The following is a 144,179-nucleotide window of genomic DNA, read 5'->3' as shown; positions in this document are numbered from 1 at the left end:
ACTGGCCCAAACAGAATTAGCTTTTTAGTCCTGACTTTGTTTAGGTACAAAATCTGCTCTGAAACATTCACATCAGCCGCACGCTGTAAAAGTTTTGTGCGACAAGCGGGCAGTGCTGGCAAAGTTTCATCACAACAGGGCACCAAACCACTTTTTAGATCAGCCTGCTTTGAAAATTGTTCTTCATAATCACTGAACAAAAAATTGTTCCTCCACACTGTCAGAAAAAATTGTCCCAAGCTGTCACTGGGACAATACCCTACATGTAATATTTATTTACAGATATGTATACATTCTACATTCTAATATAAGGTCTTTGAGGTACTAATAGGCACCCTTCGGTACCAATATGTACCTTGGTGCTAATATTTTTTTTAGGTACTAATAAGCACTCTTTGTTACCATATACCCTTGAGGTACTAATATGCACTTTTTGGTACCAATATGTACCTTTGAGGTGCTTGTATTAAGTCTTTGAGGTACGAGGTACTAATAGGCAGTCTTTGGTACCAATATGTACCTTGGTGCTAACATTTTTTTTAGGTACTAATAGGCACTCTTTGTTACCAATATGTACCCTTGAGGTACTAATATTATGCACTTTTTGGTACCAATATGAACTTTTGATGTACTAATATTAAGTCTTTGAGGTATTAATATGCACTCTTCGGTACCAATATGTACCCTTGAGGTACTAATAGGCACCCTTTGGTACCAATATGTACCTTTGAGGTACTAATATGCACTTTTTGGTACCAATATTTACCTTTAAGGTACTAATATAAAGTCTTTGAGGTACTAATAGGCACCCTTTGGTACCAATATGTACCTTTGAGGTACTAATATGCACTTTTTGGTACCAATATTTACCTTTAAGGTACTAATATAAAGTCTTTGAGGTACTAATAGGCACCCTTCGGTACCAATATGTACCTTGGTGCTAATATTTTTTTTAGGTACTAATAAGCACTCTTTGTTACCATATACCCTTGAGGTACTAATATGCACTTTTTGGTACCAATATGTACCTTTGAGGTGCTTATATTAAGTCTTTGAGGTACTAATAGGCACTCTTAGGTACCAATATGTACCTTGATGTACTAATATGAAGTCTTTGAGGTACTAATGGCACTCTTTGGTACCAATATGTACATTTGAGGTGCTAATATTTTTTTAGGTACTAATATACACTCTTTGTTACTAATATGTACCCTTGAGGTACTAATATGCAGTTTTTGTACCAATATGTACCTTGGAGGTGCTAATTTTAAGTCTTTGAGGTACAAGGTACTAATAGGCAGTCTTTGGTACCAATATGTACTTTGGTGCTAATATTTTTTTTAGGTACTAATAGGCACTATTTGTTACCAATATGTACCCTTGAGGTACTAATATGCACTTTTTGGTACCAATATTTACCTTTGAGGTACTAATATAAAGTCTTTGAGGTACTAATAGGCACCCTTTGGTACCAATATGTACCTTTGAGGTGCTTATATTAAGTCTTTGAGGTATTAATATGCAATCTTAGGTACCAATATGTACCTTGATGTACTAATATTAAGTCTTTGAGGTACTAATGGCACTCTTTGGTACCAATATGTACCTTGGTGCTAATATTTTTTTTTAGGTACTAATAGGCACTATTTGTTACCAATATGTACCCTTGAGGTACTAATATGCACTTTTTTGTACCAATATTTACCTTTGAGGTACTAATATAAAGTCTTTGAGGTACTAATAGGCACTCTTTGTTACCAATATGTACCCTTGAGGTACTAATATGCACTTTTTGGTACCAATATGTACCTTGGAGGTGCTAATATTAAGTCTTTGAGGTACAAATAGGCAGTCTTTGGTACCAATATTTACCTTTGAGGTACTAATATAAAGTCTTTGAGGTACTAATAGGCACCCTTTGGTACCAATATGTACATTTGAGGTACTAATAAAAAGTCTTTGAGGTAATAATATGCACTCTTCGTTACCAATATGTACCTTTGACGTACTACCATTTGTTTTTGGGGTACTAATAGGCACACTTTGGTACCAATATGTACATTTAATGTGCTAATATAAGGTCTTTGAGGTACTAATATGCACTCTTTGGTACCAATATGTACCTTTGACGTACTACCATTTGTTTTTGGGGTACTAATAGGCACACTTTGGTACCAATATGTACATTTAATGTGCTAATATAAGGTCTTTGAGGTACTAATATGCACTCTTTGGTACCAATATGTACCTTGGAGGTGCTAATTTTGAGTCTTTGAGGTACAAATAGGCAGTCTTTGGTACCAAAATGTACCTCTGATGTGCTAATATTAAGTTTTTGAGGTACTAATAGACCCCTTCAACGTTTGTAAACATTAAATGACTATCGGGTGTGCGCGCAGCATGGGGTCAAACTGTTCATACCATCCAGGCTTTATAATTTAATCTAACAGGGCTGAAAAATGATGACTTACCTCAAATGAAGTGAGCACTACAAACACAAGCCTCTTTGAAATTTGCATTGTTCCAAACTGCACGTTAATTGCTTGCAGCCGCAGATGTTATATTTTTTGTTTTTGAGATTCTGCATGAATCAACTTAACGGAAGACCTTGTGCGATTTTCACAGCCCACGACGCAAGTAGGCATTTTTGACGATATCGAATAATACGCAACTCAATCTGCTGTAATGACTTTTCTGACCCCGACATGCGCAATGAGAACCACCTGTGACGTGAACGGAGAAGGGGACTATAGGCACTCTTTGGTACCAATATGTACCTTCGAGGTGCTAATATTAAGTTTTTGCGGTACTAATAGGCACTATTTGGTACCAATATGAACCTTTGAGGTACTAATATTTGTCTTTGAGGTACCAATAGGCACTTTTTGGTACCAATATCTACCTTTGAGGTACTAATATTATGTCTTTGAGGTACTAATAGGCACTCTGTAGTACCAAAATGTACATTTGAGGTACTAATATTAAGTCTGAGATACTATTAGGCACTCTTTGGTACCAATATGAACCTTTGAGGTACTAATATTTGTCTTTAAGGTACTAATAGGCACTATTTGGTACCAATATGTACCAGTGACAGCTATGGACTATTTTTTTTAACTCATTTGTTTTGGATAAAGCATATGCAAAAAGTTTATTTTAAGGGAATAGTTTATCTCAAAATTGAAATTGTCATGTTTGCCTGAATTGTTTCTCATGTCTTTTCAAACATGCATGAATTTCTTTCATGGCACCTAAAAGGTAAATGATTGAAGAATAGTCTGGCTAATTGTTATTTGCTTCTAAAATATAATACAGATTTGTTTCAATTATTCGTGGGTCTAATGATTCATTTAAACATTAATGAATTACATACCTTATGACTCATTCGGGGCCACTTTAATGGTACTTTGGTGCGTTTTAATGATGTCTTTGATGTAGTTTTGGAACTTGACAGACCCAGTCCTCATTGACATTTTTTGGAGTGCCTAGAATAATATTCTGTCTGTGCCCCACAGAATGCAATAAGGATAAATGATGATTAAAAAACGAATGACTAAAATTTCCCCACCTAGAGCTATGCTTCCCTGCAACGTCCTGAGGTGCTGATCATAAATAAGCAGTGATGAAAATGTTTCTGTATAATTTGTAGCAGGAGCAATAGTTTATATGGTTTATCCAATAAAGAAAAACATTGTAAATCACATGATTGATGCCTAATGTGGCATTTTATTTTTCCATTAGCTGACTATTTCAATCAATAGTAGCTAAACTGTACAACATAGTGAGAGATTAGATAAGCAGATTTATTTTTTGTTATTATACATAACAGCGGCAAGGTTTTTATTGATTGATATTGAGTTTTATTCAAATTTATTGCACTGAGTTCAGTGAACTTATGCACCGTCTCTTTCTCGGCTGATAAATGTTATGAGTCTGCTATAAAAGACTGTCGTATTTATTCCAGACAGTTTAACCAGCCTTGTGCTGTCGGATGAGATACACGCACACATGAAGCGCATCTGTAACACAGTTAAACTGCGCATCACATTTATGCACTGTAAAAAAATCTCTACTGCCTTACATTTTTTTGTTTAATCAACAAGTCATGTCTACTTAAATTATTTATCTTGACAAGAGATGAGTTGCTACAACTAATGAAGTTGACTTTTTTAACCATATTTTATTCATCTGTAACTCATCTGTATATAACAACTCATCTCTTGTCAAGATAAATAATAGTAAGTTGAAATGACTTATAAATCTGAGTTGATTAAACAAAAAATTAAGGCAGGAAAGAATTATTTACAGTGTGGGATCCACGTCCCTGAACTCCTCCACAATATTGTAGAAAACATTTCGAGCTGTGCAATTATGCTGTTTACTTTAGATGTACTTTTTTTGCTGTTGATAAGGAAAAGTAAGTTTGCCAGATAATACAATTCATGCAACGGGTTAATAAAGCAATAAAACTACATTTGCCATCATTTTTCGTGGCAGGATCTCTAAACAAAATAACAAATTAAGTTAATTAAGTCTCTCTATCTCTCTCTCTCTCTCTCTCTCTCTCTCTCTCTCATCTGACATCACAAGGGGAGCCAAATTTCAAATACCTATTTTTTCACGTGGTTGCAGAGAATGGTTTACCAAAACTAAGTTACCGGGTTGATCTTTTTCACGTTTTATAGGTTAATAGAAGCACTGGGACCCAGTTATAGCACTTAAACATGGAAAAAGTCAGATTTTCATGGTATGTACCCTTTAAGCCCGGAATACACTGCAGGATTCCTATAAGATCATTACTTTATCACACTGTGCGACACGGATCGCTTAAACTCGGGTACGACAGGCATGTAGACTGAACGATAATGACACTGAAGCTTCGGCGGCTGCATGCGTCACATGTTAGCGCAACGTCACCGGCATGCGCTCGTGGTAAACAAATACCAGTACGCAGGTCGTAACAGCAAACATACTGTGCGGTGATCATGCCGAATTTTTGACACTGTCAGAAAACTATCGTAGGATATCTTTGGACGCAAGACCGGGAAAACGTCCGTCTTTGAACCTTTCTAATTGTACGACATAGGACCACCGATGGAGAGCCACAATCGCAGAAATCGCGACGATTGTTTCACGATGGCAACTTTAGTCTGGGACAGCCAATAATCGTGCAGTGTATCCCAGGCTTTAAACAATTTCAATTAGTTTTTCCAAGTTATGTCACCTTATCACAGATCAAAAAATAGTAGGTTGAATTGACTTGATAAATCAAGTTGTTTTAACTTCATGCTGCATTTTTTTTACAGTGTAGCTGAGGATTTAATTTGGACGACTTTTCAATATTTTGACATTTTTTTTGCACCATCAGATTCCAGATTTGTAAATATTATTGGCCAAATATTGTCCTACACTGTAAAAAGTTGGTTTAACAAAAAAAAGGTAACACCTAAACATTTTACCTAAAGTGAAATGTCATCTTTACCAAAAGTGAAATGTTAAGTTAAATCAATTTAAACCTTTTGGTGTTACCAATTGAATTAATATTTTTAAATGATTCCAACTTTTTACAGTGTATCCTAAAAAACCATCTCATTACCCTTATTTTTGGTCCAGAGTCACATATGCAGCATCAATTGCACAGGCTGCAAGTTCTACTAGTTCAAAAAACTAGATGCCACCTTTTTTAATTAGTTTGTTTCGCTTTAGTAAGTCGCTGTGGATAAAAAATCTGCTAGATATAAGTACAGTGCCATAATGTCTTGTGTGTGTTTAAATCTCAGTCTGTTCTGTCCTCTGTGTGTATATGTAGCCTGTGTTGAAGACAGAGAGAGAGAGAGAGAGAGAGCTGAATGTGATCTTGGTGATAACTCTTCTGTCAGCAACACTGCATTGTCTCACAGAGCTCTGCTGCATGTGTGTGTCCTGCATACAAGATGAAGCCATGCAGTCTCTCAAAAGCGCTCTGTTCCATCTCTGTCACTGCGTTGGACCACTGAGTGATGCTCATACACACCGAGACTGAAGGAGTTGCATTAGATCCAATACGGGGAAAGAAATAAAAACACTTTTCACCACAGTTGTTCTACAAAGAAGATATACTTCAATAAAAAAATCGTTATCATTTTGCCCTCCAAGGGCTAAGTGCAGTAACAACGCAAACACTGAAACCGAGAAAAATAGCACACACATTTCTCTGAAATGGGACAAAATTGAAGGAGAATTTGTCACAAGACACGTCAGATCTCACAAAGCCAAAGCTACTATTTAAGTTAATAACTATATACTTTTATACTGATTCGGTGTGACAACTTGCCCCATTCTGAAAACGCAGACCTAAGTTTAAATATACACGTTTAGATTTTCACTTTTGCCTCATATTTGCCTTAATCCTGTCTGTTTGTCTGTGGGTGTGTTCAAAACAGGATATTTCCCTCTCTGAAGAGCACTTTGGGAAGGGGATGCAACAGGGGTCGCTCCGGATAAAGAGAAAATGTTGTTTTTCATTGCTCACCAAATGTATTTTAATCGGCCACATTATGAGAAACGCAACTCTCTCTAAAGTTTCCTAGACAGGGTTTAGATTAATCCAGGAATAGGCCTTAGTTATATAATTCTGATAAAAGAACAAAATTACTTTTGCCATCATTTTCCATAGCAAGATTCCATAATAAAGTGTATGTGACCCTGGACCACAAAATTAGTCACAAGTTGCATGGGTATATTTAAAGTAATAGCCAATAATACATTGTGGGGCAGTTTCCCGGACAGGAATTAGATTAATCCAGGACTAGGCCTTAGTTATTTTAGGACATTCAAGTATATTTTATGAGCAAAACTGGTGTGCATCTTGAGACAAAATGATGGCCCTGATATACACTCTCCTAAAGGATTATTAGGAACACCTGTTCAATTTCTCATTAATGCAATTTTCTAATAAAAAAATCACATGGCAGTTGCTTCAATGCATTTAGGGGTGTGGTCCTGGTCAAGACAATCTCCTGAACTCCAAACTGAATGTCTGAATGGGAAAGAACGGTGATTTAAGCTATGTTGAGCGTGGCATGGTTGTTGGTGCCAGACGGGCCGGTCTGAGTATTTCACAATCTGCTCTGTTACTGGGATTTTCACGCACAACCATTTCTAGGGTTTACAAAGAATGGTGTGAAAGGGAAAAACATCCAGCATGTGCAGTCCTGTGGGCGAAAATGCCTTGTTGATGCTAGAGGTCAGAGGAGAATGACTGATTCAAGCTGATAGAAGAGCAACTTTGACTGAAATAACCACTCGTTACAACCGAGGTATGCAGCAAAGCATTTGTGAAGCCACAACACGCACAACCTTAAGGCGGAGGGGCTACAACAACAGAAGACCCCACCGGGTATTACTCATCTTCTTTGCAGGCTGGTGATGTAATGGTGTGGGGGATGTTTTCTTGGCACACTTTAGGCCCCTTTAGTGCCAATTGGGCATCGTTTAAATGCCACGGCCTACCTGAGCATTGTTTCCATGTCTATCCCTTTATGACCAACATGTACCCATCCTCTGATGGCTACTTCCAGCAGGATAATGTACCATGTCACAAAGCTCAAATTATTTCAAATTGGTTTCTTGAACATGAAAATGAGTTCACTGTACTAAAATGGCCCCCACCGTCACCAGATCTCAACCCAATAGAGCATCTTTGGGATGTGGTGGAACTGGAGCTTTGTGCCCTGGATGTGCATCCCACAAATCTCAATCAACTGCAAGATGCTATCCTATCAATATGGGCCAACAAAGAATGCTTTAAGCACCTTGTTGAATCAATGCCACGTAGAATTAAGGCAGTTCTGAAGGCGAAAGGGGTCAAACACAGTATTAGTATGGTGTTCCTAATAATCCTTTAGGTGAGTGTATGTTAAGATATGTCAGTGCAAGGTTTGTTTTATTATGTACGCTTAAACATACATTTTAGTCTAGGACAAGGATAAGTCCTGTCCAGGAAACCATCCCAAGAGGGATCTTCGAAGGGAATAGGGCTTTGGGATGATTACTTCCGATTGGAAATGCGCCCTGTGTGTAATCCTGCATGCCTTCATTAACAGTCTCAGGTGTATTTCATTAGGATTGCAGCTCTTGAGGAACTGCACTGAATATTTTTAAGACCCCACTGAACCGTAAAATGACAAATGAGAGACCCTGTAGCCATGTGCAAATGAAGGCCAAAAGACCACAAGTCCATCAAGTGCAACTTTGGAACAGATTCAATGAATTCAGGTAGGTAAGGTTTGCCAAATCTACATTCATCTGCTGTAGTGCCAGATGGTGAAGTGTAATTTATCACTTTAGGTTTTATGTTTGCACGCTTTCAGATTCTACTGGTAATGGGTTTTGCTTGACTCACTTGACGTGCCAGTACTGGCCAGTATTCGTGTGGTCTCTCAGGCCATGGTGTTGCTTCATAGCCAAGAAAAGCCTCTTTATAAATCTCTTGACCTGCTGTAATGATGCTGATTTGTGCAGAGGCAGAATCAGAAGCGTTGAAGCCCATGACTGATTGTTTTATTGCACATTATGCATCACTTATATTAGATGATGCAACGTTTGTGCACCTGTGTTTACGCTTCGGGACACAGTGGTCACGTTCTGCTACTTTATATTACTGACCTTCTTTACAGCTGAACTGTTTGTTGCTCTGAGATGTTTCCTCAGTCTGTATATCAGCAGTACTGTACGTCAGGTTGACCGAGGCTGCTGTAACAGGCCTATAATTTATTAGTTGGAAAGGTGTCATCTTGTTGTGCTTTCATTTTGACCTTCACCATATGCGGCATACTTGTCAGTAATAATGGATGCTCGTTGCTTTAAATCTATCTGTCTGTCTGTCTAGAAAACCACTCTAGGAAGAAATACAATGCTTAATGCAACTAATAAAATACATCTATAGTTGTGTGCATATGCAGTGTTTTATTTATGTTAGAGCCTGCCTGTCTGTCTGTCTGTCTGTCTGTCTGTCTGTCTGTCTGCCTGCCTGTCTATCTACATCCCTGCCCATCTTTTGGCCTAACTGCCAGTCTGTCTTTCTGCCTGTCTGTATATCTGCCTACCTGCTTCCTGTCTGTCTGTGTGACTGTCTGTCTGTCTGCCTGTTTGTCTGCCTGCCTGTCTGCGTGTCTGCCAGCCCGTATATCTGCTGCTTCCTGTCTGTCTGTGTGTCTGCCTGCCTGTCTGCGTGACTGACTGACTGACTGACTGTTTGTGTGTCTGCCTGCCTGCATGTCTGCCTGCCTGTTTGCGTGTCTGCCTGCTGGTCTGTCTGTCTGCCTGCCTGCCTGTCTGCATGTCTTTTTGCATGTCTGTCTGCTTGACTGTCTGTCTGCATGTATGCCTGCCTGTCTGTGTCTGCCTGCTGGTCTGTCTGTGTGTCTGCCTGCCTGTCTTTCTGCATGTCTGCCTGTCTATCTGCGTGTATGCCTGCATGTCTGTGTATGTGTCTGCCTGCTGGTCTGACTGTGCGTCTGTCTGTCTGCCTGCCTGCCTGTCTTTCTGCATGTCTGTCTGCGTGTCTACCTGCCTGTCTTTCTGCATGTCTGCCTGTCTGTCTGCGTGTATGCCTGCATGTCTGTGTGTGTGTCTGCCTGCTGGTCTGACTGTGCGTCTGTCTGTCTGCCTGCCTGCCTGTCTGTCTGCGTGTCTACTTTCCTTTCTGTCTGAGTGTCTGTCTGTCTGTTTGTCTGTCTGTCTATCTACGTGTATGCCTGCCGGTCTGCATGTCTTTCTAGATGTCTGCCTGCCGGTCTGTGTGTCTGCCTGCCTATCTTCGTGTCTGCCTGTCTGACTACGTGTCTGCCTGTCTGACTACGTGTCTGCCTGCCTGTCTGTCTGGTTGTCTGCCTGTCTGTCTTTCTGCATGTCTGCCTGTCTGCATGTCCTTCTGCATGTCTGCCTGTCTGTCTGCCTGCCTGTCTGTCTGTCTGAGTGTCTTCCTGTCTACGTGTATGCCTGCCGGTCTGCATGTCTTTCTGCATGTCTGCCTGTCTGTCTGCGTGTATGCCGGTCTGCGTGTCTGCCTGCTGGTCTGCGTGTATGCCTGCCTGCTGGTCTGCGTGTATGCCTGCCTGTCTGACTGCGTGTCTGCCGGTCTGACTGCGTGTCTGACTGCGTGTCTGCCGGTCTGACTGCGTGTCTGCCGGTCTGACTGCGTGTCTGACTGCGTGTCTGCCGGTCTGACTGCGTGTCTGCCGGTCTGACTGCGTGTCTGCCGGTCTGACTGCGTGTCTGCCGGTCTGACTGCGTGTCTGCCGGTCTGACTGCGTGTCTGCCGGTCTGACTGCGTGTCTGCCGGTCTGACTGCGTGTCTGCCTGCCTGTCTTTCTGCGTGTCTGCCTGCCTGTCTTTCTGCGTGTCTGCCTGTCTGTCTGCCGGTCTGACTGCGTGTCTGACTGCGTGTCTGCCGGTCTGACTGCGTGTCTGCCGGTCTGACTGCGTGTCTGACTGCGTGTCTGCCGGTCTGACTGTGTGTCTGCCGGTCTGACTGCATGTCTGCCGGTCTGACTGCGTGTCTGCCGGTCTGACTGCGTGTCTGCCGGTCTGACTGCGTGTCTGCCTGCCTGTCTTTCTGCGTGTCTGCCTGCCTGTCTTTCTGCGTGTCTGCGTGTCTGCCTGTCTGTCTGCCTGCCTGTCTGTCTGAGTGTCTGTCTGTCTACGTGTATGCCTGCTGGTCTGCATGTCTGTCTGCATGTATGCCGGTCTGCCTGCCGGTCTGCGTGTCTGCCTGCCGGTCTGCGTGTCTGCCTGCCGGTATGCGTGTCTGCCTGTCTTTCTGCATGTCTGTCTGTCTGTGTGTATGCCTGCCTGTCTTTCTGCATGTCTGCCTGTCTGTCTGTCTGCCTGTCTGTCTGAGTGTCTGTCTGTCTACGTGTATGCCTGCTGGTCTGCATGTCTGTCTGCATGTATGCCGGTCTGCCTGCCGGTCTGCGTGTCTGCCTGCTGGTATGCGTGTCTGCCTGTCTTTCTGCATGTCTGCATGTCTGTGTGTATGCCCGCCTGTCTTTCTGCATGTCTGCCTGTCTGTCTGAGTGTCTGTCTGTCTACGTGTATGCCTGCTGGTCTGCATGTCTGTCTGCATGTATGCCGGTCTGCCTGCCGGTCTGCGTGTCTGCCTGCTGGTATGCGTGTCTGCCTGTCTTTCTGCATGTCTGTCTGTCTGTCTACATGTACAGTATGCCTACCTGCCTGTCGGTCTGCATGTCTGCCTGCTGGGCTGTCTGCCTGCCGGTCTGTCTACGTGTGTGTGTGAGTGTTTGCCTTGCTGTTCGTCTACCTTACTGTCTGCCTGCCTTTCTAACTGTTGGTCTGTCTGTCTATCTGTTTGTTTGTCATCTCCTTTAAAGTGTCGGTAAGCTGCATGTTTCAGAACAGGGATATAAAGTCTCTAGGCCATCACCTTTAATTGCACCATAAAATCTAAGATGCAAACCCTTGGGCAATTAAGTGTGTATGTACAGTATGTGTGTGCGCTCTCCACACCCCTGGGTTCCCTAACACTCTTGAGGGTTTCCATCTGGGCTGGAGCAGTTTCAGACACAGCATTTGGATTGATGTTGTCCGACAGAAGGGTCAGACCAACAGCTCCAAGCTCATGTTTGATATTAATAGTTTCGACCTAAATAAGCAAACAAGACAAATCTTTGGACACGTATTGGTTGCCGTGGCTGACTTTGTCTGTCCTCTTTTAACACCTCTCTACAGTATGTTCTGTCTTTATACAGTATGTTTTTTTTTGTTGTTGTTGCGGTGGTTTGGTCTTTTCCAAAACGTTTCATTGTTTCTAAATGTATCTTGAGTTTTGATGGCTTCATGTTTACGGGAGCTTTTAATTCACAGTATTTTCCCATTCCAAAAAGATTTTTCCATCATGCACTTCTTAGAAGAAAACACTAATAAAATATCTATTAATTGTATTTGACTTTAACAAACAGGCAGCTGTCTGAGAAAGATCAAATAGTTAATGCTTAGCATTAGTTGTTAAACTTTTCTGGCTTACTAGACAATGTCCAGGCACTCAGTAGGATGCAAAAGTTAAAAAGTTTTTATATATAAAATTATTATATATTTTATAATACAAGCTTTTTAACTTTTGCATCCTACTGAGTGCCTGGACTTGATTTTTTTTTCAAATTCTTTTTTACTCTGAATTACTAGTTTATTTTCTTTATACCTGTTTGCTAAACATTATCAGTAAGATTTTTTAGTGATCTTTTCTAATCTCATGTACAGCCCTCTATCTTTTGTCTATTGGCATAGTCAGCATGCTGACAGAGCTTTTATTGATTGAAACGTACTAAAAACCTCTAAAAAGAGCATTTAACCTTTCTCTTTAACCTCGGGTTTTGCTGATGTTATTAATCTGTTTGATTATATCTTTCACCTGGGCTGTTTTACGCATCCTTCTAATATACATGAACAATGAGTTTGTCAGAAAAAGCACTTTCCAATAACAATTCCAGCAGTAACCATATCAAAGTTGCAGTCTTTGATTTGCATTACTAATCTATGCTTTCTGGGAACACCATGTGTTAACAATTTTACATTCATTTATCCAAAGCGAATTACAGTACATGACAAGGCATACATTTTCCCAGGAGTGTTTTAGTAGTGTTGTAGTCAAGACCACCTAAACCGAGACCAAGTCATGACCAAGACCAAGACTGCATAAAATTAATGATAAAAAACAAATTTGTGATGTGCACTGCAAAAAATTATTTTACAGAAAAAATGTTCATAGTATTTTTGCCTTGTTTTCAGTAAAAATATCTAAAAATGCTTAAATTAAGATGCTTTTTCTTGAGCAAAACTACCCAAGAAAATAAGTCTAGTTTTTAGACCAAAAATGTCAAATTTAAGTGATTTTGTGAATAAAACAAGCTAAAAAATTTGCCAATGGAGTAAGCAAAAATTTTGAACCTTTTTCTTAAACACTAAATTCAAGAAAAATTCAAGAAAATTTTGCTTACCCCATTGGCAATTTTTTTGCTTGTTTTATGCACAAAATCACTTAAATTTGATATTTTTGCTCTAAAAACTAGACCTATTTTCTTGGGTCGTTTTGTTCATCAAGAAAAAGCATCTTAATTTAAGAATTTTTAGATATTTTTAACAAAAAAAGACAAAAATACTAAGAATTTTTTTTCTTGAAAATAATTTTTTGCAGTGTGCCATCAGTTGTGGTCTTGACCGGTCTTGAAATAAAATTCCGAGTCCTCTTTGTCCGAGACGAGACTGAGTAAAAATGCGGTCGATTCCAAGACGAGACCGAGACCTTTAAAAAGTGGTCTTGAGACCGAGACGGGTCTCGAGAACTACAACACTACGTTTTAGGTAAGGAATAATTGACGACGGGCCATTGAATTATAAGAAAATAATGCACACCAAGGTGGTAATGCGGCACGACGCGAAGCGGAGTGCCGTTACACCGCAGGTGTGCATTATTTTCAAATAATTCAAAGGACCGGAGTCAATTATTCCGCTTATACCACGGTTACCACAAACATTGCTCTGGTGCCTATTTTTAAGACATTTGAAAAATTAGGTGTGCGGTTTACAGAAAAATAATCAACACCCATAGAACATTTCTCAGCCAATCAGAATGCAGCATTCAACAGCTCCGTGGTATAACAGCATGTATGTGAGAGAGGAGAGATTGTGTTATTGCTATAGTCAAGATGCAATTGTTGGCCTCAATTAAACCTTCATCTTAACCCCTAAAGGCAGGTCCTGTGCCAAATCTGTTCATGCCAGCTTACTGGTTTACCAAGGCGAATTCGTAAGCCCATCTGTTCTCCTCCGCGACCCCTCCACAGCTGGTTTCTCTGTCTGCTTGCGTGCAACTGGGTGCTGCTGAGACAAAACAAGCCTGGAGATACTGGCTGTCTCAATACCTGGTGAGCTATATATATATATATATATATATATATATATATATATATATATATATATATATATATATATATATATATATATATATATATATATATATATATATGGAAAACTATAAGCATGCTCAGAATTTTAAAGGTCCTCTTCCTCCTTTAAATTAAGGTTCTTCACAGTGATGCCATAGAAAAAAAAACACATTTGGTTCCCCCACATTACCCTCTTGTTATGAGAGAGATCGTAAGTGTAGAGCAAAATACGAGCAATGTTGTATTCTCTTATTGATTTGTAGTTGACTAACGACCCATCAGGGCCCCTTTAGATCACGTGGGAGAAAACTAGTTAGGATGACATTCATTAACCTGACAGGACATTAATAGTATCAAGCAGATGTTCTCAATACTCGCTTCTCTACTCCTAATTGCATGGACCTGAGGACATCGCCAGGGTCCTGTTACATAAAATCATTTTGACCTGCCATCCAATTCAGCTCCAATTTCTTTAAATTTCACACTTGGCCTGTAATGCAATAAACAAGCATCTATTCTGAGCCTCAGAGCAGATATAAGCTCAGTGTTGGGAAGCAATGATGGTCTTTAGTTATCAGTCAGGTCCTGTGGCCTTCCGCTATAGTCATTAACTCTTCCTTTAGATCCCAAATAGGCCCTTTCCCAAATGGTGCACTTCATGTGGACTTACAAAGGGTGTCCGTAGGGTTCTCATGGATGCCACCTTTCGGTCGATACTGTATGCACACTTTTCCTGAGCTTACACATCGCCGCAGACTTCTTCCTGGCTGTCAAACTGGCATTAAGATTGTGAGTGTTTAGGGCTTACCCTTCCCGAGTGAAGGGTATAAACTGATGACAGACGTTGTGTAATGAAAGGATACATAGAGATACTATATAGATCCCATAGGGAAAATAAGGCTGCAAATCATGTGCAAAAAGCACATTAAAAATGCATATAGTGCAATCAAACTGTCATACATGGTGCATATGAATGTATTCTGTAATTCATTACTCGCTGGTGTTTAATTCGTGTGCAAAATCGGTCTCTCCACATTGATTGAGGTCAAAGTGTTCTGTTGTGTGTCATTACCGGTTTGGACAAAAAGTCTGAAAATAGTGAAGTAGTAATTTCCCGATGCAGGCGAGAGATGCGCTGTGTTTATTTTCCCCATGAGTGCTGTGGGAAATAAGGACGTACAGATTTTCTGTGGGAGGAAGTGGACCAGAAAGGTGTTGATTGACCAGAGTAATTAACAGGAAGTGAGAAACGCTTGACGAAGAGCAGCAGTGGTCGTCAAGGATGCAGGAGAGATCTCATCTCACATGCAGGTGTAGAGATGTTTGGACAGGGTCAGAGAGGAGAGTGTGTAGGTGCGTCATGTGACCTCCAGCAATATGTCTTGTGAATTTAATGATCAACAAAGATGAGCAAACAAAAAGAGAGGAGAATTTATATCAGCTTCCTTATTTGCATATCTGTACTTGAATAAAGACCAACACACTGTAAAACCTGATAAGTTAACCATTTGAGGAAACTAATTGGCTTAAACGATTTAAGTTTAAAAACACACATGCTGCGTCCGAAACCGCCTACTTCCATACTATATAGTAGGCGAGGCGAGTAGTATGTCCGAATGCGTAGTATTCCAAAAACAGTATGCCAAAAATACCTGGATGACCTTCTACTTCCGGTTAGATTTTGAAGCGTGCATACAATGGACACTTCACTATCCCATGATGCCACAGGAGCGGAGTTATGCAACGGAGAAAAAAACGGAAGCAGCAATGCGGCCGTTTTCGCGCTGGTATGACATGACGTGATGACAACGTATGTCACGTGATGTATCCACATGGCGGATGTAGTATGTCCGAATCTCATTCATACTACTAAGATTCATGCTATACAGTACCTACTGTTTTAACGGTCAGTAAGTAAGTACTTTATCTCATTCAGTACCTACTAAACAGTATGCGGTTTCGGACGCAGCCATACATTTGAGTACTCTGAACTTAAATAAACGAATGGTTTGAGTTGAATTAACGTTTTAGGTTTTATTTCATAAGTGGGAATCCAACATTAGTACCAATTAGTACCAGTATTTTTAGTACCAATTAGTACCAGTATTTTTATTGAATTAACTTAAAATTTTAAGGAAACCAGAAAACTTACTTTTTTAAGTAAGTACTTTTAAGTACTTTTTCACGAACCAATAGACTATAAAAAGTGAAAAGTTGGATGAACTTAAAAAATTACTAAAGTTATATTAACTTACTAATTTTTACTTAAACTGTTTTTTTTTCACTTAAACATGTAAGTTGAAACAAATTAATTATTTAAGTGTTACCAATTGAAGTAATTTTTAAGTTTCAACATTTACTTTTTACAGTGTATGTAAAAATTAAAGAGCAACTATAGTCCGATTCACGGTTTAACATTTCCTTTGGTGTGTGTGTGTGTGTGTGTGTGTTAGTACATGTTAACGATATGCAAAAGGTACAAACCCCAAAGTAAACAATGACGCGAGTTATCGTCTCCAACGTAAATCTCTTTTCTTGGACTTCAACAAACACACGGATTGTAGGCAGCAGTTTACTTCCTTGACTAAATCTTTCAAACATGGTAAGGAGCGTCACATTTCCGGGTGATGTCAGAAGTATTCAGGCCAATCACAACGTACAGATTAGCTGGCCAATCAGGGACACAGAGCTTTTCAGATCGTTCTTCACTTTGCTATTTTAAGACACCATGAATATGAACTAAAATGCACTTTTAACATATTATCTCTGTATTAAAAAATATATTTTGTTAACACTTCTATTGAACTTGAACTTAACTTTCATACAAAGATGGGTTCAAGTTTACTACAAGTGGTACCTAAATACATTTTTAAATACATTTTTTGCACATTTTAGTTCATATTTATGGTGTCTCAAAATAGCACAGTGAAGTACACTTCGATAATCTTAAGAACACCTTAAAGGAATATTCCATTTTCTTAAAAGAAAAATCCAGATAATTTACTCACCACCATGTCATCCAAAATGTTGATGTCTTTCTTTGTTCAGTTGAGAAGAAATTATGTTTTTTGAGGAAAACATTACAGAATTTTTCTCATTTTAATGGACTTTGATAGAGCCCAACATTTAATACTTAACTCAACACGTGGCGGTTTTTTTCAACGGAGTTTCAGATGTCTATGAACGGTCCCAGGCGGGGCATGGGGGTCTTGTCTAGCGGGACGATTGTCATTTTTGACAGGAAAAATAAAAAATATGCTCTGTTGGACCACAGCTTTTCATCTGGGTCTGGTCCAGCGCAACCTAACATAAATGCGTAGTGACGTAGGGAGGTCACGTGTTACATATATAAAACGCAAATTTGCGGACCATTTTAAACAATAAACTGACACAAAGACATTAATTAGTATCAGTTGACATACAACAACGTAGGAACGGTCCTCTTTCAACACACTTGTAAACACTGGGGCGGAGTTTCGCGTTCGTCCTCTGTGACCTCTTGACATCATGACGTATTGCGTGGGGTCATGCTGGCGCATCACGACCGGATTTAGACGAGAAGTTGTGGTTTAAGTGGATTTTTTTTTCTTGTCAAAAATGACAATCGTTTCACTAGACAAGACCCCCATGCCTCGCCTGGGACCGTTCACAGTCATCTGAAACTCCGCTGAAAAAAACTGTTAAGTGTTAAGTATTAAATGTTGGGCTCTATTAAAGTCCATCAAAATGAGAAAAATCCTGCAATGTTTTCCCCAAAAAACATAATTTTTTCTCGACTGAACAAAGAAAGATGTCAACATTTTGGATGACATGGTGGTGAGTAAATTGTCTGGATTTTTCTTTTGGGAAAATTGAATATTCCTTTAACACCTTAAGAAGTACTAAAGATGAATTTTTAGTATATTAAGTACAAAATTAGTGTGCGAAAATAAAGCACTTTAAGTACACTATGGAAGTGTACTACTTTTTCACCTGGGATAACACAATGTGTTTGCGTGGTTTATGCAATGAAATAGATGCACTATAAGAGACCACTCCAGTTTTGACTTTAATCATCATTTCTAGATGTATTGTGCCATTTCAGTCCAGTGTCTGTTGAATTTCAACAAAAGTAAACCTTGGGAGTGACAAAGTCAGCATGTAACATGCTGACAGCAAGTAAAAGACTGAGAGACTATGAAAGATGTGACTAAAAACAGGGATTTTTCGCAAAAATTAGATTTTTTCCAAAAACATACAAAAAAGTGTTTTTTTTTTGTGGTTGTTGTTGAGAAATGAATGTGAACTTTTGAAACAAAAATGATAATTTACTTAAAAACGTAAATCTAGAAAAACTGAAGGGGACTTTTAAAACTGATCACATCATTAAGCATCCTTTTCTCCACTTACTTGCGCCCTTTCTTTAAAAATATAGTTTTTTTTCATACAAGTTTACTGTCGTGGATAAACTGTGGCATTTGCGGCACAAAGTGTTAAGTTGATTTGTTGAGAACTTTGTGAAAATCTAAGCCGAGACCTTGTTTTATAGTCATTATTTATGACCGTAATGCTGAATGTTTGCCAGTCCGAAAATCCTCTAATTTTTCCTAGTCTGCAACTTTAAAGATGAATACAGATTTATACCCTCCCATCTCTTCCGTCCCTCAATCGTCATGGAAACAGATACTCTGTATTGGTGCCCAGAGCCAATGAAGGACAAACAAGTTAAATCATAGCTAATACAGCCTGGCATCCAATAGATTACCCCCTTGTTTCATATAGGGACTGAATGGGAACGGCTTTGCTTCAGTAAAGATGACTGAACTAAAAAAGCCTTAAAGTTCTGATGCAAGGATTTTGCTTCGACCTTATTGTCTCCTTTGTTTTGTTGCCAAATGTAAAGGAAAGCTGAGCAAGAAGGTTGTAGGGCAAAAGTACTGCACCTTAGTCAGTTCAGGAGCCAAGTCGACAAATTTAATTTCTTCTCAATAGCATTGTTTTAAAAATGCCCTTTGAAGACACTGAACACCAGGTGTTTGGTTTCAATATACAGTTTAAAATCGTTTAAATTAGATTTTCTATTTTTTCCTGATGCTGGAATGTTGGTGTTGGATGTTAGGTGCTGCATACTGTAGAGAGTCATGATGGGATTTTTTTCACTTGCGTGATTGTTTAGCTGATGAAAATCTCCAAGTCTTGATCTTTTGATGGCGTAGTTTCATGAACAAGCTGTTTGTTTGTTTGAGAAATACAGTACTTCATGTCTCAGTTACACCCTGAAGTATAATACTTGTGGATAAGGGTTCATACAAATCTAATTATATGAAAATGAAAATTTCTTTCAAATGAAAAAGACATTTGCAAATGTCTTTGCAAAACATCATCCAGCATAGATGTTTGAGATGACAGAAATAATGTTTCATCTCATGTCTGAACATTTTGTGCTCAACCTCATTTTCTCATTTCATTTTCTCACCTGCATGTTTAATTTTGCCTGAGGCTCATTTTGATTGGCTAGCAGTTCTAAGAGAAATATATGATTATGTTACTTGTGATGATAGTGAAAATTATTTCAACTTCAGACGAACCTTTTAAAAACTAATTTTATGGCGTAAAACACGGTCAATATGGAGTCGTACAAGGTTTGTGATCGTGACTATGAGTTGTAGAGTCAAGTGTCTCTCCTTGGTCTCTAGATGAAATTGACACTTCAGAAGCCTCACATAATTATTTAAAATATTTTTTATGTAGCCAGAAACCTAATGCTTGTCATTTCTTTATGACATAAACCATGGCCTCAAAATAAACAGAAATATTTTAAAATGTCTGAAAGGTACTGCATTATAAGATTTTGCCCTATTAGCATCTGCAAACAAACCTTGTTAGGCGTCGTGTACACTCAAGTGTTTTTTTTCTGCTGCTAGCATTTGTTTTCAGTTGTTTCCAATGGAAGTGCCGTGCCTTTAAACACCAGCAGCTGGCATTTTTTGTTTGTGCTCCTCGTTTTTCCGCATTTAGTGCTTGGGGTGCTATCAACTTGAGGTGAAATGCTCAGCTAGCGAATGTCACTTTTCACTCAGCCGTCCAATCACAGTTGAGGAGGAGTGGGACAAATACCACAACAACCAACCGCCACATCGTACAACGACTAATAAACAAAGCCTATGTATCATAAGGAAATAACACCAGCAGCTGGCATTTTTTCTACATTTAGCGCTTGAAGTGCTTTCAACTTTGGGTGAAATGCTCAGCTCGCGAATGTCACTTCACTCAGTTATCCAATCACAGTTGAGGACCCTACTGAAAAATCCAGCTAAAACCAGCATAAGCTGGTAGCTTGTTTTAGCTGGTTTAAGGTGGTTTACGCTGGTCCTCCCAGCCTGACAAAGCTGATCATGCTGGTGGGCCAGCTGGTCTTCCAGCCTGACCAGCTAAGTCCAGCTAGACCAGCTTAAAATGTGACCAAAACACAGCTAGACCAGCTTGCTACACCAGCAAAACCAGCTTCCTACACCAGCAAAACCAGCTAAAGCCAAGCTGGGGACCAGCTAAAACCAGCTCACCAGCTTGGATTTTTCAGTAGGGGAGGAGTGGGACAAATTCCACAACAACCAACCAGCACATCGTACAACGACTAATAAACAAAGCCTATGTATCATTAGGAAATAACACCAGCAGCTGACATTTTTTGTTCATGCTCTGCTTTTTTCCACGTTTAGCGCTTGGGGTGCTTTCAACTTGGGGTGAAACGCTCAGCTTGCGAATGTCACTTTTCACTCAGCCGTCCAATCACAATTGAGGAGGGGTTAGACAAATACCACAACAACCAACCAGCATATCGCACAACGACTGTAAACAAAACGTATGTATCATTAGGAAATAACACCAGCAGCTTGCATTTTTTGTTTGTGCTCCTTGTTTTTCCGCATTTAGCGCTTGGGATGCTTTTAACTGGGAATGAAACTCTTAGCTTGCGAATGTCACTTCACTCAGCTGTCCAATCACAGTTGAGGAGGGGTTAGACAAATACCACAACCAACCAGCACATCGTACAACGACTGTAAACAAAACGTATGTATCATTAGGAAATAACACCAGTAGTTGGCTTCTTTTTGTCCGTGCTTGGCGCTTTCCGCATTTATCGCTTGGGATGCTTTTAACTGGGAATGAAACTCTTAGCTTGCGAATGTCACTTTTCACTCAGCCGTCCAATCACAATTGAGGAGGGGTTAGACAAATACCACAACAACCAACCAGCATATCGCACAACGACTGATAAACAAAACGTATGTATCATTAGGAAATAACACCAGCAGCTTGCATTTTTTGTTTGTGCTCCTTGTTTTTCCGCATTTAGCGCTTGGGGTGCTTTCAACTTGGGGTGAAACGTTCAGCTCGGGAATATCACTTTTCACTCAGCTGTCCAATCACAGTTGAGGAGGGGTGGGACAAATACCACAATAAGTAACCGGCACAACCTACAACAACTAATAAACAAAACATATGCATCATTAGGAAATAACACCAGCAGCTGGCATTTTTTGTCCATGCTGGGCTTTTTTCTACATTTAGCGCTTGGAGTGCTTTCAACTTTGGGTGAAATGCTCAGCTCGCGAATGTCACTTCACTCAATCATTCAATCACAGTTGAGGAGGGGTGGGACAAATACCACAACAACCAATCTGCACATCGTACAACGACTGATAAACAAACATATGTATCATTGGGAAATAACACCAGCAGCTGGCCTTTTTTGTCCGTGCTTGGCGTTTTTCCGTGTTTAGCGTGGGATGCTTTCAACTTGGGGTGAAACGCTCAGCTCCCGAATGTCACTCTTCACTCAGCCGTCCAATCAAAGTTGAGGCGGGGTGGGACAAATACCACAACAACCAACCGGCACATCGTACAACGACTGATAAACTAGGCATCATTAGGAAATAACACCAGCAGCTGGCATTTTTTGTCCGTGCTCTGTGTTTTTCTGCATTTAGCACTTGGGGTGCTTTCAACTTTGAGTGAAACGCTCAGCTTGCGAATGTCACTTTTCACTCAGCAGCTGAGGATGGGTGGGACAAATACCACAATGACCAACCAGCACATCGTACAATGACTGATAACGAAACGTATGTATCATTAGCCTTGTTCGACTTCATGCGGCACCAAAAGATCCGACAGGCGGATGACATCACAGTACAGCGAAAGCGATTTGACAGCAGACTCCTCCGTATGATTTCTTAAATCGCTCTCACTGAATTTTGATATTATCCACCTGACGGTTCTTGCGACGCCACATAAAGTGAATCAGTATAGTAACCAAAGTGCTTAGCTGAAGAAACGTTGGTTGTGCCCACATTTGGCATCCACCTGCCGTTTTCAGTCACGTTTCACCCAGTCTTGTTGGATCCAAATGTCTTATGAGTTATGTGCTTGCTTTACCAAACAATGAAATGTCAATTTGTGCTTCACAGGAATAAAAGTCTAATGTATGTCTTTGAATATATATCAGTGAAATGTATCTCTCATCATGATGATATGCCATTGTGCAATTTTCCTGATATCTTAAGGGTATTTTTTTGCCAATTGATATTCAGATCTCTCTCTCAAACTCAGTCATTCGTGGTATTATAGTGGTTCAATATAATGTTTATTTTGCTTCCTCATAAGAAAAGTGAGCAAATGTAATTACAGTGTTTTCATTAGATGGCATTAAAAATCTCTATTACAAAAACATTTTCCCTTTTTGTATAGTTTCTCTTTTACTCGGAAACGAGGTAATGTAACCGATATCACTATGATATGTACTATTTCTCTTAGACATTACTATGCTTCTGGAGAAATCTGATCACAAATTTTTACACATTAACATAATGATACTGTTTAAACATTGCTGTGCAACAGGAAACATCATAACGATCTTAAGTAAGAGAGATACAGTAAAAAAAAGAGGTTAAAGTAGCAGTGAACACCTGTGAGCTACAATGTATGAACATAATCCAGATGCGCATTACTAATGTTATCCCATACAACATTATTGTAAAGTTCTTAAAGTTCTTTTCATCTATCACAAAGCTACTTTTGGACATCATATGTCCATCCATCCATTCTCCCTCTCTGTTCACCACATGAGTCTTAGCCTGTCTGTGGTCCAGGACCGGGCCGAGTGCTTGTTCGCCTCTTAATCAAAGCAACAGATGCGATTAGGCTGGAGTGGGTGGCACAGACTGGTCTACCCCTGGGTAATCAATTTGCAATGGCAGATGCTCACGGGGGAAAAACTTGCATGCTGCACAACAGCTGTTCCCCAGTAAACATTAAGGATCTCTCTTTGCTCTCGTCTTGATTTTACCACATTACTCTTTGAACTTGGGTCAACAGAACTGCATGTCCTACTTTGTAGTCGAAAATTCAGATGTTTGAATCACTTTTTGGATAAAGCTCACTAATAATTTTCTATATTTTATTAAAATGTATAAGTTCTTCTTTATCACACTACCACAAGCAAGTAGGTGGGTGAATTTGAAATAATTTATAGATAAAAATGTATAAAACAAGATTAGACTATACTATAAATAGAAGACAATAGCCTCTTTCACACAGTAATTTCGGTAAATTACCATGAATTTACCAGTAAATACAAAAATGTGCTGTTCACACACGCAGTGACATTCCGTCTTTTTACCAGCAAGACATCATTCACACATCAGTATCAACCCTGCTAAAAAAAACAATAAACACAATCACAGAAATTCTATTGGTTTTATTGGGAATTTTATTGGTTATAATGGAATATGGCGCAAAACACACTACAGTGCATTGATCTTTGTTGTAGTATGTATTGGTTCTATTGGTTCTATGTATTGGTTTTAATGGAATATGGCCCAAAACACACTACAGTGTTGTGGTTTTAATAGTAAAAGCTAATGGTTCCTATTGGTATTTTAATGGAAACCGCGGGGGAAAGCGCGCGGCCGCCGAGCTCAATGTTGTATTTGTAAACAATGGCGGCTTATGACTTCATATTCACGGTCCATATTTAGTTGCTTTCACATCCATGGCAAACACTGACTGTCGCGAAGTTGCTCGTGACCAAAAAACATTGGGCGACATCAAATGAAACCTGCATTTGCGCTTAGGCTTCACAGAGGGTGTGCTAAGGACGTCGGCAATTCAGAAAATAGATGTTGAGCTGTTTTAAACAAATTTGGTGAAAAAATGTGGATGTTAAAGGTGCTCTATGCATTTTCGGCGTTTTTGTCAAACAGCGACCCCTAGAGTTGCTGGACTTGCAACTGTCGTAATTTCCCACTCCCAGTCTAGTACACCTCCGAAGTTAATGACCAGGTAATGTTTCACAATTTCATACAAATATTAGGCTACTACATAGTCTACTAAACTACAGATGATGGTAATAGGATAATAAGAAGTTTATTTAAATTGTAGAGTAGGCATATAATAATAAAGTAGCCTACCGCGTTTGCTTGCTTATAACGTTTTTACATGATTGCAGCTAAATCACAAGTAAACATTACAAAAAATGAGAGATTTACTTACAAGTCCATCAACAAGATCGCCAGATCAGCATCCCTCCAGTGCTGTCTTTTAGCTCACGCCAACGAGTAAAAACCTGACCGAGTGGGATTCTTGTCCGGTTCCTAACGCGGTCAGAGGACTGCCAGAACCGACAGCCAGATGACGTCAAAGTGCCGTCTTGGATCATTCTCGCGGTATTTTGACGTCATCCGGCGGTCGGTTCTTGCAGCGCCACATGAAGTCGAACAAGCCTAACGTGTGTGACGTCGTTGCCGTAAAGCAAGTCGTGATTCTCGCGAGATTTGTCAGGGGCGGTTCTCTCAAGCTTGCATTGCTGGTTTTGCTAGCGGCGTCCTCCCCGAGCTTAAACAGGAGGATGATTCGCCCCACTATGACTTTGTTTACCACCGAAATAACTTTGAAGCTGTTATATTAAGGTAAAATAACTGCATAGTGTGTCTTTAACATATGAGTGCTATTGTTTTTTGTCTCAAAATGCACGCCAGTGTTGTATTTTATAAGGTTTGTTTGTAAAAATGTCCCAATTATAATAAAGACAGAGTTCTAAACCCTGTCTGTTAAACCAACCCTATATCCAGGCTATCTTAACTAAAATAGCTCCACTTTACTTCGGACACATAACATAACACACTTCTAAATATATCTTTACAAAAATATCATTACAAAAACGTCGAGTATTTGCGTCTTTGCAGATTAATATATTCTAAAATTAACATTTAATTACAAACACTTACCTGAGGTGAACTTGAGGAAATGGTTGATGACTTGTGTCCTTGTGTGAAACAGTAAGTGATTCCAGCTGTTGCGTGCGGATTGATCTCTTGATGAAATGACCTGTGATCCAGATCCTTCCAAGTTAAAACATTTTAAATTCAAAACACACACACGCACTCACATACATAGATACATGCACACACACGGGTATATTTAGAAGTTTTATTTAAGATTGTTATGATATTGGTACTATTTCTCCACCCGCTCCTTCAGCTCTGAAGTTTAAATTCGCAGGCAGGACGCAGTCCGGTTAAAACAAATGTGAAAGATATGAAATATCATTCAACAGCGATATCATTAGCGATATCAAGTGCAATCCTAAAATATGATTTAAAACATACCGGTAAACCTTTTTATTATTGAGTATAAGAATTTAAAATGAATTAAATCGCATGTTTAAACGCCACAGAGATATCAGAGCCAGCAGTCGATTTCTGATGGGCTTGCCGAGGCGAAGCTGCGCTGGGCGGGGTGTGAGCGCTTAAGTGTCTGTGATTTTCTGGAGCTCATATGGAGCTCTTCTCCGTCCGAAAGTGTCCGAGCACATTTTTAAATAGACGCTATCTTTATTAACTGACCGCATATTTAAACTTAAAGCACATACATTCACGCCTGAACAACTCTTACAATTACATTTTGTTACCAAATAACAGCAATATTATGAGCATTTTGTTGTCAGAAAACATAGCTGTCATAAGTCCACATATTGACCAGATTTGTCTTAATTAGTTCAGTCAATATAGCCATTCTGAATGTTGAGTGAATTTGGAAATAACCATTTATTTAATGTTTTAAACACAGATTTATCTAGACTTAAAATAATATGTCTACTCAACTAAGCCCAAACAAGAAAATTGGTTTAACTTATATATTTTTGCCCTTCCAACATTTCATTAGTTGGATTTTTTACAGTGTACTTTGCTGCCTTAAAATGTTTTGTTGAATCAACTCGGATTTTTCAACTTGTAAAATTAAGTCTCAACTATGTTTTAAAAGTTGTGACAACTCATCTCTGTTGACATGACTTGTAAATTTGAGTTGATTTAACAAAAATTTTTAAGTCATGTCAACAGAGATGAGTTGTCACAACTTTTAAAATATAGTTGAGAAAAGTCAACTTAATTTTACAAGTTATAACAACTCACCTGTAGTTATAACAACTCATCTCTAGTCAAGATAAATAATAGTAGGTTGAAATGTCTTGTAAATCCGAGTTGATTCAACAAAAAATTTTAAGGCAGCAAAGTTTTTTTTTACAGTGTGGCTACATAAATATTAATTTTAGTGGTTGGTTTAAAAAAAAATCAAAATTTAACTTGAATAATCCAATAATTCTTTATAAACCTGTCAAAACAAAGCTTTTATTTCAATCCTGTCTATTTTCATCCTAATCTTGTGGCATATTGTGAATTGTATTGTCCCCATATGAATAATTATGATACAAAGGCTAAAGTCTTATGATTATGAGATTAGAAGCATCAAAGTTTGATTTCAGTCATTGATTTTTACATTGATTTCAATCTTTGACATGACCTTACTCGGTTAATATTAAAGATATAAAGTTATTTTTTCACACCATGTTCTTTATATTATGTAGGATAATTTCATGTTAAAAATGATTTACATAATGTTACATAAGATGGTAAAGGACCACATCTCTTTGTGGTCCTTGCAGTGACATGGATGAATATCACTCTGCCAACAACAGTGGTCGAGTGAAAACAGATGGTGCTGTTTTGGCGCCCAGGCAGTGAAAGTTTTTCCGCTCTTGATGAATGATAGCATCAATTAAACAACATAAACAGATTGATGGATAATTTATGAGGGAACAATGATTGGGAATAAAGTCCTATTAATGTTGGAATAGTTAAGCATTATTATGATGAATGGAAAGCAGGGGCTGGGCATGCCTTTGCTCTTTTAGCAGCTGCCGAATTGAAAACATGTAAGCGCTGGCCAGCGGTAAGAAGTTCACCAAGATCTGGCAACCTGAACCGATTGCACTGCTCACCTTGGCTAACTAAAATTCGTATCTTTACACCAAAAAACAATTTTCTATTTTGCTTGTCAAAGCACAGTGAGAGTTTGAAAAATGATAGCAGGCAGGTTATAGTAATGTTCATCTATTTTAATTAAGCTGATGGGCTTAAGATGATTATGTTGTTGGACATTAGATAGAGAAGAGAAGAGGGGATTTTAACAAGAAGGATTTTAAGACAGCCTTACTTTCAATCCGTTTTACCTAAAGCATTCCAGAATAAATTATAACAAACTTTTTTAATATCTTTATGTAGGTTTTTGTATGGTGGCCTCGAAGTGCAAAAATAAATTACAATGGTAAATTACTTATTTACAAGATTAAAAACAAATGTACATGTTTTTTTTAATTTACACGTTTTTTTAAACAAATTTACAATGAGTGAATAAACCCTCTTGAGTTTGAGTTCACAGCACCATGTAAACAAACTCGTCACGCTTCCCCGTTTCAGTTTATGTAAACCCGAGAGCGAATGAACAATGCAGTCCTAATTAAAAAGTTTGGAGCATCCTCTCATGTTGTCCAGGGCCGGAGTGGGACTCATTTTCAGCCCTGGAGTTTCATGCCTTAGACCGGCCCACTTTAGTTCATGACTGACTATTAAAATAATATCTTTAAACCCTAAGTAGTATAAGTCTGCAGTAGTGCACTGTTCTCTGCAGCCTTGCAATTCACTGTATTTTTCAAATATATAATTTCATATTCCGTGCAAATGCAGTAAACAATTATAATTTTTGCCATAATCATGCAGCCCTACCATAAGACCATAATATTACTAAAGTAAACTTATTCAAAAACTAAAGGAAACAAATGTGTTTGTGTTTTCCTCTATATTTCTATTTCTAAAAAATGGTGAGTCTTGAGATTAACTGCTGGGTTGATAACGTTTGGAAACCCCTGATATACAATACACAAGCAAGATTTATCAAGTATGCATTGGAAACAAATGGAAAAAATCTGTATCTTTTTTTTAGAACTTAGATCATGTCTATTGCTAAATAACGTAGGCCTACATTGTGTTAAAAAAAGAAAACATCATGGATATACTTTTGAAACTACTTTTTTCAAATAAACTAATGCGTTTTGCATCAAATAGATTTTTGTTCCTCAATAAACGATGAATAATGACTATTCATAGAGAATTCATCTATGACTTTGATTAAAAAAATACGTTTTGTAAATTCTTTTCCTTTTAGATGCCAGCCCGTTTGTATTAAGACGCGCTCAAGTTTATTTAAAATATAGACGCGCGGCCGGCAAGCGCACTCAAAAGACGCGCTCAAGATTATTTTAAATATAGACGCGCGGCCGGCAAGCGTCTGAAACAAAACTCGTGTTCAAGTAAGCGCTTTGAAAACCAGAAGACATCGGCACGTCCTGCGTTTCCCATGCGTTTTAGATGTCAATGAACCCTAATGTAAGAATTCTTCCAATAAGTGGTCGGGACTCGGGACACAATCAACTTGTGCATAAAGCGGCGGGGACATCTCTCACCCGCAATACGCGTCATCCCGGTGGCATGACAACACCGGCCCTCGTGGCCAAAAAAAACAGACCGGCCCACCGGGAATCCTCCCGGTTCTCCCTATGGCCAATCCGGGCCTGATGTTGTCTGTAATCTAATGAGAAAGTCAGTAAATTATTTTGATAACTGCCCTCCAAAACATGTGCAACTTGGAAAGCTAGCGTTAGCTAACTAAAGCTATTTCAGTTACCTGAAAATAAGGTCCAATATCCCTTTGAGTCACTCGGAAAGCGATAAAAGGCTATATATTATCACTCTTTTTCCATTAACTCATTCACCGCCATTGACGAGTTATCTCGTCATTTATGAGTTCATATTTAACTAATAAATATGCCTTTCTGGACGAATTTCAAAGTGAAAGTGTAATACCGCCAAAACGAATTTATCAAAAACGGAAGTTAAAAAGATTTTATGATTTATTTTAACTGCCTTTATGTTTGAAAGTCATTCTGAGTCTGATCTCTAACATAAATTCCTTTAAAAAAACGAATTTTTTTAAGCTTTTTGCTCAAAATGTTGTATTTTTTAAGAGAAATATCCATATTTCAGTGGTTAAATTAAGTAGAAAAAGTAAATATATAATGAAATGTTTTTTCCCCATTTTGTTTGTTTGTTTGTTTGTTTATTGTTTGTTTGAAAGCAGAGGGTGTGTTCTTTAATTTGATATAATTTGTATGTTTATATATTTATAGAAAATAATTTTTCCTGCAAGGAATTTTGTGAAAATTTTGTTAAAATCACAAAAATGCAGGTGGGCAACCTTTCTCAAAAAGGCTGGCGGTGAATGAGTTAATAGGATGTACAGCCTAATACACAACATTGCATTCGCAATTCTCATGTTATAAACACGGCAATACTTCCGGGTTTCTTCCCACCGGAGGCTCGGATGTGTGACATCAGCGTATTGTACCTCCCTTTAAAACTTGTTATTTTGTTCCCTCATTGTAAATTAGTTTAAACACTTGTAAATTTGTTCACTCATTGTAAATTTGTTAAAAACTTGTACTTTTGTTCGCTCATTGTAAATTTGTTTAAACACTTGTAAATTTGTTAAAAAAAACTTGTAAATAAGTAATTTACCATTGTAATTTATTTTTGCACTTCGAGGCCACCATATTTTTGTCTGTATTTGACCCAACCATGAGCTGAAACAACCTGTAATTTCAGCAGTTGGGTTTTTCCATATTTGACCCAACACAACCCAAAATTTTTTGGGGTGTTTACAACATATCTGATTCCTTAGTAAAGTGAAATACCAATAAATCATCAAAAGCAATTAATTTGTCATTTTTTAAATGATCCACACCCTCTTGAAATTTTTCCACCCATTTTGTCCTGGGAAGACAGCACATTTTTCCTCAGCAAGCCAGCTACTATTCATCTCTTGCAAGGTGCCGGGCGAGATCTGACTTAATGTTGCCCTAAATATGAACAATGGTAATAAAGATCATAATTCATAAACTTGCTCAAGTCTACTCTAAATATTCCTCCTTAGATTCATCTGTAGAAAATCATGTTATTATGCAGCTCTGGTAAGAGATATCATCAATTTTATTACCTAGAATGATTTATGAAATTAGAAAAATCACAATTTCGACATTATGCCGCAACCCGCTTTCTAAACAAACAATTTGTTTTGAAACAATGTGTCAGGTCCTGCCCACACAATCTGAATAGTAGTATCTTTCTCAGCATCATGATAAATCTGTCATTGAAAGTGACAACAGAGAAAAACAACATGCCTAGAGGAGACGCTGTCCACCGTTACCCAAATATAGAGCGTTTATGTCAAACAAAGACTGACAGCACATGATACCACGTATGTGCTGCTGTCAGTCAAAAACTTTCACCAGTTTTAAAGTTAGATAACACAACTTTGAATTCTGCTGGTGTGGAGAGCTGGAGAACACAGATGAGCTTTTGCTGATGAAGGTCAAACAGGGTCATCGCTACAGCGAGGGAATCGTGTCTGATCATTTCCCACTGATAGAGAGGAACGAAAGCATTAATAGTTTTTTCCCAAAAAAAGATTTCTCTGTCGGGGAACAGCAGGTTTCACTCATGAAAAGTCACAGATCTGGTAAAGACCCAGTTATCATCATTCCTCTCTGTTTCTTCACCCTTCTTTCCTTTCCATGAGTAGTTAGGTGTTTTATTCGGTTCAGACTCTAGAAGAAACGTGGTGCTCGTCTCTCATCTCACTTTTTTGGCAGGATGGTAGAAATTGAATGTTTGTCCTTTGTAAAGCAAGTCACTTTGTTTAGTCTCTTTATTACACTATTGAGGCTTAAACTGAATGTTAATTAGAGAGTATGTTTTTCTGTGTGGTGTCTCTGGTCCATCCTAAACCATCACCTTGCCAAGAGCAAGAAGCTCCTTAGCTCCTATAAATGAATTTATGCTGGTCTCAGATCAGTTATTCATAATCTGCCTGCATGTCAGGGAAGAAATATTGTTCTGCACGTGTGGCCATACATTGTGATCATACTGGAGTTGCAGGTTTGAATCTGGTGTTTATTCTTTTTTTTTCTGGAAATGCAAAAAATGCAAAATATACATGTAGGATATAATTCATATTATATTCCACTATTATGTATTTTATGAAGTCAATAACTATTTAATTCAATTTTATTTATATAGCGCTTTTGACAATTCTTTAAATGTTTCAAAGCAGCTTTACATGAATAAAAGCAGGAGGAAACACACACAAATCGGTGGACAACATAAGAAGCAGAGTACAGCGGCTAAGATTAAACCGTACTAGCGAGCGTATTAATAATGTAACGTATAAAAGAGAGTTCTAAGTTAAACCAATGTCAGCTGACTCCCTAGGGGTTGATAAAACTCCTAAGAGAAAAAAAACCTAATTTATAAGGGGGAAAAGTAAGGAGCCCCTAAGGGGACATGGAGCAAAAAAAATCAAAAGTTTAGTTTCATGTGCTCACATGAAACTTTCATGTGCTCATGCGAAACCTTCATGTGCAGAATTTTTTTTTTTTAAAGTTTAGAAGAAACAAAACTTCTGCACCTAAAGGTTTCATGTGAGCACATGAAAGTTTCACGTGAGCACATACAATTAAACTTTAATTTTTTTATTCCATGTCCCCTTAGGGGCTCCATAGAAAAGTCATATGGAGAAAAAACCTTGAGAGATAGCTGAATAGAGGATATACTATATATTAGATACTATAGCATATTATAAAATTTTATTGTATTGTATTCTTATTATTTTTGTTAATAATTGTTTATGCTTTATCGTATATTAATTTGTTTTTATTGTCATTCATTTATTTCTCATGCCCTTCTCACCTCTCTTTGTCCAAGAGAAATAGACAAAATAAGAGTTTAATATCAAGATGACAATGAAGATCTTGTATTTTACAGATTTTTTCGGAATAACACGTGACTAGTGCTTGTATGCACACTAAAAGTCAATGTATTTTGTATGAATTCCATGACATTAATATTCAGTTGCTTGGGATCTGTAGTATAAAACAACATATATAAATCTATAATTGGGTCCCAAGTGATTCTATCAACTTAGAAAATGTGAAAAAGTTCAACCCAGTAACGTAGTTTTGGTAAACCACTCTGCAAGCATGTGAAAAAATAAGTCATTGAAATTTGGCTCCCCTTGTGATGTCAGAAGGGGATAATACCGCCCCTTAATCTGCGCTATCCAACCATGGCACTGCCATTTAGTGCAGAGATCAGCTCATTTGCATTATAAAGGACACACCCAAAAACAGCAACATTTTTGCTCACACCTACAAAGTGGCAATTTTAACATGTTATAATAAATTATCTATATGATATTTTGAGCTAAAACTTTACATATGTACTCTGGGGGGGGACCAAAGATTTACTTGACATTTTAAAAAAGTCTTGTGAAATGTCCGCTTTAAAATGACGTTGTTTATTATTTTAGCCAAGGCAACTTTATTTGTATATAGCACGTTTCATAAGTGCTTTACATAGAAATAAATAGTTTTAAATTATCAATCGCATGGACCCATAAGCTTGTGGTTTGTTGTAATCCCTCAACCTATCTATTAGCAACAGCACATCAAAAAAGCATGTAAAGTTCAAGGGATAACTTGCAATAAAAAAATTTGTTTGGGTTTACACTATAAAAATGATATCAAATCAACAAGTAATTATGTTATTTTAAGTCAAAACTTAAAACAGTAGGTTGAATTGACTTGCAAAACCAAGTTGTTTTAATATTATGCTGCATTTGTTACAGTATATTTAAATTCTCATGCCCTAAATTAAAGTAAACCTTTTATGGCCCTCTACAGTCAGAAAGTTCAGCTTGTAAACTTTGTGAAGTGGAACAATGAGTCTGTCGAGAATCGCAACATTAATCTGTAGTACAGACTGTATCTTTCGATTGGCCTTTTGATCATTCTGGTCATTGATTTCTCCCAAAATTTACTTGTGTGTGGCAGTTTACTGTACGTGTGTGTTTGTGTGTTTTTATGTTAATTAATCTAAAAAACATTACTGAATGCAACAACTTCTTTTGTGGCATTTTACATTAATATTTGGGCAATTAGCAGACACTTTTATTCAGAGACTTATCCAAAACCAGCATATTGTTGCACATATACATTTCACACTGCATAAAAATTCTTGTTAACAGAGTTAAAAAAAATACAATTATGTTATGCCACACTATAAAAAATGCTGTTTTGAAATATGCACAAACCCAGCTGTTGTCCACATTTGACCCAACCATGCATGGGTTGAAACAGTTCACCTTATTTGTATTTACACATTTATAGAATAAAAGACTTATTTTTATTTTCAAATGTAATTACATTTAAAATTAATGAGTATATAGTGTATATGCATACAGACATTTGCACATTTTTTGCATCATTTGCCAGCTTGTATCCATTAGTGGCATTTCCATTTCACTTGAAATTGCGGACTGAAAATGAACCAAATTTCGCAAAAACGTCCACAAAGTTTTCCCTTCACATGAGCTGGTTTTAAGGCAATTCAAAAAATGTATATTTTGCAAAAATTCAACTACTGGTGTATTGAAAAGTCACATGATCATTTTTTTAGTTGGAACAGCATGTTTGGGCAGAAAACGTGACATCTTTCTTTTATTAAACCCATAAAAGAATTACAAGAATACAGAAGAGTTTAATCTGTTCATCAGGAAATTTCTTTTTAAAATCGTCTACTGTATAATCTCTTAGAAACATCTCATATAAGTTTAAGGGGCTTTCATTGCCATTAATGCTTGGATAACACACCTCCTTTTCCTTTCATTTAAGTAGTGCACTGCAAAAAATGATTTTCAAGAAAACATTTTTTCTTAATATTTTTGTCTTGTTTTCAGCAAAAATATAAAAAAAATTCTTAAATTAAGATGCTTTTTCTTGATGAGCAAAACGACCCAAGAAAATAAGCCTAGTTTTTAGACCAAAAATATCAAATTTAAGTGATTTTGTGCATAAAACAAGCAAAACGATTCAAGAAAAATTAGCTTACCCCATTGGGAGTTTTGCTTGTTTTATGCACAAAAATCACTTAAATTTGGTCGTTTTGCTCATCAAGAAAAGCATCTTAATTTAAGAATTTTTAGATATTTTTACTGAAAACAAGACAAAAATAAAAAAAAAATTTCTTGAAAATAAATTTTTGCAGTGTGGCTTGTGCGGTGGCTGCAATATACGTAAATCTACCAGCATCCGTCACCATGATTTTTGGAATGACATATCGTAAAAGGAAAAATAACATTTTAGTGGCATAACATTGATTAATTAAAATTCTGTCATTTCTCAATTGTTTTCTCGACATTAGAAAATGTTGCAAAAGTTTTGCACAAATCTGTAATGAAAACAAGGCTATTGTTTCACTTATTGCAGTGAATTCTGGGATTGCCTTCTCCATGCAGGACAAATGTGATGCTGCTGAAGACTTTATCCAAAACGAAAGCAACAATTACAATTAGTTTAAGTAAAAGCATTGATGTTGGGAGTAATTATGGCTACAGATGCTGCCTATCTAGTCAGCTTACTAGATTTTGAAACGGAGCAATTAAGTCAAGTGTGTAAAACAATATAACCGTGAAACTGAACTAAGAAGGAAACCCGTTTAATACCCTGCAGGTATTTTTCTCTCCAGCACTGTATAGTAGATGAATTTTAAGTGATCAATTAAGCAAAACTGAACTAACAGCTTTGGGTTATTAATTGTTGAGCATATTAAACAATCTGGCCTCATTTTCTCTCTGCTGTAATAATTAGCGGGAAGCACAGTGCATGAAACATGTATATGAATGTTGATGTGTAACTCACTTTATCACTGACTGCTTAAATGTTTCGGACACGGTCGGCGGTCGCGAGGCATTTGTAGGAATGAGGTGAATCGTTAAACAATCATTACGCCCAAGTAAAAACTGATAGCACTTCACAGTTTGACTTTGAGTAGGAGTGTAATGGATCGTTTCTACCATGCAGTACATTTTTTAGGTTTCGAGGTTTGAGTCGATTTTTTGCCATAATTTAATAGAAAAGTACTTTAAAGCAAGCAATTGTGTGCACAACCAATGGCTGGAAAAATGAAAGTGAAAGTAATAAGTCATTAAGGTCAGAGAAATGATAGGACACATAATGTTCTTCTCACGGTGACCTTGAAATGCTCATTTTTAATAAGAACCAACAGTAACCATTACACCAGGCGTGTGTGAACGCTTGAGAGAAATGATTTTATCAGTCATTTGTTTCTAGCCCACTCCAGTCCATCAACAGGCTCATGTCCACCCACAAATATATATGTACCTCTACAAACGTCCACAGCCCGTCACGCTCCAAGGATTAAACCCAGTAGCTTGAAGCAGCTGGATGGCCTGACGTTGGTTTCGGTCACATGACCTGAAACAGTTGGTGGCTTTAGAGGCACATAAGGACATTATAGGGCTTTTTGTAACACTCAGCTAATGGTTTCCAGAATCCCTCTCTTCAATGCTTTCAGTTCACAGTGCATGAACTTCAGGCATGATAATCATGAGCAATAATTCAATTTCATGCCCACTCTATGTTAATGGATATCAATCAAATAACATCAGCAGGAATCTTCCAAAGAAGCTTCAATCAGAAAATGAATGTCTTAGTAGTTTAGTCTTGTTTTACAGTACATCTAAATGTGACCCTGGACCCCAAAACCACTGTTGAGCGTTGCCGTCCCGAATACGGGACACCTAAGTTTGCATCAATATTGTTGATGTAAATTTTAATCTATCACTACAAACTATATATCATTGGAAAGGTCTAAGCCTCCAGAATAGACATTTCAGCAGTGTTTTATAAAATAAATTATGTAGGGAGAGTAATTAATTCATTTATGAAGAGAGTGTGCCTCAAAACATTTATTTTCTGCTAAATGTCACTGTCCCACCAGCAGGATGCCTACAGTCACTTCAATGTTTGCATATGAATTCTAATCTAATCATGACAAACTGTATATTGTTTGAAAGCTCCAAGAGTGTAGATTTAACTCAATAGGGTGGGGTGACGCTTAAGAGGTTACGTCGCACTGGTATATTTGTAACAATAGACAACAATATATTTGCAAAATCTGATCAATTTATTTGTGTCTATGGCACAAAATTCAGCTGTTTTTGTGCCTTGAGCATGAATGTCTTTTTTCGTGACGAATTTCTATAAATAGTTTTTTTGTGTGCGTTGCACGACTTTCGTTTTCGTGTCATTTTATGTATTGTTTTCTCATTGTTTTTTCCTATTTTCTTACCATTGTCGCTTGGGGTTAGAATCACTTTCAGTTACATTTTTAGAAATCCTAACCCAAACCCCAACTCTAGGTGAGAATAGTTTTAAAAGTGGAAGAAAAACCAATACATAAATTACATCCTAACCCAAACCCAAAATCTAACCCCAAGCGACAATAATTTAAAAATAGGACAAAAATTAGAAAATAATACATAAAATTCACTCGTGCAACGTACATGAAAAACTATTAATAGAAATTTGTGCGAGTGTCACGGAAAAGACATCCCGGTGCTCAAGGCACAAAAAGCTGAATTTTGTGTCATGGATACGAATAAATCGATAAAATTTTGCGTGACTATAATACGACTTTCGGTTAGATCATGTTGCTATTGTATGGGTCAAAATTATCATTTTGTGCTCCAAGGGGTTAATAAAGGTCCTCTGCGGGTAATCGATGGGATTTTGTAAGAAAAATATCCTAATTTCAAACTTCATGAACTATAATGTTTTGCAGTACAGTAATTTGTCACAACCATAAGCAAGGCTTACAAAGAATACAACTTTGTATATGTAAAATATTTAACCCAATCTGTGAAAACCCAGTTAAAAGTCATTTTTTGTGATTTTCCGGTTTTCTGCATAAAATCTTCCTACATAATGTAAAAAAAGATTATTTGAAGATATAATCTTGATATATTTAATATTGACCGAGTAAGGTCATGAAAATTTATGACAAAACATTCTAAAACTTACATATTCTGTAATCTTCTGGATCGCCTGCAAAATACAGTTGGACTAACAGGAACAGTACTGCAGTGGTTTAAATCCTACCTTTATGGTAGGACTGAACGTGTTATACTGGGAGACTATGAGTCCAGGCAGCTCCCTGTTACATGTGGTGTTCCGCAGGGGTCGGTTCTAGGACCGATTCTATTTATTCTCTACCTGCTCCCTCATGGCTCTGTCATCAGCAGACATGGACTGTCATTCCACTGTTACGCCGATGACTTACAACTTTATATTAAAACTGCCCAAAGTCCCTCCACAGTCTTGTCACGACTCGACACATGTCTTCTGGTATTAAAGGCATGGATGGAAAGCAACTTCCTCCAACTAAATTCTGGGAAAACTGAGGCATTACTCATTGGAACCCCGCATCAGATCCACTCTTCTCTAGTATCTCAGTTCACCTTGGACGGCCAAACCATCACGTTCTCCTCCTCAGTTACAAACCTAGGGGTTAGGTTTGACCCGCAGCTGACCTTCAACGAACACATTAAATATATTTGTAAAACTTCCTTCCACCATCTTCGAAATATCTCAAAACTACGTCCTTTTTCAACTCTTTCAGTGCAGAGAAACTTGTACATGCCTTTATTACCACCAGGTTGGATTATTGTAATGGACTCTTCACTGGGATTTCTGCCAGAAACATGCAGAAGCTACAGTACATCCAAAATAGCGCTGCCAGAGTCCTCTTGAGAGTCCGAAAATATGATCATATTACTCCCATCTTACATTCACTGCACTGGCTACCTGTTTCATCCCAGATTGACTAGATGTACTGCTTACATATAAATGTATCACTGGGCATGCACCACCTTATTTACAAGAACTCATCACCTTGAAACCCTCCCCCCGCACTCTAAGATCATCAGGCCACCTACTTCTTCAGATCCCAAAGACAAATCTTCGTACTATGGGGGACCGAGCATTCTGTTCAGTTGCACCACGGCTTTGGAATCATCTCCCATCTGCGTTGAGAGAAATACAGAGCTTGGACACTTTCAAGGCTGAACTAAAGACCTTTTTATTCAGAAAGGCTTATTTGTGCTGATTATTTTGTATTATATTATAAGTTTATACTATAAACAAAACATATTAAATTATACAACGTAGTGATGCTGGTTAAGATTTATTTGACATCTTAAAAAAGTCTTGTGAAATGTCCCCTTTAAAACTAAGGCTCCTGTTTTGAGAACCACTAGATTATGAGACTTTAGCCTGGATTTAACAAACAGTGTCACATTTATACAACTGGTGGTTCTGCCCATGTGTGTCCACTCTATAGGCACTTATACAGTACTGTGTTTGTGATAGTAACACAGTAGTTATATATCTATACTAACAAACCAAAAAATCCTAGGTTTAAACCCCAGAAGGCACGATACAAATTAACAATCGTGTGCATGGCGCCAAGAACTGTTCATGCTCTGTTTGCATGAAAAAAATTAAGAGGATGTTCTCGATGCAGTGGATCGTCTAGACAGACTTTTTAATTATGCACAATCCCATCTGAGGTCGATTCACTGTGACTATATAATTGTATGTTTTACATTAAGATTCAGCTACAAATCATTTTCTTTATTTCGTGTTTGTTTGCACTTCCACAAGCCCTTAAGCAATCTCTTTTCCTTTCTTTTCCCAATCATGCTGTACCGCTGGATCCACAGAGCTATTCTCAAGGTGACTCTTAACATCTGGGAAAATTTATGGAGTGTAAGGTAATTTATTCAGGGCGAGGATGTGTGGAGAATGCTGCTTCATGGCGTCTCTCTGTATGGTGAATATCAATTGTGTGGTAATAAAGACCTACCATGAAATGAATGTGACCACCAGGACACCTTTCAAATCCGATACATCAGAACTAGCAGTTTAATTTGTCACGTAGGTCAACTGATGAAGCTGATGGTTAATTGGCAGGAAGCCGGTTAGCAATGAGATGCCAGTTACCATTCTTAAAGCCTAATTACCTATCTATGGCTTTCATTGGTGTAAATTACAATCTACAATCATTTTCATGGAATTGTAGTGGTTCTTTCATTTTTGAATTGAATGTGAAGTATTTTATTTTGCAATAATATTGACATACATGAGCAATTCATTTATCTTAGCTGTAATTGTAATACGTTTTCTATCACAGCGTTAGACAGATATGCCCATTGCTGGTTTTGAACAAACCACAAAACTGTATCAAACTGCATAGATTAGTCTTGCATCGAGTTTATGGTCCAAGAAATAAAACCATATGAATTAATTTTGTGATTTTCTACATTAAAGCATCCTATATAAAGGATGTAAAGAAGATTCTGTGAAAATATAACTTTGATATCTTTAATATTGACTGAGTAAGATCATGTCAAAGTCTAAAATGAAATCTGTATGGCATCGCTATTCTTTTTTTGCCAAGTACCATACACCGTTTTGTTCACTGTCTGCCCGTTTCTAACCACCCATATTAGAGATCTGAGCGTCCAGATGAGTGACCATGAAAGAGATCTCCCTATGGGAGCTCGACCCATCTGGAGGACCATAATAATGGATGATGAAGATCAGATGCCATGATGATACACAGTCTGTCTCGGTCATTCGGTTCATACCAGCTTTACTGCCCACGCGCCATCATGCTCATGGCACACGCCAATCAGCTGCCTGAGATGTCATGGCATCTGCCCGCAAAATTGAGGCACCAGTCATGGAGAGGACCACGTCTGTAGTTTACAGGGAACTTGGGTGGATGTGTCTGGCTTATTCAATGTGGTTTATTTGCAGCACTGGGGTTTATTAAATGACCTGACGAGGACATCTTCGATTGATCTGGTTTCTAAAAGATTGATGTTTCATGATGGTAGTGCCCCTGTAAAATGCAATTGTGCAAACGTACAATAGTGTTTACAGTGTGTTGTCTGATCTGAACACTGAAGCACAAGACAAAAATATAAAAAAATTAAGTGGTCTGTGAAAACAGTTTGAAAGTCAACTTTGTTTAGTTGCGCATTCACTGAAATATTTGCAGGACCGATGTTTACCCTTTGTTGTTGTTTAATGTTGCTTTAGTGGGCACATTATGCCCATTTTACAAGATGTAATATAAGTCTCAGGTGTGTCTTGGAAATTTCAACACAAAATATGGCATAGATCAGTTGTAATAGCTTAAACAAAATGCCCCTATTTTGGTGGGAGTATGCATTGTTTTTCCTCTTGCAATAAGTTATTCCAAGCATCACTGATGTTGGTAAGTTTACTAATATTACATCCATTGCACTAGATCAGTGGTCTTCACTATTTTTTTCATGAGAGCCACACTGATAGGTCAGGGTCAATAGGAGAGCCGCCTTTACCGCAATTTAGTATCAAAAGTTACATGCAGTCATAAATAGCATGTCTGCCTATCAATCCGTCAATCTGTTGCAATGCAATAAATACAAGGGCAAATCATTCTTTATCATTTACCAGTCTGAGACAATATGATTTCCCTTAATGACAAAAACAGGATTTTAATGCTAAGCATTCTTATAATATGCTTATGCAGTGCCCCCCAAACCACCAGGCGGCCACCTTTCTCGTAATTTCATGCGGCGCTGCACAGAACGGTTGGCGAGTGACATCTGTGCCGCGAGAGCAATTCGAAAGTATAACAAGCAGTCTGATCTCACGGTACTTTGATGTCATATGACGATCGCTCTGTGCAAGCGCTGCATGCGATTGAACACGGTTCTCGACGTGCATCTTGATCTAATAGGTATGGTTTTCTAACAAAGTTAGCGTCCGGAGCAGAGAAAACAGAAAAAACGCATGCCTGCATGATCATATCACTGTATTATATTACAATGCCATGCGAGCCACAAATTAAAGCTTGCCGAGCCGCTTGCGGCTCGCGAGCCGCGCAATGAAGAACACTCCCCTAGATAATTGGTCTTATTCACAAAGCATGCGTACGTACTAGTGATGTAGTTCTCGGTCTCGGCTTGGAATCGACTGCATTTTTACTCGGTCTCGTCTCGTCTCAGACAAAGAGGACTCGGAATTTTATTTCAAGACCAGTCAAGACCACAACTGACGGCACATCACAATTTTTTTATTATTATTAATTTTATGCAGTTTATTCAGGTTTGGCATATGATGTTGGCATTGTTTAAGCATTGTTTAAGTTTCTCCCAATGACAATTTTTCTAATTTTATTAAAACACCTGCATTGTGTTAAGTGGATGGCAAGCTATGGAAAGACAGTTCAGAATAAATGGTTAAGTTGATTTCCGCTCTTTAGTGTTTTTTCACTTTTATTTGCTTATAGAAAAATATAAATTCACACATATCTGAAATGCCTTTGATAATTTTATAAAATTCTCTGATGGCATACACACACACACATACGCACTCACACACACACACACACACACACACACACACACACACACACACACAGCTCATACGCGCACGCACACACACAGACAAGAAGTGCCCAATCATATCATATTCCACATTTTGTCATAAGTGTTTTAATGCAGTGACTTGCACTGGTCTTGGTTTTGACTTGGTCTCGACCCTTTAAAGTCTTGGTCTTGTCTCGGTCTCGGCCTGTCTTGGTCTTGGTCATGACTTGGTCTCGGTTTAGGTGGTCTTGACTACAACACTAGTACGTACACTGTAAAAAATACTTTGCTGCCTTAAAATTGTTTGTTAAATCAACTCAGATTTACAAGTCATGTCAACAGAGATGAGATGTCACAACTTATACAATTTAGTTGACTTTTCTCAACTATATTTTATAAGTTATAACAACTTACCTGTAGTTATAACAACTCATCTCTAGTCAAGATAAATAATAGTACGTTGAAATGACGTGTAAATCCGAGTTGATTCAACAAAAAATTTTAAGGCAGCAAAGTATTTTTTACAGTGTACAAATTTGTTCATAAAATGTGGGTAAGGATGTTTTAACTAAGAAATCATGATTTAACAAAAACTTTCATACTAAAATTTATTTTAAATGTATGCAAAAACAACTTAGACCCTAAGGAAAAAGAACCCTATAATAATTATCTGTGTCATATATTTTTCTTTTTTGATGATTATTGCGTACGTGTGGTCTAAGTCAGTGGTTCCCAAACTTTTTCAGCGTGCGGCCCCCCTTGTGTACAGTGTACTTTTTCATGGCCCCCCAAAGAAAATGTATGACAAAAACAGTTTTAAAATGTTATATTTTAATTAAACAAAAAATATAAACTTATACCTAGTAGTGCTGTTGGTTAGTCGTGAGAGGTCTACAGACACTCGAGTTCTATACTCTCTTTTTCAGAGTACTTACATTTTACTTATGAATTGTATATAAAAACAGTTTAAACAGTTTTTTAGAAAATTTCTGCCTATCTTGCGTTTAACAAGAGAATCAAACAGCTAAAGAGACTGCTTTAGTTTAATGGGGATTAAAAATATTTTTTCATTATAGGATGGTTGTGTTCAAACTGCCAACACATGCTTTTGTCCAAACCTTTTTGCATAATTTTTTTTTTTTTGCATAATATGTTCCCGTTAAGCATCTGCTGTTTTTAACCATCATACATTTGCAGACACTTCAATCGATTGTTTGTAATTTTATAACATTAGTTCACTATGGGTTGGTTTCCCGGACAGGGATTAGACTAGTCCTAGATTTAAACAATTTTAAGAGCTCTCCAAACTGAAAACAACTTGCACTGACATATCTTAAAATACATAAGTGCCCTTTGTTATACCTCAAAATGCACACAGGTAATGTTTTTAATTCAATTCAATTCAATTCAATTTTATTTATATAGCGCTTTTCACAAGTGTTAATTGTTGCAAAGCAGCTTTACATGAGAAGATGTAGAGGAGAACACAGAAAATCAATAGATAATATAAGAAGTAGAGAAAGTGGTTAAACCGTACAAGCGAGCATATAAATAAAGTAACGAATACTGTAAAGTGCTAAATAAAGAAAAAGATGGCTCACTCTCCATGGGATTAAAAAACCTCAAGGAAAAAAAACCCAATTGGAAAAAGTACTAGAAGGACAAAAAAACTTGGGAGGAATTAATATATATTTTTATATATATATTTATATATAGAAACTGTAGGGATAGGAGGCGGGTAAGCGAATTAAACTGGTTTAGCCGGTGGTCGTTGGTCGGGCATCGGCTGGTCATCACGTTGAAGGACAGCCAGTGGATCAGTGATGCAATGATCTTCACAGCAACCGGAACTGGGTCTGTTTGTCTCATGGTCCTCGTGGTTGAGGACGAGACAGGGAGAGAAAAACAGAATTCTATTAGCGTAGGGGCCGTTCGCATGCAATGCAAGTGTCAAACATTATAGTGGTTCAAGTCGGCTCGGTTCCAGACAGGCTAACTATTGCGGCATAAGTATATTACCCATATGAGGTATGTGAGTGCTTTGTTCTGGACAAACTAACTACTGCGGGAAATGTACATTTACTGGACATTTTATGTGAATGCTTTGTTAAAGAAGAATGTCTTAAGTTTAGATTTAAATTGATCGACTGTGTCTGATACTCGAACATTGTTTGGTAAATCATTCCAGAGCTTAGGGGCTAAGTAGGAAAAGGATCTACCACCTTTAGACACTTTTGATAAGGCATTTAGTAAGGCATGTTTGTTAAAACTAGTTATATTTCCTAATTAAACTAAGGCCTAGTCCCGGATTAAGCTAATCCTGGTCCGGGAAACCGCCTCTATAACCGATTAGCCTTTATGTCATTGTGTGATTCGTCTTGTCCCTGCCTTTCTTATTAGGTGCAATTAAATCCTCCCTCTTTAAATCATTATTCACCCCTGCAGTTATTAAAATGACATAGGATGCAGAATAAAAAATTGATCACCCCACCAAAAACAATCAGTCACATATGAAGCCATGATCAATCTTAGCTGTGAAAGTCTTTCAATATTTATGTTTCGTTTGTTTCTTTCAAAGGTTAAATGTTCCTCGGAAAATTGGTATTATCTGTCATTATATAGCCACGCCCACTCATCCCTGAAACCCCTCCCACTCAATCACGGATTAAATGGATCCATCCATCACATTCATAGTTATCATGTATTTTATGCAACACATGTGCATTTATGAGCCCCAAAGTCCTCTATTCATACGCATGTCCACTCCGTCTGCCAGTATCTGAAATTTATGTCACAGCTCAAACAAACACCATCAAGATCGGACTGTGGAGATGCGGGAATAAAACTCTGATTGCCTCTCCGTGCCAATTGCATTTTGTCTTTGAGACAAAACGATAAATCTTTGGGTTGGGAAGTCGGTCTGATAACAACAGCTGGGGTGAGAAAATAAATCGGACACGTTCACAGGCGAGAGCTCTCCTAATAAATACTCTTCAGTCAGCAGCTTTGAATGACACTGTAACATACGTCGAAGGTTTCGTTCCTCATTCAAGAGCTTGATCTTCATGGTCATCGTGCGCCTCAGTTACTTTCTCATCTCATTTCGTGTCAAAGGGACTAAATGAAGAGGGACTATAGGTCGATAGCACGTCCCTGCTGATTGGCTCGCTGCCCAGATGTGCATCATCTTAAGCCAACCCGATTAAACGCACTATTCCCTCGGGTCAATCTGGCCATTCTGACCTTTGACAGGAACGGAGCTGGTGCCTTTCCAGTCCTTGCGTGAACCTCTGGAAGGGCCGAGGCTACTTGTTCTCCCCAGGACAAGGGGGAAAGATGAATGTTAGAAAGGCACATTACATTTTAACGACACAGGAAAGGGAGGGAGAAGCCGAGAATCACGCTATGTCAGCGTTTAACCTATACTGAAAACAAGGGGGGTTGCAACAAATGACTGCAGTGAAGTCTCATGTTATGTTTATGTATTTTTCATCCTGGTCTGGTAGTACGCTATATATACGTGCTGTAAAATCTGCAGATGTAATCGTTTTTGCCCTTTGGTGGGTGTGGAAACGAATACGTTTGGCATAATGAGGAGAGCAAGAGTGACATTGTATGCATGAAATAATATTTCTCTTACAGTCATGTCATGCATAATTCCTACACTCAAAAAAAAAATGCTAGTTTTTTTTAACCCAGTGTTGGACAAAAAGGGACAAACCCAGATGTTGGGTTAACTAAATCCAGAAAATATTTATACAATAGCTGCATTTCCATTACAGATTTGTGAAAAACTTTAGCGTTAATGCGAACTATTGCGAAATGATGCCGTTCCCATTAACCCTTGATATGCGGCTGAAACTTAGTTTTTCCTCTCGCAATAAGTCATTCCAAGCATCACATCGGCTGATGTTGGTAGGTTTACTAATATCACATCCACAGTACTAGGCATTATCTGTAACCAAGGAGAGGTATGAGTATTATCCAAACATTAATGCCAAGGAAAGCCCCTTATACTTAGGAGTGGTAACGTATCGTTTTCTTGGCGATAATAGTACAGTATTTGAAATCAAAAGATATGTAGGAGTGTTATCCAAACATTATAGACCCACGTAAACATTCATTGGACGCACGTGCAGTGACGCGATTACGCATCTGGTTGGAAATGTACTTCCGGTTTCTGTTTTTTTTAATGGTCTGACTAGTTGCTAAACTTAATACCTCTTTAAAAAATAACAAATGTTTTGGTTTGTTTATTTTGATTGTTATGTAAATAAACTACTTTAAAAAGACTTTGTATTTATTTATACTTAGCAGAGTTTACCGGAAGTTACGTGTTTTCCATGAAAGCCATTTGTTTATGTTGATACTGCTAAAACCGTCTATTGGCAAGGAATGTCTGTTTAACTTGGGAGCAGACACGCATTGAGGTGTTTCTGATAGGAATTAGTACACACCCGACATCTTCAAATAATGATAATGTGACTTACTTGCATCAGGTGACCTGAAAATGCGAATAAGCCGTTTCCATTGCAGTTCGGCAAAATACACATTTTACACATTTGCCTGAAAAAACACATCATGCGGGTGTAAAAACTTTATATATATATTGGAGTTTTTACGATATCACAAATTAAAAATACAGCCAATGGAAACACGTCAATGCTGTTTTGCCCAATTTGAAGGGTAATGGAAAGCATCTAACGAGTTAAAAGGGACATATTATGAAAATCAGACTTCCATGTTTAAGCGCTATAACTAGGTCCCAAGTGCTTCTATCAACCTAGAAAATGTGAAAAAGATCAACCCAGTAACTTAGTTTTGGTAAATCATTCTCTGCAAGCATGTAAAAAATAGATCATTGAAATTTGGCTCCCCTTTGTGATGTCAGAAGAGGATAATAACGCCCCTTAATCTGCACTATCCAACAACGGCACTAGGTCCCAAGTGCTATAACTATAACTAGGTCCCAAGTGCTTCTATCAACCTAGAAAATGTGAAAAAGATCAACCCAGTAACTTAGTTTTGGTAAATCATTCTCTGCAAGCATGTAAAAAATAGGTCATTGAAATTTGGCTCCCCTTTGTGATGTCAGAAGAGGATAATTACGTCCCTTAATCTGCACTATCCAACCACGGCACTAGGTCCCAAGTGCTATAACTATAACTGGGTCCCTAGTGCTTCTATCAACCTAGAAAATGTGAAAAAGATCCACCCAGTAGCGTAGTTTTGGTAAACCATTCTATGCAAGCATGTAAAAAATAGATCATTGAAATTTGGCTCCCCTTTGTGATGTCAGAAGAGGATAATAACGCCCCTTAATCTGCACTATCCAACCACGGCACTAGGTCCCAAGTGCTATAACTATAACTAGGTCCCAAGTGCTTCTATCAACCTAGAAAATGTGAAAAAGATCAACCCAGTAACTTAGTTTTGGTAAATCATTCTCTGCAAGCATGTAAATAATAGGTCATTGAAATTTGGCTCCCCTTTGTGATGTCAGAAGAGGATAATTACGCCCCTTAATCTGCACTATCCAACCACGGCACTAGGTCCCAAGTGCTATAACTATAACTAGGTCCCAAGTGCTTCTATCAACCTAGAAAATGTGAAAAAGATCAACCCAGTAACTTAGTTTTGGTAAATCATTCTCTGCAAGCATGTAAAAAATAGGTCATTGAAATTTGGCTCCCCTTTGTGATGTCAGAAGAGGATAATTACGCCCCTTAATCTGCACTATCCAACAACGGCACTAGGTCCCAAGTGCTATAACTATAACTAGGTCCCAAGTGCTTCTATCAACCTAGAAAATGTGAAAAAGATCAACCCAGTAACTTAGTTTTGGTAAATCATTCTCTGCAAGCATGTAAATAATAGGTCATTGACATTTGGCTCCCCTTTGTGATGTCAGAAGAGGATAATTACGTCCCTTAATCTGCACTATCCAACCACGGCACTAGGTCCCAAGTGCTATAACTATAACTAGGTCCCAAGTGCTTCTATCAACCTAGAAAATGTGAAAAAGATCAACCCAGTAACTTAGTTTTGGTAAATCATTCTCTGCAAGCATGTACAAAATAGATCATTGAAATTTGGCTCCCCTTTGTGATGTCAGAAGAGGATAAAAACTCCCCTTAATCTGCACTATCCAACCATGGCACTGACATTTAGTGCAGAGTTTAGCTCATTTGCATTTAAAAGGACACCCAAAACTGCACATTTTTGCACACACCTACAAAGTCACAATTTTAGCATGCTATAATATTTAATCTATATGATATTTTGAGCTAAAACTTCAAATATGTACTCTGGGAACACCAAAGATTTATTTGACATCTTAAAGTGTTGTGAAATGTCCCCTTTAAAACAACCCAGCATTTTAGGTTGAGCCAACCCAACCAAACAGGTTAAATGTGTAAACTTTATTTATTGTAATGCCGCAAGAGTGTTTCAGTGTATTGTGTTAGTAGTGCAAAAGGTCACAAGTTCGATTCAATAAAACACACATACTGATCAAATGCACCGCTTTGGATAGAAGCATCTGCCAAATGCATGATAGTAAAAATGAATGTCTTTAATAAAGTTCACCAGCCACTGCATAACAGTTCATTACAATGTGAAATGAATGAGATTTCAGACAGATTACTTCTAACATTCAAACCTCACTTTGGTGGAGATTTGCAACCATTTTCATACATTTATTAAAAATTAAGGGCATTTTTTGTCCTGGCTAAAATGATTTTCACTTTCTCAAATTCTTTTAAGAGAGAACTCACTCGGTGGCTTCAAAGGAAACAAGAGCACCTTCCATTAACAGAGACCACTAAGACATCATCTCAAGATGTCTGATCTGCTTAAATCACACATGTGGGGTTTAATGCAACCACATGATCAATGACTTGAACGTGCAGCCAGTGGTGGTCGGTGACTTCTCTTCCGATGGGTACAAATTCAAAATGTGTTCGGAGTGTCATGTGTGTTGCTCGCCATTTCAAAATATGTGTTCGTCGCGTCATGCGAACCATCTGCATCATGCCCCCTGTCAAAATATGAGTCTGCTGCAAAAGGATTTATAATAAAAGAGACGCTTACGTTTACAAAATACTCGCAAGATATTAACTTAACACTAAACTCTGATTACACATGAGATTAAGAGAGTATCCGGCAAACGTGAGCGTCTCTTTTATTATAAACCCTTTAGACGCGTCTGCACAGCAAGTAGGCCCGTATTTTGACATCACACATGATGCACATGAGTCCACATGACGCGGCGAACACACACCTCGAAATGACGAGCCACACACTATGACCTACTTACATGTTGTGACGAGGTTCACATCGTGCGCCCTCGATAAAGAAGTCGCCGGCCGCCACTACGTGCAGCTATACCTACTTAAGCAAAAGAAACGTTCAACTTGCCATCAAGTCATCCCATCATTTATTAAACGGTAAAATAGCTGTGGAACTACATTTTGTATGTCTTCAAAATCAGAACTGTATTACATTTTGTGCAGTGACAAAATTTGATGGCTTTCTCAAACCCTTGGATTTATAAAATTCCTGGAAGACATTTTTGTGTACCTACATTATAAAATTCCCCAGTTTGGTGGGGTGTAGATTTAAAATGGTGAAAAATAAACAACAGATTTTAAATTTAAATCTTCAGGATTAAAGCTGCCATAAAACATGCTACTGTATATCCGATTGATCGCAGAGAATTTATATAATAGGTATAATGGCATTTAAAAACAATCAATAGATTATATATTAAGAACTATTAAATATTTTAACTTTTAGTTTTTTCATTATACTTATCTCCACAGTAATCACTTATACATCCCCCCCACCTCATCCCTGCAGTCTTGTTGTATTATTGCACTGAGTTTACCACCACTGAAGTCCGCCTTAAGATTTTTTGCTTGATTCGGTTTAGCAATGTTTCTCCCACAAAGCCTAAAAAGAGTTCACACCTCTGACTCCAGACTGGACACCCTCCTCCAGGGCCTTGAAGCGAAGGGACTGTGTACATTCCGCGCAACTAAAACCTGCCTGCGGTCCCTACACACAGAAGACACCGGCAAAGTGTGTAGCGACTGCTCGGTTGAGCGCCCGGCCCCCTCGTAGCCTCCGAAACCTGTGCTCTGGTACACCGTGTGTCTGCTGCCTAACCGGTGAACCAGAGCAGCATTATCCGGGCAATGGCTGGCGCAGGGGAACAGGTGGCACATGTCTTTGGAGTGGTCGTGGAAATGGACAGGCCCCTGTGGTAGAGGGCCCAGGTACACAGGCATGTCCGTGTACGAGTTCAGGTATGTCGAATAGTGTCCGTGCACCAGCGTGGAAGAGGAACGACGCAGGGACGCTGTGTTTTGTAGAAGTGCCTCCCGGTATGACGGAAGACGGATGGACTTTGAGTATTTGAGCTTTTGGGGCTTGTAAGGAAAGGAGCCCATATGGGCCGGGTCCAGATAGGCAGGTTCAGCCGGCACGTTGTAACGACGACTGTTACCGACACTCCCGTACGTCTTTGGGGGTTTGGGATTCGTAACTAAAACTCTTGGGAAAAGGTCCGGCATGTTGACGCAACTGCTAGAGGATGCCGAAGTGCTGGGCTTTTCGTCAAACTGTCCGATCCGATCGCCGCCCCACGTGGCCCTGAGAAAAGAGGCGCGGCGGTTGACTTTATCCTTCCCCAGAAGAGGAATGTCGTCCGTGTCCGGTTCTAGATACAGCTTTGTGCAGGCGTTGCAGCTTGAAATGGGTCTCTGGTATTGGCTTCTCATGCATGGTGTGGTATGGGAATGGTTTTCCACGAGATGGTCACTTTTAAGCTCGGCCAGGCAAGACTGGGGAACGTCGTAGTCGTCCCTACGTCGAGTCTCAGGAGATGCTGCAACGTAGCTGTGGGACCTTTTATTTCGACCAAGACCTGCCATGTACTGTTTATGGCTTACGGGAGTTTCCTGGTGCTCTACGAAGATGTCAGGTACCTGAAAGTCACGGTAAGAGATGTAGCGAGGGTGACAGGATGGATCCACGTACACATGGGGTTTGGGAGCTGTAGGAGGCGGTGGGTCTCTCATGGCAATATGTGGACTGCTGAGGCTGGATATGGGTAGCGTTCGTTCATAGATGTGGTGATGGCTAGTTCGTGCGGGAAGGGTGTAGCGCAGTGAGGTAGGACGTGTGCTCGTGTGAGGCTTCTCCAGCAGATGCTGGGTGGTGCTCTCCACATTTTGTGGGTAAGGTGAATGATTGTCTGTGACACTGGAAATGAAGGGTAGGCGACCGTGGCTGAAATCAGTTCCTATGAGGCAGGTGGGAAGAGTAGGTCTTGCCGCCTCTGGATCACGTCGACTCCAGTTCTCAATGGTCTTGGTGGCGTTGTCCAAAGAGTTTTCCACTCTGGCAGATGAGACGATGTCTTTAGCCGTCTGGAGCATTTTCAGCATGTTGGCCTGAGTGTAGCTGGTGGTGACATCTGGGTTCTGCATGTTCCCTTTACGGTCTGTGTCCTCTACACCATTAAAGCAGCTGTAGATTCCCTACAGGGGAGAAATAAGGAAAAATCGTAACCTTTAATTTAATTAAATTCAGATGAATAGGGTAATAAATCTGCTTTCACAAGCTAATTGTGAATAATTACCTACAGTACAAAACGTATAAAGGCAGATACAGTAAGATTCATTTATTAAGTAATGGGGATTATTAATATAGCTTATGCATGCATATGCAAAATGTGTATATTTTGTTTTCTCTTGCTTTATGTATTTTACCTTTAAATTTGGATCTTACGTTTCCAGAGAATATAAGCAGTTACCGTAAATTAAAAATGCTTTGGCAGCTAGAATAATGACCCTGATATTTTAATAGTGTCCCCCAGACCTTTAGTGGCTCTTTAACATCTTGGGTGTCCTCATGAAAATCTGTTACATGAAAAATGTTTCTCGAACAGTATTTTCACATTTTTCCTTTGTTGCTAGGGCTACAACATATACCGAAATATCAGAAATACCGCAAATGTGCATATTGCAATTCAAGTTGAAGCCCAGACTTTTGTTAAATAATTCAAGTCAGTCCAGACAGCTGAAAATATACTCCACAAATCAATTAAGCAGAGATGTTAGCGTCCATGAAAGGTAAGGGCGAGGCTTATTCCAAATATAATTGTATAGTTTTAATTAAATAAGGTTGGATCATTTCTGTTGAGCTGCCTGTTCGTGAAGCTGAAAGTCAAGTGCACGTAATAAAATAATATACCATTGATGCAAACCAACTTTTTTTGCTCTATTTTGTTTTATGTGGGTAGGGCCCCCTATTAGTTATTGAAACGGGCCACCAAATGTGAAACATGTGAAATTCATGTGGTTTTTCGGCTTTGTTTATCAGTAGTTGTACAATGCACCGGTTGGTTGTTGTGCTATTTTTCCCGCCCCTCTTCCACTCTGATTGGACGGGCAAGCGTCCGCTTTGCTGCTAGCTTTTTTGAAAAACGCTACACTTCCACTGGAAGCAATTGAAAACACATGCCGGCTGCGGGCGTAAAAGCTTTGGTGTGCACGCCCCCTTAAAGTAACGCTTCAGAATGTTGATTATAAAAATAAATTTTACCCTGCTGATGGCTAGTAGGCAGTCCAAACGGTCAGACTTGCGGACAGAATGTCGTAGTTTCCAGTACAGCAGATGTTCCCAGGCAAACACCAGCAGACTGAGACCCATGGCTACGAGAAGCATGTAAAACACCCCGGCCATGTTGTCTATGTCCAGTTTAGAGCTCATCACCTCTTTCTTCTCATTACGACAGATGCCAGTCAACCACACGGTCTGAAGCTTCTGAGTGTCACCTGTGATAGATAATACATTTGAGATGAAATAAGTCAAGAGTATGGGTGAGGATGATGGTAAGGCTTCATTTGGATACAAAATATTCCATTAGTACAATACTTCTTTGTCATGTTTTAACATTTCACACCAAAATTAAATAAAGACAACAACAAAAATTAAATACTGCCTTTAATGTGGCTCCAAATGTATTGCTTTTTATTCCATTCAAGCCTTTTCGTCGCAGTTCTAGCCATACAATGTCATCCATTCATTTTTTATGGAGTATAATGATCAAATATAATGGGGAGTAAATAAGGACAAAATTAAAAGGTGCTTGTACACTTAAACAACAGGCAATAAAGTTTACCATCAGCGAGGAACTGAAGAAGAGCCAGATCAATGGGTCGCTTCCAGCGAGACTCTTTCTGAAGGGCGATACCATAACCTGTAGTAGCGAATACTTTCCCACTACCGATAGTCACAAGTTTACAGCCTTCATCTTTACCAGCCATGTAGTTCAGCACAGCTGCATCATATATAAATGCATCCAGCTTCCTGTTAATGATAGAGACAGAATACACTGGTTTCACTGGTTATCTTTATTTTAAAGCACATCAGCGTTTATTCTCTGTTTATGATATTATCCTGATGGATATTTTACAGAATTTTATATTATAGCCTATTGAAGAAAAATGCAATATAGGACAACTTGCTAAATAATGTTATATATGCAGGAATGAGGGCCAGTGACGAGCAACACACATGACACGCCGAACACATATTTTGAATTCGCGCCCCTCGGAAGAGAAGTCACCGGTTGCCACTCCTGCATACTAATATTACATTATTTAGCAAGTTTTCCTATATTGCATTTTTCTTCAATAGGCTATAATATAAAATTCTATTCAATATAGTAATAAAAATAAGCAATATAAAAACATTTATTCAATGTCAATGTAGTAAGCTTTTTTTGTAATAATTTTTAAATGAGCCATAGCTGAAATGGTTTGTTTATAATTGTTAGAAGCATATTGCACTGCAAGGAACATTAAAGACTTAGGGTGCGTGCAATTTTTTAAAAATGGCGGCTTTCTTCAGTTGAACGCTTTAGTTGTGATCCTTCGGCTTTGTTTATCAGTAGTTGTACGATGCGCGGTTGATCGTTGTGCTATTTGTCCCGCCCCTCCTCCACTGTGATTGGACGGGCGAGCTCTAATAAATTATGCCAATAATTGTGTATAATTCACAGTGAACATACCCTGTTTTGAGGCTGTTGAGGGCATCTTCCACACCTTTCTGGTTGTACTTCACCATGTGGGAATGCATCTCTGGATAATTGCTGCGAATGTTTCGTTCCGTGCTGCCGTTGGGCACCGTACCGAACCGGAATGGAGGATACTGGTCTTGCGGTCTCTGAAACTGAAAAATCTTGTTTTAGCACCTTTAGCTCATATTCTGGACTTCACTTACAGCCAAAATGGATTCTTGGTGAGTGGACGCTAAGATTGTAAAATGTGTATATATTTTACTAGCACTTGATACAGTATGGCAGTTTAAAGGGACACTCCACTTTTTTTTGATATGCCCATTTTCCAGCTCCCCTAGAGTTAAACTTTAGATTTCTGGCGGTACCACTTTTAGCATAGCTTAGCATAATCCATTGAATCTGATTAGACCATTAGCATCATGCTCAAAAATGACCAAAGAGTTTTGATATTTTTCCTATTTAAAATTGATGATATTATGGAGTGCCCGGAAATAGTCCCCTTGGTAACTTTCAATAGCAGGGGACTATTTTCAGGCACTACGTAATATCATTGCACCTCCTGCAGCCATGTTACAGCAGCAAGGTCTTTAATTATTACGCCAGAATGAGAGTATAGTTCCTACCCATATCTGCCTAGAAAATCGCAACTTTTAATTTTCCGTCGGTCTTAGTACACGATGTAACTATAAAAGAGTCAAGTTTTAAATAGGAAAAATATCTAAGCTCTTTGGTTATTTTTAGCGCGATGCTAATGGTCTAATCAGATTCAATGGATTATGCTAAGCTATGCTAAAAGTGGTACCGCCAGACCCGGAGATCAGCTGAATAGATTTCAATACTGTAAAAATCAAATGTTTAACTCTAGGAGAGCTGGAAAATGAGCCTATTTTTAAAAAAAGTGTCCCTTTAAGGACTTTAGTTGGGTACGCATTGTAGGAAATCTGCATACAATATGTATTTGTTAACATGAATAAGTGCATTAGCTAACATGAACTAACATTAAACAATATCGTTTTTCAAAAAAATGTAATCTTTGTAACTTAATGCCAATACAATTGTTTATGTTAGATCATTGTGTATTAACTTATTGAAGCAGATACAACTTTTGATTTACAGTAAGACATATATTAGTACTGTAAAAGCTAACATTAAAGAAATTAAAATAATTTTCTCATCCTCATGTTGTTCTAAACCTGTATAAGTTTTTTTTTTATTCAGCTCACATTCGCTGACATTTGCACCTCCTACTGTATCCTTCTGCACAGGACCGTATCTGCCCGGCTGAATCCGTGGAATTTCAATATTACTTTTCCCTCTTCAGATTTGCACTCATTTGGTTGTACATGATTCCAGCCATATTCATTTAGTGTCTGTACTGGAACATCAAATAAATGTAATATAGCCAGTAAGGCGGCACATTAGATCTGGAGGCATGAATAATTGTGTTGTAATGTAGGTAACCTTGACTGAGTGAGCAGTGTCTCTGAGGAACAGAAACTGATTGTATTCCAGCTGAATGCATGTGACCTACACTAGTGTCAGTGAATGCGTCATTCTGAATGTGTATGCTGTCGTTCAAGTGAAGAGGACAGAATAAATGTTGTCTTTCATCTGTCCTATAGTCCCGACAAAAAATGTGGCGAAATAATAGTAGTGGACCACACACATACCTATGGGTTTGTGTATGTGCACTAGCTTTGAACTTGTGTTGTGCGTTAAGCATTTGGGTAATGAGCTTGTATTTGAAGAGTTTCGAAAGCACAACCAAAAAACGAGATTTCTGAACAATTAAAAAAACGGTGGTTATCTCGTTTTGCAACGAAACTCTTCATTTGTTTTAGTAAATGCATTACGTTCATTGTTAATTCATGTTGGCTAATGCATTAACTATTGTATGTGAACAAATACAATTTACGCATTAAGTGATGCGCGTACAGGAGAATGTACTATGTAGCCGAGCAGATGCATTGCATTGTGTCGCAATGCGCATGCATCAAACTTCTGTGTACACGTACAAATCAAATAAACTATGCACAGCATGGCTGTGCATAATTCGACCGTGCTCGTACGTTCCCGTACACGTAATAAAACAAACTACTCCGACCTTAAGCTGTTTCAATCAAAGTTTGTGTAGTTTGAAAGCACATACTATAGTAATAGTGATGCTTACATTGAAATCACCTCTGTTTTTCATTTTTATAAATATATATTTAAAATGTATTTTTATTGTTTTAAAGTGTCTATAAAAGTCTCATTAGACACATCAGTTGGGTTTGCTGGACCTTGGCAGGGTAGTTTATGATTTACTCTCGTTTAACATTTACTATCTCTAATCACCTCTTTCTCTCCATCCAACATTTCATCACCAGGGCGCACATTTATACTGTAAGTTCACTGGCTGACGGCTTTAATTAAAAATGACGCCAGTAAAATGCCCGTTTGGCAGAGACAGATGTTGTGGCAGCTTTACGGTTCTTACTTTTTTGTCACTCAGCCCGGACACGGTGTCGATGTACTGTTCCTGGATCATGAAGGCAGCCAGGTTAGCTGTGTAGCTGGCTAGGAAAATCACGGCAAAGAAGGCCCACACCAGCACCATGATCTTGCTGGTGGTGCCTTTGGGGTTTTCAATGGGCACAGAGTTGTTAAAGACGATCCCCCAAAGCAGCCAGACTGACTTTCCAATGGTGAATGTTGGCCCACCTGGATCTTAACAGGAGAGAATTACAGTATACTTAGAAGCCTTGCAATCACACAGAAACAAGAATGCTCATTTTCCAGCTCCCCTAGAGTTAAACATTTGATTTTTGGTGTTTTGGAATCCATTCAATCGATCTCCGTGTCTGGTGGTACCACTTTGAGCATAGCTTAGCATAATCCATTGAATGTAATGGCTGCAGCAAGCGCAATGATGATAGGCAGCGCCTGAAAATAGTCCTCTTGGTAACTTTCAATAGCAGAGGACTATTTTCGGGCACTGCATAATATCATTGCGCCTCCTGTTGCGCCTCCTGTAGCCATGTTACGGTAGCAAAGTCCTTGATTATTACGCCCATTTCAGAGTATAGTTCCTAACCATATCTGCCTAGGAAATCACACCTTTTAATTTTCCGTCAGTCTTAGTACACAATGTAACTACAGAAAAGTCAAGTTTTAAATAGGAAAAATAACAAAACTCTTTGGTTATTTTTAAGCGCAATGCTAATGGTCTAATCAGATTTTATGGATTGTGCTAAGCTATGCTAAAAGTGGTACCACCAAACCCGGAGATCAGCTGAATGGATTCCAAACGGTAAAAATCAAATGTTTAACTGGAATATGAGCCTATTTTCAAAAAAAGTGGAGTGTCCCTTTAAAAAACAGTAAAATGTTCTGTCAAATATGACAAAACGGTATTTTACAGTATCTTAACACTATCTTGTGTCACAGTTCATAGAGTGAAACCGAGACGGTGATCACTGACCTTTGGCACTAACCAGGCTGCGGTTGTAGCCCACAGGGCTGAAGTATTCGAATACAAACACAGTAATGGCGACTACAGTAAGACACATGACGAACATCATCACCCACACGGCCGGACTGTATGGCTCTATAACATAGAAAACAAGACAAATCAATTGCTTCGTATGCTATTAACCAAGTAAACACTGATTAAAACACTTAATCAGTTATAAACATATGAGTTATAAACAGCTGCAGTATGCGAGATGTGGAAGTAATTTTTACTCACAAAATTAGTGTCGTATTTTATTGAAAAGCGACGAGATAGCCGCTGGGTTTTTGTAGAATTTACAATGAAGTCATGAAAAACTTAATAGATCTCGGCTCTGAAAATGAAAACGTTGCAATAGCGTGGCATAGTGGTTATAGAGCTGGCCAAAAATGAAATGACTGTACAGTTAGAGTTTGTATTTATTCTCAGCGGCCCCAAAATATATTCGGACATTTATTTTACGCCACATTTAAAATTGATAAATGTCATTGCATTCAATAATAAATGGAAAAACAAAGTGGCATTTACTCAACACTTCGAGGAAAACATTTGACAAAGAAATTAAAAGATAAATTGTATTTGTGTGTTCTGAGGAATATTTATTTGCATATGCCATTTTAATATTTCATATTTTGTTATCTATTGCAATGACATTCAGACATTTTAAGTGTGGAGTAAATGTTATAAAGCCTAAAGTGCTTTAATAATTCATTTCCTGAAAACTTAGGTTAGTTAAAAGGAATAGTCTACTCATTTTCAATATTAAAATATGTTATTACCTTAACTAAGAATTGTTGATACATCCCTCTATCATCTGTGTGCGTGCACGTAAGCGCTGGAGTGCGCTGCGACGCTTCGATAGCATTTAGCTTAGCCCCATTCATTCAATGGTACCATTTAGAGATAAAGTTAGAAGTGACCAAACACATCAACGTTTTTCCTATTTAAGACGAGTAGTTATACGAGCAAGTTTGGTGGTACAAAATAAAACGTAGCGCTTTTCTAAGCGGATTTAAAAGAGGAACTATATTTTATGGCGTAATAGCACTTTTGGGAGTACTTCGACTCGCCTGAAAAGTCCGCTCCCCTTCTCACTCTCATAATGGGAGAGGGAGGGTGTTACTGCGCCGAGTCGAAGTACTCCCAAAAGTGCTATTACGCCATAAAATATAGTTCCTCTTTTAAATCCGCTTAGAAAAGCGCTACGTTTTATTTTGTACCACCCTTTAAGTTTTGGTGTTGATCTCACAATCGAGCTGAAAACACTTCTCACCCAGGAACGCAGATGGAGAAACGGTCCCATTGCTTCTGGCCACCATCACACTAATTCCAGTCTCTACAAATGGCACAGAGAAGTCAATGATCTCGGATCGTTCCTCGTTTATAGTGAGAGAGCCGATGGCCATGTCTGCTCTCCTATAAAACACCTGTGAAAAAGTGACAATATGTCCTCATATGAATTTTATTTTTATGATTATATTGCACAAGATGCTCATTCAGAAATGTTTAGTAGTCTTTGCTGCAATGAAATTGTGACTTTGCAACTTATATTAATTTATTTGTTTAACAAATTGGTTACTTTCTCTAAGTAAATGACGTGTTTATTTAATCTAACACACAATCGTAACTAACCATGTCAATAGCATGGATGTCTATAGTAGCCATGTTTGTCCAGTAATCTTTGTGCGTGTGTGTTTGTGAAACTCTGTGCCTATAGATTTACAGTATAAGCTAGATTCTCTCTCGTTCTCTCGCTCGCTCCGTCTCCGTGTTTTAGCCATACCATCTATAATGCACCAGTAAACACAATAGTTTTTCTGCATCCCAGAGAAAATGCCATAACAGCAGTCGGGCGTCACGGGCCGACACTCTTTAGACCCCGCTGTGCATCAAACGTCAACATGCCTGATGGAGAAGTTTATTTACAAGGTTGTTTAAGTCATTACAATGGCAGTCACGTATCCTGAAACGCACAGCCTTTTAAGACACGTTTCGGAGACTGAAATCTTTAGCCTGTTTTGACATCACAAATCCGCCATGATGAATTTAAAGCAAACATGAAAGTGTGTTCGCTACCCAATTTAATTTGAATTAAACTTAAACAGGATATGTTCCTATAGATCAGTTGGCAGAGCATTTTGTTTGCAACAAACAAGAGAACACTGATAAAATGTATAGCTTGAATGCACTGTTAAAGGTGCAGTGTGTAATTTTTAAAAGGATCTCTTGACAGAAATGCTACATAATATACAAAACTATATTATTAGGGGTGTATAAAGACCTTTCATAATGAACTATTCATTTTTTATTACCATAGAATGAGACGTTTTTATCTACATACACTGAGGGTCCCCTTACGTGGAAGTCGTCATTTTGTGCCGCCATTTTTCTAGAGAAGCCCTTAACGGACAAATTTTTTTAATCATTTGTCTCCGTCAATGACATGTTTTTCCGGTGGTGGCTTCGTAGCTTCTCTATGCATTTCAAAAGCGAGGGAAGAGCAGTGGACTGAGCCATTGGTTGCAATTCCCAACCTCAGCACTAGATGCCGCTAAAATTAACACACTGCACCTTTAATTGCTTTGGATAACAATCTGTAATGTCATTTTAGAGGTGGAGCAAATCAAATCAGTCATAATGAAACTATGCTTTCTGTTTCAAAGCTTTCTCACCTCTCCGATCATACCGTTCCAGATCCCACGTACGAGTTTACCATGTTTACCATTGGTGACCAGGTAGAGGTCATAGGAGAATTTGATGTTACGCGAGAGCTTCTTCAAAATGTCTATGCAGAAACCTTTGCAGCAAAGTTTGGTGTAGGGCTCAGTATGTCCAACAATCCTGTGAGAACATAAGAGTAAGCTTTTAATGCCACATACACGTTTACGTAGCTAGCTAAATAAAGACATTGCATAGACCTCTATTTATCATGCACAACTACTACAGTGTACCATAATATACTATTACATAACCCAGACCTTAAAGGAATATTCCATTTTCTTAAAAAAAAATCCAGATGATTTGCTCACCACCATGTCATCCAGGATGTTGATGTCTTTCTTTGTTCAGGTGAGAGGAAGTTGTGTTTTTTGAGGAAAACATTGCAGGATTTTTCTCATTTTAATGGACTTTAATAGAGCCCAACATTTAATACTTAACTCAACACTTAACGGTTTTTTTTAACGGAGTTTCAAAAGACTATAAACGATCCCAAACGAGGCATAAGGGTCTTATCTAGCGAAACGATTGTCGTTTTTGACAAGAAAAATAAAAAATATGCTCTTTTAAACCACAACTTTTCGTCTAGGTCCAGTCCAGCACGACCTAAGGTAAATGCGTAGTGATATAGGGAGGTCACGTGTTACATATATAAAACACACATTTGCGGACCATTTTAAACAATAAACTGACACAAAGACATTCATTAGTATCAGTTGACATACAACAATGTAGGAACGGTCCTCTTTCTCAACACATGTAAACACTGGGGCGTAGTTTCGCGTTCGTCTTCTGTGACCTCTTGACGTCATGACGTATTGCGTGGGGTCACGCTGGCGCATCACGACAAGTTGTGCTTTAAAAGTGCATATTTTTTATTTTTCTTGTCAAAACTGACAATCGTTTCGCTAGATAAGATCCTTATGCCTCGTTTGGGATCATTTATAGTCCTTTGAAACTCTGTTGAAAAAAACTGTTAAGTGTTGAGTTGAGTATTAAATGTTGGGCTCTATTAAAGTCCATTAAAATGAAAAGAATCCTGCAATGTTTTCCTCAAAAAACATAATTTCTTCTCGACTGAACAAAGAAAGACATCAACATTTTGGATGACATGGTGGTGAGTAAATTATCTGGATTTTTCTTTTAAGAAAATGGAATATTCCTTTAACCCACAGTGAAAAATCTTTATTATCTGGATCAATGACAAAACGGTTTGACAAGATGAGAAATTCAAAAATCTTTAAAGAAAAACTTGTTTTAAAGCATGCATCAGGTTTATTTCAATGCACATAGTGTATTTAGGTTAATTTTATGCATTAAAAAATGCCATTTGCACCATTTTTATTAAAGTTAAGACTGAATGGACCTGAAAATGTCAAATGGTGTAACCGCCAATTGCACCAAAGAATAAGAAATATTAAATATTTTATCCACATTGATGGCATGCGTAATCATCAAAAAAAATAATCTTAAAATATAATTTTATTAGTTATTTTTAAATGTAAATTTTAATGCATTTTAATTTAATTTTAATAATATTTGTCCTGACATATGCTGAAAACAGCTCTGTTTTTAAATAATCTTTACAAATGATGTGAACACGTATGTAAAAATCATATTACACTAAACTAGATATTTTATTCCACATTTTTTATGAATATATTTATATTTTCATTTTTCATTTCAAAGTTACACCAATTGAGACGGTTACACCACATTGACATTTTTGCAATGATTCCCCAAATATTCTGTCAAAATAAAATAAAACCAGAATTTTTATACTTGGTCCTTAAAAAAAGAGAATGTATGCCAGTACTCTGCAAATATATTTTAAAATTTTAACCCTTTTACATTTAATCGAACCATACGGACACAAAACAATTAACGTCACTTCATTGACCCGACATTTTTGGTGTTTTTTTTTCAAATGATCACCTCCTCAAAGGGAGGTTTTGTTAGCAGGGTTCCCACGGGTCCTTGAAATCGTTGAAAGTTTGTGAATCTGGGGGGAAAAAATTCAAGGCCCTGGGAAGTTTTTGAAAATATACATACACAGGTCATTGAAAGTGCTTGAATCTATTTTATGCAAGAAAAAAATCCATATAATTCCTTGTATAGTGTAAGATAATATCATAAAAATTGTAGATTTTTTAAGCACACGTGCTAAACTGTTCGCTTTAAATGCTTATATCTTCTGTATGCAAATGTTTATTCATACCAAAATGCGTTTTTTGCATAGTTGTGTTTGACACATGAAAATGTCTCGGGTTACGTATGTAACTGTTGTTCCCTGAGAAGGGAACGAGGCACTGCGTCTTCCTTGCCATACTTCCTGTAACGCCGTCTTTGGCAATATTTCAAATAGCGAAATACTTCCTGGTCCCGCGTCACTCTGTCTTTGACGTTAAGCCTCACCATTGGTTTAATTTAATATACACATTCAGACGCACTTACCCCTGGAGGCGTCCCGAAAGTGTCACCGCAGTGACGCAGCGCGAGTTCCCTCGAAAGGGAACTGTAACAATGTATCTTAAAAGATAACACGATGTTACCTTGCTCTCACTTGAAATGTGTCCCCACATTTAGTCCTTGAATTTGAGGCTATTGGACCTGGAAAGTCCTTGAAATGTCCTTGAATTTGAAGTTAACTAAGGTGTGGGAACCCTGTGTCAGCTTTTGTGCATTTGCTACACATTTGTACCCAACATTAAGTTAAGTATAGAGTACATGCACACACTCATAAACATTAAGGAATCCAATTAAGCTTCCAGTGCACAGAAATAATCAAATTAAATTATCATTAAAATATGTGAGATAAAATATATAGAGAAATACATAAGATGAAGACATGTGAAAGCTGGTAACGTTATCTGTAACTAAACAAAACTAACATTGAAGAAACAAATGTAAAGCATGGTGGTTGTTATTTTCATCATCAGTCATTTGGTGAAGAACTCACATACAAATGTGTAGTTTTGTGTACACTCAATTCTACGTTTTTGTGTAGCGTGTAGGTTTCAAATGGGTCAACCATTACTGTATACAACAGCACCTCATTTCTCACCTCTTTTATATACATAACTAGTTTTTTAATTATGTTCTGTGTCAATCCATTTGCAACCGTCGAGAAACAAATATAAATGAGGCCATATTGGAGCAAGTATCTCTGCAGCGGTCGTGCCTCATTAACGTTTCAATGTTTACCCAGTTTGTCCGGTTTTCTGTTTTGTTGATTTATAACATCAAGCTAAACATACAGGCAATCTGATTAAGAATAAATCTATTCACAGCAGTAGTAATGATGTGTGGCTCTTATGGCTAAACTGAAAATAATGCCGTGTTCTCAATTTAAAACAAGGAGACTTCATGGTTGTTGGTCAGCTTGATTGCCGCTTTCTAAATAAACTTCATGTAGATACATGGGGAAAACTGTGCTCTGTGAAGGGTGGCAGAGACTAAAAATGGCAAGGAACTAAAACGGGCAATTACGAGATCGTCCAAAGATCAATGGCAGGATGATCGGGAGAGGGAGGGGGCGTGTGACGTGAGCTGGGAAATGGTCATCACATGAGTCCTTATTTTCTGACAGATGGAAAAGCAGTTAGACAAAACATATAACATTATAGTCTTTTGTGCTATTGGTTCCCAAACTTTTCACTTTGCAACCCATTTATATGAAAAAAGTGCAGAGTCCTAATACATTATACTTAAAGGTGACATAGAATGGTTGAACAGAGTATTTATCCTTGTTCTGTGATGTGACATGTAGACAAAAAAAATTTTGTTTGGGTCTGTAATGCCTTAGAAGCTTCCTAAAAACCTCTCTCAGACAGCTCTATTAGGGTGGGGGATTTTAAACAAGTGGTTTTGCACCATTTTGGTTCCCCCTACTGGCTTAACTTGCAATCTCATTACTGATTGGCTGACTTTGCTGCCACTCAAAAAATGTAGCCAATTATTTTAAAGTGGATGGGCAGTTAGATGCCTGTGATGTCATAAGCATCCGTTTTTCAGATTGGGCCGTTTTCTGGCTGACATTTCTAAAAGAGGAATTTCTATGAGACTGAGATGTTTAGCATGTTTAGCACTTTTTGTATGTTTGTGAATGTGGGTAGACTACCATTATTCAACAAAGACAAGCTAAAATGGTTTTTCATTCTCTGTCCCCTTTAACTCTTTCACCGCCAGCATTTTTTTAAAAAGTTGCCAGCCAGCGCCAGCGTTTTTCATGATTTTCACAAATGTTTAATGCCTTCCAGAAAATGTTCTTCTTCAAATATATAAACATACAATATACCAAATGAAAGAACAGACCCTCTGCTTTCAAACAAAAAAAACGTTTCATCCTACCTTCAGTAGTTCTTTTGTAATCAGCTTTTGAATATGGGTAGGTTTCTGCAAAAACACCACATTTTGAGATAATTCCATTTTTGTGACGGACTTTTTATAGAGATCCCATTCAGAGTGATCTTTAAAACAGACACGGACATGCAGCAGCTTGCCAGAGGGCAATACTTCCGGTTTTAAAAAGTTGCGGAAGGGCATCACCTAGTGGATAATAGCGGTATTGCGGAAAGACGGAAATACTCGTCATTGGCGGGGAAGCGTTTTCTCTTGATTGACGAGATATCTCGTCAATGGCGGGGAAAGAGTTAATAGCAATAGGCTCCGGGGCGGATCCGTACCAGGTCTGCTCCAAAGTCGGCAGTTCCGTTCTGGATCCGTTGCGGATCCGCCCCGGAGCCTATTGCTATTAAGTATAATAATGTATCCCAGGACCCACTATTTTTTTAAATGTTAAATGAAAAAATACACATTTTACCTTTTTTATAATTAAGTAGTTTTTATTTCAGTGTGAAGCCGTCATTTTATTAATGAAATATACGTTTTAATTAAAATATCAAAAATCATTGCTTGTCATCAATTGGACTAAACTGTTTTTGTGTCTTTCACCACAACAGCAAAGCGACTTTGCACGGTCCACCTTATCCCACTGTGCGATCTACAAGTGGGTTTCGACCCACATTTTAAAAACCCCTGGGTTAGATAACACTTGTACAACACTTGTGAAAAAAGCATTGAAGTTGTGTCCTAGCAACTGAGCTGTGGTGTTTACATGGGTAAAAAAGATTTGAGTTTGGACCCTACATTTCCCAAACTTGTTTCCCTTCTTTTCATCGTCTTTTCTCTCCCCACTGTCTGTTTAAATAATATTGTCAAAAAGTATAAAAGTAATAATGCAGGACATCATCCTTGGCTTTGCAGTCACATTGAGTTAGAACAGGACAGGATTCAATTTCAAACATTCACTAAACGTATTACCAGAACTGTAGAATTGCCAATTCAGGGAACATTAACAAGATTATGTGGGCTGTAGAAGGGTGGCAGGACATCCATTCCAAAACACTTTTATTGCATATCAACACTTTTACATAGTCAGAGCGACACAATCAATACTCCTGAATGCTTTCTGTCCACATTTCAATGCAAGTTAAATCTGTGCCTGTTAGCAGCATTAAAATGGATCAGGTTTATGTACAGGTTTATTGGTTTTTATTACTACACTTTATTTCACATTGACGGAGAAAAACAGAAGAGATGACTTTGATTTTTGTTGTACAGTGTTATTTGGAACCAGAACAATAAGAAAAAAATAACTTTTATTTTAATTTACTGTATTTCTCCTAGACATCAATGGGATTAAATGGAGAACAAATGATAGTTTTAGCTGATGTCCTGCATCTCAGATATTTCTCCTAAGAAAACAAAACTGAAATCTCACAAATGTCTTCGTTACAGAAGACATGAATTTGCATTGAAGAGTTGCTCAAAACTTTAGCACCGTTTTCTAAATGACGACAAAAAAAAATCTATTGCAATATTATGGCATGTCATGCGACTAAAGCATTTAAACATAGTTTTGTTGCGATATGTCATGGCGATGGGTGTTGTCATGAATTAGCCGGACAGAACCTAGGCGCAGGACTAGATAACATAAACAAAGAACCGAGTATAACAAGGAATAACCAATTAATTGACAAGAACTTGACTTTTAAATATAACTAGACCAACTGACTTGATGTGGTACTACAAACACATGAAATGTTACAAAACGAACTGGCACAAGACGACAAACCAAATGGCATTAAATAAGGGAGCGAATCAAGAGAGAAACAGGTGACATGAATGAAACAATAACAGGATGATTAACGAGATGACAAGGGGGCGGGGTCATAGACGAGACAGGGAAAGCACATGGCCTGATAAGCAAAGCCATAGATATGTATAAAGGCTAGAGCCGTTTCTCAATACCAAGTACGCCAAACTCGGACTTGTGTCCTTCGTAGTTCGAACTTGCAAGTTCAGACTTGGAAGAACGAACTCCTGACGCGAAATGCATTCTGGGAAACTTCGCTGTCATAAGTCCACACAAGTCTCCTCTGATGTATCCTCGATAAAATGGGCGGATCAAGAACACATCCGGGGATTTTATGTGAACTTGGGCTTGATGCGACCTTTGAATTGGAACAGTACTTGGGCCGCGACTGATGACGTTTCACAAGTCCACAAGAACTCAAGTACAGACAAGAATGCATATTGAGAAACGGCTTAGATGTCTTATGGTGGAGTCTCTAACGGCATCACCTGGCGGCCATCTTACCTCAGACAGCTCGCTCACTTGTAGCATTGAGTTTAATGGTGCAGGTACTTTTAAATGACCATAACTTGCTAAATTTTCTACCGATTTTCAAACAATTTGGTTTTTTACAAACGTTATTAACGTGGCTATAATTCTGGATGCAGTGTCATAGGTACATCTTTGACATTTATAACAAACCAAACCGTTTGAAGATCGGTAAAAAATTAAGCAAGTTATGGTCATTTAAAAGTATCTGCATCATTAAAACTTAATGCTACGAGTGAGTGAGCGCACTGTGGTAAGAGAGAGCCAAAATGCAGACGTTCCACTCAATTGGCCTGCAGCGAGGGCAGGGACATCTAGCCTTTATACATATCTATGACCAAAGCCACGTGCCTTCACACAAAACATGGGGCTGCCATGATCCTGTCACTCTGAAATATTAAAACTGTGACTTGAAGACAGGACCATGAAAGGGTGTATTCGACATCATATTGTACTGCGCAGACAGTCAAGCGGATGACATCTAAATACAGCGAGAGCGACTCGAAAGCATTAAGAGCAGATGACTCCTAAATCTCTTTCTTGGTATTTTGATGTCACGCACTTGTTAGCTCTTGTGATGCTACTTGGCCCCTAAGCTCTGTAATGGTTTACCAAATAATGTTCGAGTATCAGACACAGTCGATCAATTTAAATCTAAACTTAAGACATTCTTCTTTAACAAAGCATTCACATAAAATGTCCAGTAAATGTACTTTTCCCGCAGTAGTTATTTTGTCTAGAACAAAGCACTCACGTACCTCATATGGGTAATATACTATTGCCGCAATAGTTAGCCTGTCTGGAACCGAGCTGACTTAAACCACAATACTGTATGACACTTGCATTACATGCGAACGGCCCCTACGCTAATAGAACTTTGTTTTTGTCCCCCTGTCTCGTCCTTGACCCCGAGGACGATGAGACAAACAGACCCAGTTCCTGTTGCTGTGAAGGTCATCGCACCACTGATCTACTGGGTGTCCTTCAACGTGATGCCCAGCCGATGCGCGACCAACGACCACCGGCTGAACCAGTTTAATCCGCTTACCCGCCTTGTATCCCTACCGTATCTATATAAATATAAATATATATTAATTTCTCCCAAGGGTTTTTGTCCTTATAGGAGTTTTTCCCACCGGGTTTTCTCCTAGGGGGTTTTTTCGTCCCAGGGAGAGTAAGCCAACTTTGGCTTAACTTAGCACTTTACTGTATACGTTACATTATTAATACGCTCGCTTGTACGGTTTAACCTTAGCCGCTATATTCTACTTCTTATATTATCTATTGATTTTCTGTGTTCTCCTCTACATCTACTCATGTAAAGCTGCTTTGCAACAATTAACAATTGTAAAATATAAATAAAATTGAATTGAATTGAATTGAATTGATGCCACGTGAAGTCGAACACACCTCTTCTGTCCTCAAACTAAACATACAGTGCCATATTTAAATAATGATCATGTGACTTTTACGCACATCAGCTGACCTGTAATTGCAAAAAAAAAACAGTTTACATTGCAGTTTTGCGATACATTTCTTTTTCGAATTGCCTGAAAAACCAAATCACCGGAGCGTAAAAACATTTTTGAGTTTATGCGTAATTATCGTGTTTTCATCGGACGCTTTTTCAATTCGTTATTTTAATTTGCGCAATTTGAAGGGTAATAGTAATAGAAATGCATCAACTCCAGATTACATTCATTTTACAACTCTATGCTCACAATGCATTTTAACAATTGTCTCATGTATGTTTATTTCTCCTACCATACTGAAAAATCCAGCTAAAACCAGCATAAGCTGGTCAACTGGTTTTACTTTGTCTCCAAGCTTGGTTTTAGCTGGTTTTGCTAGTGTAGCAAGCTGGTCTAGCTGTGTTTTGGTCACTTTTTAAGCTGGTCTAGCTGGACTTAGCTGGTCAGGCTGGAAAACCAGCTGACCCACCAGCTTGACCAGTTTTGCCATGCTGTGAGGACCAGCTTAAACCTGCTACTGCCACCTTAAACCCAGCTACCAGATTATGCTGGTCTTAGCTGGATTTTTCAGTAGGGTATGCAATTTTAGGGGAAACATCTGAGATCAAGTTGAAACCTCGGACCAATAATATTGAACCTCTGATCCCAACAAACAGATAAAACGTATGTGTTACTGAGGGTTGTTTCCAGGGCATTTTGCTGGGTGTTCTGCTGGTTGCTAACGTGTTGCTAATTGGCTCAAGTCAGAAGAGCTTTACGTCTTCATTCTGGTCGCTAGATATGGTTTGAACTGAGCTCCTATAATGCAAGTCTATGGAATTGCTTCATCCATTTAATTGGAAAATATGAAAAAGTGATTAAGAGTCTAAAAGTGAAGAAGCAGGAAAAGCGAGTCTGATGCGGTGTGGTGGTGTTGTAAAATGCCGAGCGCTCTAATGGCATTGGCTCTCTAACCTCCCCTGTAACCTCTTGACTAATGGTGTGTACCATAAAGGGGATTAGAGGCTTTATGACTCACTCCAAACACCCCCGCAAACACACACACACAATCATCACCGTAAACAACAACAGAAAGTAAATGATCTGTTTGCCGTCACTCACAACATCAACAAAGACCCAACACAAACAACCCACCCCCTCTGCCCATCTCATGACAGCTGGCTGGGTTTATGCAGGAGGGTTAACCCTGATAACTCTCACCCATGCTGCTTGGTTTTGCTTTATTGATCTCTTTCTGGCACCCCCGCAGTTTCGTAATGAGAGCGTAATGAGCAGAAAGTCGTGGGAAAACTATTCTTAAATAATTTGTTAATAGGCCAAACACAATGCTGTGCGTATGGAGATGCTGAGGGGTTTGAGACCGAGTCGAGTACGGCTTTAATCAACTCTGATAATGAACGCTCGGTTCTCATGAGAGCCGAACGCAGCGCTGTGAAAATATAATGTTATCTTTACTTAGAGTTGATTGCAGGCGCTCTGCAGGTTCTGTATTATGAATGCTACGGTTCAAAAGGATGGAGAAACCGAAATTACTGCCTTTTGTTTCTTTTCACCCTTAAAGTGCTCGAGGCAACTTTAAATGATGAGTCTATGACAAACTGCAGTTTTAAAGTAGTTCAAGTATGGTCAATCGTTAGCTACTTTATGCTAAGTATACTTTAATACATTTTTTGCTGCCTTAAAGGTGCATTGTGTAACTTTTAGAAGGATCTCTTGACAGTAATGCAATATAATATACACAACTATATTATCAGTGATTTATAAAGACCTTACAAAATAAATAGTATTGTTTTATTACCTTAAAATTAGCCGTTTTTATTTACATACACCGTGGGTCCCTGGAAGTCGCCGTCATGTTTCTACAGTAGCCCTAAACGGACAAACTGTTTTATAGGGCGTGTTGTCACTACATTGTCTGAGACGATGACGTGTTTGTCCTGTGGTGGCTACCGTAGCTTCTCTATGCATTTCAAAAGGGGAGGGGTGAGCTGTTGACTAATGTTGCGTTCACACCAGCCGCAGTAGAGGCGTCAAGCGTGAGTGATTTCAATGTTAAATCAATGTAAAGATGCGTTGACGCGCGCATGGAGGTCTCGCGGCACGAATAAGGCATTTAGCGCGGCATGGTAGATGAGTTGCTGTAACTTGATGAAGTAACGTTAAAAACTTGAGGTAACACAAAAACATATGAGGAGCTCAGATGCAAAAGCCACTAAACGCCACCTCTGTCAAAAACAAGATAAGAATCCATTAAAGGTGCCGTGAGCATCAAATGCTTTTGTTTTCTCATTTTTATGTAAACCTTGTGCACGAAAAAGACCATCTCAACATAACACAGATTGTGACGTCACAGTCAAGATGTACACGCCAACATTAAATTACACAATAAATTAATTAGAAAGTTGTTAAAATGATAAAAACCAAGTTGTAACTGCTGAGTTAGCGCTAGATGCTAATTAATGCTATATGCTAACGTTTCGGCTGAAGTTGTACAATTGACTTTACAGTTACGTTTTGCAGGTCCTGAAACCTCCACATCCCCCCACAAGCTTACCAAGCGTCCATGAACAATCTCAAAAGAATTAGTTGTTCCTCAAAATCTGCATTTTTGTCTGATACAGGCTCAAACATATAAGGTCTGTTTACTAATGTGAGACATGAGCCGCAGAGCCAATCAGAGCCGAGCTCAACATTATTATTCATCCAAATAGGGCAAAAATAGTCCATTTAATTCAAAGGACAAATCCTAGGGTTGTAAATGGACATGTAAAAACGTTTCTGGATCATTTTTGCACTTAATAAAGTACATACAGTCTATGTAAATATCAAAGAACAATTTAACACATTATTTAAAATGCATTCTTTGGCACCTTTAAGAGTCTGATAAAAAAATGGTAATTCACAAGAAAACATGTCAGACACACTTATGGCCTATGCATGTACACGGGTATTTTTCATAAACATTTTTCCCTCCGTCATTTAAAAAATCCACACAAACATGCAAAAACCCAATTTGAAGCGCTGTCAATAGCATGCCAAACCAGCAGATGGCGATATACAGTATCCCTAACCGTAAAGCCATGTTGGCCAATCAGAAGCCATTGCCGAATCTTCACCCTGGCAGGAGTTTTTATAAAAGTTCTGTTTCAGTCATCTGATACTGCGTTAGCGTGTGGATGAATGGCCAAACCTGATAGAAAAAGATACAAATACATGTGTACGTGTGGACAGGGCCTTAGAGGGTTTTGCATCTGAGCTCTTCGATTATTCAGTCGCATTTCTTCATCTTCTTCAGCAAAACGATAAAGGTTTAAATCGTTTGATCCCTCATCACTCGTCTCCTTAATCACTGATAAAGTGCTCAGACACGCTTGAGTGTATTCTGCTTTCTGATTGGCTGACATTGTGGCTTCTGGGTAATTTGCTCACTGCTGGCAAGGTGAAAGCATCGCTTTGTTTTTAAACCTAATGGGCAGCCTACAGAGGCAGCATTTTAAGACATTACAGGCATGATTCAAAGGCTTTAAAAGGTCACAACGACTCATTGTAAATGAACTGTAAGACAGCATGCAATCCCAGAATGCATTATGACCAGCACCAAGATGACAGATGACATGAACAGTAATGTTGACCATTATATCTTTTATTTGGCTCTAAGAAGTATTGATGTATGTTGTTACAACTTACGTTTCTGTCTTGTTTGATTGGCGTCTACAGGGGACAGTGTTGCTCAGGCAGGTGCCAGTAAGTGGATCCACGGCTTCAACGATTACAAAAGGCCTTTCCTCCAACGTGGCTACTGTTAAGTGACGGTTATCTGACACAGGCTCCAGGTAGGACCCGTAACGCGGCCAGACGGGGTATCTTGTTTGCAGTATACCAAATTCGTAATTTCCCACCTGTTGAAAAGAGGGGGACACTTTAAAACATTAAAGATTAGCAACTGACTTTTATAGTACAGTATACAGTATACTGGAAACACAAACTCCCACAATGTCAAATTTCAAGGTTAAACATTTAAACATTAAACATTTTCTAGAGCAGCAAGATATATCGAAACATTAAAATATTGCAAATGTTCATATTGCAATGGTTTACAACAGGGGTCGGCAACAGGCGGCCCGCGGGCCAAAAGTGGCCCGCCAGCAATATTTTCTGGCCCGCCGGATTAATTTGAAGTCCGTTTTTTAATTTTTTTTTAATCAGACTTTTTTATTTTTACAATAACAGTTTACAAAAATGGCCCCGTGTATCATTCCTTCATTCGTTTTTTCAAATCAAAACCAAAAAGAAAATAAAGAAAAACGACTTGTTTTTCTATTATTTATTTCCTTAACTAAAATCAAACGACTCGTTTTCTGAATGTGCGCTCAGATCAAAAATAAAAAAATGAATGAAAACGGGTTCGGACAAATTTTAATTGAACACCTTAGCAGACATATACCAATAAAATAAATTTAAACAGATCAGGTACTAACAGATTACATTTTAATAAGGGTTTGAATAGCAACCATGCCTTCATGTAAGTCTCATTCGCTTACAGTCCGACTTTTGAACTTTTTTCATTATTATTTATTCGCGTATAACACACTGACAAATAGCAAGAATGTCCTGAAAAAATGCGTATAATAGCTATCTTAACGGGCCGCTTTTTCTGGTTCTCTTTCTCTACCAGCGCAACCGCGATCATAACTGTCATTAGAGTTTGAGCATACTTCTAAAACACAATCGATCAAATAATTGCAGAGGTATGACTTCATGAATCATTTGCAAATTTACCTCGTAAATCATGTCAATTCATCACGCGTGAAGACGTTAAACTCCGTGACATTGCAAATTACTGAAAAGTAATTGCTGGCTTTTAGAAACCACTACAAAATATGATAAAAAATAAACTCTTTTACTGCAATAATATTTTAACTAATACACTTTTAAAGTAGATTTAAAAAGGAATACTGTTGTTTTCTGCTACTTGAACTTGGGGCTCGAGCCCGACCTAAGGTTCGACCTGCCTTCGAAAACAGCAAGTCAAGTTCGTTTACCGTTAATTATTAAGACTAAATGGGCAGGTAAATTCGTTAAAAAAATGAAAGTAATCCGCCAAAATATGGTTTTACATGTCTATTAAAATAAAGCCATTATTAATTTTCCTAACGCATAGTTCTTTGATCTTTACCTCCGTTTAAAACGTTATAAATTTGGCAAAGGAGGATGTTCAGCAATTTGAACAGCAACTCCGCAACCAACTCGGTTTATGATGGTGAGGAATTTGAGTGAGAGGCTTTGTCCTATTTAATTTATTATTTATATTTCATTATAAATACAATGAATACAATGTTAAAATAATATTTTATTGGCACGAACACAATTTTTGTATAACATTTAAAATTATCTGTCTCTTTTCGTTAGAGACATTTGAATGTGAGATTCTGGAAACGTGACGTTAAGTTTTGCGGACCCGTCAGGTCGGGAAATAAAGCGGGTGAACACAAAGTGTATGAATGTATGAATAGAACCTTGTCGGAGCTGGACAAAAAACAGTCCAGCGGAGACCTCCTTAAACCTTAGGTGTGTATGTGTGTGTCCCGGATAAATATTAATAAAAAAAGGAATAGTTCAAAAGTCGGACTGTAAGAGTATTTCATGAGAGCATAAATGCCTGTAATATTACCAATATAGTACTTGATCTGTTTAAAATGATCTCATTGATACATTATGCCTATAAAGGAGTTAAATTAAAAAAATGTCTAATCCAGTAATTTTTTTTTTATCTGAGCACACAATCAGAAAACCCGTGGTGGTTAATTTTTTAATTTTTGTTTTTAATTTGAAAAAAAAAACGATTGAACGAATGATACACAGACCCATTACCATGTTTTTAGCAATTTTTTAATGCCGTCTTTCGTCTTATAAATAGGAAATAAAGACAATGTTTCTTGACAAAAGATCAGATAGCCTATACTAGGCTAATTCAAAATAAGACGTAAGTGTGCCAACAACAGTTGGCCCGCCATCTACTGGGTAAAAAAAATATTGGCCCGCGGCCAAAGTTACTTGCCGACCCCTGGTTTACAATAACCAAATGATTTTAAAAAAGATATACAAAGACATACTATAGCCCTTTTCACACAGACATTACGGAAAATACACTGAAAAAAACGAAAAAACTTTTTGGTGTAGTAAAATATATTAGATTAACTCTCATAATTTCTACATAATAATATTAACATTTATTGAAAACCAGATTTTCCTAAGTAAAATGATGATAAATACACAACTAATTCATGTAGAAAATGAACTGTGTGGGAATAGTAAGTCGTATTAGATATTTTCTTGTATTATTTAACAGTTTTATAGTCACTGCACATAGTCCTAAAATAGTAAAAGTACTTTTTAATCAAAATCTTTAGCAGATTCAAGGAAAAAATCTTAGTTATTTAACTTAAGAATATTAAATCCATTAAACTAAAAAAATCCATTAAACTAAAAAAGTAGAATTACCTTAAATTTATTTGCACATGTTGCAAGGAATACCCACAATCCTTTGCTCCCAAATATTTTTATTTTTAAGCTTTATCACAGAATAAGAACTGATAAGAAATTTAACTATTTAAATATTTGATAATAAAATGTCATTAAGGTTTAAGCTCTTATATTATTGATGCTGTTTTGTTGTAAATTATAATTTTGTGAAGTCACGGTTCAGGTGATCAGTGTTTCTTTACATTACATTTTCGGAACATTATATTGTATTTCTCTCCACAGTGCTGACAATGCATGTCAAAAACACAGTTTGTGTGCGTTTCTGTTCAAAATCAAGTTTATTCAGTGACTGACTTATAGTCAGTCATAAATTTTGTGTTATAATGCCATTTATAACACTAAAATAACTAAGTCCATAGAACTATGTTAAAGAAAATAACAAACAGTAAATACGATTTATTTAATATTTTTAGGACAGCAATGCTTCAATTTTCAAAAAAAAAAAAACTTATAGACTTTACCTAAACGATTAAAATAAATCAAACTTCTTAACAAAATAATGAAGTAACTTTTACTTAATTATTTAAAATATGTTTTTCATGCATTATTATGTAGATTTTATTTTATTTTAGTAGGTAAGTTGTACTTAAAAAAACAGGAAATTTTACTTTAAAAAAGTTTGTGCAAATTGTTACGAGGATTTTTTAAGTAAATTTTACAAGTTGTTTTTTCAGTGTACACGGAAATTCATCCGGGATTTGTCCGGGATCATTTGATTTTTAATTTATTCACACTTTTTTGAATGGCATAAATGTTATTCTGCATGTAAATCCCTCGTTTTAAAGAGCTGAACCATAACTTCATTTTGCCATGGCAAGCGTCCTTACATACTACAACACGCCCCTTACTCATTCACACAGAGGGCTTTCGGGGTGACAAAGGAAGCTAAAGGAAAATTAACTTGAATAGTATGCCACCTTCTGATATTTAAAAGCAGTATAAAGCATTATAAAAAACATAGAAATGTCTAAAATTCATTTAAATTTAACATAGAAAAGACGTCCACAATGACCACATTTGTATTACAATTAGCCCCTGCAGGGGTCCAATGAACATCAATACTGGACGTTGGAAAAAAGACGTAGTCTGGCGTCACAGTCCGCACCTTCGGAGGACCAAAATTAGACATGCAAAAAAGACACGCAAAAGACGTTGTTTTGACATCACATTGCTCAGTGGGTGGGCTCGACCGCAAACTCTTTATTTTTCGATCCCTCTGCAAAGAGACTTAGATTACTTTTTTGTGTACACTCCATAGACTGTAAAAAAGATAGACGTAGTGTCCGTGACGTCACCCATAGGTTTCTGAAGATCGTTTTTGAAGCTTAAAGTAGGCTTTGCCTGCCGTCGCCATCTTGGCCGCATGTCACAGTTTCCTTTAAAACAAGACCAAGATTAGGCTTCTAGACCAAGGTGTACGTCACCTTTTCACACCCCCCCCCCAAAAAAAAGGGCTGCACCAATTAAGGGGTTAAAGCATTATCGTATTGCATGTTTAAGATTTCCTAATATCATTATTTAGCAAGTTATCACATTCTCCTTTAATATTGTGCAGCCTTAATAAAGTATAAAGTGAAGTGTAAATAAGTGAGTTATTCATCTTCTACTATAAGCAGGTCTGTACACTTGGGTAGTTATGAATTCAATGTGCATGATTAGAGCCTTTTGTTAATTTCATCAGAGCAAACACATCACGAATATCAAAGATAAGACCCGTGACAAAAAAACGTTCTACACAAAATGAAAACTTTTCATTAAATCTAATCAGGGAAATGAAAGTATGTTTGCATTTATGAGCTGATGTGTTTCTCTGACTATGCACTTTCCGCCGGTTACCCTTTATTGGGTTGAATGCGAATAATCTTGGTGTAATAATTACATTTATTCGATTTTATGCTGCTTAGCAGTACAGACAAATGGTGATATATTGGCAAGCTTTCTTTCATTAATATATAAACCACAGGTCAGGGAAACCCATTTAGAGTCTAAAAATGAACAAAGTTATTTTGTTGTTTTGAAATATGCTATATTTTTAAGATATGTGGTAAAGTTGAGAGCTGCAATGGAGTGAATTATTCCTGATGCTCTTTACACTTTTACTGTAGCTCACTGAAGGCCAACCTTTTGCATCTCTTTCTTCTTAATGTTCTCCTCTCAAGCCTGAGGACATCTCACCATCCTTTTGAAAAAAAGGTGTCATTAGAGGATGACACAAGCCGAACCATAAAGAAAGAGTTATTGCCAGCTTTCAGCCCCACTCTGGTTGAAAAGTACAATCTGTGGATTTACCTGCCTAATAAATTACCCACCTAGTAAATTACGTCTGCAGCGCGAGAGGCTTAGAGCGACACGAACCCGTTTGACCTGCCGCTGAGATAGATAAAGATAAAAGTTGTATTTTGTGCATGTACTTTGCACAGAGAGACAAACATTTGAAGATGTTCATCATCAGCCAACTGTCATCATGCGTCAATGAGCTCCTTAGAAAGAAAGACTAAAAGAAGTCTGATTCATGGAAGAAAGATCTCTATTGTTTACCAGACTCAAAGGACAGATAAGAAATGCAGCACAAAGAGGAATATATATGTTAAAGCCATTGAGCTTGTGAATCAGTGAATGACCAGGAACAGAAATTGGATAACTGGCACCTCAGATGGAGAAGAAAGAGACAGTAAAAGATGTGGCTAAATTGAGATCATATTTTAGATAACTCTAGCATAACTTTGAGTCAATCAAATCATCCTACATACTGTAAGGTAATGAACATTCTGTGAAAACATAAACTTGATATCTTTAATATTGAATGATACTACTCTAAAAATGGCTGGGTTATTTTTAAGCCATGTTGGGTAAATATTGGACATAACACAGTGCTGGGTTAAAATTAAACGCATGCAGGATGGTTTTAACCCAACTGTTGGGTTATTATAACATGGTTGCATAACAACAACCCAACATAGGGTCATTTTTAACCCAGAATGTGATCTGTCCAATATTTTCCCATTATGGGTCAAAAATAATCCATCCATTTTTAGAGTGTAAGATCCTGTCAAATATTAAAATTAATAATTATTGAAATCAAACTTTGATGCTTCTGATCTCATAGTTAGATTATGAGACTTGAATCTGGATCTCACATACAGGGTCACATATTTGGAAATCCAGTCTTTAATTCAAAATATCGATAGAAAATAAATATAATTCACATTTGAGTTACTGTGGGAAGCTGAGGAGATTAAGCATTATTTTCATTTTGGCAACCAAGGGCTCAGCTGTACGGTAGCCTACTATATGAGCTGTGGGGGGAAGGGGTCCCAGCTTGCACTGTAAGTGTTTAGGGGTCTGGGGGCCCTCATGTTTATTTAGTACTACATGTATATTCTCTTAAGGGCCCATGTTTGAAAGTTGGACTGTTGCACATATATAGGGACCCAGATGTTGTTATGGTGCACAGTGAGGGGGGCAATTCTATGCAAATATCAACATTATAATGAAACGTAATATTTTACCCATACTGATATCTCAGATTGAAATATTTGGTGGTTTAAATACCCATTTAAATTCCTAGTTTTTAAAGCATTTTTTTATGTTCCATAGTTTAATAAGTGCAAATTTCAGAATTGTTACGTCCATAACAGAGAAATGTGACATCCATAATGCTGTTTCTTCTTCATTCTTTGCACAATTGTTCGTTGTTACAAAGCAGCTTTACATCGAATAGAAAAAAAGAAAGTACAGAAAAATCCCCAAAACTTGCATTGTCTTACTTAGTAGTCTTGTTTGTATAAATAAATAAGACTTCTTAAATTGAGATAAATTTACCTGGTAAGCAAATCACTTTAAGAGGTTCATACTTAAACTAGTAAAAATATCTAGTGGTGTAAGAAAAATAACTCCAGTTTCAATTTAATAAAATAATTAAAAAAAAAAAAAAAAAATTTAAGTTGCCAGCCAGTGGCAGCATTTTTCATGATTTTTAACAAAGTTTAATGCCTCCCAGAAATGTTTCTTCTTTAAATATATAAACATACAATATATCAAATGAAAGAACAGACCCTCTGCTTTTCAAACAAAAAAAATTATCACCTCTCAAATATGGGTGGGTTTCTTAAAAACACCAAATTTTGACCAAAAAGCTAAGATAATTAAATTTTTGTGAAGGACTTTTGATAAAGATCAGATGCAGAGCGATCCTCAAAACATACATGGACAAACAGCTGTTTCCCCTAGGGCGATACTTTCAGGTTTTATAAATTGCGGTAGACTGTACTAACAGATTAACAAGAATTCGCAGCTATCGTTTTACAGACTGCCAAAAAACACTGTAAGGAGAAACCCACATGGAAAGAACCTATATGTGGATATATGTGCATATATGAAACCTATACACAGCATATATGCACATATATAATAATATATATCTGCATATATGAAACCTATATGCAGCTAATATGCACATATATGCTGCACATATACAGCATATATGCCCATATATGATAATATATGCTGCAAATATGCAAAATTGAGGTGCATATATGTGCATATACAGGCCATATAGGTCTCCTGTATTGCTTCTTTATATCCACATATAAGCCCTATACATAGTTATGTCTCCTATATAGCTCATGGCAGGATCTGGTCATTTTGTAGCACATATCTCACTTTGGCAAATGTCATACATGATGCCTAGCTCATATTCTCTATTATCAAGGCAATAACTAAGAACTAACAAAAAAATATGCAAGAACTTATGTAGGCTATGTGCAAACACATGAAATTGGTATCACATGTAACTGGCATGTTATGGAATTTAACTACACTCTATGAAAGGATGTAGTGAAGTAAAGTTTTTCCCAATACAAACATCGTAATAAAGCACAGATGCTTGAAAAATGTAACTAATGTAACTAAGTATTGTCCACCTCTGCTATCAAGTCAAACTAATTTCAATTTAAGCTGATAAGAGTCCGTTTTACTGGCATTTTCGCAGCAGCCGTCACGTGGAAAAGTGACGTCAATGCATACCCTCTATTGCAGAAAGCCGGAAATACCGGAAAGCTGGAAAGTTAACTTATTAATGGCGGGGAAAGAGTTAATTTAGTTTTTTTTTACCCCATTGGCAGATATTTTTACTTGTTTTAAGCATAAAAGTTTAATAATTTATTTCAGTAAACGAGACTTAAAATCTTAAACTTAATCTAAAAAATCTTTGCTTATCAAGTAAATTTATCTTAATTTAAGAAGTATTTTTGTCTTGTTTTCCTGTATAAATATGCAGTGTGGAGTACATGCACTGTAAGGGGGCGTGTACACCAAAGCGCTTAAACGCGGCTGAAAATGCCAGGCTGACGCCGACTGTGGCCGTTTGCCAGCGTTTTTTTTCAGTTAAGCGCTTTGGTTGCTATGATACTTCTGCTTTGTTTATCACTGAACGATGCACTGGTTGATTGTTGTGATATTTATCCCGCCCATCCTCCACTGTGATTGGACGGGTAAGTGAGAAGTGACATTCTCGAGCTGAGCTTTTCACCCAAAGTTGAACATTTTTCAACTCTTGATGCCCTGTGCGAAAAAAAGCCAGCTGCTGTTGTTTTTGAAAAGGGCGGCACTTCCTTTAGAAACAATTGAAAACATATGCCGGCTAAACGCCTTTGTGTACACGTCTTGGTGTACCCGCCCCCTAAAGAAGATTTGTTGGCTCAGCCTAATAGAATAAGCTATCTGGTCGCCACAAAACTAAAGTCAGCCTGACCCAAAAACACCAGCCAGCGCAAAGCAACACACTTATCTCCCTGTGCCAACTAATAATCAACCCAAAATCTAAAGGCAAGTGGGAAACTCACCTCTCCATGCCGAACCAACAAACCCTTTTACAGTGTGAAGGAAATCAAATTGATTTTCTAACAGAATAATGTAAAGAGTAATACTAATGTGAAGAAGGGAATGTAATTGGACCATAATGAAAGCAGTATTAATGTATTGTGCATGAAAAGGCCCTAAGTTAAGCTAATGTCAGCAGTCTCCAAATAAGCAAGCCAGCAGGGTGTCACCGGTCAAGGGATTGAAAAAAACCTTTTTTCAACCAGGCTTAAATAGGGCCAGTTCTCATCTGACACATTATAGCTGCAATCCGTAGCTATTGTGGATAAAAGCAGATAATCTTTTACTCTATGCGCTGTATCTATTCACACTGATTTAGATTGCTTAATACTTCTTTCAACAGCTTTCTTAAAACTGAGACAAGACCTTCACTAAAATGTAAGTGCAATCTGTCAGCAGGTTTTTTTAAAAGAAGGATGTTATTGATTCATGCCTTTTTAAATTGAACAGATTTATGAACATTTGCAAAAACTCCCTCTGGATCAATCCTGTATTTTAATAGAAAGTCAAGAGATTCAATCTTTGTTTTGTAGGAAAAAAACATTTAGTACACTAGTTTTCCAGTACTGTAGCTCACCTAGAGCATTGCATTGGCAGCAAAAATTTACAAATAATAAAAACTTACAGTATAGCTTGAATGCACTGTAAGTCGCTTTGAATAAAAGTGTCAGCCAAATGCATTAATGTAAATCTGCAAAAAACTGTGTTAATTTTGGCCCCACAAGCTCGCAACCCAACGCCCATCATTTTTTAGCTCGGTTCTATTTTTCATGACTTTTCCCAGTAGGGTACCAGACGAGCGATCTATTGCATCAGTCCTGATATAACTTTACTCCACCTGGAGGTAAAAGCACGGCCTGTGCCAGGATCCTTTGGCCAGGTTTCCACACCCAATATGAACCGCGTCCAACTCCAAGAAAATATCAATAGCCAGTAATTACTTAAAGACTGCCGGAGGCAGTTTTTAAAGGTCCTTGACCAAAACAAACTGTTTGTGTGGGCATCTTTCCCATTGGCAATGTAAACAGTATTGGGGTTGTCTGAAAGAATTCACAATGGTTCACTAACCGCTAAAAAGCAGATAATTGTGTGTGAAAACCAATAAAATTGTTGTGCATTAATTATGTAGCCAATCTCATGTTAGTCTTGTCTAAAAGGTGTTTATTGCATTTTAACTGGTTAAAAACACACAATACTTGAAGTAAATGCTGAAAAATTGCTGTGCAGTTAAGGCTGTCGGGAAGCCCATATATGGGCTGGGTGTATATTATGCTAATTACTAACTCTGGTCATGTGCTCCATCGTTTATAATAATCAGGATTGAGTGATAAGAACAAGTTGATGAACTACAGCATTCATCAATTGCATAAATCTGTGTTGCTAATTGCATTAGGTCCCAGGGAACCCATACTGATACAAACATATACCGTAAATGCACTGTAAATTGCTTTTTATTAAAGCGTCTGCCAAATGCATGAATGTAAATGTAATGTGAAAGTATATTAAAAATATGAACTAATGTACGTTAAGTGACCTAATATTAACAGTGATTCAGACGCTGACGTGTAAAGAAGAGCCAGACACTGTACTTCTGTGCTAACACTCAAGCTGACCGCTATTAAAATGTTAAGGATGGTTTGGTCATAAAAGCAAAAGGTAGACGAACGATGTCATCCAGCTTTGATAAAAACATCAATGTTTAATAGTAAGTCCCCCTATACACAAACAATTTCCAGTCGCTGGCAATAAACGTGAATATTCTGTCACTTTTCATGATAATAACACTTGTATTTATGTGCTAGTTATTTGTAACTCACAACTTAAACCCTCCAAAGATGTATTAAAATATTGACAAAAATATTGCTATTTGAGGGAAAACATTTTAAATATGGGGAAAAATCCTCACCTTATCCCACTGTCTGCCCCGGTCCAGAGTGATTATACTCATGGTGGGATTGACCAGATATCCATCATTGTTGAAGGAAAAGTCTGTGTTCTCCCAGGACACATTCAGCATGTACCTGTGGAAAAAATAACATTTATGATTGAACATTTCATTAAAACATTAAAATCAATTTAAAAAAATCTTAAAATTGTTTGTACACTGCAACAAAAGATTTTTAAGAAAACAAAATTCTTAGTATTTTTATCTTGTTTTCAGTAAAAATATCTAAAAATTCTTAAATTAATATGCTTTTCTTAATGGGCAAAACGACCCAAGAAAATAAGCCTAGATTTTAGACCAAAAATATCAAATTTAAGTGATTTTGTGCATAAAACAAGCAAAACAATCTGCCAATGGGGTAAGCAAAAAATCTTGAACAGTTCTCTTAAAGACTAATTTCAAGAAAACTTAAAGAAAAAAATTGCTTACCCCATTGGCAGATTTTTTTTGCTTGTTTTATGCACAAAATCACTTAAATTATTAAGATATTTTTGGTCTAAAAACTAGCTTTTCTTGATGGGCAAAACGCCCCAAGAAAATAAGTCATCTTAATTTAAGAATTTTTTAATATTTTTACTGAAAAGACAAAAATACTAAGAATTTTTTTCTTGAAAATCATTTTTGCAGTGCACTAACTCTTCAAAGAACCGAAGACATTGAAGAACGAATATAAGGCTTAGGTTCTTTTTTGACTTGGGCCAGTAAGCAACTATTTTCCAATTTAATTATCCTTAAAGTGCACCTATTTCATTGCTTTAAAACAAGGTTATTTTGTGTATTTGGTATAATACAATGTGTTCGCGTGGTGTTTTTGGTTAAAAAACACATTATTTTCCACATTTTTGTGGCCCCAGATATCTCTGTCTTCCTGAAACACACTGATTTTGTACAAAACTCATCGATTTGAAAAGTGCTGTGTCTCTGATTGGCCAGCTAATCTGTATGTTGTGATTGGCCTGAACACTTCTGACGTCAGCTGGAAATGTGACGCTCGTTACCATGTTTGGAAGATTCGCTCACCACGCAATGCTAACAGGAGTTAACTTACAGGCTTGTGAGTCAAAGCGGGAGGAATTATGATAATGTGGGTCTTGTCCATGTCAACATGTTTTTGATGGAGGTGGCGTTTAGCGGCTTTTGCATCTGAGCTACTCATATATTCATTTGAAAAGCAAAACATTTCAGAGAAATCTAACAGACTTTTATAAAGTTATTGCTTAAACAAAAAAAGATATTTGACAATAAGGCAAAAAAATATTTTGAATGAGATTATTTTACACCACTGACAAAAAGCTTTTCTTGTTTTAAGCAAAAACCAACTTCTTTTAGATTTCTCTGAAGGAGACAGATCTTTTATCATTTTACTTCTTAAGTAAATATGTCTTGTTTTAAAGATATGTGGAGAATTGTACTGAGGACCAAACTAAGACAAAAAACAGTAGAAAAGTTTTTGCAGTGCAGTTTTTGCACACAGGGTATGCACTTTTATTTATGACACAAATACATGGGACTTTTATTTTGTTACTAATTATTGTATTTGCAGATCATACATCTATTCTTGCGAGTGTCACTTATGTTGTTAGGGCTCTGACGCTTTTTAATCATCTCTGTCATTTTATAATTCAAAACTAATTATAGCCTGCGTGTCACATGCTTTTTTTAGAAAAGTGTTTTTTGAAAGTTGTGTTCACTACATGCTTTTTACTTAACTTTTTACTGGTAGCTTGGATGTAAAATATTGTCATGAACTTGTCGTAAAAGACATTGCTATGTAGTAGTTTAAAATTTTTTTTGACCCAATATATGGACTAGTAAGTGGCATGGTCTATCTTATCTTGTGGGGGGGGTCAACAAATTTTGCGCTACACCACTGTCTTACATCCCATTCAGACCCCAGCGACTAGCAGGAGTAGAGCGACGCAATCTCATTAATTTCATAATTTCAACTTGCGTCGGCATGAGCGAAAGTGACTGTTGCGACCGAATGGGCGTGTCTTGCGACGCAAGAAAGTTAAGAAAAGTTTAACTTTATGCAAATGATAAGCGATTTTTAGGAGCGACTACCAATGGGAGCAAAACAGTGGAGTTTATGTCATCCTTCTCTAGACGGTACTAATTTGTTTATGACAACCAGATTTAAAAACGCCTCATTGAAAGAGACAGGCGACTGGTGGTCTGAACAAGGCTTTACACGTCATTTTCATTGAACGTGCAAAATTAAAACGTACGAAGCATATATCATATAAGTGGAATATATAATCAAAACAAACTCTGTTAGTAAAGTGAAAGACCATATTGATTGCTTATGTTATTAAAAACGCTCAAAGCTTCTGTAAATCAGATAATTGCAGCCACATGATACCTCACACACCATCATATGGTCTCAGTATGCGTGGGATATTATACAGCCTTATTACACACACAACACACACACACACACACACACACACACACACAGAGAGAGAGAGAGAGAGAGAGAGAGAGAGAGAGAGAGAGAGAGAGAGATGCAATGGAGGTGATGAAGACCCCTGAGTATTATGGCATGGTTAAGTGTCATAATCTGATAATCTCCTGTAATCTCATTAACAGGTAAAATGACTTCATCACAAACGCATTTAAATCAGATTTCATTAAGTGCCTCATCAATACTAAGAGTTTCTATTCTAGATGAAGATCATTTCAAAGACATTTTATCGTTATACTCCTGAAAAGTTACTACGTGTTGCACAAAAGGTTCCTTGTAGTGGAAAAAGCTTCAACAGACTATAAAAGGGTAAGAAAGATATGATCCTTAAAGAGCTAAAAGGTTCTTTGGGGGACCAAAGATGGTTCTTCTTCTCCTCACTGCTGCAAAGAATCATTTCAGTACCTTAATTTTTAAGGATAAACAATATTGTCAAGTTGTAGTACTGGGAATTTTCATGCTCTGGAAGTTTAGATGGGGAAATAAGAAATAGTGCATTTTATAACCACGTTGAAGTATTCATCACATTGAGTTGTAAACTGCATAAATTAATCGTAAAACATAAATTGTTTTCCCAAAAACGTCAATTGTGTTCATCATTTACTAATATCGATTGAAAACCTGTATGCTGCTACCATCTGTTTTGGTGGAGTAGTTGACATTTTTGGAGAATGTTTTCACACTCCAGCTTTTTCTAAAATAATGACTTAATATTTGGCTGAATTATTCATTGAATAATGACATATTTGTACTATTTTTTTGCAATGCACACACAAACAAACCAACACACATTCACAGATCCTGTATATGATTTACAACCTAGTGACCTTGGACTGCACCAAACACGGTGCATCTTTCTATATGTCTGCTACTCCAGCTCTCTCCCATTGGATGATTAATACGTTTTTTGCTAAAACAGGATTTGTTGTGTTCCCTGGCACAGATGGCACCAGATTGCTCTTTTGGGTAGCCCTGGCAAGCACAGGGCGCATCACACCCTATATGTTTGTCTGATCCCTGTATCTAAATCTTGATGGCAGAGACCGGGCAACAAAGTTATCTACTGGCCTTTTGGCATAGTTACAAGAAAACCATTGGCATTCGTTCAAAACTTTCTTGTCACTTTTTATCAATCCACTCCAATTTGGCTATTGCAATTCTGTTGGGTCGGGTTAAACTAAGGTGCCTTGGGAGTACTTGATAGCCCGTATGCAAGTATCTCTCTGGAATCATTTTGTGTTAGTAATATACGCTACACCATGCCACAGAAGAAACATTTTTAGCTGTTTGGTTCCATAAAGAACCTTTAACATCCAAAGAACATTTATGTCCCACCAGAAAACATAACAATAACGGGGGGTCTGGGTTATCAAGATAAACTTTTAGATTAAATGAGGGATGCTTATTTTTTACTCACCTATAGAGGGTTTCATTGGTAGACGGCCGAACTGTACTCAGACAATCCATGTGTCCGTCGGGAATAAACCCCCTTTGCTTGCGGAAGCTCTCCACTCCTTTTACGACAATGGCTACGCCATCCCTGACCCTGTTCCTCAAGCTCATCTTCCAGCGATCTGTGATAATGCTAATCAATCCAACGGGAAAACTGTCTGGTGGAGGTAAATTGGGGTTTCCCACTGCCAGGCTGGGAATAAACCAGATATACCCTGGACCGACCAAACCCACTTCCCTGGCTAGAGTGAACAGGTATTGGGCCTCGTCGTAGGAGCAGTATGCCAGGATCACCTGGGCATCGATCTGCTGAAGTAACCTTCGGGCGCGGAGGTCGTTCATGCCGTCCGCGGACATGTCGAACGTTAAGACGTCCTGCATCTCCCAGAGGAAATAGGACGTATCGATAAAGGCGCGGATGTGGTCCACGTAGCTGTCGTGGCCTGGGTACAAACTGGTCACCACCACAAAACTGTCCCAGTTGTACTCCTCCATCATTTTAAACATGCCACTGATCTGCTGCCCAATAGAGGCACCCAGCTGAAGAAAGGTAGAGCCGTCACCCTGTAAAGAAGATAAAAATTTGAGATGACCTTTGGTCAATAAAGTTCGTTCACAAGAGGAAACATAAATTGAAGATCGTAGTGTTTTCTAAACTTTTTACAATGGCGTACCCCTACAAATTTCCTCTTACAGAACACACATACAGCATATATAAATATAAATACAATATAATATATTGTAAATTAAATCAATGCAACACTTTTAACTTAAAAACACCCTTAGATTACTTAAAAAAAATTTAAATATCCAGTAAAGAGGGACTGCATGAACTTCTTCATGTCTATTTATTTTTCATGCTTGGGGTTAAGATCGTTACGTTCACAAATGTACATCATTGTGAAAGGCAGTAATATTTTTATAGTGCAATTTGTCAAATTTGGATACTTTGCATGCAAGCCTAAACCGTTTCAAGCGAAGGAGAGTAACTGTTTTCAACACATTTCAACTCATTACGGAAGCGAGTGTCAAAAACGGTTATTTGTAAATGTTTGATGCACACACACGGCTAATATATAGATCATATACAGAAATGTTATTTTAGTCATTAAATATAAAAAGTCATCACATTGCGTAAGTGTACTGCAGTTTCGGAAGCACTATAATGCAATATAACCCCCCCCCCACACACACACAAATATGGTGCTAGGGTCCGAGGAAATCACTTTAACTGATATACAGCATGTATGTTGAACATAGCTTCTACATAGGTGCTATATAGCACTTAAAGTGGACAATTTAACCACATTTTTGAGTGTATATAAATGTATTGCTGTTGAAATAAAAGGGAGGAGGGAACTTGACCAAGTTTTTATTTAGAGAATAGAGGCTAACTGCTGTCCTATTGTTCTAAACTGTATCCGTAGAGAGAGTTTTCAATGTTACAGTGTGATGTCCTTCAGACATTAGCTCGGAGAGTACAGAAAGTAGGGTAAGCCTGTTCATTAACCTGGGAATGGGAAACGTTCCGGTTTATTTCACCTGTCCTGTGACCCCTTTAAATGCTCCAAAAATCATAATGCTTTAATGCTTCTGTCATTGAATGACCATTGCAGCTGTTAAAGACAATATAATGGGTTAGGTATTTATAAGCTGGTCCCATTGCACAAGCCTATTTTAATTTAACCAGATCTTTGCAACTTAGACTTTTTAGCAGGTAGCATTTTAAAGGTCCCATATGGTCAAATCTGAAATTGTATGGCTTTTTTCATGATAGCTGAGGTCTAGGGGCTATGTAAGTACCATATAAGTTTAAATAATAACTAGTGCTGGGCAAAGATTAATCGCGATTAATCGCATACAAAATAAAAGTGATTTTTTTTGCATAATATACACACATACATATATTCATTTCAGAATTGTAATATATATCGTATATAATATATAAAGATATAAATAAATATATACACATGTAAATGTTTCATAAAAACAAACAGTACATGAATGTGTGTGTATTTATAAATACATAATAATTACACAACACACACCCACACACACACACACACACACACACATATATATATATATATATATATTATATATATATATATATATATATATATATATTATGCAAAAAATCACTTTCATTTTGTATGCGATTAATCGCGATTAATCTTTGCCCAGCACTAATAATAGCTATATAAAACAATCATTTCACAGTCAAATTAACACAGCCTCCTTGAAGTAGCTGTGATTTTTCACGAGCCGTTGTGACTTCCGTAAAAACGTGACGTCAGCAATACTCAGTCACCCTCTTCAGTCACCACACCGAGCACTGTACACATTTTCTTGTGCAATAAAATGTCAAAGCTTACCAAAAAATACAAATGCAAAGTGAATACTGGTCAATTTTGAGCAATTTGATTTAAGAAATTTTTAGTAGGAACCTGTGCCCCCAATGCTAAAGATGGTGAATGTAAAACGCTGAAGGTTGAAAGAGATCCTTTAACCATTAAGATGTATGTATTGTAAAAACATTGGCTAAATGAATCTTTACTAAACAATTTAGTTAAGAAACACATCTTATATTTTCATACCGAACAGACCACAATGGCACTTGCTACACAATCAATGCATTAAAAGCGAGATTACTAGCCAGATTAGCCAGATGATTAGCCAGTTATTTTTGCGACTGACCTTATTGCATATGCATTTCTAGGAATTTCAGAGGCAATTTGTTTGGGAGGAGATTATTTAAATTATTCACGCAACATGATTTACTAACGTTTGCGCATGTGTTATGCCTGGTATTAACGCCATTATTTAACGCAGAAAAAAACATGTCCTAAATTACTTTGCGCTTGAAATGGCTGCAAATATTGTTAAAAAAATAGGCATCACATAGAGCAGAGAATGTCGGATACAATGCAGATGATTGTTTTAACACATAACAGTTTATTTGGAATGCCAGAGGAACATTTTATTCAAAAATATTTTTGCCAAGCCATGTTATTTTTTTATTTGCTGAAGTTAATAAAATAGGAGTCACTAGGAGAAGTCACACAATACCAGAAGTTTCAAAACTTCTTGTAAACCTTCATTTTTTGTCTTCCAGTTGTTTTCGGTGTACTATTTCTTCGTTAGCTGGGATTACACATCCCAAATTTTCCACTGAGATGTCCTTGGTGCTGAATTCAAGATCATCTGCTTATTTGTGACCCTGAACCAATTTGCGCTGCTCTTAGTAGATTGCGTTGATCATTATCAGTGTTGGGTAAAGTTACTTTAAAAAGTAATACATTACAATATTAAGTTACTCTCCAAAAAAGTAACTAATTGCGTTACTTAGCTACTTTTCATGGAAAGTAATGCTTACGTAACTTTTAAGTTACTTTTGAGTTACTATTATTACTTGGCTGAGGCTTGATCTCATTCAGGCCTTGTGGGTGTTTTATGACTAAGAAGTTCTGCATTCAGAAATAGCATATTTCCATCACAAAAATGTCAAGCTCTGGCCTGCCACATCTGTTTCTGACTTAAACTATTCCCGCTCAAGCGCACACGCATAGAAATTGCGTAATTCTACATGACTACGTTCAGTTTAATTCAGTACATTATTATTTTTAAATCAACTTAATAAAAACTGAAAAGTAACTCGCATTACTTTTTTAAAAAAGTATCTCAAATATTAATGTGTACATTTAAATATTGTGTACTCGTTACTTCAGATAAGTAATATTATTACATAATGCACGTTACTTGTAATACATTGCCCCCAACACTGGTCATTATGGAAATCAGCAGTTGTGCCTGTGTTATTATTTAATTTGCGCTTTTGTAGTAAATAACCCACATATATTACCCCTCCCATCTGCGCTTTCTTGGAATTGCGCTTTCATGCTAATTTGTCTCGTTTAGTAAATCCAGTGGCGGATGGTGACTTCTTTGAGACATCGTGTGTGCATCATGTGTCGTGCCAAAATAAGTGTCTGCTACAGACGCGTAAACTAAAGGGTTTATGATAAAAGAGACGCTCGCGTTTGCCAGATACTCACATAATCTCATGTGTAATCAGAGATTACTGTTAAGGGAGTGTCTTGCGTGTATTTTGGGAACGTGAGCGTCTCGTTTATCATAAACGGTTTTGACGCGTGTGCAGCAGGCACTTATTTTGACAAAACACGTGATGCACACAAGATCTCTCGACACACATGACCAGTGTTGGGGGTAACGCATTACAAGTAACTTGAGTTACGTAATAATATTACTTTTCTGAAGTAACGAGTAAAGTAACGCATTACTTTTTAAATGTACACATTAATATTTGAGTTACTATTTCAAAAAGTAACTCAAGTTACTTTTTTAGTTTAATTAATTTGATTAAAAAATATGTACTGAATTAAACTAAACGTATGCACTCTCTGCGCCTGTGTGGAAACAGTTTGAGTCAGAAACTTAGATGGCAGGCCAGAGCTAAACATTTTTGTGATGAAATATGCAATTTCTGAATGCAGAACTTTTCAGTCATAAAAACACCTGCAAGGCCTGAAAGAGATCAAGCTTTAGCCAAGAAAAAGTAACGCAAAAGTTACTAAAAGTAACGTAAGCATTACTTTCCATGAAAAGTAACTAAGTAATGCAATTAGTTACTTTTTTTTGGGGAGTAACTTAATATTTTAATGCATTGTTCCCATCAATCTTTACACAAATCTTTTCGAATCAACTCGGATCTCTTTATGAAGTGCATAGCAACACCCTAGCAACCACCCAAGATACAGTAGAAATTGCATACTAATGCACCAAATCAGAGCACTATAAACTGCAAAACAACGTCATAACAAACCACATACGACCATTACATTTTTTGTGTTAAAAACACAATTTTTTTTCAGAAAACGTTAACAAACGTGGTGTCTTGCTATCATCCTTCTGGTACAATTTAGAGGAAATGATAATATTTTCTTTAATGATCAAAGCCTTGGAATTACTTTTTTAGTGCTATATACTAAAAGAGGAGATTTGCCATGTTTGGTGATACATATTCATCATACTGTAGGTAGCACACATTTACTGTTACTACTATTTGATTCAGCTATTACTCACATATAGAGGTCATGATCTTTATTTCCAAAAAATTCTGTGTGTAAGAGATAGAAGGACAACTTTGTGTTAAATTCTGCATACCACCCAGATAAAGCAAATGCCCTCTGTGTGTCTCAGATAAACTTCTACGCAAAGTAAATTTCAAAAACAGCCTAGTGAACCAATACAAACTTAAAGGGGGGCTCTTAAGCTATTTAATGCATTCTGATTTATTAACACTCTTAAAGAGTGCTAAACATAAGCAAAGGGTTCATACATTTCGGAAAGTTTTTTCGAACATGAGAGATTTATACATAACAATTTTGCTTTGTTTTTTTAGGGGCAATTTCAGTGCAGGAAGTGCAGTGGAATTCCATATACGGGCACTTTAACCGGAATAGCACACGCACACACCAACCAACAGCTGACACAAAATCATGTAGTTTGTTAATCTGGGGTAGCGGCGGTGCAAGTGTGTTTGTTTAAAGCTGGATGTCGTTAAAATGGAGCGGTCCCAAACATAAGACATAGGTCATAAGACGCAGGTGGTAAGTAAAACTGCATCAAACTCTGTTTTGTTGGCAATCATTGCCTAAGTGCATATAATGTAAATGAAACTAACATGTACCGTATTTTCCGGACTATAAGTCACACTTTTTTTCATAGTTTGGCTAGTCCTGCCACTTATAGTCAAGTGCGACTTATATGTCAAAATTAATTCATACTGACTTACATGAACCAAAAGAAAACATTACCGTCTACAGCCATTAGAGGGTGCTATATGTTGCTCCTGTAGCCTACCCCTGAAAGAAACTGGTAACTGAATCATTAACTTAAAGCAGTGCTTCTCAATTATTTTCTGTCACGCCCCCCCTAGGAAGAAGTAAACATTTTGCGCCCCCCCAACTCTCCGCCGCGACTGTAAATAGTATAATTTGTCTATAAAATTACACATCTGCAAAACATTGTATTCTTATTAACATTAAAGAAAACACAAAAAAAGAAACATCGATCAACTAACAACAAAGAATAACTTTATTAACATTGTTTTTTAGTCTGTAACAGAAAAGACTTAAAATGCATCAATTTGCCTGAAAAAAAAAATCTATCCTTATTTAAAGTATAATATTTTTTGACCATTTGATACTGAAAAATTTAATTAAATATAATCAATAAATAATAATAAAAAACTCAAGCGGCTTATCAGCGTGATTGGGGTGTAATGTCTTTAAGTGACGGTGCAAAAAAAAACACTTTCTGAAAAAGTATTTTCTCCGGGGTCTTGCGGGGTCCCCTGGTGTCGCTTCAAGCCCCCCCCTGGGGGTCCCACCCCACTATTTGAGAAGCACTGACTTAAAGGACCAGTATGTAGGATTGTGGCCAAAACTGGTATTGCAATCACAAAACCTGTGGCTAAAACTGGTACTGCAGTCACACAACTGGTGGCCAATACACAAAATGACAACATAAACATCATTTGAAGGCTGCAACTTCACTTTTTAAATGACAATATCCTGGCCGGACCACTGTTGTCAGTGATATAAGTAGTTGAAATGAAAACTATTTCTTAATGTCTAGTGACATATCAGGGCCATTTTATGATTAATTGATATACATTTCTTACATACTGTTCCTTTAAAGACAATGGAGAAAGACTTAATAAGAAAAAGAAGAATTTTCTAAATAAATGCGACTTATAGTCCAGTGCGACTTATATATGTTTTTTTCCTGTTCATGATGCATTTTTTGACTGATGCGACTTATACTCCGGAGCGACTTATAGTCCGGTAAATATGGTAGTGAATCATAAGTTGTTTAGAGATAGTTTTGTGTGTGTTGCTTGCTCATGACTCGCTCCGCCCGTGGTACGCCTCCCTTTTTATTCAGGAATGTAGCAGTACAGCTAAAACTAAAGATTCTTCTGAGATATGAAGGATGCAATACTACTTTAGGTGCTTAAGATTAACATTAAGTTTAGTTATGTGACCTTTAAGATTTGATACTTTCTAGAAATCAAAGTTGCCCAGGATCGTCTTCATATCCTATTCTATTTCTCATGGCTGAAAACGGTTAATGCCTTCTGCTTCTTCTGCCACGTAGCAGTGGTCGCTGTGTTTGTGGCCAAAACAACATGACTGGTGCATTGATCCATGATTAACTGGTATGAAAACGCAGAATGATTTGATTTTCATCACATGGTTGATGTAAACACTTGCTTTAGTTTAAGATTAGATTTTGTACATGACCCGCAAGCAATTACTTGGTCCAAATAAATGAATTTCCGTAGACTAAATTGGATTCTGGCCGGCGTATAGGTTGAGAGGTGCGGTTATGAATGTCTAAAGAACTTCCTTGTATTTTATCCTTGTTTCTTCAAGGTGATAGATGACCGAACTGGCCACAGCAATGTGTTCGGCTTAGTTAGATGAGAAATGTTGCAGAGAATAATGTAATCATATTGTCATGTAGCGCAATGCTCCCAGGGCATCTTTTATAGATTAATTTCCCAGCTTGTCTTATTTGCTGGATTAAATGTCTAAGAAATAGGAAATGGATGGAGAAAATTCTGGTCTGATGCCTATCAGTCAATCAATACAGGGCTGTTTTGTAAAACGCAGAAAGGGGACAAAGTGGTACATTTCAGCGCCAAAGCTCACCACATGAGGTCACTATGACAGCGGTATTTTACTGTACAATAAGTCATTTACATACAGTAAGTTGCCATTGATTGTAAATATTTAAAGGGACACTCCACTTTTTTTAATATGCTAATTTTCCAGCTCCCCTAGAGTTAAACATTTGATTCTTACCGTTTTGGAATCCATTCAGTCGATCTTCGGGTCTGGCGCTAGCACTTTTAGCATAGCTTAGCATACTCCATTGAATCTGATTAGACCATTAGCATTGCGCTCAAAAATAACCAAAGAGTTTCGATATTTTTCCTATTTAAAACTTGACTCTTCTGTAGTTACATTGTGTATAAAGACCGAAGGAAAATTTAAATTTGCGATTTTCTAGGCAGATATGGATAGGAACTATACTCTCATTCTGGCGTAATAATCAAGAACTTTGCTGCTGTAACATGACTGCAGCAGGCGCAATGATATTACGCACTGCCCGAAAATAGTCCCCTTTCAATAGCAGGGAACTATTTTAGGCACTACGTAATATCAGATGAATGAATTCCAAAACGGTAAGAATCAAATGTGTAACTCTAAAGGAGCTGTAAAATGAGCATATTTTCAAAAAAAGTGGAGTGTCCCTTTAAATTACACTAAAATAAAAAATGGTCCCAAGCTGTCACTGCAGGGCAGTACCTTTTAAAAAGGTCCTATGTACCATTTAGGTATACATTTGGTAGAAATATAGTACCTGTTTGGTACTAATATGAACTCTTTAGGTGCAAATGTGTACTTACTGAAAGGGTACCGCCCCACTGACAGCTAGGAAACATTTTTTGAAGTTAGGGAGAGCAGGGGCGAAAGTACAATTATTGAGGAAGAATGTCATTTTAAAAGATAATGTTATAGACAGAGATATATTTTCCTGTGGTCAATAACTCACAAGTGTGGTCTATCAATACCAGGTGGAATTTTGAACAAATATAAAATGATTTCAGTATAATTTCACTTTGAACAAAAGTAGTGCATTGTTACTTTCAACCTGTCAGATGGGACAAAGGTAACACACAAGTGGATCAAATTAAAAACAACAGAACATTTTTGTGTTACACTTGTTTTTAGTAAATATATATTTATAACTAGGACCTTGTTAATATGTAACTGCAAACATATTTTGTCTTTTATTTTTGGAAAAAATAATGAAATTACATTTTCATTTTTAATTTCAGTTTTATCAAATGTTTCGAAACCAACAGTACAAACTTGAATTGTTGCGAATAAATTTTTTTTTCAACAGTATGAATACTATAAAATTAAATTAAATTAGAATAATATAAATTGTCAACATAATGCAACAGTATTAGCAGCGGGACAAAACATTTAAACATGATGTACTTTTATTTTGAAAAACTCAGAGAAGGCAAACTTCAGTATGTGTTAGAGCAGTGGTTCTCAAACTGGGGGCCGGGGGCCACGAGATGGTGTCAGGGGGCCCCAGTTTTATGACATTTTATAAAATACATTAATTTATCGTGAATTCTGTGTAATTAAACCTAAAAAAGGTTACTAACCAACAGCACTACATTGTATAATTTAATAAGTTAAAAATGTTACGATTTTAGAACAATTTTTCATAAATTTTCTTTGGGAGGCCATGAAGAAATGCATCGTACACACGTGGGTCCGCACACTGAAAAAGTTTGAGAACCACTGTGTTACAGCACTAAATAACCTGTAGATTGATCAGTACTGTAACACATGAAATGAGAAACACAACACATTATAAGATAAATATGACCACTTTAGGAACTTATTTATCATGATTGATAACAGCTTTCTGGACCTACAAGCACAAAATGATGACAAAATAACACAATATTTGTCAGCTCTGTTAAGGGATGCATGCTTAAGATGCTGTCATGGCTGTGTCTCAATCAGCTCCCTTGTTTAGTAGTCAGGGCACTGATCAGGGAGTCGGCCATTTTAATGACTGTTTCAATCACAAAATCCTTCAAGTACACTTGAACGTCCGTTCCCTAAAAATTCCCATAATGCAACACAAAACCCATCTATGTTCCCTTACCAGAAATCGCTTGACCTTTTCTGGAGCTCTCCAACCGAAAATCATGTGAGCCAACTGCTTAAAAATGCGACAAAAAAGCTTGTTTTAATTTGAATATAATCACACATTGCTAGACAGTAAGAAACCACAATCTACTCAGTATTTAAAATAATATTATATTTTATACAACAGTTCTTTCTGGTTCTCGAATCTGATTGGCTAAGAGCTATACGATATTGTGCTGATAACGGCACTGTAACCGCTTCACCTTTCGTATTATTCCGCCACCTAGTGAATGGAGGTCCTAAGCAGGCTCATCTCTGAATGGAAAAACACAGACGCGCTGTTTGAATCACTCTCCGTGCGTCTCATTAGTTTACTAGCTCATAAATCAGTCTGTGAATCCCCAATCGGAAGTTATTATTCCTTCAAAGATCAGCGCTCTTGTATGTTACGTTAAAGTTAATGGGAGAAATGTCTTGTCACATTGTGTGGACGATCAACACTTGGAAAGAGGAATATAAACACTCGTTTTTTTCTGGAGCTAAAGTTATATCTTTTATCAGAACGCGAAAACACCGTGGAACTGCAGGTAAGCCCCGCAGCTTTTAAATGTGGACATTGATCATTTACTTTATCGTGACGTGACTATTAAAACATGTTATGAGATATCGCCACTGGTATATTTATAAGCAGCATGCAAAAACATCTCTCTGACACTTATAAAAAATCGTTTTGTATAGTACTGACAAGAACAAAGTTTAATAATAATAATAATCGAGTGCTCGTATCGCGTTAAGAATAAATGAGAAAGCAATAGTAACGTTACACAAGTATAGTTTTATTAACTTTTACCTCGCGCCAAAACAATAACAAACATAAAAGACACTAAATATGAATAAAAAAACAAGTACTAGTTTGATCATGACACCAAATACTGCTGATTTGACGATCATAAACAAACAAGGCCAACATGAGAGCCAGGGAATCCCTTTCAGAGATGTAGCCCAGAGAGGGCGGTGGTCAGCGGGGCGAGTGAACACTGACGTCCGCTCATGCTTTGGTTCTCATTCGTACCGAATCTCACTAAGCAAACGTTTAAACAGGCGCTATCTTTACTAATCGACTGCAGATTTAAATATAATACAGATACATTCTCGACTGAACTAATCTTAAAACTACACTTTGTGACCAAGAAACGGTAATATAAAGAAACGGCTTTTCCGTCCATTGAGTTGTTATGAGCAGTGGCGGAACTAGAATTTTTTTAATGGGGTGGCCAGGGGGTGGCCAAAGCTATTTTAGGGGGTCCATAGTCCATAAAAGAAAATTACATTTAACCATGTATCAAGAAAGCATAAATGAATCTTTTGATCGCATTAGATGTAAACATAATAAGGGTGAATTTTAAATCTTTCTACTGTATTTCTTACATCTGATTTACTGTCTGTTAAAGGGATTCACCCAAAAATGAAAATTCTGTCATCATCTACTCACCCTTATGTTGTTCCAAACCTGTATTTTATTTTAATAAACACAAAAGAAGATATTCCGATAAATGATGATAAGCACACAATTAATGGTATATCCATTGAATTCCATCATGTTGTTTTTATTCCTACTATGGAAGTCAATGGTTAACAGCTGTTTGCATACCATCATTTATCAAAATATCTTCTTTTGTGTTCATAAGAAAAAAGAAAGTCGTACAGGTTTAGAACAACATAAGGATGTAAAAATGATGACAGAATTTTCATTTTGTGAACTATCCCTTTAATGAAGCAAAAGATCAGGAAATCTAAACTCCATGATAAACCTTAAACTTACTTCAAATAGCAGAGCTCAACACAAAGGATGTTTCGATTAATCGATTAATTATTTACGAAGATACAGAAGATGCAAAAGTTTTCTTTTTCTTTTGATATTTAATTAACTTTAATGACAGAGAGACTTCAACAGGTTAGGCTAAGACCGAATGCAATAAAATGTTTATTCGTTTAAGATGTACAGTAACCAAATGTTTACTCTGAAAATCACCAAGACAGCTATTTTGACCTATGAGCATTTGTCCGTTTAAGCCAAAAAGCAACGAATATGAAGTCGTTTAAGCTCTGGCTGTGCACGCGCACTATCGGATATGCGCGTCGCGCTTTCAAGTTCAATGTGGCAATCCAGTCGAATTAACAATTATACAGTAGCCTATAAAGATCACATCAAGAACGAAAACATGGTGCTGGGTTTTGTTGTAAAAAGAATTGGCAATCTTAGACTTTATTCAGTCCACAAGACAATTACCACACTTCCAGCATATACGGTGAAAATAAATCATGTAGTATTAGCAAAATGTACGACTTCACTTACATCATTTTAAAGATTCCAAGCATTATGTAGACATGACATTTATCTTCTGATGGTATGAAAAGTATTCGTTAAGTTACAGTAATTTTTCTGACGCGTTTTTGAAAAGACGTCACTTATGGAGAGATAACAGAATGCGCATTATGTATATTTTCTTAATTTTGTGAAAAGCACAACATTCAGTTTTATAGACACACAAAAAATGACACTTGAACGTTTTAAATGATGTATAAATCATATCTGTATGTCCAATCAGATCAAATCCAATCAAATCAGCAGAGTAATCCAAGTCTCTTTGCGCAGTGATTGAAAAATAAAGAGTTTGAGCCGCGACCGCAGGCAGGGTTAATATTCATAATGTTTGTTTTTAACAATGTGCTGCGCTGCCGCATGTCGAAAATAAACATAGTTTAGATTAAGTGAAAGTAGCGCATGGATTAAGTGAAAGTGAAAGTAGCGCATTAAATTTGGGGTGGCACACGGGGTGGCCAGTGACATGTCAAGGGTGTCCAGTGCCACCCTGGACACCCCTCTGGCTCCGCCACTGGTTATGAGCTTCAAAGCAGCCGAAAGTTTTACCTGTCATTCTGGCCGCCCTCAAATCCGTGGCGGAAGAAGTAGTTCTCAAACAAAGAGGCTTTTAAAATAACTCCGTTGTTGTTTTCTAGTTTTCGTTTTTCAAACGTGTGCCGTCGAACTGTTGTATAAAAGCAATATCGCTCTCGGAGTCGTGTGATATAGCTCTATATCATCACGGCTGTGATTGCCTCCGGCACTCGGCCTGCGGCCTCGTGCCTCTGGCCTAATCACAGCCGTGATGATATAGAGTGATGTCACACTCCTACTCGAGCGATATTGCTTAAATATTCAATGTTATGCACGGATATGTAAAAGAATAATTACAGGATTTTTCAATAAACTGATCTCGGGAGCTAGGGATGAATTGAGACACAAGGATAGTTTGGAATGCAAATGTATGGAATGCAAAAGGGCTCGGACAAAAACGCTTTGTTACTTTCGTCCCGCGTTACTGTCACCCCAGTTCTCCCCTATACAGTATTTAAAAGTGAACGGCGCAGTTTAGTTCTTAAATCACACACTCCTGTCTGTAGTTGTCAAATAATCCTAAACTGCTTTAATAGGGCTGGAGCTCCATTTTGAGGTTATCTGTCCTCTGGGACCAGAGTTCAATAGCCCTGTTATATTACAAAGTGCATTAAAAAAAATTGATTTTCACAATACTACCTCTTTAACTGTGAGGGTCAGCGAAAGGGTGGAAGTCATGTAAAACTGAATTATGACTAACGTGACTGACATTACAAGCAGACTGAAGTGGAAAAAATGGTTCAGAAAGTACAAAAATGACTTTTGCGATGTAAAATAAGTCTTCAGTGTTCAACTTTCAGTGAAGTTTATCTCAAAATACCCGATACATAATTTATTATAAAAATATGCTGTTTGTGGGTTTGTCCTATTAACTGCAAATGAGCTGATGAAAGCAAACACTGATCGCTATTAATGGTGGTTTGTTGAAATTGAAACTCAATTGTGCTGTCAATTATTTCTCTCTCGCTCTCTCTGCACTAAAGGGCGGTGCCATGGTTGTATAGTGCAGATTAAGGGGCGGTATTATTATAATAAGATCCCCTTTTGACATCACAAGGGGAGACGAATTTCAATAACAAATTTTTTACATGATTGCAGAGAATGGTTTACCAAAACTAAGCTACTGGGTTGATCTTTTTCACATTTTCTAGGTTTACAGAAGCACTTGGGACCAAATTATAGCACTTAAACATGGACAAAATCAGATTTTCATGATATGTCCCATTTAACAGTTATGAGACTGAAACCAATTTAAACCACCAGATTTGCCTAAAGTGAGACTATCGCTAGTACAGTACACAGGGAAAGTGGGCAGCAGGGTGACCATCTGGTGTAACAGTGGCATTCATCAGTTAAAACCTGAGATGGCTGTCGAAAGTCCACTGGGTAAAGCCGTGCCAGCCTGCCAACAGCAGATAAAATGAGAGTAATTCAGCACCTTATAGTCTCATCCACGGCTCTCGTGTAACACAAACCAGTGCAATGGGTCTATTTTAGGCCAAGCGAGTATATTGTACTCTACTGGTATTGATTTGCAAATCAATGGCCGTTTAACCAACACAACGTCTTTATATCTTATAAAAAGCTTGTTTTGTTGCATAAAACAATGTGCCTTGTAAGAACAGCATCTTTAACTCGTGCATAACATGCCACAATAATGTGCTATTAATGTTAAAAGGTTGCTGAAAATCCATCTATCCATTGTTTAATAGCAGAAAAGTACATTAGAAGCCTGAATATGTATGTACAGTAATGTAATAATCCATTTGTCTCTTTGGATCTGGTAGCAATAAAAAAAAATATCAGCAGATATATGGATTTATCATTGGACACAAGAAACATTTTGCTTTAGTGAGCTTTGAATCGAAATTCAGTCTAATTTGCTGAATTACTGCATATTGCAACAATCACATTATCAACTGCGTGAGCCAGACGTCAAAGGATTTGATTGCTTCATATTTCACGCTAAATAAAGATTTTATGTCTATATTTATTGTGTGGAAGTCACAGAACTGCGCTTTCTGTTATTGTCCACCGCAATCTGCATAGAAGTAATAAAACAGGGACACGTTGTCGTCTAGCGTCCTGCTGAGCTTCATTTGGACTGAGGGGCAGATGATCATAGTTTCACTGCATGTGTCTAACATTACAGCAATGCACGTTTCCAGATCTGCAGAAATCTCATATAATCTCCTAGTTTTTCAAAGGCAGTCTCGTTTTTTAAATTACTTGAGTAGTAATACCACTGTATCTCTTTAATGCATATTGCTGGAAAAGCAGACTAATTAAAATGGGGAAATATCTTGTTGCATTAGGTTACAGTACAGTTCAGTCTTTTTTAAAACTCAAAAAAGTTATCTTTCAAGATTAAAGTGGTTATCTACACTTTCGGGACAAAGGCACATATAAGCAAAACAAGGCAGTACCTTTTCAAAAAGTACACCTTTCTACCTTAAGGGTGCATATTAGTACCTCAAAAGTACACATGAATGGTACATCAAATGGTACATATTAAAAACTTTTATAAGGGGTACCATCCCAGTGAAAACTTTTTTACCTTTATTTCCGACAAATGTAGGATGGAGAGCTGATAAACACGATATCTGCACAGAAAGGTGCCATATAATCTTTGATACGTATTCAAAAGTTGCCAATAGTGAGGAATTTTGGATTAAGGAACAGTTTATATTATAAACTACACTGTTAAAATTGTCAAAATCAGTGTTGGGGAAAGTTACTTTTAAAAGTAATGCATTACAATACTAAGTTACTCCCAAAAAAGTAACTAATTGCGTTACTTAGTTACTTTTCATGGAAAGTAATGCTTACGTTACTTTTTAGTTACTTTTGCGTTACTTTTTCTTGGCTGAGGCTTGATGTCTTTCAGGCCTTGCAGGTGTTTTTTATGACTGAAAAATTCTGCATTTAGAAATTGCATATTTCATCACAAAAATGTCGAGCTTTGGGAAGCCATCTCAGTTTCTGACTCAAACTGTTCCCACACAGGCGTGTACGCCGTGTAATGTGACTACGTTTAGTTTAATTCAGTAAATAATTTTTTTTAATGTATTTAATTAAACAAAAAAAGTAACTTGCATTATATACATTTAAAAAGTAATGTGTTACTTTACTCGTTACTTCAGAAAAGTAATATTATTACGTAATGCCAGCCCAGTCTCACGCTATTATCACGAAATTTCGTGTTTTTTTGTGATCGTATAACGAATTCCTGTTTTCGTGTGATTATCACGCATTGGTCACTCAACTGCTCTGTCCCACCTTCTTACCATTGTCGCTTCGGTTTAGGGCCAGATTTACATAAAATGGCATCCCTAACCAAACCCAACTCTAACCCTAACGCCAGGCGACATATAAAAAAAAAATCAGAAAAAATAGTATAGATCAATATATAAAGTGACATTCTAATGCAAGCACCAAATCTAACCCTAAACCAAAGCGACAATGGTTTAAAAATAGGACAAAACAGTCGAGCAACCAACACGCGACAACCACACGAAAACAGGAATTCGTTACACGATCACGAAAAAACACGAAATTTCGTGATAATAGCACGAAAAAAGAATCAAAAAAATACGTGACTATATAACGAAACTTTGTGAGACTGGGTAGGTAATGCATGTTACTAGTAATGTGTTGCCCCCAACACTGATCTAAATACAGCATGTACCCCAGCTGTCATTGTGGCATACCCTCTAAAAAAGTCCTAATATGTTTAATTTAGGTATAGATATGTATACATTTGGTACTTATATGTACCTCCGAGGTACTAATATGAACTCTTTAGGTGCAAAGGTGTACTTTTTCAAAAGGTGGCAGCACCCCAGTGAAAGCTGGTGTAGATATTTTGACCATTTCTTCTGTCAGTGTATGCACCTGCCTTATGGTATCTAATTGAAAAAAAGTCATGTATGTGAACAAACGGCACATTATAAATTTAAAGATATAGTTGTAAATTTCAATCAGGGTTTATGTTTCTGCATTGTGCTCAAACAAGTCCTTTTAAACACAATAGTTCCTATTTGCTTCATATAATTTTGTACAATTTTAAATGAACAATGTTTGTTTCTCAAAACTCAATGGCGATTATATTTTTAAGCAACAGAGCTTGCAAATAATGATAACATGATGATTTATTATTTATTAGTCTGTTTTCCCAATGATGTGCTATAAAAGGTTTTCTAGTAATAAACACCGGTTTTATTGCATTTCAGCATTCAGAGACAATGTTTTGTACACTGTAAAAATTATTATGTGCCTTAGTAGATTTAACGAAGTAAAAACTATATTAAAAAATCAACTCAAACTCAAATTTTGGTAAATAAAACAACATAAACGTGAGTAATTTAAGTAATTCTAAATGAACACTATATTACGGAGCCCCTAAGGCAGTGCTTCTCAAATAGTGGGGCGGGACCCCCAGGGGGGTGCTCAAAGCGACACCAGGGGGGCGCGCGAGACCCCGTGGAAAATACTTTTCAGGAAGTGATTTTTTTTGCACTGTCACTTAAAGCCATTACACCCCAATCACGCTGATAAGCCGCTTGAGTTTTTATTATTATTTATAGATTATTTTTAATTTAATTTTTCAGTATCAAATGGTCAAAAAATATTATACTTTAAATAAGGATAGTTTTTTTTCAGGCAAATGTATGCATTTTAAATCTTTTTTGTTACAGACTAAAAAACAATGTTAATAAAGTTATTCTTTGTTGTAAGTTGATTGATATTTCTATTTTTGTGTTTTCTTTAATGTTACTAAAAAGGTTAATGACAAATTATACTTTTTACAGTCGTGGCGGAGAGTTGGGGGGCGCAAAATGTTTACTCCTTCCTAGGGGGGGCGTGACAGAAAATAATTGAGAAGCACTGCCCTAAGGGGACATGGAGCAAAAATTAAATAAAGTTTAGTTTCGCATGCGCAAAAAAATTCTGCACATGAAGGTTTCGCGTGAGCACATGAAACTTAACTTTTTTTACCCCAATGTCACCTTTGTGGCTCGGTACATTATTGAGTCAATTGAACTTAATTTTATAACGTATAATCCACTTAAATTTGCAAGAAGGAAATTAACTTGTTGAAACTATAATGATGGGAATGCATATCATGATGTGTTAATTCAGCTAATGAGCAATAACTGTGCTAATACCAGTACTGAGACCAGTCTCTTTTTACTTGCTCATCATGGTATAAAATAATAAATATAAGAAGAGGTAATGTTACATGATTGAATCCGGAAGATTCAATTAAAGATTGTTATTAAGATTTTTTTAAGTAGATATCAAATTTTTTACAATGTAATTTTACTTAACATTACCGAGCCCCTAAGGTGACATTGGAGTAAAAAAATCTAAAGTTTAGTTTCATGTGCTCACGCAAACCTTTCATGTGCTCACGCAAAACCCTAATTTGAAACTTTATTTCATTTTTGCTCCATGTCCCCTTAGGGACTCCGTATTAGATTTACTTAAACGTAACTAAACCCCTGGTCAGAGCCTGACTCCACCCACTGGCAATATTTGAAAAATGCAAGAAAAGTGGGCAGATCCCAACGGAGATAGAGGGGACGAACTAAGCTCTTACCAATCATGTGGTGAGATCCTAACAAGGGCGTGGTGAGCTTAAACCTGCTTACGTAACGAGTTACTTTTTGGACCCAACATCCAATAGGAAAATTCAACTGCAGTAGCCACCGTTCAACCTGAAGAGGGCAGCACTCAGACGTTTTCACACCATATATTGTAGTATATTGAAACACTTTATATCCAAATGTCAAAAAACGTACTAAAATCAATGAACAGCACTAATAAACCATCATTCTTAAAGATCATAAACTAAAAAAAGTTGGTTAAGTGTTTAGTTACTCTTTAATATTTATTGTGAAAGTTTTTGCAAAAATATTTTTTTCAAGTAATATTCACACAGTAAATTCTACGTATTGTTTTTTTTTTTCAGTATATTTTCTGTTTTGTTTTTTAATTTGACTTTTCAAAATCAGGGTCTCTGTCTCAAACACAAGACTTTACTTTTGTAAAGCATCTTAAACGTATATACTTATAAACTTATATCTTAAACTTATATACATTTTTCTGACATATATTTTGTATGTAGCCATGTGGCGTAATGTACAGCAGTGGTTCTCAAACTGGGGACGTGAGATTGTGCCAGGGGGCCCTAGTTTATGACATTTTCTAAAATACATTAATTTATCATTAAATTATGTGTAATTAAACTGCAGAAAATAAGGCTAAAACCAACAGCAATACATTGTATCATTTAATATGTTTTGTTCAATTCAAATTTGTTTAAAGTTTTATAATGTTGTATGTCATACATTTTTGTTGGGGGGCCATGAAGGGATGCACAGTACACAAGGGGGGCCACACGCTGAAAAAGTCTGAGAATTACTGATGTACAGTCATCCGGTCTTTTTTGTAAAGTAAACATCAAGATGATGTTAAAGCCAATCAGGGTCCAGTTGCAAGAAATCCCTTAAAGGGATAGTTCACCCAAAAATGAAAAATGTGTCATTTTCTCACCCTCATGTTGTTCTAAATCTGTATGAGTTTTTTTAGATTCTGTGGAACACAAAAATTATATTTTGATTATTAATGGTAAGCACACAGTTAATGGTACCCACTGACTTCCATAGTATTTGTTTTTCCTACTATCAATGGGTGGTAACCATCATTTATTAAAATATCTTCCTTTGTGTTTAACATAAGAAAGAAACTCATACAGGTTTGCAACAACATGAGGTTGATTAAATGATGACAGATTTTTCATTTTTGGGTGAACTATCCCTTTAAGTTAAGAAAACCCTTTAATTGTCACTAAGGGGTTTCTTATGTTATGTCTCTAAAAACTGGCATGTGCCCGCATGCTTAAGACCTCGACTCTGACCTTGTGCGGTAAGACAACAGCGGACCCTCCACTGATGCCCAATATGGGCACCGCCGTCTGCGTCGAGATGAAGTCCAGGATCTGAGCCACCGCCTCCGACCCAATGTTATCTTCAAAGACCACTCCGTGCACCCTGTTAGCAGCCAGCGTGTCGCAGATGCGTGTCAGTAGGGTGCGCGGGTTGGTGTTGTTCACCAGCACGGTAATGGGGTTCACCTCCAGCGGCAGGTCCATGAAGTTCTCTCGACTCAGTCGCCCTTTGATCTCCATCTGGTAGGTGGAGCCACTGAAGACCACCGCCACGTTCACGGTGGAGTCAACCATCCCGAACGGTCGGCCCTGGCAACGGGGGGCGGAGCTGACGGACAACAGCAGCAGCAACGGCAGCCACAGTGTGTCGCTGAGACACCCTAGATGAACGCCCATCTCAGTCTCAGCCTACTGCCTGGATGGAAGAAAACAGGGGTGGACAATATGTTAGTTATGGGAAAACAAATTAAGGTTTGAAGTTTCACTGACGTTTGGGTGAATTCCTTTTTTTAACCCATCAAATATTTTAGCTTTAGTCGGAGATCGAACGGCTTTGTAAAGTTACCCAGCTGTTAAGTTGATACACTGAAACCATGCAGTCTGATCCAACAGATGGTGGGCACTGTGAAAAAAATCCCATTTTCTCTCAACAAATGGAGAACATGGATTTATGACCCCTAACTTGTGTGTCTTTTGGCCTTTATTTTTACAGAGCCGTCTACATTAATCCCTGCAATGGAAAGTCAATAAGCAATAGAAGCTAGAAACAGTGCCCTTAAAGTTACCTTATTGGGTTTTAAAAGCTTGTCGGTATGGATAGCAAAACAAACAACCTAAAAGTGAGGTTAATTTGAGCTTTCGATTTTTTATCATCTTCCTTTATATCTCCCTTATTTTATCCATCATGATTACACTCATAAATCCACCAATATCAACGCTTCAATGCTTAAACAACATGAGTATCAATGTGTCAGGGTTATCCCTTAAACTCACTACTGTTTTCAAAGGGATTCGGGTCTTTGCATGGCATTAGCCGTCCAACTGCCTAGACACACGAGTGCCACTTTTAACATGCTGACCAAATTTACCATGTCTCATGAGCCAGACGCCATGTAATCCCACGTAATCCCCTCCTAGTATGTCATGCTTTGCAGCCTGATGGTATCACCTCATCCAGCGTCCCGTGTGGCCAGAGCTCATATAGTAATGCCTTTATTCCTACACTGGGCCATAAAGTAGGTTTACATGGTCTGAAAGGTTTTCGAACACTGTTTGTACATTTATGGACATTTTTGTACAGTTAGGTTAGATTATTCAGCAATGCTTTATTTGTATTGTTACAATCTATACATATGTGACCATATCTCTGCTTAAATCTCATAATCTATTTCAGTCAATTTGCTACTACAACAAACACTACAACAAACACACGGATTGTAGGCAAAAGTTTACTTCCAGAGATTGGTGATGTAGTAAAGACCGACATTATCATAATTCCTCCCGCTTCAGACTCACAGCCTGTAAGTTAAAGGAATATTCCATTTTCTTAAAAGAAAAATCCAGATAATTTATTCACCACCATGTCATCCAAAATGTTGATGTCTTTCTTTGTTCAGTCCAGAAGAAATTATGTTTTTTGAAGAAAACATTGCAGAATTTTTCTAATTTTAATGGACTTTAATAGAACCCAACATTCAATACTCAACTCAACACTCACATTTTTTTTCAACGGAGTTTCAAAGGACTACAAACAATCCCAAACGAGGCATATAAGGGTCCCATCTAGCGAAACGATTGCCATCCTCGACAAGAAAAACAAAAAATATGTACTTTTAAACCACAACTTTTCGTCAAGGTCCGGTCCAGCGCGACCTAACGTAAATGCGTAGTGACGTAGGGAGGTCACGTGTTACATATATAAAACGCACATTTGCGGACCATTTTAAACAATAAACTGACACAAAGACATTAATTAGTATCAGTTGACATACAACAACGTAGGAACGGTCCTCTTTCAACACACTTGTAAACACTGGGGCGGAGTTTCGCGTTCGTCCTCTGTGAGCTCTTGACGTCATGACGTATTGCGGTGACGTAGTGGGGTCAGCTGGCGCATCACGACCGATCTACATGACGAGAAGTTGTGCTTTAAAAGTGTATATTTGTTTTTTTCTTGTCAAAAATGACGGTCGTTTCGCTGGATGGGACCCTTGTGCCTCGTTTGGGATTGTTTGTGGTCCTTTGAAACTCCGTTGGGGGTAGCTGTTGAGTGTTGAGTTAGGTATTGGATGTTGGGTTCTATTAAAGTCCATTAAAATTAGAAAAATCCTGCAATGTTTTCTTCAAAAAACATAATTTCTTCTCGACTGAACAAAGAAAGACATCAACATTTTGGATGACATGGTGGTGAGTAAATTATCTGGATTTTTCTTTTAAGAAAATGGACTAATCCTTTAACTCCTATTAGCATTTGCATTTTGAGCGAATCTTTCAAACATGGTAAGGAGCGTCACATTTCCGGCTGATGTCAGCGGGAATTCAGACCAATCACAACGTACAGATTAGCTGGCCAATCACGGACACAGAGCTTTTCAAATCCGTGTGTGGAATCTGGATCTACAAAAATTTACAAATAATGTGTTTTTAACCATAAACCACGCGAACACATTGTATTATAACAAATAAACAAAAAAAATGTTAGCAATGAAATAGGTGCTCTTTTATTAAACATTAAACACAGGGTGAATTTGATTCGCTCAGCTATAACTTGTTTTTTAGCACAGTCACAATGACAGATTTCGACACAGCAGTTGGTACAGATTGCTCATGCTCTTGCTTTGATATACAGGCTTCGTGCCCTTGTATAAATATCTATCAAATGGAACAATAAGTAAACGCACAACACCTCTTTTGAGCGATGAGACCGACTTATTTCAAAAGACTAGCTTTCCTGTGCAGGTGATAGATTACATTTACATGTCGGCCATAACAGATGTGATAAATGTACTGAAAACTGATGTGGATGCAGACAGTGGAGAACATTGATCTTACAGCTCACACTTACAACAGAGTTAAAGGTGCCTTGTGTAACTTTTAGAAGGATCTCTTGACAGAAATGCAATATAACATGCATAACTATATTATCAGCGGTGTATTAAGACGTTACAAAATTAACTGTATTGTTTATATAACCTTAAAATGAAACGTTTTTATCTACATACAACACGGGTCTCTTACATGAAAGACGCCATTTTCACCACCATGTTTCTACAGTAGCCCTAAACGGACAAACTGGTTAATAGAGCGCGTTTCGTCACTACGTTGTCTCAGGTGATGAGAAATTTGTCCCTTGGCAGCTACTATAGATTCTCTATGCGTTTCGAAAGGGAGTGAGCTGTGGACTGAACGGCAGCAAAGTTCTTGATTATTACGCCAGAATGAGATTATAGTTCCTAGCCATATCTGCCTAGAAAATCGCAACTTTTAATTTTCCGTCTGTCTTAGTACACGATGTAACTACAGAAGAGTCAAGTTTTAAAAAGAAAAAATATCGAAACTCTTTGGTTATTTTTTTGCGCGATGCTAATAGTGTAATCAGATTCAATGAATTATGCTAAGCTATGCTAAAAGTGCTAGCGCCAGACCCGGAGATCAGTTGAATGGATTCCAAAACGGTAAAACTTAATTGTTTAAAGGTGCAGTGTGTAATTTTAAGAACGATCTCTTGACAGAAATGCAAAGTAATATACAAAACTACATTATCAGGGGTGTATAAAGACCATTCATAATGAACCTTTATGTTTTTATTACCTTAGAATGAGACATTTTTATCTACATACCGAGGGTCCCCTTACATGGAAGTCGCCATTTTGTGCCGCCATGTTTCTACAGAAGCCCTTAAAGGACAAACTTTTTTTTTACGAAGCTGTCTCCGAAGATGACATGTTTGTCTGGTGACGCCTACCGTAGCTTTTCTATGCATTTTAAAAGCAAGAGGTGAGCAGTTAACTGAGCCATTGGTTGCCATTCGCAACCTTACCACTAGATGCCACTAAAATTTACACACTGTACCTTTAACTCTAGGGGAGCTGGAAAATAAGCCTATTTTCTATAAAAGTGAAATGTCCCTTTAATGTGTAAGACATTCATTAGTTGAGCCAAAGATATAACAAGACCTATTACTATCAATGGGGATATGTAATATGGCCACTTTGGTGCCTGAAGTCCCACCTTCCTGTTAAAAGAACCAATCATCAATCGATAAAGACTGACAATTCTTTATGGGAAGGGTCTGTATAGAGTCAGAGACACATTTGGCGTTTGTGCACAGTAGCTAAAATTGCATTTATAGTGCAATTTGAGCATAAGAAACAAAAGTTATGGTACAGTTGATGATAATTGTTAGTCAGAAATATGCAGTGTTGAGGAAAGTTACTTTTAAAAGTAATGCATTACAATATTAAGTTACTCCTCAAAAAAGTAACTAATTGTGTTACTTAGTTACTTTTCATGGAAAGTAATACTTACGTTACTTTTAAGTTACTTTTGCGTTTTTCTTACTTGGCTGAGGCTTGATCTCTTTTCAGGTGTTTTTATGGCCGAGTAGTTCTGCATTCAGAAATTGCATATTTCCATCGCAAAAATGTCAAGCTCTGGCCAACCATCTCCGTTTCTGACTCAAACTGTTGCCGCTCAGACGCGCACGCATAGAGTGCGTAATTTTATGTAATTCAGTACATAATTTTTTTTAATTAAATAATTAAACTGAAAAGTAACTCGCATTACTTTTTTAAAAAGTAACTGAAATATTAATGTGTAAATGTATAAAGTAATGCGTTACTTTACCCGTTACTTCAGAAAAGTAATATTATTTCGTAATGCACGTTACTTGTAATGCGTTACTCCCAACACTGGAAATACGTTTGCTTAATTGTGATTTTAGAGATACAGTGGCAAGAAAAATTATGTGAACCCCTAGGAATGAACTGTTTTTTTGCCATAAAATGTTATCTGATCCTCATCTAGGTCACAACAATAAACAAACACGATGTGCATAAGCTCACAAGACATAACTAATTCCAGTTTCTTGTGTCTTTTTTGGAAACACCCATCCATTAAACATTCACAGTGCTGGAGGAAAATGTGAGTATTGTTGGGTCAAATATAAATATTTTCCGTGTTAATTTAACCAAACGGCTGGATTTGTACCTTTTCGACCTAACGCTTTTGAGATTGTAGTGCCAGAAATATCACCCTTTGCCTTTAAGAGATGTAATCCAGTCTACCAATCAACAGCTCCCTCTTTATTCTCTCTCTCTATCTGGGTTTAAAATGTGTCACTGTCCTTACTCGTACTGAGCTGCTATCAGAAAGAAAGTTTGTGTCTGCTCAGATTAGTGATCTGTGATTTGGCTCTCTCTAAGTATGGGCCTTTGAGAACATATACCAGATTAGATCAAAGTATCAAGCAGAGGAATGATCCAGCATGACATGAAGTACCCCACTATGCCCATGCACCATTCCTTAACCATCGGCAATCCTTATTTAAATGAAACTATATATATATATATGTATATATGATGTGTTACAGATAATGTGGTCCTGATCTGATCTCTATAGCAGAATGAAGTAAATACAGAACTGAATACTCAAAGTGTTCAACACCCTCTAGTGGGGGAAAAGAAGAGGAATTTTTTATTCACCAGTGATAACCTTACACCGGCACATGGAAAAGCTGTTATTGATTGTTATTTATACTTTACCATACTGCACATCAACTTGAAAAATAGACCACAGTAACACATCGAAATCTTTATAGAATTGGAACTCTGGAGTCTTTCCAAAAGTATTCATATAACTTCAAGGTCACTGCGGTTTCAAACATTGTAAAAAATAATCCCATTAAAAAGCCCTCACACATCAAGGGGAAGCATACATTTCTTAAATTTATAGTGCTTATAGTATTTCCATCCATCCCTGGGCTCATTTTCATTTCCAATTCCCATTCATTTGAATTTAAATGGAATTGTATTTCAACTTTAGTACATTTTCTGACTCCGATATTTAAAAGAGTTTTGCTCTGTCATAACTTCCTCCGTGCCCTCACTTGACCGAACTCATATCCAGTCGCGGTGGATTGTAATATCAAGAGAGAGAGAGGACAAAAAGGGAAACGGCCAAAGTAATAAACCCCAAAAAATAGCTCTTCTCCTCCTGTGGTATCACATTGAATTCAAATTTAATATTGCACCAGAATGGCATACCAACAAAACATCATGTTACAAACTTGCAAGGGCTAAAAACAGATACACACACACTCCATGTGCCTACATATATTTGTGCAGACTTGATCAGGACCAATATTGTAATGTATCATATTATATATCAGTATCTTATATGAAATTAAATGAGTGAAAGTTTTTTGAAAATGAAACAGGCCACTAAACAGGCCTGAACTATGAACTCTCCAGACTTACGAATATATTTTTAGGCATGATCAATCATTTTATAGTTTGAGGTTACAATGCAAAAAGCAAATAATAAATGAGTGTGAAATGCTTAATAGCTTTAAGTGCAATATTTAATGATCAATTAATGTTTAAAGCTGAATAGTTAAGTTTTCTTAGACAGCAGACTCCAGGCCAGATTTGAACCGGATGTCAGCTTTAGGCCCGGAGTCATCTGCCGTCTGCCTTCAAATTCACAGCTTTGTTCGATATGTTGATAATTTGCACTAAAACAGACTTTAGGGTGGGACATAGCGAGAGGCTCTGCCCCCTTTTAATATAATCAATAGCATTTTGTTCGTCTCACAGTGCTGAATGATGTCATGAAAATTGGCGTAGAAACAGACTGTACGTTTTGAATGCTGTTATGTTTTAAATGTGTATATTTTTCAATGTTTAAGAGCACATTAGTTCTTTTAAGGTTAATAAAATATTCATAATAAAAGCCGAAAAACTACAATTTTGTTTTTATGAGGACTTTAAATATGGCCATTAGCCATGAAACTAGATTTAGTACTTGCTAGTCAATGGCAGAAGTTTTATGGAGAGTAGCATTTTTATTGTAAAGAGCATTTATTTGGACAAAGTGCTGTCAGTATGAGTCATCAATATTTTTGCCCTTTTTAAAAGTTAGTACACTACTATACTTATGGCTTCGATGCTAAAAGACATTTTGCTAAAAGCCACAAATCTCAAATTTGATTTTACTTGATCTTTAATATTAAAGGAACACTTCACTTTTTTGAAAATGTTCATTTTCCAGCTCCCCTAGAGTTAAACATTTGATTTTTACCAGTTTGGAAACCATTCAGCTGATCTCCAGGTATGGCGCTACCACTTTTAGCGAGACAGGGGTAGCTGCAGCTTGGAGCAATGGGCGTGGCAAAAGGTAGGGGCGTGGCAGGAGGTAGGGGCATGGTAAGAGGTTTCTCATTGGTCAAAGGAGCTTCCTCCTGGCAACTTGCGTTGCCAATCAGCCTTAACCATAGTTATACGTCATTTCCTTTAGCTAAAAAGAAATTGTAATTTTCTTTTGAAGGAAAGAAGAAGATGGATATAATACATGTGCGATATTATTTGATGGTCTCTTTGCTTGACATCTTTTCAGCTTCGGGAATAATTAAATTGTTGTTGACAGATACATGTTACAGTGAGAAAAATTAATGACTGCATTTGCATAGAAGACATCCGAGTCGGCGATTTATGTTGATGTCCGTTCTGTGCTCTCAGTGTTGTTAGACCTTGTGAATATCACAAGATACAAGGCCATTTGCAAAAACCACAGACTTCGCGCGGTTCGCCATGAAGGGGGTCACTGCGTTCTATTTAGAGAGTTTGATGGCTTCTGTTCGAAGGAATGAGTTTTGAACACAAGAACACAAGCCTTTGATGACAACTTCAATTGACGTTTCAAAAAATGTATTGTAAAAATGACTGAAGTAATGAAAAATGAATAAATGTTTTTTGGATAAAATGGTGTTTGTTTTGCTTAATTGATTAATGTCACTTAATAGAAGTTTTTACTTCATTTAACAATTATATGGTGAGTATTCAAACACGTATATGCCTTTATACAGCAAAAACATTTGCTGTACCATTTTTATAAAAATTACATTACTTTTAGAGACATTTTTATCTTTAAAATAATAATTTGTTTTTTAATGAATTTTTTATTTTATTATTTAGTTCAAATACAGACATTTCAAGTATAATGCAATAAAAAACTATGAATACAAAGCATTGTAAATACAGCTCAAAATGTGTACATCAGAGAATAACAAGTATAAAATGAAAAATACAAATGAATACAAAAATAAAAGTTTATGAATCAAAGTAGTTATAGATATTTTCAAAAACGTTTTGTTTTGTGATCTCATGTTTGAAAGGGTTTCGAAGTATACTGCGAGGTCTTATAAAAGGTAATATAGGAGGGTTTCTTTTATTTGTGTAGTATGCATATAAAATGTCGACAAAATAATTTAATTATATAATTTTTTTCCAGAAAAATATGGGTTTTGGAAACAAAGTAAAATATCACGAGGTTCTAAATTCTTATACTGGGAATTTCTTTTTTAGGAATATCTATTTTGAAGTCAGTCCAAAATGAAATAGAAAAAGGGCAGTACAAAAATAAATGTTTTACAAAAAGTGCATTTATCACAAACATTATGAATGTTTTTTAATGATTGATCCTGAAAAAGTTGCGGTGGTGATGACGTCATGTAACCCACGCCATACAGAAGTTTTCGAAGGTAACATACTTTTGAATGTATTCTCAATATCATTATTGTTATTTTTACAGTGAAAGAAATGTATTTTGTATAGTGATGAAGTTTATGGCTAGCTTTTGTGCGGATCAGGAAGCTTTTCGCGTCCAATTGAAAAAACCTTACGGCACGCCCCATTTCTTTCCGACCTTATGGCACGCCCATTGCTCCAGCCTGCAGCTACCTCTACTTGCTTTTAGCATAGCTTAGCACAATCCATTGAATCTGATTAGACCATTAGCATCGCGCTCAAAAATAACCAAAGAGTTTCAATGTTTTTCCGATTTAAAACTTGACTCTTCTGTAGTTACATCGTGTACTAAGACCGACGGAAAATTAAAGTTGAAATTTTCTAGGCATATATGACTAGGAACTATACTCTCATTCTGGCATAATAATCAAGGACTTTGCTGCCGTAACATGGCTGCAAGAGGCGCAATGATATTACGCACTGCCCAAAAATATTCACCTGCCTTTGAAAGTTACTAAGGGGACTACTTTCGGCTGCTGCGTAATATCATTGCGCCTCCTACAGCCATGTTACATCAGCAAAGTCCTTGATTATTACGCCAGAATGAGAGTATAGTTCCATATCTGCCTTGTAAATCGCAACTTTAAATTTTCCGACGGTCTTAGTACACGATGTAACTTCAGAAAAGCCAAGTTTTAAATAGGAAAAATATCAAAACTGGTTATTTTTTTTGCGCGATGCTAATAGTCTAATCAGATTCAATGAATTATGCTAAGCTATGCTAAAAGTGGTAGCGACAGACCTGGAGATCAGCTGAATGGATTCCAAAACAGTAAAAATCAAATGTTTAACTCTAGGGCAGGGGTGTCCAATCCTGCTCCTGGCGATCGACTGTCCTGCAAAGTTCAGCTCCAACCCAAATCAAATACACCTGAAGCAGCTAATCAAGGACTTCAAGATTACTTGAAAATTGAAGGCAGGTGTGTTTGATTAGAGTTGGACCTGAACTCTGCAGGATAGTCGATCGCCAGGAGCAGGATTGGACACCCCTGCTATAGGGGAACTGGAAAATTAGCATATTTTCAAAAAAAGTGGAGTGTCCCTTTAATATAGACTGGAAAACTGTCCATTATAACATAGTGATAACATTTAAAACAGGTTAGGTATGGGGCAGTTTTCTGTACAAGGTTTAGATTAAACTAGGACTAGGCCTTAGTTATATTAGGACACAAACATACTTTACTAAAAAAAATACTGGTGTGCATCTTGAGACAAAACAATGGCACTGATATATGTTAAGATATGTCCGTGCAAGCTGTTTTTAAATCAAGGCAGCTCAAACATGCATTTTAGTAAGGGACTGAGGATAAACCTTGTCTTAACCGCCCCTATACAACTTCCCAAGCAAACTGCTACAAGACAAATGCTAACATGTGAAATGTGAGCCTCCTTCACTGATATAATTTTTGGACAAACATCGGAAGTCAATAAACAGGCGCTGTTAATGTCACATCAAATCAAGGTCAGCGCTCCACTTTAATCTCGATCTTCACGACTGAGGTGCTGACAAATGTTTAAACGGCAACATTCATTCGGCCCGCCATCACATTTCACCTCTTAGCTATAATAACTCAACATCCTGTCTGTCGACAGCCTGGAAAACCTCCACGTTCATATTTACTCCTGTTGTCCTGATTAAATGATGCCTGTCATTATGGGCTCATGATAAACATCAATAACAAGCTGACAAACGCACACACATATTTCTCTCTGTTCTGGTGGTTTCATTGCTCCCATACTCGAATACATGCTCACGGTATTCAGACTAAACTATAGCTGGTACACTAGGAGAAAAATGCATTCGCTGTTACGTCAAAAGCAACAGACAGGGAAAATAGTAAAACTTTACAATACGGTTTTATTTATGCATTAGGCAGAATCTATCCAAAGATATAAACTACCGGTATACTTTTTTTCATCAGAATGTGTGTTCCCTGGGAATCAAACCCATAACTTCCTTTACGCAATGCTTTTCCATTTTATCTCTACCTCTTTTGTTGCCTACAGTATGGTATTGCATTTGTTACTGTATTTTACCCTGTTTATGTCCTCATACGGTATGGCTCCCATTACCTCTGCAGCATGACTGTGTCGTAATGAGCCAATAAAGAAACATTAGAGCTCATTAAAGCACAGTCATGGCGTTTTAACATGACACTGACTGATTCTCACAGATCCAACACATCATCTGATCCCATACAAGACGACTAGACCAACTTACCCAGCCTTTATACACCTTGAAATCCAGCAGTGTTGCTAGTCGAATGTAATTTAAATAAATGCTTAAAAAACAAGAATCTAACGGTTCACTTCCAACATATCTGGGATGAGATGTCAAGGATTGACACCTGCAACCCATTCATCCATTAATCCTCTGTACCTCTTATTCTTATATGTGGGGTCACGGAAGAGCTGGAGCCAATGTAGTGTGACATGCTCAATTTAAAATATCTATTTTAAATGTCACATTTCACTCCGTTTTTTTCCCACAGTCAAAAGACTTGCAGGTAAGGTCAACTCTTAAAAATAAAGGTGCTTCTTCACAGCGCTTTTATAGAAGAACAATTTTTGGTTCCTTAAAGAACCTTTCAGTCAAAGTTTCTTTTTTTCATACCTTTCATAATCTTTTTAACTACAAAAATAACATTTTGTGAAACAAAAAGGTTCTTCAGACATTAAGCTCCCTATTTTAACAATCTAAGCGCATGGTCTCAATTTTGCTAATTTAATGACATGAAAAATGGTTTGTGCGCCTAGCTCACAGTCTAAAAGGGGTGTTCCTATTTTCGTAATGAGTAATGGGAGTGTTTTGGGCGTAATGTGCAATTAACCAATGAGGGTCTCAGCTCTCATCCCCTTTAAAAGCCAGTTGTGCTTGCGACATGCAGATTCCCTATTTATATTGTATAGCGGAATTTTTAAACTAAAAACTAAGCAGTGGAAGAAGACCACCAGTTTATGATTGATTTTTAAAAAATGCAATGTTTTTACTTGTATTGATAGTTTTTTTTTGTATTAAAACCTTTGGTTCTCTTTAAAAGTAATTTTCTTTCAGTCATGGAATTAAAACAGCAGGCTTTTAATTGGAATAAATGTATGGATAGTCTACATGATCTGTGTAATCTCAATTATTTACAAATAAGCAAGACAAGGTTTGTACTCTAAAAATACTTTATTTGCAACAAACAGGAGTTAAAGAATTTACAAACGTGTGGTGAGACGAAGGGCCCTATTTTAACGATCTAAGTGCATTGTCTAAAGCGAACGGCACACTGTCTAAATGGGCGTGTCCGATGCCACTTTTGCTAATTTAACGACGGGAAAAATGGTTTGTTCCTATTCTGAGTAATGGGAGTGTTTTGGGCATAACATGCAATAAACCAATGAGAGTCTCAGCTCTCATCCCCTTTAAAAGCCAGTTGCGCTGGTGCTATGTCTAATCCCTATTTAGATGACGGACTTTTAAACTGAAAAACTAAGCAGAGGAAGAAGACCCCCAGTTTAAGAATAATGTTAAAAAATTGCGTTGTTTTCATTTTTATTGAAATTTAATTTTTTTTTATTGAAACCTTTAAAAGCTGTTTTCTTTCAGTCATAGAAGTACAAATAGCAGGCTTTTCATTTCTGTAAATGTATTGATATCCTACATAATCATTGTAATCTCATAAAATAATTTGCAAATATGCAAGAAAAGGTTTGTATTCTAAAAATACAAACAAGAGATAAAAAATGTACAAACGCGCAGAGAGCTAAAAGCGTTTCAGCACTCGGACAGCGCCACGGGTTTTAAAGCATTACTTAAAATGTTTCTCATCATATCCACAGGTACATCATATCATCATATACAATAAATCCGTAGGGTATAATTTAAAAGACATTTAAAAATAGAAGGATTTATTTAAAGCAAAGCATTTAATTACTTACCAGGCTACAGGTGAAGCAGCTCTTTACGCCTTCTAACGTCTCATAATCGATCCTCATTTATGTCCAAGAGACTCAATAATAATCTTTTACATTCAATCCTTTAATCTTTCATATTTAAAAGCGTTTTTGTGCTGTTGCGCATTCATGAATGTGATAAGCAAACCCGCGTTGTCGTCCCGTTTATAAGCACATATTACTAACACGCTCTTTAAATACCAAAAACACTATTGCGCCATTGACTTTAGACCAGGTTTTAGTTGGTCAATGGCGTAGTCTATTTTAGTTGCCTCAAAATAGCAACGCGCCAACAACGCGCCTGAACACACCTCGTTTTCAGACCAGAACGCCCATGTGTGCGAAAATGTATTTGCTATTTGAACAACGTGGCACTAAACGTGAAAATGACAACTGCGTCTGGCTGAAACTAGCAAAAAACACTTGTGCCGCGCTTTTCACTGCATTGCACCAGATGTGTAATAGGGCCTTAAGTGTTCTTTATGCAACAATTCATCCAAAAATGGTTCTTATATGACACCTTTATTTGTTAATTGGAGATGCTAAATTCCCCAACTTGTGATTTGGTCAACTTGTATAGATTTACTTGTGTATAGATTAATCGGATCTCGCTATGAATATAGCCATTCCAGACAGCAGACGACTCCGGGCCAGATCCGCGCCGAAGCCAGCAGTTCCGGTGCGGGTCCGCCCAGAGTTGTCTCCTGTCTGGGATAGATGCTGGAATGGTGTTAATAAAAAATAAATGAATTAAATAAAATGTCACATTTCTAATTGTTTCATATAGGCATGGGCTGGTTTGAGATTTTGGAGGTATGATAACCTTAAGCAAAAATACCACGGTTTTACAGTGTTGCAATATTGCCATTGCAACAATAAAATATGTTTTTGTCAAATGTCTGCATATACAAACAACAACTTTTCAACTGGACACAATACAGGACATGTTTTCAAGGTAAAAATAAACCTTAAATTAAAATATTCTTTCAAAAAAATTATAATATTTTATGTAAACATCAAATCAATTACATGACTTAATTATTTACCTAATTTTGTGTAAACATAGCTTATACCATGAAAACGGTATCACATTAAATTTTAGTGGTTTTAAAACCTTGACTCTTTAAAACCTCGGTATACCCTGAAACCGGTAACCAGCCCATGCTTCATAATAGGCTATCCTTAACGAAACCAGAAAACAGGTTTGTGTCCACTTGTCAAGAAAGTGTTAATAGCATTATGAACTGATGGCAATATTCATATACATGCACTTTTAAGGTATTCAGCTAACCTTGTGGCGTTTTTTTTTTTTTTTGTATCCAAATGTCAGAAAACGAAGCAAATGTGAGAAGAAGAATAACCTCAATATCAATACATATGTGATGGACATTGGTTATGCGCATCTTAGCTTCTTTGAAAGTTAAACATCTTTATTTCTTGAAGCACACGCAAAAGACCTAAACCTGTTTTGCACAATACCATATTACTGCATTTTTATGATCTCATTTGAATTACAGGGAGAGATTGCATTTAAGGCTATGTCCACACGAAGCCGGTGCATCCCCTATCCGATCATTTTTTTCCTTGCTCTAAAAAAAATAATCATAACACACGAAACCACTGAAACCGACTGAAAGCGGTGTAGTATATATGCCGGACCAGTATGGGGCGCTGTAATTCTGCCACAGATATACACTATACACGGAGAAGAAGACTTTGAGCATGCGCATAACCAACGTATGGTGTTGTCTATTATCGATTGTTGGTCACCACAATTGCATAGAAGCAATAGATTTTGCTGTAATAAAGCTAGTAGGCTTTAGTAGCTTCTGTAGCACGAACACAATCACGTAGTCCACCGTTATTGTTGCTGCTGTTACGTGTGACGCTTCCGACACGTGATGTGATGACGTTTTCGCTTCACAAAATATACGGATTGGCTGTACAGACGAAACCGCAAGGGTGTCGGTTTCAGATTTATCCACTTTAGGACCCGGTTTCAAAAAATAGCGGATTCAGTCTCCCAAAACGCCGGATCCATGTGGATGTAACGCCAATACGATAACAAATTTATACGTATGCAGTGATACGCGTCTCCGTGTGGACAGCCCCTAATATGTGTATTTCGGCACTATACAAGATAATGTTATAATACAAAAAAATCTAATTAATTCTTTGAAAACCTAGATGCTAACAAAAAATTTAAGTCCTGACCTCCTCATTACACAGCTTTATGAAGTTTTAATCTTGACCATTAAAGAGCACACAGACTGCTCCTGGATCAGTCCCTAGGACATTCTTGAAAGATCTCTATTAACCCAGAGTCGTAGAACGATCCATAGAGTCCATCAATCTTTCCTCCCTTACACATTTCTCACTCACTGTCAACCTTAACACAACAAGCAGATTTTTTTTATTTCACTGTAATAACATCTGAAAGGAGGTTTTACACTAGAATTGAAAGGATGCTGCAGGGTCTGCAGTCTATTTTACTGGACACATCTGATATAACATTACTGTTAAAGGTGAACACGTGTTAGGGTGTAGCAAGTGTTTGGAGTGGGTTATCTTGTAAGCATATGTGTGGGGGGTGTATTTGGAAAGCAGGATCATGATAAGATGAGGTAATCTTGCACTGGCATCCACTACAGAATCTCCCCTTATCCAGATGTCACATGACTGCTTTAACATCACCGTTATTATCTGCTTTCCTCATTTTAACAAAATGTAAAATGAGTGTATTATAAATGTCTTTATGCACTGTTTTAATATTTAGGGTTAGGAGTTTAAATGTGTGGTATGAGGATGTACGCTTTATCAAGCACCACTAATTAAAGAGTAATATTTAAGCTGTGACTCTATTAACAAGATGTTTAAGATGTCACGCACCATAAATGTAACAGCTGTTCATTGTCTCTGATTTTAGTTAAACCAGATGGTCCCACATGCCAAAGTTAAATGTTCTTTAGCGGGAAAAAATGTGCTTAGACCTAAATATTACATATTTTCAACATTTTAAGAGGCAGTGCAAGAAAATATGGATCGGTTTTGGGTTTTGTCATTTAGTTTGTGGCCAACAGGGTTTTTCGTCTTTGCTAGAGGACATTATTGTGGGCATGATGCACTTGTGTTGCACTCAGAATACAAATACAAAGACGTGCTTCGCTGACTCAAACACACGACGAACGCCAACCGAAGGTTTCAACACATAGATGTGCGTATAATCAAATTTTCACCTACAGTCGAAGGATAATTGTTAATTTCTCACACGTTTCTCTAAGGAACGAAGCCTGATTGACAGAAGATGTGACCATGGGAGCACATTGATGGAGAAATGTCCAATTTCCCCACGCATGACCTTGATGAATCTTGCAAGCTCTGCTTTTCTGTCTGTTTTACGCTGGGTGTGTAATGGTTGTCGTGTAATCGTATTACCTTGTGCTCATTTGCATTTATAATATCTGCTTTAAATGTATAAAGAGAGATTAATGATCTATGACCACTTATGACAAACAGGTCAGACAAAAACTTTTTGAATATTTAAGACATTTACTATTAGTATTAACATACATTTAGGTACAAAAGCTGGCACTGGGATACTGGGACTCTGGGATGTTAAAAAGGTATTATTTTGATACAGATTTAGGCATTAACTCATTAAAATTGTGGGCAGGATTTCCATCCAATATGAATGTGTACCCCTAACTCATAAAAAACTGCTTTACACAATAAAAATATATTGAGTTAGTCCAACTCAATTTAAAGTAAATGGCAATACTCAATTAGTTGCCTCAACTCAATTTAGTGTAGTCTGAACAACTCGATTTAGCGTAGTTTGAATAACTCAATGTAGTGTAGTCTGAATAACTCAATACTGTTATTGTATATAAACGTTTTTATATCATACTAATTAGCATAAGCACATGTTAACATCCTTATTATAATAACATATGATACTTTGAATGAGCATGTGAGAAGAGACTGATCTCCTAACAGGCATTAACACAGTTAGTGCTCATTGAGAGAAATACGGCACATCCACAATCTAACCACAAGTGCCACTCTTCTGCACGATGGCCAAAAGTTTTGAAAAAATATAACACAAACGCTTCTAAATCAATAAGATAAACGGACATTAAACACTATTAAGTCTTTCTCTTTACATAAAAATGCATAAAATAACACTTAATTAAAAAAATTACTCTCCAATAGCAGTTGCATGCAAAGCATGCTGGGAAATTCTTTTTCCAGAACCCAAACTCAAACTAATTGTGTTAACACAATTAAAAAGAAATCAATAAATTATAGTACATATTCATTTTGTGTTAGAATAATTAAAGCTATGGTCTACGATTTCAAAGATTGTTCATTATTAATAACCTCGTTTAGATGCTGGTTATGGTTCTACAGTAACATCCTAACAATATGAAGAGAAAAAAGAATTTAAAAAATCCATTTAGTCTATTGGGTGTATGGTAGCAGATAAGTTGACCAATGTAAACTGTCCGGCCGGATAGCTTACATTGGTTAACTGCTCTCATCCAATCCCTGCTACATTTGAAAATCCACCTCGCGCTCGCGTCTCCACCCCATCGCACACCACCCCCCCCCTCTCGTGCCTGCGACATGAAATTTGTGTCAGTGTATGGTAGCTAGCGAAGCAGCAACTTCTCACTAATGGACAAAAAACTAAACGACAGCAGCAAGCAGCCCCTGCTTGTCCCTACAGTAAAGGTTGGAAGAAAAAGGAAGTCTGTGGAAGAAAGAGCAGAGGTTAAAAAAAATTGAAAAACGCCGGAGTCTAAGTAGAATCAATATATGGTCCGCCATTGACCGTTGGAGGAAGCTTCAGGGAGATTTGGGGCTGAAAACCGACGCCGACACGGCAGACTTTTGTTGAACAGGTACGCACTTATTTATACTTTTATTGTGTGAGGTGTTACATAAATATCTTTTTATGAGTACATGCTGTCGTTCGGCATCGGAATGTTAGCCGTTTAGCATCGCGTATCACGGGTCAAAATAATTATATTTACAAAGATTGTGTGAGGTGTTACATAAATAGTATTATAATCTGACTACATGCTGATGCTGCCGGTCGGCATCGAAATGTTAGCCGTTTAGCATCGCGTATCACGGGTCAAAATAATTATATTTACAAAGATTGTGTGAGGTGTTACATAAATAGTATTATAATCTGACTACATGCTGATGCTGCCGGGTCAAAGTAATTATATTTATAAAGTCATTTCTTGAAGCTCATGAGGGGAAAAGTATGCCAAACGTTGTTGTGAAAGTAAATAACGTCAATTACAATCATAATTGTAATTGTTCATTCCTTCAAGCCTTTATGTGTTTACTGCTCGGTAAATCTCTGTTCTGATGTTTACTACCAGTGATCACAGCTTGAATGAGTGACGTTGTTCAGGTGGTTTCCCGGTGGGAGGGATCAGGTAGCACAGAGGGGCGGGATGAGTTTTTTAAAACTATATAGTTGTCTCAGGCTTTCTAGACCGATTTTCAACATCGTAGACTACAGCTTTAAATATATATATTTATTGCTCTTAATGAGGTACTTTAAATTAATTGAACACAATTTTAATGTGTCATTTCCAAGAAGGGCTTGAATCTTTTTTTGAGTGTATATGCACCCTTTAAGTACAAAGGTATACTTTTTTGAAAGGGTACCGCCCTAGTGATGGCTTTTTGTATAACATTTTGTAGCATTCTATGGAATTACAGAACAATAAAAATTATCTTCTATAAGTGATTATAGTAGTTATTTAGTTATATTATTTTTGTAATTATTTGAATCTTCCAAAGTGTCCTTTATGACAAGAATATCAACATAACCCAACATTTGTTTTATTTTACACGGTGAATGCAGTCACAAAGTCAGCATATATTTGTGCACTGAAAAAAATGATTCATTGAATTTAATAAATTTGTTTAAGGTAAGTGGTTGCAATCAATTTATTTAAGCTACATTTAAACAAAAAAGATTAGTAACGTAAAATAAAATTTAAAACTTTTGTTTAAATGTATCTTAAATAAATTGATTGCAACCACTTACCTTAAAAAAACTGATTAAATTCAATGAATAATTTTTTCAGTGTATAGGTAAAAATTGCTTTTACTTAATATCCCAAAATCATTGGGATATTAAGTAAAGATCCATCCAAAGTTCCATGAAGATAAATTTCCTACCATAAATATATAAAAAATGTATTTATCATTAGTCATATGTGTTGATAAGGACTTGATTTGGACAGGCGATTTTCACAACATTTACATTTTTGCACCCTCAAATAATTGTATCTCAGCCAAATATTGTCATATCCTAACAAACTATGCATTAAAGTATAGTAATAGCTCAAGCGCTCTACAATTCCCCGACAAAAGGGCGAAGTTTATGGTGTGTGACATCAACTGCAGGAGCTCTATACCTGAGATCTTATAGGGCATTGTGATGCATGCCACAAAGATACCACACAACTGTACCACCTTAAAGCATCAGTTCACCCAAAAATTAAACTTTTTTTTGTGAAAAAAACAAGATGTTACACAAGAATGTTTATGTTACTCTTTATACTACGGGCCTGTGGAATGCTTTATTCTGATTGGTTGAGAAATGTTTCATGGATACACCTTATTTTTCGATAAACACACACCTAAAATGTCAAATGTCTTAAAATAACCTTGTGGTAACCGTGGTATAAGCGGAATAATTGAAAAATGACGCAAATAATTCAACGGCCTGTCATCAATTATTTGTTACATATCATACAGTGAATAGGATTTGTTAGGATAGGAAAATATTTGGCCGTAATACCGAAAATCTGGAATCTGAGGGTGCAAAAATTGAAATATTGAGAAAATCGCCTTTAAAGTTTTCCAAATGAAGTCTTTAACAACCCATAAACCGATGATACATTTTTATATTTACAGTATAGGAAGTTTACAAAATATCTTTATGAAACGTGATCTTTATATCCTAATGATTTTTGGCAGAAAACCTTGATAATTTTGACCCATTCAATGTATGTTTGGCTATTGCTACAAATATGTGCTACTTATTTTTGTGGTTTTGTGGTCCAGGATCACATATAGCAAATGATTTATCCGCATCGAACACATTAATTGTCACTTGAACTTTGCTCAAAACATCCACGTTTTGTATTTCTCAGTAGAAAATAAGTGACATTGAAATAACCTGAGGGTGAGTAATGATGACAACATGCTCATGATCTGTTATTGCAGTGATGTCTTCATTAAACTGCCCCTGTGTAACTCACATGTATCTGCATGTACGAAGACTGAATGCTGTTACGTGGCCATCAAGTGATGAATGTACGTAATTCAACAGTAACTGTGGCAAGTGTGTTTACATGGGGCGTGTCATTACCGTCTTTATGTTCACACGTTTGTAATCCGAGCGTGTCTGTGTGTAGTACAGCACGGGACTCTGATGCACACTGTATGCGTTGTGAGCGTTGTAGAGATTAAGATAGCATCTGTTTCGAAATCTCTGTTGATTTGACCTGTTTGCTTTAGTAGTCCTATACTGTTGTCAGAACTGTACACACTGTTCAACAACTATGTAATGTTTAAAAGATTAAACGTATAAATGTTCTTCTACTCAAATGCTGGGTTATGCGTTGGGTCGAAAAAAGACAAACACATTCTGTTGGGTTGTAATTTAACCTATGCTGGGTTGTTTCAACCCAAAATGCTGGGCTGTTTTAACCCATTGTTGGGTCAAATTTAACTATTTTCTGGGTTAATTTAACCCAGCGCTGGGCTCGTCCCTTTTGACCCAATACTGGCATCTTTGTCAAGAACCTTTAAGGCATTTTTATTTTTAAGAGAGTATTCAAAATTACCATAATAAAAAAGGATGTTTATGTTGATTAATGCAAAACATTTTTAGTTTTAGGGGACTTGTTCTAATATTTAACCCTATGTATGCACACTATAGTTAGCAAGCATCCATATAATTACATAACTGTGCCAATAAACAGAGAGGTTGAGTGTGGGCAAAGTCTCGAAATGTCCATGCTTGCGTCTGTGACTGTGTGCATGCGTGTGTGTCCACCCTGTTGTGAGATGGAAGTCATTGCAGTGTGGAGCCAGCAAACCCTGCGATCAATGCATCTGTTCTCCGCTTACATAAAACATAGACCTTTAAAAATAAAGATGCTTGAAAGGTTCTTCACAGCGATGCCACACTCTCAGAAAAAACGGAGCATGAAGGTACAAAAGTTGTCAGTATGCTGGTGTCTTTTCACAAAGTACACTTTTGTACCTAAAAGGTGCACATTGGTACCTTAGAGGTAGATAGTTTCCTCAAAGGTACATATCTGTACCAAAATGGTACATATTAGGACCTTTTTAAAAGGTACTGCCCCAGTGACAACATTTGTACAGTACCTTTATTTCTGAGAGTGCATAGAAGAAGTTTTTTGGGTTCCTTAAAGGAAAACATCACAGTTTTTAATATTTGACTATGTTCTTACCTCAACTTAGACGAATTAATACATCCCTATCTTTTTTCAATGCGTGCACTTAATCTTTGTAAAGCGCTTCATGAATGTGTTAGCATTTAGCCTAGCCCCATTCATTCCTTAGGATCCAAACAGGGATGAATTTAGAACAACCAAACACTTCCATATTTTCCCTATTTAAAGACTGTTACATGTGTAGTTAAACGAGTAAGTATGGTGGCACAAAATAAAACATGGTGATTTTTTTAAGCGGATAAAAATGAGAACTATATTGTATGGCGGAAGAGCACTTAGTTCGCAGCACTTCGACCTCGGCGCGGAGTAACATTATCACTCCTGACTCCTCCCCCTCTCGCTCAAATTTCTGTCAATATTACTGCGCTCGAGGTTGAAGTGCTGCAAACTGAGTGCTCTTCCGCCATATAATATAGTTCTCATTTTTTATCCGCTTAAAAATTGCCATGTTTTATTTTGTGCCACCATACTTAAGGCCAATCCCATTTCTCTGTCTTACCCCTTACCCCTACTCCTTAGTTTTGCACATTCACGTAAGAGTAAGGGCTATTACAATTCTCGTTTTGATCAAGGGGTAGGGCTAAGGGTAAGTGGTAGATATCCCTTAAAACCAAGATTTTTCGCGGGCTTACTTGAAACCAAGGGGTACCCAGAATACACTGCGCAACCGGCAACAATGGCGTTACTGTATTGGTTAGTTAATACAATATAACGTTGTTTGAAACCAATCCATACATACTGTAAGCTAAGACAGAGAAATGGGATTGGGCCTTACTCGTGTAACTACTCATGTAACAGTCTTTAAATGGGAAAACATGGAAGTGTTTGGTGGCTTTTAAATTCATCCCTGTTTGGATCCTAAGGAATGAATGGGGCTAGGCTAAATGCTAACACATTTACGACGCGCTGTACAAAGATTAAGATAGGTATGTATTAATTTGTCTAATTTGAGGTAAGAACATAGCAAAATATTGAAAACGGTGGTGTTTTCCTTTACTAAAGAACCATTTAGTCAAAAGTTCTTTAAAGATCCATTTCTTTATACATTTTTATAATCTTGAAAACCTTTTTAAAACCTTTGTGAAACAGAAAGGTTCTTCAGAGGTGCTTTGAAGAACCATTAAGACAGAAAAGGCTCTTCAATGGTATTGTGAAGCACCTTTATTTTCAAGAGTGTAGCAAATCTGAGCATTTTCCTGCTTCGTTTACTGTATAAGAATTCAATGCTTACAACAATTACGGGCATCAGTGTTAAAGCTTGACGGAGGGCGTATCTCAAGCGTGGCCAACAGCCAATCACAGTGGCCCAAACACATGTTTTCCAATCTTGCATAAATGTAATTGGCTGGCTCTGCACTAGGTTATTTGCATAAGGCGATCTGATTGGCTGACGCCAGCGTCGGTGCTTAAAAAGTTGAGAAATGTTCAATTTCTGCCGCAAGCAACGCCACTTACGTGACGCTGACGGATCCACAATTCAGTTCGGAATCGTCACCCAATCAATGTAAATGAGAAGCGTGCATTGTTTGAATGTATTGTTACTCCAACTAAGTAAATAAAATTTCAATCTCAACATAAATTTTTATTTGCTTATGCTTGCACTGTAAAAAAATTCTGTATAAAATATTGTATTACTGGCAACTAGCTGCCAGTAACTTACTGTAGATTTTACATGTATGTTATTTACTGGCAACAGTTTGTTCAAAGTTAAATGAACATGAAACATTTTCAGTCTTTATCTTCTACAACAAGTTACTGGCAACCAGCTGCATAATTACAGCAATTTTTTAACAGTGTACAATTAAAGATTTGACCAAACCTCCTAACCCCAAACCACCCAAAACACCTTGTATGTGAAACCAACACCCTGGCACTGTTCTTGCGAGTTGTGCCACTCACATTGTCAACTTTACAATGTCTTTGTACATGTACTCTAAAAAAAATCAACATTAGCGGTTTGCAATTGATCAGAAGAAAATATGAAACACAAAAACTCTCTTATTTATGTTTACGCAGCGTGCTGAAAAAAACACTCTCCAGAGGCTACAATAAAAGCATCAATATCTGATATATGTAGGGGGAACGCTTCATTCTCGCAGGCACTTGACGTCACTGACCTATCCTTCTAGAGCGCACACTGCGTTCTTCATATACTACACACGCACTGATTCTAATGCCAACCTGTCAGCTTAACCTATATGCTTATTTCACAAAGCTACATTCAGCCGAATTACCTTCATCCATAAAAATACTGAAAATGTTATGCAAAATATGGCAAGCACTGAAAATTCAACAGGAAAGGCTTTCTTATTGTTTCAGATAAAATCATAGTGAAGGTACTAACAGGTAAAAGTACTGTGGTGGCTTCGCACTAAAGGAAAGCAAGGATGCAAGGACAATCAGGTCATATCATGAAATACAGATAACTTTACATTACACATGCCAGATATTTCACACATTAACAGTATATAAATGAACAGATAATACATATTTTAGTACTTGATTGTTTTTAGTTTGGGAAAATTATCTGAACAGGATTAAAAACTGTAGATAAATATGACTGTGACAACATTTTTGTCTTTTTAGTTTTGAACCTATAAGGTCTCACTATAACTTTTTTATTTGATTTTCCTGATAGATTTCCTCTGATATTCCCTGTCTCTTCTCTGTGTGAAAGTGGCACATTATCACATCTTCAGTGGGACGTATCCCAAATGCGTCAATGATAACAGCTCCCAGCAGTAATTACTGAAAGCTGTCATCGCCTTCCTTCCAAAATATTTCAGTTCACATCTCAAAGGAATTGGATTTCTGCCGCTTTAACATTCAAGCACAATGACTTTAAGAGATACGCGCTCGCTGTCTGCAGTGTGCCGTGATTGATCTTTCTCCATAGTGCCTGCGAGTCACACGGCTGAACGCTATTATAACACCAACATACATTTCTAACCTAAAACTTCACTATTTCAACAAGCATCCAACCTGTGGGTCCGGAGCAGACCAAACAGCTGCATCGCAAACACTACTTGATTCATACCCACTTCACCGGAGTCACACACTACCCAATTTTTAGTAACACCATACACTAGTTCTTTAACTTACTTTAGTCATCCTATCCATGCACGTGCCTGTCAGCAACAGCTGTGATAGTGAAGGATATCATTTACCTGCTTTGGCAAACCACATGCAGCCCGGACTTCCGACAGCACATTTCTCCTCCGTGATTTTTTCCTTATTTTCTCTCTCTCTCTCTTTTTTCCTTTCGGCTGTCGTTCGAGTCTATTTCAGTGTAGACAGAAGATCCCACTGCGATGGTGGCATGGTCTCTAGCAGTTTGGCAGAAGGTCACATCGTCGTCCGTGAGGGGAGGGTGGGATGGATGGCTGGAGGGAGGGAGAGGCGAGGAGGTGCGCGGAGAGACGGAGGGAAAGTAGATGACAGAGGAGAATGGGGAGAGATGAGATGCTTATCCACAACTGTCCTGTCGAGAAGCATAAAGCGTCCTTGTCCGAGAAGGTCACTGGTTAGGTGGACACCTCCCATCGAATAAATTCCTTAAAGAGTACAAAATATCACCACTCAATTAAGAAAAACTGATTTTTTTAAACCTGTTGATGTTAAATGTCATAAAGAACCGAGAAGTCCACTGAAACATGTATGTTAACCTTTGGTTTACCTTATTTACATGTGTCCGGTGCATTGGTGCAGGAAGTCTTCATCCCAATGAAAGCCACAGATTTTTCCGAATACTGGTGCCTGTATGAACAGGTGGCTCAGGCTGGCGGACAGATCTTCTCTTTTTTGTAGCAGCTTCTCAGCCAGTAGATATTTTTGGTTGTAGTATTTTGTACTTGTAGCTTGTTGATTCTTATCGTTAAGGGAAGTTGTAAGTTCGATTGTGCCTGTTTAGTAGTTGTTCCCTGACCCCTGATGGTTTGGTGGGGTTACATGGTCGTCTCTCCCCGCAGTGTGCAGTTGTGCTTCTCAGATTAGTGTAGTTGTAATCCTGGTTCCTTCTGCACTCATATCAGAGGCAGGACTTGTGCGCTCTAATCATAATGTGGTAAGGATTTATTCGAACTCTCTCTCTCTTTCTCTTTCCCCCGTTCTCGCTCTACCACCCTCCCTCCCTCTTGGTTCGGTTTTCCTCCCTCCATGTTCTGTTTCTTCCTTTTTCCTAAACGGTTGGCTGATTGTAAGGTACCTTATACGTTTATATCCAAACTTAATATTCAGCGTGCACGACTACTGGTATAAAAAAGTCTTTGGCATCGTTAAAAATGTCACTTCACAATCCTATTTACAATAAAATGCTTCTGTGCACAGAATGAAGTCGGCTGAAACTACCAATAGCTGAATATCTGTAGCCTGTGTGTGGAGATTTAAATGCTGTCATAATCTCTCGCTTTGCTGTAATAAAGCTCAGATGTGAAAATATCGCTTTGTGTTATGCCGGGCCTGGTTTTAAATAATGGTGTAATATGAAACAACTAAGAAGCTAAAGGTGGACATTGTATGTTTAAATTGTGCAAGTACACACATGAATGCATGGATGCGACATAAAAATGAACCTGAAACAGCAGTACTGTTTGTGCAAAGCGCTTTTAATAGGATTGTTCATCAAAAATATAAAAATTATGTCGTTTACTTTCATTGTAAGAAACATAAATGGTTTTTTGGCTAAATAAGCCTTTACGGTAGGTTCTTTCAATTGGCAACCATCTTGGCAAAGATCCCAGGCAAGTATATTTACTATCATGCAAAGTAGCTATTATATATTACAACTGTTGGGTAAGTTTAAACTAACACTATCTAAATCCATAACTATATAAATTAATACACAGATATATCAAGGGTCCCAGCTCATGAAAAGCTAGGTAAAATATAACATATCACCTGTATAAAGCTACTGTCATCAAATCTCTTGACTATAAATGAGGGCTGCATCCGAAAGCTCTAAAATGTTGCCTTTGGAGGTAGCAATTTAAAGGCAGGAGGGCATCAAGACACGTCCGAATCAAGATACCTTCATCGTCTTGTCCCACAATTCTATGCGTGGCCGTGCGCGGGTGGAATGTGATTGGTCGAGCCTGGTCGAGTTCGAAAAAATCAAATGGCAGCCAAGAAAGTCGTACAAATTTAGTGTAAATAAAGTTTTATTTTCACTTTTTAAACATTTTGATTGCATTTCTAGTAAGGAATTAGTATTGTTGTTTTCAAAAATGCAATTAGTTGTCACAAAGGCGCTCTCTGTTTATATTTTAAACAGAAGTCAATTACGCTGCTTATGAAGGCTGTTCGAATGCATTTCTCAGAGCTGCCTTCATGCCACTGAAGTCATTGCCTCATGAGGCAGCGAGGCAACAAGTCAGCTGCCTAAGGGGCCAGTCACACCAAAAGGGCTTCAAACGCTTGCAAACGCAAGGCGCGACGCACTGCCTTTTTTTTTTAAAAGAACAGTGCGACGCGGCTTTTAATATTGCTAAGCAACCACCGAGTCAGCTGTCTTGTCAATCAAATATTGAGGCGTGAGTGCTCTTTTGCTGTTAACTGTCATATTAGCAGAAACTTTAAAAAGAGGGCGCTTGCTCTGACCTTGTTTGAGGGTGAGAGGTGCACAAACACGCAGGAGAGAGTGAGTGAGTGGTGTCCGGTTCTTTAAAGCAACTGTAAATTTCCCTCACCACAACGTAAGGCCCGCCTCTCCCCTCATTCGATTGGACAATGGAAAGACGCAAATGACGTCGGCGCTTCTCCGCTCTCAGGGTTCCTTCAAAAACGCGTGCGCGGCAGGCGGCAAAAAACCGCAAGGCGCTCGGCGCGCATAAACAGCGCGCAAACGCGCCCTGCCCATAGAATTTAATTCAAAAAAGGCACCTGCAACTGCCATAAACGCTTTTGGTGTGACTGGCCCATAATGCTGCGTTCACACCAGCCGCGGTAGAGGAGTTAAGCATGAGTGATTTCAATGTTAAAGCAACACCAAAGAGTTTTTTTACCTTAAAATAACGTTTCCAAAAAAGTTTCAGTCGTTCATCCACCCAAAACAGGGTGAACGGCACTTTCATATTCGCTTTGCAGCCCTCTATTGGCCAAAACCGCACTAAAGAAGTTTCCAACAGTCGTGTCCCGATCCTGTAGTTCGAGTGAAAACTACAAAAACTTGCTTTACGGCAGACCTACAATCCAATCAGAGCCAGCTTTGCTGCAGTATTTACGACAGTGGTAATGGACAATTACGCTTCTAACCTGTAGGGGGAGCAAAGAGCAAAAACTCTTTAGTGTTGCTTTAAGTCAATGTAAAGATGCGTTGACGCTTGTTCTGAGGTTTGGCGGCGCAAATGAGGCGTTCAGCATGGCGCGGTATACGTGTTTCCGCCTCGTTCGCTTAAATTGAGCGTTGCCGCAGGAAACGTGCCAGTTGAAAAATGTGAACTTTGGTGGAAAAACGCGTTGCGTTAACCAATCAGGAACTTGCTCTTGTACTGACATGATTACAGGAAGTGAGCAAAGTCGCAGAAGCCCCACGAATCTCCGTGTGAATGTCTCAATGACTAGAATTTCACGTGCGGCTTTCACGCGAGAATGAAGAGAGTACACTCAAAATGTTAAAGCGTCCAATTACGCGTGGTAGACATGAATTTAACGCCTCAAATGCGTCTGGTGTGAACTCAACATACGTTTTCGGATGCAGCCGAGGAGTTCAGGTGCAAAACCCTCTAACGGTACATTTACACGGGCGTCAGCTTTAAAGCTCCCATTATACAAGCTGTTTCTGCATTTCTGATGTTAATCTGGAGTACCTATAGAGTAGTATTAAATCCTTTATATCTCCGAAGAGTCTTCATTTTAATCAGAATTATAAAAGACAGATCAGCTTTACCGATTCTTTTCGACAACGTACAAAAAAATAAGGAAGGAGGAGTTACTACCGCGGGAGGAGCGAGAACATGCAACACTATACAACACTGTTTAATTTATAATTCACTACATGATCGTGTCATTTATATAATATGCACTTACGCTCCGATTTCCAACATAAGACATAAGGCTTACTTACAGCATGCAACTCATGACCCGGTTGGGACTTTTCAATGAAATCCAGCGCATTAAACACACATGCAAATCTCAGCTGCTACCCCAGATAAACAAACTATATCCATTGTTTCCATAAGGCTGGCTTTCTACTCCTTACATCCAAAAACACACTTCTTCTTTCGTGCCATTGTTGAGTTTTGATATTGAACAAAGCTGTCGCGTGATGTGATGTTTGTAAGTTCTAGCGTCTCCCGCTGATTGACGGGTGGGCAGGGTTTTCCGGGGGAAGTGCCCATATAAATAAATGATTCGTATAGAAACCCCTGAAACGTCAGCTGGACCCGTAATCAAAAAAACTTTCCGAAACTTGTAGGAACCCTGGCGAAGTGTATTCGGCATAGAAATACTCTGTAACACGCCCGACTGCTTTTTTGACACTTCTGACAAACAACCTAGTGCAGAGCCAGCCAATTACGTTTATGCAAGATTGGTAAACAGAGGAGCATGTGTTGCGGCCACTATGATTGGCTGTTAGCCACGCTTTCAGACACGCCCTCCGTCAAGCGTTAACGATTACGCTTCGTGTGAATGTACCATGAATACGCCTGCCGTGTTTTTCTTGTAAGTGAGCTTTTTTATGTTTAGGTTTAGTAATTTCACTTGAAGGGCAATGAAAATGTTTTAGTCAGTAATTGAAATGCCTTATTTTTACAAATGTCACTTTATTGATATTTAACAAATTTGACTGCAAAACAAATGATAGTTTTTCATTTTATTTTATGGAAACTTTAATAACTTGTATAAATTAGGATCAAAAGCCTGTACAGTATGCAACAGCTATATATTTCAATAATTTATAAACGTTACCGAAATATATAACAATTATTTTTAGGTTATGGGTAGGATTAAGGTTAGGATTTTACTTCAACAGGTTTCTTTATCAGGAATGTTGTTTCAGGACCAACAAAAAATGGCATAGAGGAATGATTTTCAGTAAAAGATTCTTACGGTCCACTTCTGTTTACCTTTTATTATCTTAAAAATCTTTTGGGCAACAGAAAGGTTCTTTATCGAAGCAAATATTTTAGGAGTCTTTATTTTATCGAGTGCAGAACCCCATCCTGGTGACCGTGGTCAGCGCTGATTGTGGTTGTTAGCACGTCAGCGGTACCTGTTGGCGTGGGCTTGGAGATTAGCTTGAACGTGACGGAGCAACAGCAGAAGGGGCACAGGAAGTGTCACAGGTGGCCACGGGCGGAGGAGGACACATGTCAGGATGAGAGAGGCAGAGATGGACATATGCTCTCTCTCCACGAGTTGGCCACACCGTTTCACACGCTCGAAAGCCGCATAGGCCGATCCGAACAACAGGAGAGATGAGAGAGGCAGAGACTGACCAATAAACTGATGGCAGTTCTGGCATGTGCATTTCAGTCCTGACACAAGTATGCATTCTCCTCTTTTCGTGTGGAGAGGTTGGTATTATTAGGCACGTGGAAATAGGAGGGAAAAGGGCCAGATTGGGCATGGACTGGATCTCAAGGGAGTCTCCAAATATAGCCAGACATCTCAGAGTATTGAACACAACAAAAGCAGCTCAGCTTACGTCCTAAAACCTGCCTGATTGTTTTCTCTTTTTGATGCCCTAAGACTTAACTGCAGGCACGTGCAGAGGGGGGGGCGGTGGGTGCCCAAGCACCTGCCCCTTTACCCCTGGATGACCAAAGTGCCCTTTTTGTCAAGGCATTTTTTGTGAAGGCCTGCCCAATCTAACTATTAGTAAAATTAATAAAAAATAATTTAGACGCAAATAAAATTAGTCACATGATGATGTATTGACCTTTCATTGGACAATCTCTTTAGGGACGATCACTAGCTAGCTCACAGCGCTAACAGCGCCTACACGTGCACGACACGGTGCGCAGTAGAGGGAGGATCCCCCTCGAGCCGGCATTGAACCGAAGCGATGCTTGTTATATTGTTATTATTTTACAAGAACAACGTGAGGAGAGCATGCACAGCTTTTGTTTATTGCTGTCTGTGTGTATTAACATCTCTAGAACGTTAGATGCAAACAGGGCTCTCAAGTCTCACGCATACGGCGGGAGACACGCATTTCAGCCAGTTTACTCGCCACACCTTGCATTTCTCACGCTGAAAAGAAAACATTCTTCCCATATAAAAACAATGGATGAAGCAAAGGCAGGGACGTTCTCTGCCGGGAGTTCATACAGGTAGCTGTCTCGAGTTTTTAGGTGTGCTCAACTTCACGCAGCAATGCAAGAACAAAACGCACATGACATCAAAGTACCGCGAGAAATATTCGGGAAATCATACGGAGGAGTTTGATTTCAAATGGCTCTCGAGCTGTTCTAATGTCATCCACCTGTCACGCGGAGGTTGTTGGAAGAGCAAGATCCGATGAATACGGTAAAAAACTCGTTTAATTTTTGTATCATATTGAATTTACGATTCCTGGACTCGCCTTTGATAAAAGACAATGGGAGCTGATGTTGGGTAATATAGCCATACTCGTGCTAAATTATTAACTCAGTCAAAAACTCTCCAGCTTTGCAACCAGTTTTAGTTTACCTGAAAATAAAGAAAGTACTAGAGGCTTCATGAAATGAATGAAAGGAGAGATGAATGTCATTATTTTATTGCCCTGTCATCAAGGCATCAAAGTGTGCAAAAACACAACACAAACACGATTCAAAACTAAAATATGTAGGCTACTCTCTTTGTATACAAATTTCGAACAGGATTAGAATAGAATTATATTTATGACAACAAAAACACAAGCCTGTAAACGTAATAATATCTTAATGTCACAATGCAATAATATCATATAATTTTAAAACTGCATACTGTTCACACACACAAACACAAAATGAAATGCACTGTAAGTCGTTTTGGATAAAAGTGGCTGCCAAATGCATAAATATATAGATATAAAACTCAGTCTATATAGATTTTTCTGTCTCAATCTATTTGCAAGGAAAATAAAGAAAAACGTTAGACTTAAAATCATCTTTCTATTCTGTATTACTCTATTATTTGTTTCAGTTGTGTGCTTGCGTATCAGCGAGAAAAGTGCCCTTTTTATTCTTTGAGCACCTGCCCCTCCAATTGTCTCTGCACGGCCCTGCTTAACTGTATGTCTTTGTTTATCTTACCATGAAATCAAATAATCACAGTCATAAGTCAATTTTAACCACATCCTATCAGCTTTCAGCAGCAACAACATAAAACATGGTCCAAAATAAGCAAAATAAATAACTAGTAAATTAAGTTCAATTCATAGCTAACAGTGATGCGCGGGTCAATGTATAAACAACCCGCACCCGATCGACATTTTCAACTAACCCGCCTGCAACTCGGGCCGCAAAAAAAAAATCTTGTCCCGACCCGCTCCCTTGCCCACATTTTTTAAAAGTAGTAATTGTTTGAAATAGTTAATTGGCATCTTTATATCAAACGACCCGACCGACTGCGACCCGAATATCATTAAAAATATTTTTGGATGACTCGTAACCACGGGTGACCGCAGGCACCCGCTCATTTCAGATCAACCCGTGCATCACTGATAGCTAAAGCGTATCAATTACTACACTGAGCTAACGATACTGTGTACAATTCATTTATACAATGTTAGCTAATAGATCCTTAAATTTTTACCTGGCTGCCAATTTCTCAGCACAGCGTTGATCCACGATCACTTTCTCCCCTCGTCTTTTGGAAACTGAAACATTGGTATTTGTTAAAAAGGACCCAGTAGGGCTGTCACAATGATTAAATAATCGTCTCATCGCAATTGTTTGACCTCATCGGATGATTTCAGATCACCGCAATGATTGCACATCTCTCCAAAAAACACAAGGGGGAGCTGCAGCGCCTCTATAAACGAGACCGTATCTGGTGTTGCTCCTTAACTGACAGTGAAATGCGATACATTGCAAAGCCATTCAATACAGTGAAAAAAACAGCATTTAAAGAAATGCTGCAAAGTTTGATAAGCAGTATGAACTGCCAGGTAAAATATACATTTCCAAAACAACAATTCCTAATTTAGGGAAGTGAAAGATGCTATTCTTAAGGACCTGTAAGAAATTGATTTTTTTTGCAGCCACTGCAGAAATGTTTGGCTATTATTTAAGGCCTGTTCTGGAATAGTTTATTTTAATAAATAACGGTTTTTTTTCAGTTTATTTTTAATGAAGGTTTTTCGAAGATATATTCATTAAATAATTACTTTTAAATGTCTATTAATATTAACTACCAGGTAAACCTTGCAAACGATTTAATTTAAATAGCCACAACAATGTGTGAAAATTATTTCATGAACAAACAAAAAAATGTATGAGAATTAAATGTCAATGCAATAAAAAACAGGCAATTAATCGTCATAATCGTCACAATTTATTAGACAATTAACCGTCAGCCAAATTTCATAATCATGACAGCCCTACTCAGACCGATAAACAAGAACATACCTTGGTCCAGACTCGTAACCGCGGCAACGCGCGTGCGTCTGATGAAACCTACTATCACACAGTTTTCACATCTATTATTCAGCAAAAATTTAATTTTAATAATCAATAAAACTATAGTAGACTTTATTTTTTAGGTGCACTTCCTACTTGTGCATGTGGACCAGGTTTAATAAACGAATTACGTCTTTTGACATCAATATTTAACTCAATATCCTTAGTTCATCTTACAATGGCTTCGCATGTCTACAGTACCTGCATGCACTGATTTTGTGGGGTTTTATTCAACCGCATGCAGCAGTGTTATGCTGCCCTCTTGATGATTGTACATGAAAACACTCCAAAACAGACACTTGCTCTACTCGCTTTTAGATAATATTCATATAAATAACGTATAGGTTTATAGTCATCCTAAATCATTCTTTGTTCTTTAATTTCTTTTCTTCATATAATATTACGATTAACACAAGACGTATTTGCTGAATGAACAATCTATAAAAAAAACTTGTTTTGGGATCAAACATGTGTTTATGTTTAAAGTGGATTGTTGCATAGGCTGCAATATATGTATGAAGTATTTGACGATTGGCAGTTGAATTTTTCAAAAACGAGGCACAGGGAGGTGTGTGTGTGTGTGTGTGTGTGTGTGTGTGTGTGTGTGTGTGTGTGTGTGTGTGTGTGTGTGTGTGCGTGTACGCGGTGTGTGCGTGTACCTGGTAATTATCATGTTGTGGGGACCAGTTGTCCCCATAAAGATAGGAATACCAGTGTTTTTGATGTCCCCATGAGAAAACAAGCTTATATATCAAACAGAATGATGTTTCTTGAGAATGTGAAGTAGTAGAAGGGTTTCTGTGATGGTTGGGGTTAGGGAATGGGGTAGGTAAGGGGAATAGAATATACAGTTTGTATGGTATAAAATGCATTACGCCTATGGAATGTCCCCACAAAACATGGAAACCAGAATGTGTGTGTGTGTATATACTCTATGGGGCGGTTTCCCGGACAGGAGTTAGCTTGCAGGACTAGGCCTTAGTTTAAAAAATATAACTAGTTTTAACAAACATGCCTTACTTAAAACACTACTTGTGTGCATTTTGAGGCAAAACAAATGGTACTGACGTATTTAAAGATATGTCAGTACAAGTTGTTGTTTTTTCAGTTTGGACAGCTCTTAAAATTTTTTAGTCTAGGACTAGTCTAATCCCTGTCCGGAAAACCGCCCTTAAATCTCTTACAAGGGCACATATTCAAGGGTGTCAGACTGGGGGTAAAACCAGTACTGATTACCACGGCCCCAAAGGAAGCGAGGGCCCTTGAAAAGTCTGGAATATATTATGGGGGTGGGGCACGGGGGCCCATCAGGACTGCCTATGCATGGGGCAACGACCCGCACATATTTATCGCATTTTATACTCAAATCTGTGTATTTGGCAGACGCTTTTATCCCAAGCGACATTACAGTGCATACCATAACTTTTTTAACAACTTTTGGCCGATCCTTATGTTCTCATTTTTGCAATGCTTGGGGCTCTTCACGTGTCCAGCAGATCCACAGGGCTTTTGTCTTGGCCAAGTGCGAAACAACTCAGAAGCAGATCTGGAAAACCTACTGATGGATGAACAGATGCAATCCCAAATAGCACATTCAAAGCCTGTTCTTTGAGGTCTGATATGAAAATTTCACCCAACCATCTGAGCATGCATTTTATATTTACATTTAGGCTACATTTGGGGCAGTCGGCTTGTAACCAGAGAGGCCTGCCATACTAAGCCTGGAGGCTGGTTTTTAACCTGATAAGGAACACTGTGCCGTACACGGTACACCCCCTTCCTTGCACGTGAGGCTGCATAAACGTCATTGTAACTTTGAAGCATTAAATCTTCAAAATATACGGTCATGCGGCACATCGATGGAAAGCTTAGACTTTAGGGATTCCATTAAGCACGCACACAAACCATAATATGATTTTTAGCAGTCATAAAACTGTAATTGTTAGTTACCTGAACCGGGCGGCGCCGATTTAGGATATTTACTTACCTTCAAAATCTTCCCTTTATCCGCTTCGGTGAAATTGTCCAAAACAAATTGTTCATAAATCCCCGAAAGTCCAAGGAAGCCTTTAAATCCAAAACGATTTGTTCATCTCACAATCTTGACGTTTCTGACCGAATTACGATATAAATGTGTATATAATTATGGACATTCGTTCGAATCTCACTTTTCATTCACGATTTATAATGAATTCAGATGTCACGTTTATTGTGCAACGTCTGAGAAACAAATAAGCCCCCTTGTGGAATTTCAGCCGTTCCATGAGGCTACCAAGGTTTTGGTTTTCTCACTCGCAGGTAAACAAAAACTGTAAACAAAATGAAACTTGAAAAGCTGATTAGAAATAATGGGAGTAGTGTTATTAAATCCAAACTTAATTAAATGTGTAATGGCAACATTTAGTTTGAATATGGGTCATGGCTGCTTCTGAATAACAGCATAATATGAGCTATGAGGCTATGACACTTGCTATTTCCGGCTTAACTTTTCTGTGAAGACACGTCATCGAGAGGATGAGCTTAGTGTGCCAAAGCAAAGCCCAGAATCCAAACCCTATATTTGCAATGATCTAATGGCACAAACAGTTGTTATAATACATATATACACACACTCTTGATCACATTTCGAAAATATTTGTGGTTTGTCATTTTAAAGGAACTAGTAGTACATTTGTGACCACAAAACCATAAGTCATAAGTCGCACGGGGATATTTGTAGCAATAGCCAACAATACATTGTATAGATTAAAATTATCGATTTTTTTATGTCAAAAAGCAGTAAATATCATGAATATATTTTGTAAATTTTTCTACGTAAATATATATAAAAATGTATTTATCATTAGTAATATGTGTTGCAAGGACTTGATTTTGAAATAGTTGTATCTCAGCCAAGTATCATATCCTAACAAATACACAAACCATAATGGAAAGCGTATTTATTCAGGTTTCATGTGATATATAAATCTCAATTTCAAAAAATGTATCCTTATGACTGGTTTTGTGGTCCAGGGTCACATTTATGTTTTTACTATGTTTCAATTATTTGGTTTAAAGGAAATTGGTTATGTGGCTAAAGTGGATAATTGTGAGTCATTTGGGAGAGATATCACTTTTCAAAATTGTCTCATTGTGGTCTCAACATGATAACAATTGATAACAATTTCAAAACTGGAGGTAAAGAGAAGCAAACCACAAAGCTATTTAGAGCACTGATTCAATTTCATCCTGTTAATGTTTTCATCTAATCTGAATATTATTTGTTACATTGACACTCATGATCACACTACTACAAATAAATTGTGACTGTAAATAAACCCATTTTTAATTCATTATTTGTTTATCCATGTACATTATCTTTACTATTGTAAAAAAAAATGTTTTTGAATAGGGGTTATTTATACAGTTTTGCTGTACCAGCTTGGACTTAAAGGAAACCACCAACGTTTTTCAATAATTTACTATGTTTTTACCTCAACTTAGATGAATTAATACATACCTTTCTTTTATTAATGTGTGCACTTAATCTTTATACAGCGCGTCATGAATGTGTTAACATATAGCCAAGCCCCATTCATTCCTTAGGATCCAAACAGGGATGAATTTAGAGCCCACCAAACACTTCCATGTTTTCCCTAATTAAAGACTGTTACATGAGTAGTTACACAAGTAAGTATGGTGGCACAGAAGAGCACTTAGTTTGCAGCACTTCAACCTCATTTCGCAGTAACATCATCACCCTGACTACTCCTCTCTCGCTCAAACTTTCACTATTTTTCTGCGCCCGAGGTCAAAGTGCTGCTAACTAAGTGCTCTTCTGCCATACAATATAGTTCACATTTTTTATCCGCTTAAAAAATCGCCACGTTTTATTTTGTGCCACCATACTTACTCGTGTAACTACTTATGTAACAGTCTTTAAATAGGGAAAACATGGAAGTGTTTGGTTGCTTCTAAATTCATCCCTGATTGGATCCTAAGGAATGAATGGAGCTAGGCTAAATGTTAACACATTCACGACGCGCTGTACAAAGATTAAATGCATGCATTGAAAAAAGATAGCTATGTATTAATTTGTCTAAGTTGAGGTAAGAACACAATAAAATATTTTTAAAAAATGTGGTGTTTTTCTTTAAAAGAGATAGTTCACCCAAAACGAAAATTTTGTCATTATTTACTCACCCTTATGTAATTTGAACCCACTTTCTATGTTCTTCAAAATCAAAACAGATTTTATTTTTTTTAAAGTGTTGATTAGTAACCAAAAATACTATCAGCTACCCAGAAGTATAAAACTATACAATAACAGCCTCGTGCAAAGCATTCTGGGAACCAACAATTTTTTTCTTCAGATTTTGGTTCCCAGAATGCTTTGCATGAGGCTGTTTATGTTTAGATATTAAGACATAAACTTGTTAATGTTTACTGTTCATTTAACTTTGAACAAACTGTTGCCAGTAAATAACATCAATTTAAATCTACAGCAAGTTACTGGCAAACAGCTGCCAGTAATACTGTAACATATTATCTGTTATTGTATTTTTATTTCTTTTATTTATGTATTTGATTTTGTACTTGTTTCTACTTTGTTGTATTTGCTATGTTGTTGTAGCTCTTGGGTGTGTAAAAAGTGCATTATAAATAAAAGTATAATTATTATTATTATTAAAGGAATAGTCTACTCATTTTCAATATTAAAATATGTTATTACCTTAACTGAGAATTGTTGTTGCATCCCTCTGTCGTCTGTGTGCGTGCACGTGGGCGCTGGGGCGCGCTGCGACGCTTCGATGGCGTTTGGCTTGGCCCCATTCATTCAGTGGTGCCATTTGGAGATGGAGTTGGAGGTGACCAAACACATCAACGTTTTTCCTATTTAAGACAAGTAGTTATACGAGCAAGTTTGGTGGTAAAAAAAACTAAAACGTAGCGCTTTTCTGAGCGGATTTGGAGGAGGAACTATATTTTGTGGCGTGGTGGCACTTTTGGGAGTACTTCGACTCGCCTGAAAAGTCCGCTCCCCTTCTCACTCTCATAATGGGAGAGGGAGGGTGTTACTGCGCCGAGTCCAAGTACTCCCAAAAGTGCTGTTACGCCATAAAATATAGTTCCTCTTTTAAATCCGCTTAGAAAAGCGATACGTTTCAAACTTGCTCGTATAACTACTCGTCTTAAATAGGAAAAACGTTGATGTGTTTGG

At 37.5% G+C, this 144,179-nt stretch overlaps 1 protein-coding gene across 2 annotated transcripts; it reads right to left on the bottom strand.

Annotated features, from left to right (window-relative positions):
- Positions 1-48,262: 48,262 nt before the first annotated feature.
- On the bottom strand, positions 48,263-131,453 carry grin2ca (glutamate receptor, ionotropic, N-methyl D-aspartate 2Ca). 2 transcript variants are annotated; one of them, XM_055194716.2, is made up of 14 exons: positions 131,074-131,453; positions 130,500-130,951; positions 106,106-106,550; positions 86,420-87,018; positions 82,500-82,614; positions 71,858-72,069; positions 59,968-60,136; positions 58,569-58,722; positions 57,266-57,391; positions 56,282-56,511; positions 53,794-53,954; positions 52,903-53,090; positions 52,323-52,555; positions 48,263-51,256 (listed from the first exon to the last, which is right to left on the bottom strand). In XM_055194716.2, exons 3-14 carry the CDS (start codon positions 106,529-106,531, stop codon positions 49,676-49,678), a joined length of 4,194 nt encoding a protein of 1,397 aa, XP_055050691.2. In that variant the 5' UTR covers positions 106,532-106,550; positions 130,500-130,951; positions 131,074-131,453; the 3' UTR covers positions 48,263-49,675. The 2 variants fall into 2 exon arrangements, with proteins under 2 accessions (XP_055050691.2, XP_055050690.2); XM_055194715.2 differs by having other exon boundaries at positions 130,565-130,951; positions 131,074-131,452.
- Between the last annotated feature and the right edge of the window lie 12,726 nt (positions 131,454-144,179).

Source organism: Misgurnus anguillicaudatus, chromosome 19, assembly GCF_027580225.2.
Source record: "Misgurnus anguillicaudatus chromosome 19, ASM2758022v2, whole genome shotgun sequence".
In the NCBI taxonomy this organism is placed as follows: Eukaryota; Metazoa; Chordata; class Actinopteri; order Cypriniformes; family Cobitidae; genus Misgurnus; species Misgurnus anguillicaudatus.
The sequence above is the reverse complement of the archived record's forward strand: the minus strand, read 5'-3'. Positions and strand labels throughout refer to the sequence as shown.

Coding starts and splice junctions, on each gene's coding strand:
- grin2ca (XM_055194716.2), bottom strand. CDS start 106,531: ATGGGCGTTCATCTAGGGTGTCTCAGCGACACACTGTGGCTGCCGTTG. Junction 82,615..86,419: donor ACCAATGAAACCCTCTATAG/GTGAGTAAAAAA, acceptor TTTTTTCCACAG/GTACATGCTGAATGTGTCCT. Junction 58,723..59,967: donor GGAACGGTATGATCGGAGAG/GTGAGAAAGCTT, acceptor ACTTTTTCACAG/GTGTTTTATAGGAGAGCAGA.